The 116,427-nt window shown below is 29.8% G+C and overlaps 4 protein-coding genes and 1 long non-coding RNA gene across 5 annotated transcripts in view; 4 read left to right on the forward strand and 1 right to left on the reverse strand.

Moving 5' to 3' along the window:
* The window catches only part of LOC111029511 (tetraspanin-2A), a 203,349-nt gene extending 199,038 nt beyond the window's left edge, over positions 1–4,311 (forward strand). Inside the window, exon 5 of the mRNA XM_022308525.1 lies at positions 4,029–4,311. Coding sequence (XP_022164217.1) covers positions 4,029–4,103 — 75 coding nt within the window. The 3' untranslated portion in view covers positions 4,104–4,311. The remainder of the gene's footprint in view (positions 1–4,028) is intronic.
* Positions 4,312–28,681: 24,370 nt separating this feature from the next.
* LOC111029505 (transmembrane and TPR repeat-containing protein CG4050) lies at positions 28,682–79,987 on the forward strand. Its single transcript, XM_022308518.1, has 16 exons — positions 28,682–29,334; positions 34,323–34,529; positions 34,747–34,883; positions 40,460–40,544; positions 46,049–46,148; positions 46,264–46,379; positions 70,275–70,534; positions 75,335–75,590; positions 76,574–76,722; positions 76,782–77,000; positions 77,621–77,714; positions 77,794–78,084; positions 78,161–78,343; positions 78,409–78,693; positions 78,770–78,979; positions 79,063–79,987. The coding sequence occupies exons 2-16, from the start codon at positions 34,344–34,346 to the stop codon at positions 79,168–79,170; spliced, it is 2,679 nt and encodes an 892-aa protein (XP_022164210.1). The 5' UTR covers positions 28,682–29,334; positions 34,323–34,343; the 3' UTR covers positions 79,171–79,987.
* A 3,172-nt stretch (positions 79,988–83,159) lies between these two features.
* On the forward strand, positions 83,160–90,094 carry LOC111029510. Its single transcript, XM_022308524.1, has 8 exons — positions 83,160–83,198; positions 83,293–83,391; positions 84,005–84,058; positions 84,914–85,066; positions 86,597–86,871; positions 88,933–89,091; positions 89,627–89,706; positions 89,777–90,094. Exons 1-8 carry the CDS (start codon positions 83,160–83,162, stop codon positions 89,866–89,868), a joined length of 951 nt encoding a protein of 316 aa, XP_022164216.1. The 3' UTR covers positions 89,869–90,094.
* A 1,341-nt stretch (positions 90,095–91,435) lies between these two features.
* LOC111029514 lies at positions 91,436–93,301 on the forward strand. The gene is made up of 3 exons (XR_002604023.1): positions 91,436–91,636; positions 91,976–92,325; positions 93,011–93,301. It is a non-coding gene; the product is annotated as an uncharacterized LOC111029514 (long non-coding RNA).
* A 16,074-nt stretch (positions 93,302–109,375) lies between these two features.
* Positions 109,376–111,315, reverse strand: LOC111029512. The gene is made up of 2 exons (XM_022308526.1): positions 109,663–111,315; positions 109,376–109,581 (listed from the first exon to the last, which is right to left on the reverse strand). The coding sequence occupies exons 1-2, from the start codon at positions 110,951–110,953 to the stop codon at positions 109,427–109,429; spliced, it is 1,446 nt and encodes a 481-aa protein (XP_022164218.1). The 5' UTR covers positions 110,954–111,315; the 3' UTR covers positions 109,376–109,426.
* Positions 111,316–116,427: the final 5,112 nt, after the last annotated feature.

Genomic DNA, 116,427 nt, shown 5'->3' on the forward strand with positions numbered 1-116,427 from the left:
GGGGGGGGAAATCGACTGCACCTCGAAATGTATAGCTCTAAATAAAAAAAGTCTCACTCGCACAAGGTACATAGGTACTTAGGTGTTTCATTTTACCCGGCACTTCTACCGCGGTACTTACCACGAGACGTACCGGGTATACCACTATTGCGCCACTGTGTGTGCACTCCTGCAGCGCCTTTCGCGCCCATCAACCCGGCAAACTAAAATAATGTAATCTATAATATCCATTTTATAGAATATTATAAGAGTATCGGCAAGGGCGATGTACGTGGCTGTGGGGAGGGGGGGGGGAGTGAAGCCCGGTGGCGAAGGTACACGAAGTAGTGTACTGTAATATTTCATCACGACAACTGTAAATGTTTTTTTTTCTTCTCCCCCGCCAACCGTAGTCACTCCTTGGCGTATCGAATCCTTATGACTACGATAACCGTAGTGGGTCTCCATTTTATACGATTTATGTTTAAAAAGTCGGAAAGGAAATTAATGTTATTAAAGAAACGGCGAGGCGGCGGCAGCAGCTGGAGAATAAATTTGATACGCCGCACACGGCACACCGTCGTCCGTAATATTATTGAGATATTTTCGCATAGAAATGTTTACGTTTTTTTTTTTTTTTTTTTAATGGGAATTTTCCGAGGTAGGTACCCCATAAAATACAGCACTCTCTTCCTGTGACCACTCCGACCTTTCAACTCTTCGCCGGCAATCTAACGAGTTATCGTTTCATCGCGAACTACGTGAGACCTTTGTAAATTAGTAATCATTTTATACACAATATACATATATATATACAAACGGTATAACCTTATTATTTTTATTTTTTCTGTTTGTTACGGTTTTTTTTTCCTTAGAAAATACATTAGCAAAAGCGTTTAATTTCGTTTTGAGTTTATTCAAATTCGAAATAATCTATTTGTTTTTATCCGAGAGATAATTTTTAATTTTATTCTCTCAGTTTCGTTAATATTAATTTAAATGTCAAAGATATATTATATACAAAGTAAATATTACCTAGTTTATATTTTGTTTAATACATCACCGATCGATTATAAATGATATTCACGCATTAGTGTTGTGTATTTAGTAGTTTAAAAATATAGTAATTAATTTCATTTTATAATTAAATAAAAAGTGTATAATATAAAAAAAAAATATATGTAAAATTGTCGATCGCAGAAACTATAACCATCATTTATTATATTTTAACAGAGGTTTTTCCAGCATATTTACAAGCTCTTAAATTACTCAAATTACTTACATAGTAATATACGTTAAATAGAAAAGTAATTAAATTAATATGATGTTTAAATATAATGTAGTTTTCTTTTATATACTTAGACATTGTTTTAAACTTTTTATAAATGTTTCGACGTAAATAACTGTTTGTTATACCTGTGTAAGGTTTTTATTTTTCATTAAAACCGTATTTCGAATAAAATAATCAGTTACTTACTGTATTTTAAGCAATATAAATTTTAAAAGACATCTCCCCTTTCTAAATTATCGACTATTGAAGAAATTTACTTTTCAAATGTAAACTGAATTTAGTTCAAATTCAATTTCATTGTCATGTGTTGTATGGTGAAATATGTACATACGTACTGGATACTGATATAAGTATTGGAAAATACATAACAGAATAATACCTTACAATTTTTTATTTTTTGTTACTCTTTTACTTTGATTTCACTGATGATGCCGTTAAGTCATCATTGGGCATCTGAAATTCATGGCTTACTTTTTATTCTGCCCACTATCACCAGGGGAGGGTACTAAAGAAATCCATAAAATGGATCATGACATTTTCACATAACATTGTCGTACACGAATATTTCGTTTTTTTCTGATCATAAACTAATAATAGACCACACAAAAATAATAGAACTCTATAGTAGCTGATGATATTTTAATCTTGTTTTATTGTGAAAACATACTTGGACAATACGCAAAAACTATCCCGATGAGACGCGATGATGTTATGACATTATCAAATTATTGACGAAGGTATGATTTACCTTATTCCAAGCTATTAATCTTTATTTTAGTATTTTCAATATAATTTTTATATTTATTATGGTATTATAGGTAGGTACTGTGTTGTTTGAAAAATCTTAAATCAAAACCTGGTGATATCTGGTAAAAAATAAAACATAATTAATATTTTATTTAAACAATTTCAACATTTTAAAATTAAATTGCATTTTAAAACTACATATGTATATAGGTACCTAGCCTTACAGGTTTGCTCACGTTTTTCACATTTCAATTTTGATTACATGGTTTGAACCATATATATCACATTATAAGATATTCTTGAACTGTTTTATATAGTTTAAGAATTTATGTACCTATATAAGAATTATATATTCGTTAAAAAAAAACTGTAAAATAGTTTGTAAAATTATTTCTTCTCGTATACAACAAACAAATTCCACCATAGAAAAAAAAAATGAAAATTAATACAAAATAAATACAATAAACAGAATATAAATTAAAAATAATAAACTTATGATGATGTGGAGGGGGTGTAAAAGTTAAAAAGATTACTAAATTCATAAAATAAATATTTCGTTTCGCTTAAATTTGCATAATTTACAAAAAACTAAAGATAAAGCTATTTATAACGTTCGTTCTTTTTATATTATATTATTTCTATAAGCTCCGAAAAAAAAATACATGTATAAGAAATAAAAAGAAACAAAAAAGCAAGAGACGAGATGAAGGTAAAAAGTTAAATCTGCCATTTTTCTCTCCAATGCTAATTTAAATAATTAAAATTATTTTTCCTGTACACACCTCTGCCGCCACTACCTCGCCATTCCAATATTTCTGGCGCAAAAATATTTTTTTTTCCCCTAAATGAAAAGAAAATCTCATTATTTAGCAGGTTTGAGCTTGAGAAACTATTAGCAAAGACAATTTGGTTTATTTGATTACGAAATGCTTCTCGTCGGATAGTCTCGCCTTGTGATTTATCGTGATTACTTAACGTCCGACGGGTAATATTAAAACAACCGATCAAACACACCGAACTCAATAACTACCGAATAAAATACAAATTGAACTCATTGTTAACGTGAATTCGATTGAATACGATTTTTCAACTTTTATAATTTGGATACATCACCTGGTGTGACCTGCAAGTGATGAGATTAAAATTCGACTCTTAATGAATTCGATGAACGTTTGAAAATTGTGTATAAAACGTACATTGCTATTAAAAATCAATAATACAATTCAACGGCGAAAAACCAATCGAATTCTTCTTTTAAGCTGAAAAATAAAATCTGATATTTTAGTACCAAACTCTAAGTACCTACCTCTCTACCACCACTGCGACTGCTGCATCTGATCTATGGTTTACCATAACCATGTTTGCTGTACCATATTAAGTGACCTAGACATTTATGACAAATCGTTATTAAATATGATAAAACGAACCTTTAATCTTCCCATTTGTATTTTTCCACGAATGTATATGCGGGACGGCTAACTGTTCTACTTAACTCAGTTGTTACACGAGCGGAAATAAACAGTTTGTCGTTTATTCCAAGGATCTGTTTTTATAAAAAATATTATTAAAACATTCAATTATATTCGACGTTTAACGTCATCGCGCTGTACTCGTTCTATCATACTATATATCCAATATTTGTGTTTCTTTAGGGTTGGAAAATTTTAAGACTATACCACCCAGTCTACCACTGAGCCACGGTCATCTGAAATTAACTATCGTCATATTTATACACAATTGTATGTTATTGTAGGTAGTATTATAAGAAATCGTTTTATAATTGAAAGATTTAATTGAATTAATTTTATGATTTATTGACATTTGGCGTGCACTTGAGTGCGTACGAATGTTTTACTAAATGGGTATTACTAACTAATATTTATTTTCTACAATGTTATAATAATATGAATTACCAAAATGTAGAAAACAATTTCAAGTATTTTAAAAATTCCAAGTATTGATTATTTTTTTGTCAATTCACTAATTATTGTAAAACCCGTTTTTGTTTCAGATGCTCATATCCGTTCTTAGCGTGATTTTAGTGAGGGCTTTGCAAAAGGAAGAAAAATTCAACTACAACCGATGATGAAAAAATGTCAATTAGTTGTCTTTTTCCACATTGTAAAATAACATTTATTAGCTGTTTTTATTTTCACATACAGAAATCATGCGATTTCGATAAAAAATTATTATTATTTAAAACAACACATTTTTCTACTAATATCACTAATATTATTAATGTTTTTACTACCTATTGTGTAAAATAGTTATAATATACTACGTCTTTGCGAAAATAAATTAAATTATTTTCAATTTTGGTATCTTACATATTTCCTTTTTCCTTGTTTGATCAGCAGCGCATAGTAATTAATAAAAAACAAAAACATCGTTGATCATATTGTACACAAACATCGATCTTTACCGATGTGTTTAATCGCTTATAATTGAATTGATATGGTAGGCATTCGAAGGAGGCAAATGATGATTAGGTAAAAACCCTATAAATAATATTATGACGAAAACAGTTTTTAAAAAATCGTTCAAATAAAACTACTTACATTTTATTTTTTCAAAACACAAGCTATATAAAATTAGTAATTACACGAGACTGTACAATAAGTATCTATTGAAATACTGCAAAAAGTCCAGTATGACAATTCAACGAGAAAGTAATAGTGTCGCGCAGCGTCGCAATAGCGGAACAACCAGACCAATTTTTTTTATTATTAGATTAGATTTATTATACAAGATGCATTTGATCTGTATGCGCTATATATAATAAACATTTTCTGATTTATTGTATTATTATTAAATCAATAAGTCTTCGTGTAGCTTCTGGTTTAGCCTGTGACCGGTACCAGCTAAGTACTGAGCAGCAGCCGCGATGTTTTATAATGAAATAAAGCACTTTTGTAAGTCGCACAGAGACAGGTTTATTATTAGTCGTCAGCGCTTTGAAACCTCTTTACTGAGGGTGACCAAAGAAAATAGGGTGCACAGGATATAGATGAAGTTGTTGCGCATGCGCAAAATACAAGAGTTAAACAGTTGTAAGTCGTAAAAATGTGTGATTTCATAGTATTGTCCAGCTAACAAAATTCAAAATATGTACGAGGGGTGCCTACTGCGTATAATGTTGCGTATAAGTAACCAAGTTGGAGTGTACCATACAATTCGGTCACTCGCGTAGTGAATTTGGACGAAAGAGTTTTTAATTTAAGTCGGATCTTTCGAAATAAAGGAATTAACATGAATTGAAAATATTTTCACTAAACATTATTTGTAAGTATATGTATCTCGAACGAAAAAACAAAATTTGTCCATATTTCCTACCTCTTATATATTAATAATAATAATATATTTCATCATCTTATAACAAAGAAAACAATACATTTTCAAATTCATTTTATAAAATATGATAAAAGCCATTTCTATAAGCGAAGCTTTTGGTTTCTGTAGGTGTAAATTACGTTGATACTTTATCGAGGTCAACTTTTTATATTCAAAAATTACAAGTTAATTTAAAAAAATCTAATAAGTAGTATTGGAAGGTCTAAAAAATCAGTGTTTCGAAGTGTAACTATATTCAGACACCATTTATTCAGTGTGTAATAAAGTAAAATACAAAAATTGTATTTAGTTCTTTTGTTAGATAAATTGAATGAGTATTTCTTAATTGTTTTATTTTTTTAATTTGGATATTCTTATTTTATCTTAATATTTTGAACTTGATGATTTCTCTTATTAAAATGTGTTCTAAAAAGTGTAACAAAATATGTTAGGCATTGTTTAACATCAATTGTCACTTTTTTAAAAACGTGAAATGTAGTTTGGAGTTGTAACCGCTAAAATTATGACATAGTTTTTCTATGGATTGATATAGGTGTCCGGTGTTATCTCATTTTGAGGTTAACTCCAGTCAATCTTGAGCTTTATTTAAAAGCTCAAGTATAATGAATTTATTGATTAAAAACTTAAAACTCTATATTCTTACATGCGTTGGTATTTGGTGGATATATTGAAATGTTTTTAAAACATTTTAGATTACCGTACCTACCCTGTTTTTGTGGACACGTGGTATACCACATCGGTACATAAACAGTACCTGGAGTTGACAAATGCTCTGCTGCAGCTTGTAAGTCCATTAGATTCCTTTGACGCCACATAGACGTTTTCTCTTTTTTGCCCTATCGGATAACTGGCGCCGCTGTTGCTGGAACTCGTAATGGAATCTTGGCTATAGTACACACTTTTGTATCTCGAACATCAGCTGGGTATTTAAACATTACTCCCAAACACACACACCAACACTATATTATTGTCGCCCTCCGGATTCCGAAATATCCGCCTGGCCAGCAGGCATGGCGTCCTGCGCCGATCGAACGAGTAACGACACACGCGGAAAAGCAATCCTGCAAAAACGAGATTTCCGCATGATCACCTCTTGAAAAACCAATATCTCAGACGAAAGAACAATACTAATTTCCGGTCCAATATTGTCGCCCTTGCCACGGAGGTGCGGGTGTGTGGATGCCGGTGAGTGGTGTGTTTCTGGCAGCCGAGAATTCCTTTCGACATCCTGCTTGCTTGATAAAATATCATTATCCGTATACAATAATAATATATGCGACGACGATGGATGAGCATCGAGTAGTGTATGTTTTTCAGGTAGCGGTCGAAAATCTCTTCTTCTTTTTCTGGTATGACTAATTACTCAGAGTTTTTGCGGCCATGAATACACTTCGTCTCCTATCTCTTGGGCTCTTGAGCTGCCTCTCTCCAATCCTCAACTCCAAGAGTTCTTTTATCTTCTTTCACGACGTTAATTCATATTTTTCTAGGTCTTCCTCTGAGTCTTTTTCCTTGTGGTCTACACTCAAACTCTAACTGCTTCGTTCATTCCTCCTCTCATTATGTCGCCTACCTATTGTATACATTGCTCTTAATTGAAGCTTGTTACTGGTGCTAGTTCCAACATGTCGTTCAGCTCTTTGTTATATATCCTGCGCCAGTTTCCTGTTACGTCGATGATAGGTCCACATATTTTCCTAAATAGGTACTCTATTCTCTAAGTTCTCAGGTTTCTCTGTTCGTTTGGTCGTCGTCCAAGCTCGCAACCATACTTGAGAGTCGGTCTTATAATAGTCATATATAATTTTAATTTTGTTTTCCTAGATAGTATTTTGGATACTAAGAATTTTATAAGTAAGTAGAACGGTTTTTGGGCTTTATTGATATAAATACTTATTTATTTTGGCCAGTCATTCTTTTTGCTTAACGTCTCTCCCAAATATTTAAAATCGATAACTTTTTCATAGTTTAAATCCTCCATCTCATCTCATTTCTCTCGCGGTCGAAGATACAATTATTATTTCCACTGGGATTAGCACACCTCATTATTTTGTAATCATGTCAAATAATGTGCTAATGTGCCACAGCGAGTGTGTATGCGTTAACCGAACAAACTGTTAAACGCACCTAAACAAATATTATCACAAGAACCTAAAGCAATACCGAAATACGACGTACCGAAATCACTTGGTTAATCCTTAAAAAGGAAAACACTGGATTACTGGTCCTCGTCGATGTGCAATTCCGCATACATTTCGACCCTGATTTGCATGAAAAAACATTTCCTGACGTTTTCCGCAACTCCTCGTGCGTCACGGACTATGCGTCGTAGAAAAATAATTTCCCTTCGCGTAACGCAGGTATCTATTTAGGTATACTTATGGTATGGTACCTATACATAAATAAACTGTTTAAGCTATTTCAATATATTCGTATTGTCAATATCATAAATATGTTTGTAAATTTCGAACTGTCCATTCGATCATCAGTCATAAACATTACCTCTGATTTTATGACGATGAATCCATTGTATTGCCGTATTGATACGGTTCTAGCGTTGTAATAATATTATTATTGCAAGTACAAAATATACTTAATACAACGTCCTTGATTAAGTTGTATAAGTATATACCTAGATCATAACATAGTTACCTATTATTGAGCATAATTATTTAAGAAAATATACCTTTTGAGATGTTTGTAAAATGTTAGTAACTCACACGACTGTATCTAACATTTATTGATATTTGTAAAAAATAGAGAAGTTCATTTACAAAAACCTTATGTGTACGCAAGCACCCGAATACGACGTTAAACTTTAGTAGTTTTTAGTGATATCTAGCTTTTCTGAAAAAGAAGAATCTTACAAAAGGATTGCTTGAAAGGACTTGCATGAACTGACAGGATTTTAGGTTCCACATCATAATAAAAAAAATAAAATTATTTACTTGATTCCTTTTATTTTATTTACTCTCATTTCATTATATATAAATGTATTTCAGACATGATTATTATTTTTTTTAATTTCAAGTTAAAATCAAATTACCAGTGGAACTAATTGATGTTGCACCAGTAAATTTATTAAAAATATAATAATCTAATATTATATTATTATAATCTGCAAACGTTTCAATTTTATAATTACATGATTATTGGATAACTATTATAAATTGAATTAACTTATAGTGTATACTATGTATCAAGCTTAAAACACAGTATATTATATTGAAATGATGCCCCATCTCTCACTATTCTCCACTAATATTATTAACTATCTAAATAGATAAAAATAATAATAATAATAATCCGATTTGTATGATTTATATTATACTTATTTTTCGTTGTCATACAAATTTCGAGGCACGATCATAATTTTGTTACAAATTGTAACAAAGTTTAAAAAAATAATTTCCATAGTAAAAAAAAATTATACAGTGAATCACATAATATTAGCTTTCTGAAATCTGTCGTTCTGCAATTTAAATAATTTGTTTTGTTCATTTATTGTTGCATTCACCTTACTATTTTATGTTAAAACCAAAATCTTGTCTCCTACCTATGTTAAAGTTCTTATAAAGAATATATAATTAAGTATAATATTATAAAAGTGTAAAACAAGTTATTATAATTTCTAAAATTGAAAAACATATATTTCACAACTTATTCTCAAGCTTGAAACACACTTTTCAAAATATTACTCTTCCTTTTAAAAGTTTTTTTTAACCTTTGAAATACATCAATCTTCCTTTTCATGCAAAAAATTTTTTTTTTTCAAATTAATTATTTGCATATTATTTTTTGTCTTTGATTTTTTACATCGTCTTCATTTTGACATTTACATTAACAATTATAATAATAACTCCACCTTTCAAATTCATGATCGACTTGAAACAATAGAAGACATCGTGAATATTATTACAACGGAAACATATAAATTCTTTAAGCATTTCACCTATTTCCCTGAGGATGATGAACCAAAAAAGTGTTTTGTTGTATAGACAATATTTTCAAATTAAAACAAAATATATAATAAATTAAACAAAATACCGTGGTATACATTTACTGCTGTGCGAATAGTGAATTATAGTACATTTTCGAGTTAAGCCAGTAACGTGTATTATGAAAGTTTATAATACACATTACGCATGTTAGTTCCTATCCAATTGATAAAAATGGTATTATGGTATCGACGTGAAAACAGTTGCTAATAGGATTTCGCCAGCAAAAGAATAATTGACTATTAAGTTGATATATTTCGCTAAATTTTTAAAAATAGAAATACGAAATTTTTTCTCATGAAAATATTATTAACTCCTTGAAAATAGTTTTGTGTTACATTTCCTTTTAAAGTTTTAAACGAAACAATGTATATTTGAAGAGATTTAATAAATTCGTTAAAATGTTATGATGTCGCTATTAAATATAGTGGATACTGCTATAGAATATTATATTGATTATCCTTTTTTCTTATTTATTATAGTAGCCAGTTACTGAAATACTACTGCTGCACTAACTTTTTATTTTATTTCCAATATTTATTGATTAAAAACAAATATATAATATGTATTTTTATAAAATATACCGTATTTTTCAACTATACTACATCGCTATAATTCGTTCAGAAATTATAATGAGATTTATATTGTCCATTGTTCCATTCATTTTATTAGTTGGGAATTAGATAATATACGATTTAATCCGCAGGCAGCGAAATTATATTTTCCAGTATAACTTGAATATTAGGGTAATGGTTATAATATATTTTATCATAATTCATTTCTATAATTACTTGGCATGTTCCAGTTTGTGATAATATTATTTAGCTGTAGAAATCGGACTAACCCACAGGTAGAAATTATAATAAGTCTTTACTGTTTGAAGAAAAAAGACTTTTAAATTGATAAATATATTATTATTATATTTGTTTTCATTTGATTGAAATGCCTTAAACTTTACACTGCTACTTTATCACTACTTATTTATAAATAATTTCCCATTAATTATAATTTAAAGGTAAGTGAAAAACAAGATTTAGAAGTAATTGAGGAGAAACATAAGATCAATAAATATTATCCAAGAACAAATAACTGCAATATGCTTATAACTATTATTCGTTGCTGTAATATTAAATGTTTAATGGTAATTACACATAGCGTCAATCGTATTATTAACAAACTCTCAGAGACTGAAAATGTATTGAAAATAACATGCTCGAAAATATATATTCACTTTTCGCGTCCATAAAATAGCTAGGTTAATAGGTTAACTTAATTAGAATATTGATTTTATATTATTAATTTTAGCTATCATGACGTAATGGTCTTTGAATCTAATAATATTGTAATAGACTTAAATTGGCGACCATGACATGAAATAATTTAATGCATAATAATATGCATTTTAAGTTGAATGTAATAAATTGTTTTTAATTTATTTTACTGTAAATGTACATTGTTGAAAAAATGTATGCTCTTTGAAAAAACTTCAAGTTCAAGTTTTTTATAAGCTCTAATAATTACCAACAGCAATTCAAAACTGTACGAAATTAAAAAAAAAAACTGTACATGACTTTATCTTAACTTTGGCACCATTGTTTGTCAAAATAACGAAAATTTACAAATTATTTAGTATAGTTTAAAATGTCTCAAATTTTCAATTTATAAGATTAAGTTGTTCGAACAGTACCTAATTTATAAAGTAATATTAAAAATAATTTTGCAGAGTATTTTATTTAGACATTTGAATCACAGATGTTGATGAAATCGGGTACCCGTTTAATCAAAAAATAACGATTTTGATTATTTTAAATTAGTTAATTTAAAAAAATTAATTTACAAGGACTTGAAACTTTTCGCCAATACCGTAGGTACCTACGCTATAAATTACAATAGACCAATATTTCAAGTTTTTATAACACGATCTTTTCACACTATTTTAGATACATCTGTATGATTGACCTAGATATAACTGAATACAATAATATTTATTATCATAATAATTACTATGCAACATTACTTGTGATTTGCTTTTGGAAAAAAAAAATAGTTGACTCTATACCGTATTACTAATGGCCAACTATTTAAATAAATTATAAGACATTCTGAGGCATAGAGGCTGACTGTATCGAGTATATCGGTAATATTGTTTTTCGTTTTCAGAAATAAATTATGTTTCAAATTCAACACTCACATGAGAGTAATATTCTCAATGACGACGAGGTGAATTTGAAATACACAATACTCTAATAATACATTATATTTTTATGTAACAGTATTTTCAAATAATATGTATATGGCATATTTTAATCTAACGGAAAATGCACTTTTAAAAATGTTATATTATTTTTTTATTCCGCGGTTAATGGAACATCAATACTGCAATACTGCACGACTGCAGTATTCGATCCATTACCGAGTGATAAAAAAAACACACGTTTGTAATATCAATTCATTGAAACCTCGATAACTTTATAGTTGGTTGGGGACAAACGAAAATTCGTACTATAGAAACATTTGTATGTGCATATTAAAACTCAGAAGCAAAAATTCGGCTTATAGACGTTCGAGTTACCGAGGTTCCTTTTTATATGTAGTAAACATTGTCTACGGTTGTTTCTGCAGCAGTTGTTGCAAAGTAAAATAATATACAGAGTGATTTTTTAAGCATGTTCACTATTATACCATTATACCTTAAGAATATATTTTCGAATTCTTAATATTTTTTTTTTCTTTAGGAGTGACCTCTTATGATTCAAAATTCTATTTTTCAAATGAGAACCCCCATCCCCCATTTTTCACTGGAAAATTATTCAACAGGTATTTTTTTTAGAATTTAAATGTATCTAAATCAAAATTTGACTGTAAAGTTTTTGATTTGTATAAATTTGTATATACTAAGAACAATATGTAATTAATGTAGCGTTAACTAGATATGTTGACTTAAAATTTAAATGGTTTAAAAATGTTATAGCAATTTCTATCTATCAATATAAATAATTTTTAAAATTGATTCAATCTCAATAAATACTATTCACCTAATCTATTAGTAATATCACATGCATTTTGTATTTTTGTTAAACCATTTGTAAGAATCATTAGTATAAACATTATAATAACTGAGAATTACTCATTAGAATTTTGATTAAGGTACGCCGAAGTGTTCAAGATATCCATCCTCTAGATAATTTGCAGCAAAAAAACAGGGAAAATATTCAGAAAAATAGAAGTTTGTATCTCTACGGGATACTTCTTATGCAGCGCAGCAAAATTCAAGAATCGAAAAAATTAATAAATTTGAGTACCTATACTTCAAAATTTCAAAAATCAGGATTTTTATCAATTTCCCTATCAGAGGAAACAATTATCGTGGATGGTTGGTAAGTCTCCCTGTACATTGTATTAAAATATATATATTATATTATACTTGCGAGCGCTTATCCCCGATGAGCTGTGGTTCGGGACTCGGGAGATTTGTATCGAAATTAATCACTATGTAGGCGCTGCTGTGCGCGCATACATCTAATTGAAGTATTGTCAACCTGAGAACCGGACGTTCTATTTATTTGCCGTAAGAGTTTCGTGAGAAATCGTAGCAGCTGCGAGACCGAAAAAGATTGACGCCCGAATTCTTGTTAATCTGGCAACAGGGATGATTTACACGAGTCGCCGACTTTCCGCGGAATGAAAACCCCTCGCGCCGCCACCCCAGTCCCGCCGACGTCTCACCCTCCGGTGACTTGTCCGCCGCCGCTGCCGCTACACCGCAACCTATGCTGCGACGGCAGCGGCCATTTCTCGCTTTTCTCCACGGCCGAGGGTGAAAAATCACGTTTTGATCCCGAGCTGGGGATTTGAGACCACACGCAGACGTTTCCTCTCTCCATCTCTCCCCGGGGAGCCTCAAACTGCGAAGCTTAATGACCTCGGAATTAGTGTCGTTTCGGATAAAAACACCCGAAAGCTCGTTATTAATTACGTCATCAAAACCCACTCGAAACGCTACAAGACCTTCTGTGCCCCCCCCCCCCCACAACCACTCGCCACTCGCCCTTTTGCTGTTTACAAGGAAAAAAAAAACATTCGGCTAAGAATCGCGTAGACACGACGTATGTGTACACAACGGACGTGTGAGGGGTAAGTTTCAAGGCCAATTATTTTCGTTCACTCGGCCTACGCTATAATATTATAATATAATATTTACGCAAACAGAAAATAGTAATGATGCGCACATCGTTTATAACAACAATAACAGTAGTCACTGTAATCGAATATTGTGTAGTTATTTCAAACTCGAATTCACATTTGAAACAAAATAGAAAAAATGAATACCAAATAAGTTTTATAATAAGTAAGACAATGTTTGTTGATAAATATTAGTGTTAAAAATAATGATTGTTTTTTTTTTTTAGTTCGGTATTCGGAAAACGATTGATTTATTTTTCATAACAGCTGTAGGAGGCACGTAAATACTAAAAATATTTTTTAAAAAAAAGTGATTTTAACTCAACACTTTTTGCTTCAAAAAGTAAAAATACGTACAAATCTATGATTGCTATTGATTTAAGTCTCAGCTTTTCGTGCAGAAAATATTTACTACTCAAAGTCAAGTGGGACTTACTATTATTAGGTATATAGTTATTCAACGTCGAGGTTGTAGAGTGGAAACAGGAGTCACACCAAATACTTTTTCGCCCTGATATTATTATACGTAGTTTTACGTCCACTCCGAATGTCACTGAACTTATTGACTTATTTTGTCTAAGAACGACGACACTTGTGAAAATTTCTCAACTTTAGATATTATGTATAATAAAATGAGTGTAGGTATAATTCTGCACTTTCAGACAGTTACTATTGCTTTTGATATGGTACCATTTATTTGCAGTGCTGTAACATTTTATAGTGGAACACGCTGTAAATTTGTAGTCAAACAGTCTTTCATACAACTATTATGGGTACAGATTGAAAAAACTACATAAAATAAAACGTGTACAGAGTGTGACAGGAAGACATGACAAATAAAATAAGAAACATTTGTGCGAATATCAATATTTTTTCATACTATTTTTTACATAGCATACAATTAAGGTACAGGTGTTTATTTTACACGCGGATTATATTAACATTTTATATCTTAGTACTGAAAATAATTTTTTTTTTTTGAAAAACTCGAAATAAATGTGGTTTTTAGAACAATTTTATGGAAAAACATTTAATTTTTAAAATTTTATCAAATCTCATTATTTTTGTAAGTTATAACTATATATTAATACATATCTTTACATTATTCATAAAATTTCTGCTTTTTTTTACATATTTCATAAATTTCGACAAAAATTCAATACGCAAAATAAGATAATTTGTCAATTTATATCATAAAAATTGGTGGTTTGGTAGTATTTTACATTATACTTTGATAATACATTTTTACATTTTTTTATTACATGTAAATCCCAACCCCAGTTATAATATTTGATCTTACCATAAAAAATTATTTAAAATTCAAAAAGTATAAAATATTTTTAATACATTTTTTATGGTGATAGTTTTTAAAAAAGAAGGTACCTATCTATTTGTTAGGTTCTAAATGCGTTTTGTTGCAGACCTTAAAATACATGGATAAACTCTACTGCGGATTGCAAAAGTTCGAAGAGAGTGACGTCATGATGTTGATTGCATATATTATCATACTGCAAAAATAGAATAAAAATTGTTCTAATGAGTATTTAAGAAAAAAATTGTTCTATTTAATTTATTAAATTAAGATTCAACATTTTTTATTTTTTTATACAGAAAATCTGATAACATTTTTTTTTGAAAACTTTAAAAGAGCTTATTTGTTAATCTGTTTTTTTTTTAAACTATTGACTGTAAAAATATTTAGTCAAATGTTTTATGATTTTTGTAAATGTCAAATTTCTTTGAAGTAAAGCTCATTCATTTGAAAGCTAATAAAAACAGTAGTACTTTTATTTAAATGTTAATCAGAACAAATTGTATTTTAGTGTTGCAGTAAGTAAGTAATCGTCATCATGAAATCACTCTCTTGGCAGCTGCAGGATATTTATCCTTGCATTTTTACGGTTTTAAACAAAACACAGTTAATAGGTCTGTGAACTGTTTGGTCATGTCAACAATAATTATTATTACACGACGACGATGTGCTTTTACTTTTCGTGGCAAACCATAGCCTACAATGATGGCTGGTCGCATCTCTTCCGGAAATAACATCAGGGTTATCAAATCGGACGACGAAGACATAAAATGGCGTTTCCAATACATTTGAGATACTTACCCTCCGAAAACTGAATAAAACATTACTGACCGAGATCAAGATTTATGACCGGAAATGAACCAACCTCTGATCCGTTCAGCGATTTCCGTGCACGTGATCTACAAATCTCACGTTTCGTTTTAAAAACCACCTTTTTTCAGATTAATGATGATTTTCAAATTTATATTTCATTTATTAAATCCAAGACACGTCACACAGAATAACATAAAAAAATGAACGCCATTTTAAAGTGTACACATTGATCGTGATGATAAAAATATAAGGATTACACAAAAATAATTAGTAATGCCTACATTATACTTTTATACTACCTATAGGTACCTTATTATGTCTGTTTGGAAAGTGTAATTAAATTTATTTTTTCTAAACTTTTTATTGAAGCTTCGGTTATTTACTAATAGCTTTATAAGCCTTGTACACAATAAGTGCAATTTAAATTAAATACAAAGTTTTACAATTTATATTTCATATGTAAATACTTATCTCTGTATAGGGCGTAACAAGAAAATCTGACAAATGAGATAACTTTTGTTCTAATCAATATTATTTATTTTCAATGTTTAGTACTAAAAAAATTAAAAATATAATGTGTTTTTATTTTATTTTTAAATTTCAATAAATACAATTTGTAAGTCTGGCCATAAGAAATCTTTAAATTTTAAAAATATTCATCTAAGTCAAGTAGATTATTTTATCATAGTATTTTAAAATATAAAATGTTTTTAAGTACCTATACCAAACTCATTAATTCTAATAGTTATGTTTTTTTTTAAATTACTTGAATTTTAACAAATACCTTTTAATTAAAAATTGTCTTAAGATATTTATAATAAAGTGTATACGCTTTGAATTTAAATTGTTTTTTTATGACCGAATTAACTTTATTTTACTAAATCAATGAGATTTCAAAAATGTTCAACAAATAAGCTACGTCATGAATTAAAATACCTTTTTTGCCATTCAATTTTTTCTAAAATCTAAATCTACAAATTGGTTATTTAAAATTTTTCTTTTTCTTTAAATTTTTTTTAATTTCAGTAAAAGAATTAAAATAAAAAATGATACTCTATGTTTCTATACGGTTATCGCAAGCATTTGTAAATTATTATGTACATAAAAAAAAATAATAAAAAATACTGACGAACAAAAGTTATTTCATTTGTTAGGTGTTCCTGTTATACACCCTACATAGATACACTATGCAGATTAATATTAGTTGAATTCTTAATATTTTTAATATTAATATTAGTTAGAAATTCAAGGATTGCTGGCTGTTTTCGTCATTGAAGGTTTCTCTTATACATTTCTGCTTAGTTCGAAGTATTGAGTGATGTGAATTTTTCTATTTTTTTTTTTAATCATTTTTTAAAGAAATAAATTTGTTTTTCGATTTTTTGCTCAGTTATTTTTTAAATGCTTGCATAACGTCTTCCATTAACATATAAGTGGCCACAAATCGAAGAAACATGACGTTGCAAAAGCAAAAAGAAATTCCAGTTAAACTACGTTTATATTCAACCAAAAATTAAAACTAATAGCAATTTAACACATGCATAAAAACAGTAGTAAAACGGGTTTGTACTAATCAAGTTTGTTTATTTAATCCTGTGTATACTCTTAATATTGTTTTTAGTTAATTTATGTTGAACACAATTATTACAATGAGAACTAAGTCCTCGTGGGGGATCATGGATAATTCTTGATGGTTCTCAAAGTATTATAAATGTATTTAGGAAGAAATAGATTTGATGGAAACGAAAATCGAACCTTTTTTTTCAATCTGGCGGAAACGAATAATTAAAGCATACGAACAGATTTTCAGTGACTAAAAATTTGACTAACACATACATTTTTGTCAATGCCTCTAGAAATAATTTACTGAGAGTAGCAGTATAGAGAGCAATTGGTTCAACCCTATAATTCAAGTGCACTAGGTATAAGTTTATATTTTTTATACATTTTTTATCTAATTTTAACCACCAATCAGAACATATATTTTTATTAATATTCTGAATCATATTATTCGTCTGAAAATATTAAAAATGTAGAGAAAATTAGAGTATTATATTTTATAATCTATAAGTATTGTTAGTTAAAATAAGAATAATTAAGGAATTAAAAAACGATATTTTACCCCTCGAAATTAGGTCATGTACAGTTACTTAATAAATTATTAATGAACATGAAAAAAATAATTTATGAAATCAATACAAAATAATAGGTAGGTGGGTACTTCAAAATAATGTATCTTTGTTAATCGTCAATCGTTATAATGCGTTTTATTATAATGAAACAAATAAACGTATATTATTCTACTATGTGCCCACAAACATGATTATTATTATTTTTTTTTTTTTATAAATACATTAGTGCTTACAATAATATTTGTTCACCGAGATTCCATTACACAAAAATATGAATACCACATTACACATAGGTGCATTTAAATTAATTTTTCTTTAGTGTCTTATTATAAAGTAAGTAAACAATTGTCAGAACCATATAATATTATATTATACGAACTTGCTCGTGTTCATGTTCGTAGTTTGAAAACGAAAATGTTCAACAAGGGTTAATAATATTATGCCAAAGGTTTTTAATACTTATATATCGTTAATTTATTACCTACTCATCAAACATTCTGTTTCGACAGTAAACCCAACTGCATAAAAAAGTATAAATGTAGAATAAGTGTTTGTTTAAAACATTTGTTTTTGTCATTAATCAAGTATAAATCTATATACCTAAAGGTCAACGGGTCAAGCATACATTTCAAATTTACCTATATAATGACAGTCATTCGGTAATTTAAAATTAAAAGTTATTAGCTTCATCTCATTCAGTTCTCCGTACAGGGAAGGTTGAATTGTGTACATGAAAAAGACCTTCGGGAATACTTGGCGCTCTTCCAAATATTTATCCTTAACGTAGAACGAGATTCATCGTGCCAAAAGGGCCTTTCTTTACTATCATCAGATAAATTAAAACGTGTACATAGTTCTTTAAGAGTTAATATTTAAGTATAGCACCGCTCGGAAAAGTATGAAGTTACCTATCTAATTTCTACTCTATCATATATTATAATATTTGTTAATTTGTTTCAGCATAATGCAATAACATAGGTACCAACTTCGAGTAATTTATAGCCATAACATAACTGTCTAAGTTAAGCTCGTTTTATACAGAGTACGGTTTTATAGTTGGTTTACAACAACAATTTTATAAGAATGAAGTTATTTTGACATTATTTATAAATAAGCAATAATTATATTTTAATTATAAACAATACATTTTTTCAGACCAAATTCGATGTTATCCTTAAGTTGGAAGTATTTATATATTAACTATATCATCTATAACTTTGACCAATGCACGCTTTTTCATTAATATCATTAATTATTTTACAAATTGATTTGTCTATATGGTATTTATTTGTGTAATTTTTAATGGCCATTAGGTGAATAAACTTGGCATAAACCTTAAAGATAAAAAAAATAATTCTTTAATTTAAAGTATTAACTATAATTGGTAATTTTTGTCTTAACATATGAACTCTGATAATACTATAATATATAGGTTAACAATCGCATGTTTGCGATGTATATAAATAATAATATATAACTTTTCAAAAAGATTTAAATTCTGGAATAAATAATTATTCAATAAATCGTTGATACCTAATTGTTATTGAATAAAATTATAAATTACCAATCATCAATAAACATAGTAGGTACATACTTTGAAATAATATATTTATTTCAGTTTTCTTGTTGTATAAAATTAATTGTTTAAATTAGTTTCATTAGTTAAAACTTTTAAGCGATAAATTATTTATTCTCTTTTGTTCTATATTGTTATAGTATAACAAATAAAATTCCTTTCATTATTTCCTATCAATGATGATTGAATTAATAATAATAATATTCAATAAATTAATATTTAAAATGCAGATATCAAACAAGTTTCTTTACATTAGATCGAAAATTAATTGTATATTTGGTTTGATGTGCAAATACCTATATCGCTAAAATCAATAAACGGTCACTTTTAGTTTATTGTCATATTTTATACATTTATAAGTCATACAACTAATATTACTATTTAATTTAAGGATTTAAGCTCACAACTAAAAGCTGTATAATAAATCATTTAATGCAACATAATTTGGTATTCAATTTGTATAAAACGTACCTGCTCAGGTATTTCCATTTTACTGATACAATTTATAATTAAATTAAATTGGACACAATATAAAAGGAGAAACAATGACAATTAAAGATAATTTCAAATTTCAATTATTAGATTTTTAACTTATAGGTATATATATTAATATATTATGATTTGAGTGCTACAGCTATATAGATAGATTTATAACGAAAATGTTGGTACATAAAATAAATCGATATACAATCGTAATCACAGGACTCAACCTAGGTTTTATTGACTAGTTGTGCTTATGCAATTTTAGACCTACTTAAAGAGCGCCTTGTGTTGATACAAAATGTCTGTTTTTCAAATCAGAACCTCCCTTTTTTACTGTAAATTATTTAATGAGTATTTTTTTTTTTTTTGAGAGAGTTTGATGTGCCTATAATTACAAATTCAAATGAGTAGTTATTAAAATAATTGTACTTAGGATTATGGTCCATAAAAATAGTTATACAAAAATATAAAATTGACGTAAATACTATTGGAACCAGTATATTTTATTATACTTAGGATATTTTTGCGATTTATAAATATCTAGGATTAATATTAATGACTACAATTCTCAAATCATCATATCCCCCAATAATATGACTTATAAACCCATTATCATTGAACTTTTATCCTTGGAACGAAGTGTTAGAAACTAAAAAATTACTCGCATGAATTTTGATTCGGACACATCAAATTTTTCAAAAAGACTTATTCACTGTATAATTTACGGTTGGAAAGAGGTTCTCTCATTTGAAAAACACGGGATCCTCATTAAGTAGTTCAAACATTTCAAGGATCTTAAAATATGGTCCTTGAGTATATTTAAAATTTCCAAAAAAGCTTTTTAATTACTGCATTATTGAATTTACAAAACTGGGAGAGCATGCTTGATGAATTCACTCTGTACCTTTATTCATCTACACATGTTTATTATATTTATTGTACATTTTGTACTTCTTTCTAAACGTAGTTCGATGCTTACCGTACATATTATACAATCGGTAATATACAAACATATTGTTCTAACCCTAAAACTTAAATAAAATATTATTTTATCCACCTATGTATAAAGAATATTATTATAGACACGCGATAACCAATTGATCTATCGGAATTGTTGACAATAGTGATCGTTATTAGTGTACATGTCACATGGCTCGATCTCGTTTGTCACCTACCACCGCCCCACCGCCGCCGCCGTCGTCACAGCCCTTTGGCGCGATCACATCCCTTGTTCATTATTTTTCCCATGACAGTGCATTTAATTGAGTGCTCGCAGTTTGTTCGTTGGATGGACGCACACACAAAATCCTATGCCCGCTTGTCCTGCCATCAGTTTTTAATTGGACGGTGACTGGATTTGTCCAAGGGACGAAGACTAATGGTTCGGGGCCAGGGCAATTTCGGGACGTTGTCAGGCCGAGAAGAGTTAATCTAAAGGCGGAATCGTAAGTCGTGCGTGTATACGTGCACCACGAGTGTGTATGTGCGCGTATGTACAAGAAAGAGGAAAAGAACTAAGAGAAAAGCATCGTAGAAAGAATAATTGTCAGACATTTATTTGTATCGTTCTTTTATGAATTCGAACACGATACTATTTATCATCAGTACCCCCTACACACAGTTACTGCAAAAGGACGTCGTGGTGGCACTGCGAACACCTATGAGTATACCTATTTGACATTTGTATAAAAATAGTCATAATACGTCTCATCATTAGGGTTTAAAAATGTCATGAAATTTATTAATTTTTTCAAATATTTCATTTATTTGGGGGAAAAATAGTTTATTATCTTTAATTTTATAAGTAATTAATCTTAAACTTACAGCATGAGAACATTTTTAAAATATGGTTTATTGAATCGAATATTTCTAAAGTATAAAAATGATAAATAATAGCAAAAAGAGACCCAATTGATAAGTGTCGAGTGATAAATTAACCGATTATCTCGGCAATATGCTATAACAACTAACTATTTTTTTACATTGTTCGAAGTTTTTGACGTTTAATATGTGCATTTTTAAACGTTTTTAGAGCATTATTTTTTTTTTTTAATGCCATTTTGAACATATTATTCATAGAAATATTACGAAAAAAAAATGTGTAGGTAATAGATTTAAAAATTATAAGCATGTTTTACATAAAACACATAATATGAGGTAATATAGTCGTTAAATAAAACATTCATACGTTTATCTTGATTTCTCAAATTTTTAGGACATTTGTTTAATATTGTATAGTTGATAAATGCAATTCATAAAAGAGCCATTAAATCCGATCCCCCGTAAATAAATATATGATTAATGTGTATACATTTTATTTGTAATATTTAAACTATACACAGATGTGTATCGATTACTGATAAGAGATTATATAACTGATAAGTGATTAAAGTTAAGCTGTAGAAACAATTTATTGAACTTTTGAACTGTTAACACACACTTCACAAAAACCTTCTGCAAACGTTATATCCAGAACTGAAAAACCGCAATGTATATAAAAATTACTAGACAAAGTCATTATTTTAATTATAAGATATTGATTATGAGAAACTTTTAGAAGGTAACTATAAGGCTATACATAACAAAACCATGATAACTTTTTTCATCGTAACACATCAAAACAACGCTCTTCTTTAATTTTCGAAAAATGTTGGCTCCAATTCGTATTTTAAAAAAATATTCTAAGGAGTACACAAATATTTTAAACATATAAGGCACTGTAATAGATAACTAGGTACATTTTGAAACAAAAACAAAAACAATATCAGATTAAAGAATTAAGTTCAATAAGATATAGAAATAATCAGATTACCATACAGTTTTCAATGTTAATATATATTCTAAAAAAATATAAATTGTATACAGATGTATAATAGAGTTGTAGTATGATACTGGTATTGAAAGTTAATTTTTATGTTTAATAATGATCCTCATAAGTTTGTCGGTCAATATACAAAAAAAAAATGTCTAAAGGAAATTCAAATTCAATTTTATGAGTATTTGAATTTAACATTTTTACAACATTTGATATATTCGCTAGATTTCTCCATGAACGATTAACTTATTTTGTTGTAATTCAAAAACGAATAACTGTAGATACATTCAATATACACAGTGTGTTGTTTTATACAGTTATATATATTATAAGCTCCTGATATGTTATTACAATAGAAGTTAAAAAATATTTTAAAAACATAGGCACGATTTTGTTTTATAATCATTTAAAGTTCATATTTTGACAAAACTTATCAAACTAATAATTTACAAATTATTTTGTAGTTGAATATTTATAAGATATTGCAATTTCATAACTAAGGATCAACCATTTAAGACAAAATGATACACAACTAGTTTTTTTTGTAATCAAAAAAACTAAAAATTATATAAACACAGCTTTTTTTCTATAGCTATTTAATTTTCAAATTTTAGAATATATATATTAAATAACCAAGAATATTGATTTGAGTTGTTTTGTTATGATTTAAAAATATTATTCTTGGGTGCTTACACATTTATACTTTATTTTTATAATGTACTCACACAATGACTTTTTAAATGCAATTTTTTTTTTGCGAAAATGAGGTTAACCTACTGTCGTACTAATGCTTAATATAAATTTACTTTAATCACCATAATATCATCAAACATACTAAATAACTTTAGTTATATTGTAGGCTGACAGATCGTCTTCGACCAGAATCGCTTGCCGTATTCAATGATTTTATATCATTGAATTTAAATGTAACACCATATTCTATATTACCCACCCGTGGCCTACTGTAAAGCAGACCGAAATCTGTTTTTTTTATTAAAATGTAATAACTTAATCTATATGGTATATTTATGTAGAATAATTAATTGTATTAAGCTTATAAATAATATGTGTATACATTATAATTTCATTTATAAAGTCTAATAACCTAAAAACTGTATAGTTATCTGTTTTTTTTTTTGACAAAAAGGAGGTTATCTTATCGTTTATTTAGATACATGTTCAACCTTAACGTACTATCTGTTATTGTATCTAGATAATTTTAATGTTATCTGTGCACAGCATTGTCTAGAAGTCTTAATTTATTTAATTCAATGTTAGTTTTATTATTTTTTAAATTTAATATTCGTCTTATAAAAGAAAATTGTAATCTAATTACTTGTTCACCTAGTGATCTAATTATTGTATATTTGATAAGGTATATTTAAATATCTGAATGAAATACATCAATCTTCTTTATTAACATAAATTTCATAACGAATAATAATTGATTCTTCATCACGAAAGTAGCAAAACCCTAGATATTATATTACAAAATGTACAAATATGTCATTTTTTTTAAAGTTCTAGCTATTATACGTACTATTATATTGTAACAAATTGTTGAACAATACATTTTAAGGGCAATTTAAAAGATATTCAGTTAAGCAAACAATTATCATGGAGTATAACTTTTGGCAATATCTTTATTTACTTGCTCACCATTTCTTTAAACATAAACTCAGAAAATAAATACTTGCAATCTCAAGTTAAGCAATTATATGAAATTGAAAAATGAATCAATGTAAAAGATAAATGATAAGATCACCTATTGTCACATGACATAGTTCGTTACCAGACACGCTTGTCTTTTGATAATAGTCGTTCATAATATTATTATAAATAATTATAATAAGTCACGCAAAACATGATATTTTATTCCTAACAAATTACAATTATAACTCATAAAAAATGCATCAATTCACGGACTCCAGAATCCACTATATGTACTTAGTACTTACCACTGATAGATTTTTTTTTATTAAAGAATGAATATCAATAGAAACTAATTTTTCTCATCCATTGTAGTATTATGAATTATGATTATAATAACACTAATCGATGTAAAGTCGTCACCGGCTTATAAAACTACAAAGTGAGAACGTTATTTATTTCGATATTTAAATTATTCACATTATAAGTGCATCAGGAATTAATTTTTTTTTGACCGACGGCATTCAACTGCCGGGTACAAAATTATAAAAAGTTGATAAAGCTGATCTGGTCTGAATTTACGTTCAACAAAGGTTCTTCAAAATAAAAACCGGGCCAGATCTGACGTTTTTTATGCAATGTAACACGGCTAGAGGACAAGATATAATTCAATTTATTAATTACAGTTTAAAATGTATTATTTATACGTTATTATCAAGTAATAATTATCTTAGTATACTGTTGTGCATACAATACAATATAGGTATTAATTACCACTTTACCGGTGAGACAATCGAGAGAGTCGCCGAGCAGGAGCGACAGACCGAAAAGCTGAGAATTTCCAGTTCAGAATTTTACGTCAAAGGTTTTTATTTTAATATTTTATTCCACAGCTTTTTCCTTTATTTTCCAAATGAGTGGATAGAGAACAAAATTAAGTGGTTCCGTTTCGGAAAATAGATCCGAAGAAAAATATTAATTTTATTTTGATGGGTACAACTGCTGCAGGTACATGTAGGTAACTGCTATTATAGAAGGGCATATTCCTTAACACACTGAAATGGAACTGTATAAATGCATAAAAATTACGTCTTAATATATATATGTATTATATATGCATTGAACACGCACAAGTGAATAATTAATGGACATCAGATAAATGCAGTCTAGACGTAGGAATATAGTGTATAATATAGTAATGTGTAGCAAGTGAAAAATGCCATTAATACAAGTATTAACAATTTTACGGAACATATTTCAAAATTAAAATAGTGAAAATGTAAAATGTATACATGAAACCACAAGAAAAAAAAATAATAATTATGTTCAAAATCTGATTAAAAATCATGATGCAACGACTTTACTAAATCGATACCGGCTTCCCTGCAAAAATTCGTTAGTCTTAAAATTTATATTTTTTTCTCTGAAATGGATACACTGTATTTTTCTACATAATATCTTGATATCATGATAACCAACATTAATTTACAGTTATTTCTTATTATTATGATAAAATACAAAATATAAAACCCCGTGTCTTGGATCCTCGATCAGCAAACCTAAAACGAATGTAAAAACTCTATAGCCAACCACGGGTTTTCGCTTCTCTTGTAAAATGTTATGAAAATTACAGAAGAGGTTGTGCCCCAAAGTCGACGATATTTTGCAATCATATCATACCAAAATAATTAAATAATTATAAAATTATAATGTCTAGAAGTTACATAAGTTGAAATCAGAAAAGAAACAAATATCGATGTGTGTGTGAAATTGAAATTAAAATCAAAATTTTTTAATTGATTTCAAGAAAGAATTCACCTAATATTATGAAAAATAATTTCTACTGATAACTTTTGTAAGTATATTGGACTTGCTTATAATAATATATAGTTATACTTATAGTACAATTTAAACTTTCCAGTTTAAACGATAACGAAACGTCAGTAGGTCTGACAAGGTCAAAGATTACCGAAGAAAAATATATATTACGTTAAATATATATGTAGGTACGTAAAAAGTTCTATTGCTATTATGTTTCATATACATTTATATATAATATAGGTACATATAGTTTTACTAGAAATCTCAAAACGCCTGCAATACTATTATTATTCAAAATGTTATTAATTAAAAAGAGTTTAAATAGTTATGTCTCAAAAAATGTTTTTGAATATGTCTACGATCACTTATGATCGTTGAAAGGATTTACAATTTATATCATATGCTTATAAAATAATCCTCTAATTGGCAAATTTTGATGAAACATGAATAAATATACTAAATAATATTACAGAGTTTAGCATCAGTAAGCAGAAAATGTATTTTATCGGAGTAGCAAAATTACAAATATTGTGATATTTAATATTTACGATTGATATATTTTCTGATTTGTATAATAGTTATTGTGGTTTACTACTCATTTATTATTATTTTTTTTTTTTGTTTATCAATAAATTTATTTAGAACACGGAAATTATAAAAATTGATTGACAAGTATAGATTAGTACCTATGCAATATTATGAACTTTTAATAGTTTTTGAATTATAACACTGTTCAAAAATAATTTTGTCTCCATCATTTCGAGTTCGTATCTCGATTAATATAGCATAGACATTTTAACAGCTCGACCTACAAATATACTGAAAGCAATATTATTTTCGTTCTAAACCCAACTGCATAAAAAATTGATTTCAATATAATAATATATAGATAGGTACCTAACTTTAAATCTAATGTAATAAGTAATCAAAACTGTGAAGTCTATTGTTCTCTCTTTACCTAATATTTAATAAGAAGATTAAGGAACTATAACTTCGGTCAGTAATTATTTTACACAACTCCTAGTGGTGCCTACACATAATACACATCCTATAAATTATAATATGTAAGCACATTTTGCATTCAATTCTCGTCTTACATAAAATTTATTTTTCATATTATATTATTTTAATAGTTTATTATTGTTTTTTTCTTTCGGGAAATCGTGCATACTATACTGTTATGGGTGTATTATTATTATTATTATTATTATTATTATTTTGTTTGTATATAGATACTAAATTACTTTATTCCAAGTATTGTTTTAGATCGTCGTTGTCAACAATATACATTGCCTGCCAATAAATAAAAAAATACCGGTAACAATATTACATATATGTACTTATACGTACCTCTTATACCTAATCATTTTGATAGTTCACACTTATATATACTTAAAAAATAGAATTTGTACAAACAATTAAATAAGAATATAACTATAAACGCAACCTAAATAATATTTTAAGACATAAGGCAAGATAGAATATTATGGAGCCTTTACTATAACTCAACAGTAGCGTTTCTACACCCTCTTCTACTGCAGGTGGTTGACCCCCCACCCATGGCATGACTCGAATTATTTAAAGCAAATTAATAATTACAATTTATAAATGTTGGTCTCAATCGACCACATGAAAGTTTAAATTTGTAGACTCCTCCACCATACAATTATAGTGCGGGATAATCAACCATTCGAACTCAAAGTTTTCACAAACACGATAACAATGTAATAATTTTTAATCTTTACAGATTTGTAGTAAACATTACGTAGGTATATTATTTAAATAATTGAACATATATTTTTTAATATTTATAATTTAAAAAAATGCATTTTTATGTATTGTAAATTCCGAGGTCCCCTAATAACGGTGGCCATCTGTCTATGATCGGTTATCTCAATCGTAAATGATATTATGTCTTTCATCTGACGATTTTCGGATGAAAAACATTTTGTAGCGAATATACTCATATAATTATAGTTTATTAACATCTTAAAACGTGTACGACAATAATAATATTATTATTATTAGTAGTAGTATACCTATACTATCGTCGTTGTTTTCATCGCGGTCGTCGACGGCGGGTGAGGGCATCATACAATGAGGGGTGGATAATATTATATTAATAATAATATATTATTATTATTATTATTATTACTACGGTCGTGCTTGTGTCGGCGGGCGGGCGAGACGAGCGACGTCGAGCCGCGGGCCGCGGGGGGGACGCGAGTGAAAACTGTACACCGCGCGAAGACTAGTATGGCGACGGGGTCGCAGCGTTCGGCAACCGTCGGCACCCGTCGGCCTCGGTCGTGCGGCGGCGGCGCGGTCGATGGGTTGTAGAAAAACAACAAAAACGAAACGAGAAAAAATACACAATATATATATATATATATATATATATACCGTAATACGACCACCGCCGCCAGCGCTCACGAGGAAGGCGCCGCCGCCGCCTTGCCGAGGCAACGACCAGCAAGGCAGCAGCGCGGGCAGCGGCGGCGGCGGCGGCGGCGGCGGCGGCGGCGATAGTCCTCGCACGAACCCCACCACATTCGGGTCGGGCACAATCATGCGTCCCAAGCCGGAGCGCGTCGTTACCGCGACCGCAGTCTCGTCCCCGTGATAACGCCGACGACATCGTTTTGCCAACGTTCGGTCGCGACCACACGACGACGCCGTCGTCACTCATTGTTCCGCCGTTTCATCGTTCGGTCCGGTACGCGGTAACAACAACTGCTTCGATTCAAATATTTAATAAATCCGTGCGACATGTCGTCGTCGTCACCGTGGACGACGACAACGGACGACCGTAACGATTATTATCGTCGCCGCCGCCGCGTACGCGTAACCACAACCGCCGATGACGAAGCGACAACAATATAAATAACATTACAACACCATAGGTATTCGATAACAATAATTATTATTAACTAATTAATCGATTAACAGATCGGTGGTAGGTGTCGTCGCGACGATAATCGTTTTTTTTGTAACGCAATTTCGCTGGCCGTTGGCACGCGCGCGAGTGACGAGTGACGAGTGACGACGACGGCCGCGGACAACCGGACCCGTCGTCTCGTACGCCGCCTCGGTGGACATGGTCACGCCGAACGTTTGAACCGGTCAACGACGGACACGAAATAAATAATAATAATAATATTATTATTTACAATCACGATTTACAGTGAGTAGTACATCACTTACCCCCCGACCACCTATACATTTTTCTTCTCGGTCTGGTTCTCGAAAATATTTTTTTATTGTCCTTTAGGTCCTTTAGTACGACCTAGGTACTCGTCCCGAGTTGTAGTGGATTCGGGACAGTGTCCCGATTTATTTATTATTACATTCACGGGACGTGAAAAACACACAACGCATTATTAGCATTGCAATATTAATTTAAAAATAATAATTATATATTATAAGAATAATATTTGGGGAACAATATTAATAGTGGGACGATATTTTATATCGTGCGCTGGGCATGCTTGTTACTGGTAGGCAGGTATATAAATAATTAGTTGCTGGTACTGGAACGCGAAATTCGCGCAAATATTAGCCCTAGGAAGTCGGTAGGATCCTTAAAATTGACCTTAGCTGATAGGATATCCGGAGCATCCTTGTTTCCTGCACTAATGAGTTTAGATAGTAGTGCTGAGTTTAGTCGGAATTCTACAACAGACTGTTGTTACCTAGATTTATCCGTTCCACGAGGAATTTTAACGGATTGTTACCGTAAAACATTAAACTCTCGTTACCAGGTGGAATATCATTGTTATTTGTTATTATTATAATATTAATTGCGGTACGTGGGTAGGTACACATCTGAAGAAATCCTACGCGAAACGTTTAGGACCGATCCTAATTATACGGACCCACGTAGAATTTTTAAGACTGAAAAATGGGTTAAAACTGCCGGGTACCCACCGAAGTATAAATTGCGCCCTTGATGGGCTATAATATGCGGGTAACACTTCAATAGACGATACATCATGTCGTTTACCTGATTGAAGAGCGATTTCGCGCAATTTTATAATAATATTGTTTAAATAAAATAATACTATTTTGTATTTACCTAGAATTTCCAGCAAATTGTGTGATTTAATCAATTGTATGCGAATTTACGACGTATTTCGTCTACTTACCTAAAATTAATCATTCGACTTATTAATTAGTAGTTACGTCATGATACCGACTGCCCATTATCGCCATGGAAAATGTTGTAGTATTATGCATACCGTGAATCATGTATAATTAATTTAATAATAAACATATTTATCTAACCATTGAAAAAAATGAGAGCAGGATGTTCAGGCGATAGTTCCCGAAAATAGTCGTTTTTTTCCTCGTCTCGATGGTCATTGTTCGCTAAATGAGAGAGTTCAATGATGTATAAAACAGCTACAGCAGGAAGCGCGCAAGTCGCAATTCACTCAGTTCTTATTCTATCATAATAAACCTGAGATTGAAACCAATTAAAATATGACGTGTAGGTTTTTTATTCTCATCTCCAAATATCGAGACACAATAATTCCTGGTTAAAATTTGATAGAAATAAAATACTATTATACCTATAATAGGTACATAATTTCTAAACTACTTTAATCTCGAATTTAAATTAGTTTATAATGGACAATTAATGCATTTTTTGTATTATGTATGTCTGCGTACAAGCTTAAAAAAATAAAAAATATTGTTTGGTCTTTTTCAAATTACTAAAAAAAATTGTTTCATACCTATAGGTACATTCAGTCGCATGTAGCTCTTAGAATAAGTAATGTCAATGTGTGTAAAATTGTAACATTGTACAATTGTTTGGCTTTAAATATAGTGTTGATTGATCTATTTCTATCAAGATATTTTCTATTCAATATAATAATTAATAGCTTCAGTCGTACATCATTTGGATCACACGTGGTACCAATACATTTTATCGTCTAAACTACCCATTGTATAGTTCTGTGCTCGATTTTACTCTTTCAAAGCGTCGACTTTATTGACCTTTTTTTACTTTGCAGTATTGTTAAAATTGAAAACTCGGTTGCTCTACTGTAAAAAAATAAAACCTGTATATTCCGAAGCTGATATATTAACAAAAATTGATTTTCTAAAATTTAATTTTGTGTTAAAAATAACTTAACTTAGTAGCTATACATAATATATTCATTCTGTAATTTTATATCAAGTGATAATAATAGAATATTGTGTTAAAAAAATTTGATCTGAAAAACAAATAAAAAATTCACTAAGTATATTAATTTTTGTTTTAAATTTACAACTAAATTAAAAATTAATTTTGGTCCTTTTCACGTAATTTTTAGTCATCGTTTGTTATATTTTTATTTTAGCCTTTATTAAATTGTTATATGAAAAATAAAATACAACGGGGCCGTCTATTTTACTTGTTAACATTTAGGTACCTAATTAAAATGTAATTTTTTTTTAGTTACTTTCAATTTCACAGTAAAAATTAAAATGGTAAAAAAAAAAATACTTTATTATTTATATAGTGAAATTATAAACATAAAATATAATATTAATCTCAATCGGAATCAGAATTATCTGCCTAAGTAGGTATAGGCATTTCTCAATATTGTTTACAACTTTTTTTTTTATAGTAGGTATAGGTAGTATCAAAATCATATCCTTTCCCTTAAACTTCTACTAAAAATAATTGTACGAGAATAAAAATATAAAATATACAGGTAAGTTATGTTTCATCAGTTTTAATTATGATGTAATGTAGTATTGTTATATTGTATAGAATTATATTGATGAACTAATGCGCGTGTAGGTACCTACATTATTTAGAATGATTAGGAATCGATTATTACGCTTCAGTAGTTTGATACTTTTATGTTAACCTTGTCCATTAGGTTTTTTGTTATGTTTAATATATATCTGACTTTATACCTATACAACTATTCATGTAACTCGATTTACTTATTATTTTATGTTGTGATAGCTGTGTATACTTAAGGGGCCTGATACCGGTTTTAAAATTTTCCGCAATTCTATAAATTTTGAATATTATATTTTATATTTTAGTTTATACTTTAATTATAATACTTTTCCACACTAATCTATTGCTCGGAACTATTTGAGATTGGAGGGAGGTTGATACGGTATATTATATCGAAAAAAATTACTTCACAGGAAATGAATTCTCAAGCCTTATAGAATTGTCGGATTTTCATAATTATTTTTTTTATCTAAAAAAAGAATATTTCCTGCATTGAACTCCGATTTTTATTTTATTTCAATTAATGGTATAATATAATTTGTAAGCAAAATAGCTTAAAATTTTTATTATTTTTAAAGACATAATATTATTATGTTTGAGATTAAAATATTGAAAAACGGAGTTCAATGTGGCACTAAGAATATTACCTTCAAATTAGTAAAAAAAAAAAAATGTTTCAAATTTGGTTGATTCTACTTATAATATGATCATTATATCCGTAGAACGTATTTTTGTGGACAAAATTATATTGGAACTGGGTGCTTATTAATACATTTTTTTTTAAAAACTTTTTCATTTCGAAATTCGAAATTAAATCCTATTAAATTATAATATTTAGTTATTATTATTGACTTATTGTATAGTTCGGGGGAATCTTCTACATTTTTAGTCGACTTCTTCAAACAGTATTCTGAACAACTTTGTCTAACAAAGCTGAGTGTATATACAGTCTACTTACACGTACCTATTGATGCTGAAAGACACACTATAGTTGTATAATTAATATTCGTAACACGTCGTGTTTTACAAACGAACTGAATTGTATTTATTTATTTATTTATATTCTTCCGATGGAATGTTTATTTGATTTCATTTTAATTTTATATAATTTTCTCTGTAAAATCTTTACAGCATAAGCGCTATGCCATAATTATCACAACTTTATTTGCAATGCATAACGACATGATTAAAATTAAAATTAAAATAATAATAATAATATTCTCGACCATTACTGAAATATTTACGAAATATAGGTGTATTATACATGTTTACGTACCTTTATGTGACACTTTTCCCATTGAAAACTTGAGGTTGAATTCGGAATTATTGAATTATGTATTATATATTTGCTTAAGAACTACAAACATTTACAAACATCATAATAATTTATAATAATATGTACCTAACTCGCGTAAAATTTATCTGTTCATCATATTTGTTATGCTATTTTTGTGTAACTAGCTAGACTACTGCGTATTATAATAACACTTAAAACGAATAATTTAGTACTGAGTCACAACTACCTACTTTGAGTGAAAAAAGGGAAAAACTTAAAGTTAAAAATATGCAAACATTTACGAAAGTTTTCTTTTGTTCGGTATACTTGTAAAAAATAACTAGAAAAAAAATTACTAGCTAAACAATATTCTACGCACCAGGTTTAATACTTTAAATTGTATTTTTTTGTTACATTTCAAAAATGTAAAACGTTAACATTGACCGATATGTACAAGCAACCTTTATAAAAAAACAAATAGTCTATAGGTACGTTTTTAAAATAAACATAACCAATAACGTTTTCTTAACACCTATCTATGCATATTCACTAACGGCGGATTTACTTTGTCAACAAAGTTAAATTTATGTTAAAGAGCGTATAAAACGTTTATAAATGCCGGAATAAATATGAAAAACTGCAAATGCATTTATCTCCTTTATAAATAGGCAGTTGATATTATTAAACGACATTTTCATATAACTTTGAAATATGCAGGTAGGTGTAGGTCATACGTTTTTTTTACATACAAACTACGTGGTACAGGTGACAGCAGGGTACCCACTAAATATTGAGAAAATCGAAATCTCAAATAAAGTATAATAATTTTATTGTTGTTGTGGTTAGTAGTTTTGTTTTTTGTTGGTAAAAGTATTTTGTTAGTTAGTATCGTTATTTGCAATTTAAACACATTTTTGTTAAGTAAAACAAAACGTGCTAAATCTATACAATTAAAACAAAACAAAAAACTGAGTAAAAGGTAGGTCTACTTAGGCGAGGTACTAAGCAAACCGAAATAAAATAAAATAAACTATATTATACCTATAATTTACTTTATACCTGCGTGTTTTCCCCTGTAATTTCATGTAATAATTCATAAAAAACACAAAACATCGTAATTTTTTATTTGAATATTTATGTTAAACATTTGCAGATCACTAAGTGAAGCAGCGCCATGGCGTCATCGGTAGCCGTATCGTCAATAATATTTTTTACATGCTTGGCATGCTACTACAACAGTCTCTACTGCGACTTCGTGTTCGATGACATTAGTGCTATAAAAGACAACCGAGATCTAAAACCTCAAACTCCTGTATGGAACATATTTTACAACGATTTTTGGGGCACGCCAATGCACAAGGTAAAATATTCCTACAAATATATAAAAACAAATATCTATAAGTATTTTTTTTTGTTTTTATTTCGTTTAATTTTATCTTATTTTATATTTTAATACAAACCGTCTATATCTATGAAGTGACTTCCCGTTGTTTTCTTTTTATTTATAAGAACACTGTAGGTAGGTATAGATAATAATTGTAGTTTTGTATTTCAACGTTTTTTTCTTTTTTTTTCAGGAACAAAGTCATAAGTCATATCGACCTTTAACGGTTTTAACGTTCAGATGGAATTACATGATCCATCAGTTGGAACCTATGGGATATCATCTTGTGAACATACTACTCCACGCCATAACAAGTGTTCTCTACTATCGGTGAGTTTTAATCATGTACCTGTTATGTAAAAACACATTTGTTGTACCTAGTTAAAATTGAGATAAAATTGGATTATGGAAAAACATTTATTACAAAATCAAAGAAAAGGATTGTAATTTATCCACTTTTGTGGTGCAAATCTCATTAACTATATTACAACTTTGTATTCACACACGTGAATCTGAGAGCCATGTCTAGCTGTGTGGATTACAAAATGCGTAGAATTTGACCCCGTACAAAATACTCCTTCCATGATAAAATTATTAATCCCAGCAACAGTATTCGAAAAACAAAACTTTGTGAAAACTTTGCACCTCCTAAAACCACTATGGGCCCTAGAACTTTGAACGACTCTATACCTTAGAATTCCTTATAATTTACATTTATCCTTTTATACATTAATAATTACCCGCACATACATTTATTTTTTATCAAACCGATGTAATAGTTGGTGCCTACACTACAGGAGCTTTAAATTAAATACGCGTTAAATTTGTTTAAAAACGTATTCCGACAGATGCTCGTTTCATATTATTCAATAAATGGAATAAAATTATATTTCCAATTATGTTTTTACATTCAACTAACAATAATCTCTATATACTCCAAAATTAAATAAAAAATATTATTGTTAGGTGTGAAAGTTAATATTTTGTATTTTATTAGTATATACCTGCACGTTTATATTTAATAATATTATAATCATAATGTATTTGATATTTATGCTCTTAATATAAAAATGAATATGATATTGAAATTTTAATTTAATGTCAATTTTAATGCTCTATCAGAGCAAGAAATGTAGCCGTTTATTTTTAAATTATGTAAACTATATAGGTATAATATTATACTAATGAACTAAATTATTGTTAACTTGCTGTGGTTGAAATGTATATATTTCTATAATAGGTATATCTAATATTAATATCTTATATTTCTATATGATCTAAATAATTGCAAATCTGAATTTATGTAGAATATACAATATATTTTAAAGGAATTCCCTTATACGGCCTCATAACTATGTATATACTTATACTATATACATTTGTTACTTCTAAATGATAACGATAAATTATGTACTTCTGAAGTATTTGAATTGCTCAAATAATTTATTTTTCAAAGTATACTTGGATGCCCTCAATAATTATATTTGATTGATTTAATTATGTTACCCTCGACGTTACCTAAATGTTATCTAAACGTATTTCTTTAGTGAAAAATAACATACGAAATATTCTGATTCTATAATTCCGTCACTAGTTATTGAACAACGAAAAAAACCACTAAAAAAAATGTATCCCGTTACATATGCGGCTTGGGTTTGTGGCACATATTTCGATTAAACAGTTGGAGCTAGCTACCTTCCCGGTCCCTTGGTATTTCAAAAAAAAATGAACCTCCTAAGTAAAATAATCTTTGGTATGTATGTATCTCCTCCATTCCAGTACATTGAAATATGTACTCGTATATTTTAAAAACTAACATATCCATGCGTAAACATAAACGTTTTGTTTACATTTTAATTTTATTAAGTATGAACATGTTTATAAAATATTGCTAATAAATAATAAGTATGTTCGATTGCTGGGGGGGGGGGGGGGAGGAGGGGATTATCAAATTTGTTTTCCTTGGTGGATCAATAATATTTTCTCGACTGCAGCTCTGCAGTTATGAAATGAAAAACTTAATCTGCATATGGTCGTACTTAAAATGATTTTATTATTTATATTTATACCTATATATTGTTGTTTAATCATATATGTATGTATATATATATATATATATATATATATATATTATGTTTAAAGTCTTAAAACATTTAAATAACTTAGTCTTTCCAAAGTTTTTAAATATTTCACTGTGTCTTATTATTATTGTTATATTTTTCTTTTATTATGTATGCATAATAAGTATATCATTTTTATTTAATGTAAAATTATTTATTACTGACAACTTATATTAATATAAAATGAAATAAAGTTATTTAATTATGAAGCTTAGAGGTTTGAGTAGGGTCATATCCTATCATTATTACTTCATTCATCTTACCGCCCATACTAACGGATCTTAATATTCAATTATTTATAGGTGTAGCTACCTAACTGAAAGTTTACGGATATAAAAGAAAAATAACCAACAAATTTCTCAAATTTGAATTATAATAATATATGTATGAACAGGTATAATATTCATTTTCAAGTAAACTCAATAGTTTAAATCTAGTTTAAATATAAAAGCTCATTTCATCTCAAATTCGTACCTGCAGGTATTTAAAATAGTGCCTATGCATTTTATCTTATTACTTTGGAGTTTCCAACAGTATTATTAATCAACACGTGCAACAACGATCTTAATATTAATTGTATTTAAATATACCCCAGGAAACGTTATGAATAATTAATACGTATAAAACGCATGCTATCAACAATATGAGTTATATTATATATATATCTGATGATAAACCGTAATAACTAATTAAGTATATAGGTACCCACATTGAATCGGTAGAAACGAAAGATCCTTTTCAGTTTACTATGCGGCTTATACTGCAGTAACAAATTTCTTGGCTGGAATCCCATGTTTAATCGAGACAACACAACGACGTAATCCAGACGAATTTCCGACAGCTCCCATTTATCGTATTAATTTTAACAATTTTTCATACCTAAATTAAAGCGCTTTTTCATCGTTCACAGTGGATACGGGAAAAACAATTCTTTGTGTTCGTTCACGCAAATTATTATAAACTTTGTTCATTTTAACAATAATCCATTACTAGTAATGGAAGAAGAATGTTTATGAAGCTAACATTCAGTCTGACCATATAACAATAATATAATATATATAATTATAGTCTTTGTGCACTTTATATTTGGAACGCAAACCATTAAAGCCTATTAAGAAACTGTTTACCAAGGTTTATGGCCGTCCGTAGACTTGTTCCCTGTCATCCACACGCTTTATCGTTTTGACAAATTTCTTTACACTCGGTGGTTTTCTTAATGTTTACTTCACTTTTATTTTCTGCTTCTTATCATTCATATAAATTAAACATGTAAGCAATTTCTCAGAAATTTATTTGCTTTTATTTCTTAATATCCGTACAAGATACAAAAATAATTTATGTAAGGTGAATACTTAATAGGTACGTTTAATTTTTTAATTAAATTACTGAAGATATTATTACAATTTAACAAAATATGTTATCAACGTGTTCAAAAACAATTTGTTGGAGTTCACCTATTTGATTTATAACGAGTGATTTGGTAAAAAGAATGTTCAACTTTCAGCTCGATGGTAATAATTAGGTACACTATATACCTTATGTTTATTTAAACATGGTACTATGTCGTAGCCCATAAGTCATAACCCAACTCGAAAAGAAAAGTTTCGTAAACTTCTAATTTACTTAACTTTTATTACTCTTATTCATTGTTCATTGGTGATGATCAAATAACTTTTAATATTTTGTGATATACATTATACAATATATTATAATAAGTAAACACCATTAGGATCCCATGTATTATTAAGGGCAGGCTTAACCATTGTATTTTGGTCGCCGGAAAATTATTACCCTTTCACACCCTTCCTGCGCCCTTTCAAGGGTTATTTTCACTTTCTTTTGTCCATATAGTTCAACGGCGTTTTGCACACGTTTTAATCGATCCGCCCCCTCCGCGCATATAAGTACCACAATAAAGAATAGCTACTTTAATAATATGGAAAAACTCTTTTCAAATAATATATGAAACTACTATTAACCTCGATTCTATTTTATATCCTCCGAAGGTTGTGGTTTTTCTCGCCGATGACCCACCGGCTAGATATATTATGATACGTACATTTGTACGCACTAAACGCATGTTACATCATGTTACTGTACAGAAGATAGGTAGAAAATTACTTTCTAGGGTTCTTCTATTACACAATCGCATAAATTATAATAAATTGTATTTTAACGATATCAAAATAAGGATCCTTAAACAAAGGTAAATTACATGTGTAGGTATAGTTTGTTTATAAACCTTTACCTACTTTGTATTCAGAGAAAATAATTGTAACCGTACCAATATGTAGGTAGGTAGGAATTTAACACAAATTTGTAATAATATGATTACTTCAGACTTATTTTAAAACCTATTATTTCAACTAAACATTTTTTGTACTGAATTTTCATTTCAATTAAACTCGATTTCTGTCCAGCATAAATGTACGTGTTAATGCATACTTATCCAGAAACCATTAACGCTTTAATGTCTACTTCCCCACTACTTCCTATGATGGCTACAATCAGCCTTGTGCAAAATACTGCACCATGCTAATTTTAATAATTTAAATTTTTGAATAAGTCTTTAACTTGTCGATTATCTAAGATATTAATTTGTTATTTATATTATTTAATTTCTTATAGTTTATTATTTTAATGTTCTGCTAATATGTAACAATTGATTGTTTAGCCGCCGATGGACGAAAAAAAAAATATTATATTGAGTTTCATGCTTATTCGAGCAAGCTATTTTAAAACAGATTAGACAAAAAAAAAACAAAAAGAAAAACTATATTATTATTGTAAAACCTCTGGAAAAACCAATACACTTTTAGCATTGCCATTCACAATCCAACAGTAGGTATTATACGCATGGTTTATAATTTAATTGGTGTCTCTATATCAAATCGTTCTTTAGTTTTTAACACTGAAAACAAAAATTCATTAATGTAATTGTTTTTGCAATATATAAAAGTATATTAGTAACTGAAATATTTTTTGAAAAATCCAGCTTACACATAGTTCTGTTCGTCATATCGAACAAATTTGTTATAATTTTTAATTAATTATCAATTTCAATTGTTTATTAGTTTTTATTTAAATATCGTTCTATTTATGTATCAAATATTTTTTCGATGTCATGTTTTGTTGACTTTGATTATATTTTTTTAGAGTTTGATTTAACATTACCTACGTTCAAACTCTATCAGCCTTATAAATAAAACAACAATTCACACCTCGCCTATAAACATTGTTACAATATTATGTTTTATTTATTTTTGATTTGAAATTTTTTTTTGTCGGATAGGTATTTTTTCAAGAATGTGCTTTTGAGATATTCTTACTTATACGTACAAATAAACAAAGTTGACGAATGGTTTTAATTCTTTTAAAAACTAAACTTTGACCATATTTCTTTATTTTGTATACCTTTTAAAAAATTATAATGACTGCAACCGAGGATTTATTCTTACTTTAATACTCCTAGGGACTAAAGATCACGATATTTCCTAAAGAATATTATAGGTACGATATAAACATAATGTCCATATCCATTTATCGTATTTTCATATTTTATAATATTATTACGTCTTAAAACCTTACCTATATAAAAAACAAATTATATAATTATTTGATATTACAATATAGTCTCATTAAGTATAATGTTTTTCATTATATTATTTCACCACCGTCGTCCAACGACGTCTCATTTTTTCCCCATTAAAAAATATTTCCTGTTCAGTAAATATACTTTAACAATGTATTCATGTACGGTTTTTTTTTTTGTTATTTATTTTACAGAGTCTGTCATACTATAATGGCGTCCGAGTTCACTAGTTTTATGGCTGCTATGCTTTTTGCTATTCACCCCATACACACAGAGGCCGTAAGTATTATTCAGTTATTTATATTTATTATAAGCTATATAAAATCGCGTGTTTATTTTTGGGTATTAACACTGTAAATATTTTTATAATGAATAAAACCCAAAGGGAAATTTAATCTTTGACTACCATGACATTTTCATAAACTACGTCTTCGTGACATGTATATAAAAGCTATTCGCAATTTAAAATGTTGTCTAATTAAATTTAATGTAGAATATTTGCATACAATCTAGTCTCCACGCATTTGATTTATTTTTTTTTTTTTGATATGTGTGCAATTTATTATAATTGTTTAATACAATTAGTTTGTTGTATTTTTTCAATACATAATAATGACTTGGTGTGAATAAGAAATTAATAATTTATACTAACTACTTAAATTAGGTAGATACTAATTGCTCACATCATTCATATAAATCATTACACATTATATATCTTGGTTTATTATCCAGATGCCTTGCACGAGTAACGTTGCTTTTAAATTTACACAATGTTTAGTATAAAAATTAATGTGAATTAATTAATTATTACGGAGAGCTCGTCAGGTAAAAACAACCATAACAATCGTTAACGAATACCACGAAATGTAAGTAGGAAAAAAACCTGAATTGTATTGTAATTACATAGGTAGTTAATAAGCTTCTGTGGTTGAAGTTCAAGATCAAAAAAAAAACAACAAGAAAAGGCATAGTTATTTTTTGTTTATATATCAATATTGCACTTTTGTAATTTTAACAATATTACGGATACATTGTTTAATTTTGAACAAAGTGTTTTTGGAAACATACTTTTTAATATTCAAACAAAAGAGAAAAACCATTACACTCGATAGTTATTATCATCGCATATATAGGTATCTGCAATATCGATGATTGCAAACTTATATTTAGCGAATTCTCCGTCGTTTCAGTTTGCAATACACGGCTGTTTATAAAAAATTTCACGTAATGATACAAACATCCGTCTAGAGGGAGTTGATTTGCATACAACGTACGCCGTTGGGTGGGGACGCTGCAAGCGATTTGAGCTTATTAATAGGCTTGCGCCCTCACTAGTTGCGTGTCGAGAGCCTTGCAGGTTTAAAAAAAAAGAAAAAGAAAGTCAGGAGGGTGTAGTGTTTTAATATTATTTTTATTAGCCTTTCGCATAATAATGCCCTATATATACCTCCACATACAATCCTACGGTATGAGAGTCTAGAAACCAACAACAATATTGATCGGCCGACCTATAACCTCCCGTCTCTCATTTTGCTATATTATATTATTATTGTTTATCGTTTGTCGGGACTCGAAGATCTCGTAAGTCTGTAGATTTCGTGTGTTACCGTATAACACAACAGACCAGCGAATGTCCATCGGCTGTATCGCGTACGTGCTCGGACCGCAGATACCGATGAGCGTCAATTTAGGTACCGTTCAATATATAAAGTATTTGTCGAGGTATTTGTGATATTGCTGCAGTTATTGGTGGACTGTTCTCAGATTTCGTCAGCCATTTTATTGACATTCAGTGATGGATGAATCCAATAACGCTCGCTTACTAAACATAAACATCGACGTTTCGAAACTGATTTATTTGTGTTTGTAAAATTCCCGAACAGCGAACGTCTGGTTTTTGTTTTAAACGCACGTATCATCATTATCGACGTCGACAATTTGCTTCGTCCATGGTTCATTCGTAACACAACAGATATTTTCGAATAGATTATAAGCATTATTCGAACTCAACTTTTGTACATTTGTGTAAACGCTCGAGTTTGTATGGACTTATTTACTTAAAACGAGCTTTGTCAGAATAAAATGAGTATATTTAACTTTGTAAAATTAATTTGCATTGGCTCGCACTACCATTAACAATATCATTGACAACCCTTCCTTCATCTACTTAATATACGCAGGTCTCGTTATTTTCAGTCATGCAATTTACTCGTTAAGCAGAAAAAAAGCGAAAATCTGATAAAATATAATACTGTACAAAATTATTAATGTTTTTTAAATGCCGATTTAAATGTACGAATTATAGTATAATTTGTGATGATGTGTATAGAATTGTATTTAAATTCATGTTTAATGCAGTACGAATTTTCCTTAAGGTCCCTGCAAATCTTATCCATTTTTCATCAAAACGACCTTGCCGGTGACTGACAAAAATTAATGGTTCGATTTAAAAAATGCAAACATTTTTGATTTGATAAAGAAATTCGGTTTGCATTGGTTGGTCAGTGCATGTATTCTATATTTTTAATGGTTTTTAATATCTTTAACATACGGTTTTAGAAATGAAAGCAACTTAAAATGTTGTTCCCGTCAAGAATTTGCTTAAGTTGAAAAAGTGTTAAGTAATTGACTTGTATATGCATTCAAAGCTCTTTACATTTTTTTTTAAATCTGACTTTTGGAAGTACTTAAATTGTTGTTGTCATGCGTATTGCTATTTCACGGCCATAAATGTATTTCGAATATTTTTCTGGGGAGCTTGCACTCACTTATTATAATTTATTACACATACGCTTAGACGAACTATGGCCGCAAGGACCGATATAATTGTCTAAACACAACTCCTTAAAAACACACGTTTACAGGGTCCATTAAGCAAACGAATGTACCAAACACAATGTGATGATTTCTAAAAAATCATTGAAATGTTTAAAACATTTTGGAATTATTTTTACTTTGCGTTAGTTTGGGGTGTGTACACTGTACATATTACATTTATATATATTGAATTCATATAAAGTAAATTAAAACGAATGTTGTTGACAGTTACACATTGCTTGACATCTAAGTATGAAAGTGACATATTTTAAGACCAGTTAGTATGTAACTTTAGACGACTGTGTAGTAATTTAAAGTTTAATATCAAACCATTGATGGACAGTAATTAATTTTTTAACTTTTTTGCTGTCTTAAAGTTTTGAAGGTTACACGCTATTATTCTGCAATGTGAGAAAAAGTTTTGTACACAACTTGCAGCCCTACTCAGTTTTACTGAAAAATAGTTTCAAAACTACAGAGTTCTGTAATCGGTAACTTAACAAATCCGTATTCTTGACAAAATTAAGATGTGATGAAAACACAATATAAGTGTATTTGAGTGGGAAAAAATTAATAATTAACAACCGAGTAAAAATAAAAGATGATTTTTTTTATTCTCGATGAAGATATTAATTGGTTTGACCCTCACAGGTGTAATTGAGTTGTTAGTAGCGAAAAACGAGTGCTCTACAAACACAACCCAAGCGTCGAACGACTAATGAATAATATATAAATGCCGAGTGAAATGTCGTTTGTTCAAAAGTCCACAGGGATTCTTTTCAAGGACATACAGAAAATATCCTGCGACCCGTTTAGAGTATAATTAAACAAACACAGAAAATAGAGGTTTTTATAAGTCTTCGGCTGTGCCAAGTTCTCTGTTATTTGAATATTTAAAAGAGAAACTTCGTTGTCGCTCTACGAAAATTATTTGTTCATTTTTTTCCTACCTCCATTATACAAAGCATAGATAGATATATATAATTCACGATAAGTATCTTTAATTTAATATCTTTTTTATTCGTACATAAACAAATCAAATTTACAATTGCCTAAGTAGTTTTGGGTGTTTCACTACTGTATGTCACTTATCTGTATGCATACCCTGGGAATGAAAAATACTGACATAAATCGATAGTTTTGAACTTCTTAAGGATTTTCTAATATATATATGATTGACATAACAAAGGTAAAGTCAAAGAATCGACGCACCATTTGTAAATTCATTTGTGCCCTTTTTCGAGGACTATTGGCATGCGCATTTGATTTGGTAAAACACATATGCCATAAATCATCACGGAGATCTGACAATAGGTGTGGTTTGGTCTACCGATTTGAGTGTCTAGAGTTATCGCATATCGATATTCCTAAGCGATATCAATTTTAATTAAATGTCCCTAAAATGTACAGTCGGTGAACGGGGTGAGAGAGGGGGCAGAGAGAGATAGGAGAGAGAAAAATGTACATTTCATTCCAATGTGCATTATTATAACGCACCAACGGAGTAATCCTAAATTAATATCTGGCAGTGAAACGTCCCTAGACGAGTGGGTCCAATTAAATCTGAGTTCGTGGTATACCCATTGAAACTTCCCATTCGTAAAACGATAGTATTTTGACATTTAAACAACAATCAAATAGTGTTACTTACCATATTATTGCCGAAATGTATTTTTATTTTTTTAATGTACCTATATTTTTAATTGTTATAATTGATCTTCAAATTGATATATATATATATATATTATATATATATATCAGGTAGGTATATAATATATATACTCAAATTAGTAAATTCATTAATTCATTTGTGAATCTACTATGCAATTAAATAATTCAAATAATTTTGATAAATAAAATATTTACTATTTGAATAAGATATTCAGTAAGAAAAAATAATTATTTTAATAAATATTCATAATATATATTTGCGCGAAAATATTTATTATTTGTTTAAACCTATGTATAGCCTATAAAAAAATGTAACTCTACTTTTTAGTATAGGTGTTCAAACATTGAAACTTCTTGTTCCAAACAGTACCTAACTACTAATTTCAATTTCATATCCACTACATGCTATAGGTACCTATCACTTAATGTTTGGTTGTTTATATATACTAATAAAATTAAAAAGTCAATGTAACAATGTACCAACCTTTTTAAAGTTTGAAAATAAAAATATAATTAAGTTTAAAAACTTTGGAATATCAATGAGTTTATAAAATGGTATTAAAAATTGTGTTTTTCTAGTTTAATTTAAACATACATTATTAATTTAGAGACCGGGGAAACAAATGTCATACGCTTGTATTTATGTTCATGCCTCGTTTATAATTTAACTTAAATATTTCTGACTATTACGTCAACTTTGAATCCACATTTAATAGGTACTTAAATTATGTTAAAAAATGTTAAATTTTCAAATTAAAACCATCCTAAACAAAAATTTTGTGGACTATGCATAGTAAAATCATTATATTATTATAAAAACCATCCCTATTAAATAGGTCAGTGAGTAGTTTAGCATAACAATTACAGACATGTTATTACATTTTAGAAGATTATAATTTTGCTTTGTTCTTCTGATTATGAGATGAGAAAGGATGATTCTAACTAATTGTCATTTAACATGCACGGTTGGGTCATTAGCAAACGACCGGACGATGTAGTGAACAATATAAAGGACAGCAGAATTAGGCAGGATAAACATTGTTATAAAATAGTAGCTTTAGTAAGAAAATGTTTTATAAAATATCCAAAAATATGAATTCAACAACAAAATAATATTCAAATGGCTTATTATTATTTATTTTGGTGTAAATGCCCTAGATTTAAATACCATTTTCTGAAAATTACTTTTATTTCGCTCGCAATAATTGAATATGCGAATAATATTGTACTGAGCACCAACCTAACAAATGTTTATAAACTCACTAATTATATTTGGTTTGACCTATGTTTTTTAGGTGACTGGTGTGGTGGGACGAGCAGAGACGCTATCGTCGGTATTTTACTTATCTGCGTATCTATTGTATACAGAAGCAACCAAAAGGAAAAAATATTCCGGTAAATAAATTATGGTCTTTTGATTTTTTTTTTGAAAAGTGAATAAATTAAAAATATAATAAAATGTAATTACTTTGTGTTATTAAAACTCAATGATACAATTATTGCCTTTCAGGATGGAAGCCTTTAACACTTTCTGTGGTTTGCTTGTGCGTAGCTATGCTGTGCAAAGAACAAGGGATCACAATAGCCGGAGTTTGCGCTCTTTACGAAGTTTTCGTCGCACAAAAGGTAAAATTGGTTTATAAATATTTTAATAATGCGCTTTACTAGTCTAAGAACTCAAATTTACAATTGACAAGTTTAATCAGTGGTTATTAAATTGTATTAGCAACAAAAGATTTTAATTATGGTTTTCAAATATCAATGTAATGGTTAATAATTTCATTTTTATAAAATATGTGTTAGAGCTTAACTATACCTATTTTGTTTGAAAGCAAATGTAGTTGATAGTTTTATTTTTCAACTATTTTTTTTTAATACCATGAAACATACTAATATTTAATATTCCCTACCAAAACAATATTAGAATCTGAAATAGAAATTACTCTAACAGTCTTCAGTCGTTTCTCGGCAACTGCATTTTCTATTAGCATAGTTTTCGTGATTGTATTCTAAGGAATTCAAACAGATCTTCGCGGTCTCTACGCATTCCATAAGAGGAACAATTAAATATAATATTGTCATTTATTATAAAACTGTATAACTCGCTGACATAGGAACGACTATACCTAAATTGTAATGGGTGCTAAAACTGTGTGAATATCTCACCGACCCGCCTACAATATTCATCGCATAAGAGAAATCTTCAGGCATGCGTTTTTGTCTCTAAAAATTAAAACGTCGGTGGCGATTGTAACTTTAGTTTTTATTTTTGCTGCTGTTGTGAATGGAGCATAATAAAATATGATATTATAAATACACCTGACGTTGTTTGCTTAACCCTTTTCCGGATAGAGCATTAATTCTTCTTGGATTAATCCCTACACCCTGTATTCTTGTACTGCTCTGTCGAGGTATACCTATCTCTTGTAACCTACTATTCATGATAGAAAAGAATAATGCACCAGAACCTTTGTAAATAAAGAATTTTTTTATTATCCTTTTGCTAATATTTTTTACAATCGGCTTAGTTTTTTTTCTATTTTTACTGTGATTAACCGTTTAGGTTCTGGGCGGCGTAGCGAGAAAGTTATTGGTTTTATAAATAAGTAATTATAAAGGTTTTTTTTTTTAATTTGCATTAAATCTACTTGCGCGATGACTGGATGAGCTTAAAAATAATTTTCTATCCATTCTCAATGAGTGTTATTTTAAATTACCTGCAGTAATTATTATTTTCTCTTTTACATAGAAAGTCAAAAACCAACTCTGTTTTTATTAATTATTAACATTTTTATATGATTCCGCCTCCACTTTATACAAATTAATTATTTTTAATTATCTGATAAAAAATAAAATATTTTTTTCACGTACGTACTTCTATCTTCAAATAAATGAACTGTATCGGAATTTAATACAATATTATTTCTATAATATTATATCTACCAAATATTAAAACTTATTGTTTATTGTTGTATACTTGATTTAGTATATAGTAATGAAATATTACTGTATTACTATTTTACATATTCTGGTTACTTCGTATTGTAACGGAATAAGCGCGTTGATGGATTCCATTCGTCGTTATTGCGCAACGAAGGATGACTTGAAAATAAATCGAATTAACTCACTTCACTCGCGTTCAAGACAATGTTATTAATCCGGACATAAATCCTGCGGTATTAATGAAATTGCTTATACGCATCTCAAGCAGGCAATAAATTTGTCGTCAAACATTTAGTGTTGTTATTCGAAAATCGTTGAATAAACTAAATCAGAAATATTTGTCCAGGAAAACTGGAAGTAATGTGACTGCCAAAAAGACAATAATATTAATACACCTGCCTTTCAAAATATGACTTTCTACAGTTTCCAAAAATATATTGTGACGACAAATAAATCGAAATATTTTCGTTTTCTTTTATTCAAATGGTGACGGATCGGGAGTAATTTTGTATCAAATAGTTTTACAACTCCTTTTTTGGTAATTTGACTTTTATATACGTAGGTACTAGCATTCAATGACTCTGAATCTAAAATGTATTTGAAAAAATGAATAAATATATTATTTTGTAGTATTGATTTTTAGATTTAGTGGGAATTTATAAAGGTTTATAAATATAATTGAAAACTATTTAAAAACTTACGAATTATAGTCGTTTGATTATTTTTTATAATCAAATTAAATTTCAGTTTTACAGATTTTTATCAATTTTAATCAATTTGTATACATACATTTAAATAGTTTACACTCACTAAAAATAAATGCTTAAACGTCTAAAATCAGATTGTTAAAAGTTCGAAATTTTCCTCTAAGCCTTTAATACAATGTGTTTTCAATTGATTTTACAATTCTTAGTACAAGATCCCGTTAAGTCTTTGATCGTAAAAAACCATAGTCACAATGGTTACGATTGAAATTTATGTAGGGCCGAAAAACTTTTAACATCCCCTCCCCTAAAAAAAAAAATAAACCATTATTATATTGGACATTACGCCATTAAATCTTTTTTCCTTTTTTTACTGCTGTCCAACAATAGGAGAACACAAGGATAAACTCATGTGTGCGTATACGTACAACAACAATAAAAACCCTATGGTGACCCTCGACTCGACCGGAGGATCGATTTCACTGGCCTGCTAAGTATGTTTAAAAATAAATGAAAACCACATTTAATCATAAAGCATATTTATTATAACATTTTATATATTTTTTCTAAAATTGGAAAATACACGGTTTTTTTTGGGTTTGTTGGGAACAATTGCATTTAAATATTTCTGTGTTCCCGGGATGTCACACCGAGATAAATTATTAAGCCTGCGCTTAGTTTCTCGTCCCATATCCAGTATTTCCGTAGAATTTATAAGCTATAAACAGGAAATGATATATACCTACGTGGACTGAAATTTGTGTTAACAATGTTTTCACTTGACGTCCTTTACAAACAAATCGTCGTACAAAACGAAACGTGGATGGTATTATTGCAATTGTTGGGAAGTTTACATGAATGGCCCTGTATAAATATAATATAAATGTTCAATCATACATAACTAGGTACCAAATCAATGTTAGGCATTTAAATACATATGAATTAAAAATTTATTTTACTACTAGCAATATTTGTCTGTAGAGATTTGATACTTAGATTTATATCGAAAAAATATGTTTATTTTAATTGTAAAGTAGGTATTATTGACTTCATAACCATGATCTTACGAGGCAAACATTCCTTTATGTAATTATGTTATAGTATTTATGTATTTTGTTTCAATTCAAACAATCAGTAGGTGTAATTACTTAATAATGGTATAACAATAATGTTATTATGCTTAATTCAATAATAATAATATGCAATTCAAAATAAAATAATTATATATCATGTTCACGTGCAATTCTTTAAAGTTTAAATAATCTACATTTTAAGCACAACTTAGATTTGAAAATCAAAAACCAGGTTGATAACATTTCCATCTTAAAATAGGTACTTTAAACTTTAATATGTTACATTCAATGATGCATAAATAATATGAAAACTAACAAATATTAAAGTATTTAGTTGAGTTTATTTGAATATATTTACTGGACATTAAAATACAACGACTTAAATCAGTATTTTATTGAAATTTGAAACATTTATATATTGTATTATTTATGATACAAATAGTAAATACTCACATTAAATTGATTGTAAACCTCTTATAACACATATAATATGTAGTTTCTGTTTTGTATGATCTTTAAGTTTGGAAATCACATCGATAATAAAATAAAATGTTTTGCAGTTTTATTGTAGATTCTAAAAAGTGTGATTTTATAACTTACAATTTTTCTTAAAATCTTTTTCTTTGAATTATCATTTATCACTGTCAATAATTTTTCCTACTTTTGAGTAATATATTGTGTTGATGTAGCTACCAATTATACAATAATTATTAAGAAAGATCTTTTGTATTTGTATTTTATCTTTTTCTTTGAAAGCTCACTACAACATTTATAGTATACTTTTTATACGAACTGAGAATAGTTACCGTTTTAACAAAAAATAAAATCGGTTTGTTGGAAAACATTATAGTGTGTCCCTTGAGAATTGTATTAAGTTTAAAACTATCGAAGTTATCAATGAATATTATAAATTGACGTTCATACAATAAACAATAACAAAAATACAATGAATAAAATCAATGGATGGACTTACTATAAAATCGTTTTAAATACTGTATTCGTTATTCGTATTATTAAAGACAATTTAGTTAAAAATATTAATTTATAACTTCGTAATTATAATATTATACGAGTTCTTTTTTTTACTGAGAATTCGTTGTCAACCGATACGCCATCTCCATCTTTGCGGTCTTGATTATGTATATTATTATGTGCGACATTGAAATCCGATTCGAACGATGTGGTTCTTTACTGAGCTGCACTGCAGCGGGCATGTATTTAAATACAAACATTCTACCCTGCGACGGAACGGACGGGTAAAAACGTTTGCGTGTTTGGAACTAGTCAAGGCCACAACAAAGATGGAGAGTTGATTATAATATAAGAGCGCGTCGTTTCTGGTTAGGCATTAAGGTTAATTTTTCACTATTATGGACGACGACGACGACGTGGAAAAGTTTTCTTTTTTCCTTTTGTGCTACAGCCACGACCGCCGCCGCCGCCGCCTCCGCTGTCTATCCTTGGGTGTTTAAATTTTAAGCCTTCCATTCCACCCTCGTCGTCCACAACCCTTGCCGGTGGCGCTGCTGCCTCCGCCACCGCTGGGAAATTATATTTATTATTCACGGCGGTGATATACACGACGCGTGCAGTATATATACGTATAGTCTCACAATACCGAGTATAGTGGCGGTGAAAAGCACACGAGTTAATTACGAAAGTAAAACGACACGACTAACAACAATAAGCCTCGTCCCCCATACACACCGTGTTCCGCCCCCCGTGCGCTTAGTCGTCGGCATCGTCTTGCGGGCGGAAGACGACGATGACGACGACGCTTACAGTGTTCTCATCCATGCCATCTGGGCACACATGCCGTTCGCCCTAAAAATTGAAAAGTTTTCACAGTCAAGTGGTGGACCTCGGCTGATGCGCGTCGTCGTCGTCGTCGTCTTTCTTTTGAGACAAATAAAATTCTATTTACATTCCTCCGCGCTGCTGCAGCTCGAGAGGCCGTTAATTGGAAACAGGCGCTTTCTACTGTAAACATAACCCGTGCATTGAATAATTCACCGTCGCGGCGCGCCCTGTATACGCACTCCACACTCCGCTCTCGGACATTTCAGGGTTGGTCGAGCACACCCTTGTAATGGCCAATCTAACCCGGGGTTTATACCCTTTAGCCCGCCGCCCTCTCGCGGAGCCGATAATCTGACGGCGGAGAGAATTTCGATTTCCTCGGCGAAAAAAAGAACGGCGTGGCGGCGGTGTGCTGCTGCGGCCAACGCCCTCTTTCCTCTCCCGCCGTGCGACTCATCTTCACGTAGGTACCTGGGTATACACACCGTGTTATACGAAATATTATATTATTATAGAAGCGAGTCGTCGTCGTCGACGTGTGGTGGCGGTGGTGGTGGTGGTGGTGGTGGGTGGTAGTGGGTCGTGCAAAAACCTATTTCCCGATGAAATATTATTATGCCCATTGAAAAAACACCACGCCGTCACGTGTATTAAACACCAGGTGATACAACGCAGAGTTCAGAGAAATCCAACTTGGCGGCGGTGCTGCTGGTGCTCTGTGCGCGTGTTTAATGGTGTTTTTGTTCCCGGAACGAGGTGTTTTTTTATTTTTTTTTTTTATTATACTCACACACATATATCATTTCAGATATTTTTTTTTCGCTTTTCAAACGTTGTGGAATATTACGTATTTTTTTTTTTTATATAAATTGTTCCCTGTGAAACTCGCGCGGTGCCGAAATTTAATATTAATACGTTATTGTTATTCATGTATAATGTGCTTGACGTTAACATTATGACCATTCTACGAGTTGCAATTAACTATATTATTATCAAACGAAAGGAACGCAAGTCTCGCTCTAGTGTTAGGTATATGTAGTGTTGAAATTAAATCGTCCTGTCGTGATTGTATTCAATAATAAATAAAAAAAAAAATAGTAACATGCCGGGACTTCGACACACTCGTCACTTCTAAGCACTCCAATTTTAGAGTTTCGTTTCATTATTTTTTACTCAATGTAAATCTTTATATTTATCAGTTGATAGTTTTCCGCGGTTTACTTCAAACTGCAATCATAGCACCATCAACGTTAAGACAATACTAACACACTTATTGTTGTGTGTCATATGTGTAAAACATTTTGTTCATCATCATATCATCTTTAACATTTCGTTTGAATAATATGATAAAATATTTTATAATACAACAAACAATATTATATTATCTACTTGTGTCGAATTTGTCTCATAATTATTGTGTTTTCTGTATTTCTTTATTTAAATTTTATTTTTTTTTTCAACTTAAACTATATTTCCGCTTGGTATATTACAAATAATTATCAATATTAATATTATTGTTGACAGTATCTAACTCATTCAGTTATACTAATATAGCCTGAATAAATATAATTTATTAAATATTATAGGTAGGTATAATACCAATTTCCTACCCTTCTATTGGCTTTGGCGTAACAATAATTATTAGTTTAGCTCTACTCAATATTGAACCACAATGGTCACTGTTACTAGCACATGTTTATTTTCCCTCGTACATATTTTACAAACTATATTTATAATTCAATTTGTACACTTTTCAAATAATTATAGAATCATTTTTATATCTTAAATCCGGATTACTCCTCAATCATTAATCTATATAATGTTGTTTGGTCAAACTGCATGTTTGAAAAATAATAGTTTCATAACAACTTTAATATAAATATAAAGGTATGAAAAAAATCTGGTTACCAATAAATCAATTATTTTAAGAATTATTTCGACTTGCAAACAAATATTTGTGTGATCAAAACATTTAATTATTTTCTTTTCGTCATTTTTTGTGGGATTTTTAGGTATAAGTTTTTGAAATTTCAAAACTGAACGTATTGGCATAAGTTTTTAATACAACTTATAGTATTTATACTGTTCCAAGGTTGGTAAATTTTCGTTCTTTTCATTTGGAATTTATCTATTTATAAAATAATTATTTATAGTGTGTTGAAAAAAAAAATCAATGCATGTGGAGTAGTGTGAGTGTGTGACATTACTCTATTAGGTCTTTTAATTACAAATATTTTTAATTCGATATTAATCCATACCTACAGCGAGTATAATATATTTGCTACAAAATATTATTATCAATTTAATAACCACGGTGGTTCTGTTCGAATAATTTTGAAATACGTTTTTGTTTTCATATAAATACATTTTATGACCGTGTGAATCAATTAATGAGTAAGCATACTATATTTAGGGCATCGCGTTTACCGAGAAATGCGTGATTTATAATTTCATAATATGTGGATTAACACAGGAGTCGCTATTTGACATCGACATTAATCGTGCATATATTTATTTTGAACCGATAATAATCGTGCTGGCCGAATAACACGCTCCACGGAGGGGTGCACGTGATCAATGTACGTTCATTTTTATTCCACTTTCAAACAATAATATATATTTTAATACAGACAACACATTCTCAAAAAAAATTACACCCAAGGCGTTCTATTCAAAGAACTTTTTGGTTCTTATCGGAAATGTTTAAAATGTTTGTTTTTTACGTTAAGTTTCGATAAAAAAAAACTTATGTGAATTTTCAGATGTACCCATCATACAAAAATCAAATATTACGATAAAAGATAATATAGTTTCAAGTTGAAAATAGTTTAAAATGGCTATCATCCTGAACAATATTTAATATTTTGAGATAACACCTTTTTTGGTTATGAATCCCGAATAATAGACAAATCGTTAATATCCCGACGTGTCTTCTTGCCGGCTGTTTGAATCGCCAATAGCTCACCTTGGCGCTATAATACAGCACTCACAGCAACCCTAAGTCAGTCGTACCTCGAAACTTTGCCAAACAAAACCCACTATTCCCCGTCGTCAAAGTTTGCATATCCACCTGCTTATACTGCACGAGCACAGCCAGGTACCCATAAAAGCGTCGGACCGATGCGTATTTCATTAGCTACGGCTTCCAGGATAGGGTGTGCGTGTTGGGTTGGGAGAGGCTGCGAAGGGTGAGTTGTCGCTGTTTGGAATAATATTGCGCCCACGAGGCTGGATAGTTTCGTCAGCCATTAAGTAGAACACACATTCAGATAAGTTATCCGTCGGTAAACGCCACCGCCGCCACCACCACGTTGCGTGTTTGTAGTCAATTACTATGTTTTGTGTTTATTTATGCCGAGTACGAACAGCTGACCTTGAAATCAGCTGCACGAATGAAGCTGCGGTGCACACCTATATTGTGCGAAACAGAAAAATAATCCTACCCACTCAATGTACGTGTGGGTGCCCCTGATAATCGAATAGACTGCTGCAATTGACGTCGAAATTAAATCATCGTCATCCATGCCGGGCAGCGGCCGTGTTCGTGTCAAAACAGAATTCGAAACCGTGCCCCCCGACGACGGGTTTTATACTTACCTACGTGCAATGTGCACGCGTTATATACTGAGTTAGAGCGACTGACATACTTGCGGTAAGCACGTTCCTTCGATTGTCGTCATCATCTAATTTGCTCTCGTACACCATACCAAATAAACTTCTCCCCTGGTCCAATCGTTCTGTCGTATACTGGTTATTTTGTTTGCCAATAATATTTCGTCTGCGTACCAAAACGTCAGAAGCGCAACTTGGCATAATTGAGTACCTATTTTTATATTTTTATCTTTTTTTTAACACATTAAAATATAATTGTATTATAATCATTCTACACTATGATGGTTGGTTAAATTATTTGTTGTTTACAAATTATAATCGTAACGATTTTACGGTGTGCTTGCAGGTATAGTATATACCTATACATATTATGATGGGTTATTTGGCGTTTGTCATAATGTAGGTATTCGATTAAATAATAACATATTTTTTTACCCTGCCCTATGAATATAGAACAAATTCCTTTGGTTTACAGAAAATGTACATTCTATGTGAAGAAGTAATCATTTCACTGCCTATTTTACATAATACCTACGCTGTGCATAATGTATTTGAATTAGATGAATCTTCTAAGTTTATTGTTTGGGTTTTGTTCGTATTGTTAAGTTTTTCTAGTGTACGGTGTACTTATTATGTCTTACAGTGTGGTAGTTAACTTGTAGTTTAATCGTGAGTGGATAATATTATCTTGTAAATCATCAATATTTCTGTACGTAAAACCACAATATAACATATACGTTAACTAATTAAAATGGCTTACTTATTGATTAAAATTACACGTAGTATACATAAATCAAAGGCCGTAACATATAAATGCACTGTACAACTATAATACATAATTATAAAATATAATTAAAATACAATTATTTTAATATGATACATTCGTAAAAAACATAGGGTACTATAAACGCAATGATGTTCAGACCTTGTAGAGTACCTCAAAATTGGACTGAATGAAATCCAAGCGATCATCCGAGTGAAATAAGTCAAAATGAGAAACAATGCACTTATAAGTAGTAAAATACGAAACGGGAAGGGTCGTTCGCGGCATGAAAACGAGCAGGTATTTGATGAATTATTCGAGTAGTAGAGTTTGCCGTCGAAAAGCTAGAAATTATCTATACAACCCTCTTTGAGGTCGCTCAAATGCTACAAAAGTAACTTTCGTATACCACAGAGAGTTCATCACTAAGAAGTTTCAAGATAGGCAACAACTAGGGATATCGAAACCTAAAGTCAAGGACTGCGAAATCCAATTTGCATACAAAACATTTATGGAAAACAACAAGACACTAAACTGAACGAAAAATACATCGAACGACAAAATTAAAGAACTTTTTATGGTTATTTTAGAGAAAAAAGTAAAGTTATAACAATAGTTCCGACGCATCGTATGTATTAGTAGGTATGTTGGTACAAAACTTTTTGGTACACAAACAAAACTTACTATCCTTAATTTTCAGCTAAAAACGAGAGTCAGTTAAATATTTTGACGAGATAAAAACTATAAAGACATACATCTAATGAATGACCAATGAGTATGACAAATGGAACAAACAAATTTAATTTACTGCTGAAAAGTGTGTACTTAACGATATATTGTTTATAGAAAAATGTTTTCTGTTTGAAACATGTATTCAAATAGGTACAGTATCGTTAGAAATAAGTAATAACATGTAATAACTGGTAACGGAATCGTCCTAAACAATTAAAACAAACGATCTAGAATGAATATTCGACATTAAATACCTGTAAAATATAATAATATGGATAATATAATGAAGTAGTTTTAAAATCAATCTAAAAGCAATTTATTTTTCAGCTAGTCATTTTTCTTATAAACTGAATATATTTTATACATTTTCTCATTTTTTTTTTACCAAAAGTGTTGAAATTAAAATATAAACAATCTAGCTGAACTATTGTAAGAAAATGATCGGATGTTACAAGTAAGGATACTTGTAAAGAAAACCCTCAAAATGATTAAGACACTGCTTAAAAATCATGATAATAGTAATCAAATTGTTGATAGGAAATCAAGAAATTAAGTAAAAACAAACAGAAAAATCAAAAAAATTGAAGAAAAAATATCAGAAATTAAGTGCAATATGGTACATATATTTTAGCCAAATTACACTTAACTTCTGATAATTTTTTCTTCAATTTTGTTAGTTTCTCTGTTTGATCTTGACTTAATTTCTTTAGTTCACACTGTTCTCGATACTTTGTTTCTAATTTCCTATCGAACATTTGATTTTCGTTATCATATTTTTGGAGCTGTGTCTTTATCATTTCAGTTGTTGCCTCTGTAGTCTCTTTGATCTTTTTCATTTCCTGTTGTAGCGTTTCTTTCATTGGTTCCAATTGTTTAATTGACTCATTTTGATCTTTTATCTGGCATTTGAGTTTTGTACTCTTCATTTGTGCGTCCCAAAGTTTCGAATTAACACATTTGAGCTTTGAGGTAATCGACTTAATCTCGACTCTAAGTTCTTCAATTTCCTTTTCTATTTTACATTTTTCTTTGCAATGTTTCTCTTGAAATAAGTTACGTTCCTTCTCTAATTGTATCGTTTGATTTTTGAACTCCAATACCTCGGCTTGTTTATCTTTTAATTTCAGTTTGAGCATACATAACTCATCCGATTTTTCATTAAATTTACAACGAATTTCAGTCATCTCGGCCTGCAATGTCTTGGACATTTTTTCACCCTTCATTTTTAATTCACATATTGAAGACTGTAAACACTCGTTACGGTCTTGTTCAATATTAATATTTTTCTCAATTTCAGTGATTTGTGTTATTTGTTCGGTCAGAGACTTTTGAATGCATATAATATCTTTTTCTGTAGTTTGCACTTCTGATTGCGCCAATTGCTGTCTTTCTTTTAACTTGTTGGTGATCTCCATAGCTTCTGAAAGTTTCTTTTCTAGTATTTTCTGATTCTCCAAAAGTGTTGATTTGATATTTTTTAACTCTTGTATAGATATCTGAAAATCATCTAGTTTATTAAGAATTTTCTCGTTTTCGCACTTTAAAGAATTATTTTCTTCTTGAATATCTATCATATGTTGTTTTTGAATATTATATTTACAAGTCAGTTCTTTGGTTTCACTCATTATCTCGTTTAATATGCTTGTTTTTTCGATTTTAATAGAATTCAACTTTGCCTCACCTTTTGTGAGCTCAGTTTTAATAAAATTTCTCTGGGCCACAACATCTTCGTAGTCACATAGCTGATCCTCGAGTTTATCCATATATTTTTCTGTTTCTATTATTATATTTTCGATTTCAAGTTTGTTATCCATGATTAATTTGTAGATACCTATTTTGTAAGACAATTTAATGATAAATATTTGTATGTTGTTTTCTGTTTAGAAAACAAAATATAATTCCTAGTTACAATAATTTAAGTTTAATAAATAATAATATTAAACTACATAAGCCAAAACATTATCATTTTTTTTTCATATAGAATAAAAAGCGAAAAATATGATTTTACTGTAATTGTTTTCATGTTTATCTTTTTGATACCGTGTTCATAGTTTCATACTTCTTATCTCGTTGCAAAATAAGATTAATAAAAATCTGTGAGTGAAAAAAAGTGTTATAATTTATTATAGTTCAGACTTATTTTATCGAGATCATTCAAGACAATTTAGTTACAAATCAAAATCTTAGAAAATAATAAAAATTATACTGTACACATAATTTCCTTCACTTTAGATGGACAATTAAAATGTATTAAAATGATTAACATTGTTCATGTAAATTAGATTTTCTTGACTTTTGCAATGTATCATAAAACAAATTGTGTTCACTAATCACAAAAACTAACTGATCTTACGCTTAAATATAACGCGAGTGTCTAGTATATAAAATGATTAATAGCGTTCGTTGAGTAAACGAACATATTACAACATATGTGTCGTTTTAAGATAGAACCGTACAATATAATTTAAGAATTTGTATGGGCATACATTTTTATAGATAATTGAAATATTTACGAATTCTGCATAATAGTTATAAAAAATATTATTTAGGCATTCTATTTTATTGTATTAATACAATCGCACTTCTCAACATAATAAATTCGTCCATGTTTATTCACAATCGTTTGCAATATACGTTCTATGAATCTCTGATATTCCATTTCTCGAACAATATCCCGGGGGAAGGGTGGCTTCATATGGCACTGTAACAATTGAAAACTTCATTGAATTGTATTTTGATAGAATCAGAATGGGGTGCAATAAACAGTCGACACAATGCAAAATAGCTGTTTATTTAGCAATTTCAACCTTTGGGCTCTATTTTGGAAGAGTTACAGGGTTGAAGCGTTTTATCGTTTTGGTATGAACATAATAGGTTGGTAATTAGGCCCTTCGTAAAAAATGAAAGAGGAAATGGTTGTATGACTACCTATAGAGAAATCATGCATGTCATGTATATCGACCAAACTAATTCGGGTTCTAATAGTTTTGTTTTAGTCATTTGTAGTGTTATTAAAAATAAATTAGCATTATCATCATGGCAAATCGAAGCATTTTTAGTATTTTAGTTGAACATTTTGTATTTTTTGTTGTTGTCCAACGTTACCAAATTCAATCATTGTTAAAATTATAGGTTTTAATATTAGTGTAGAAGTACACTTTCGTGTTATCCATATTTCGTATCAACATAATAATATAATATGTCATATTATTATATTTAATAATTTTATAATATTTTATTTATGGTATAAGCTCTAACCATATTTCATATCACTATTATTTCATTTCATAATATTTATAAATCGAGCTTGTAACAATTTCAATGTTAATACTTAGTTATAACGTAGATGATATATTTTATTCATTAACCCCGCAATCAAACAATTATTTAGCAGTATCATTATATTCTTGAATGTAATATGGACAAATATAATTAAGTAACTATTGTAACTTTAAATGTATCTAAGTTACTGTAACTATGTAACTTATAACGAGTTTGCCAATTTTCAAGTTACAGTATCTTTACCTCTTAACTTCAAACTAGTTACAACTAATCTAATAACTTGTCCATCCCTGATTGCATTGTATTATATCAAAAAAAAAATAAAAATATTTTCCATAAACTAATAAAGGTTAACTCGTGACAGCGTTTAAGTCAAAAAACAATTTTTCACGAAGTTTCGAGCTTTGTGTTATGTTTTTTTTTTTGTAGCTGGGGGCAGGTTGTTACATGCAGAATCGTTCGATAGTCATATTGTTGTGTTGGTATAATATGTATAGGTATTTTATATTTTATGTATAAATTGCATAAATTAATTATTTTGGTACTCAGTTTTTAATTTGAATCAATCGATTTAATTTAATTAAAACTTGTGAAATTCGATCAATCATAACACAATTGAAATTAACAAATATCTATTTATATTTATTTTAATCACAAATTGCTTTATTTTATAATGGCGCAGTTTGAGAATTTCGACTAATTGAACTGTACTCTTATGTACACGGGTATACTATATGTGTGTGTGTATGTATGTATGCGATATATATATATATATATTTATATGTGATATAAATGTGGGAGGGATTTAATTATAATGTTATATGTACACAAAATTAACTTAAGCTTAAAGCCCAAGCCCTTTGACGGGAACGTGACTTCTGAGAAACCGTTCTGACTCGATAGATTTGCTAATCTAAACGATGCAGCTTTGACACAGAATCGGTAAACGCCGCCGCAGACCCATCCTACGATCTGCAGTTAACCTCACGACGAGCCTTTCCCTCGAAGAGTATAATACATGCGTTATCAATTATCCGAGCACCAAAAGTACTTAAAATTATCGTAAAATGGGTTAAGTACCTACATACTTTTTAAACGTTTACAACAGTGATCTGACTCGCACGCACGCTTTGCCGATCGTTCAAATGCGGCCTATACACGCCATTAAATTGTCCAGAAACGAGTCACGTTTCCACTATAATAATATTCCGATATATTTTTCTGACCTCCTCCGCCATTGCAATAACAGCTCGGCCTGGGGTCTGAGAATCGTTTTAGCAATAAATATCGCTTTACTTCGTAACAATATTTCCTTTTAATGCGTTTCACCCTAGGCTTTTATGTGATTTTTTTTTACCGCTTCATTTTTATGTATAATATTATATACACTTTCGCCTTCGAGTTTAGTTTTGTGGTTTTTGCACCCACCCGCCGGCTACCGCCCACGCCGGTTTGGACATAAATAAACACCCAGGGTGCAGCCATTATTGAAATGAAATTCACTCGATGTTTTATTTTTTTTTCATCCATGTTTTTGTGTTTTTAATCGTCAATCGTTAGGTTGCGAGGCGCGTATAAGACGGTTAAAGTCAATTTTTCGGTACACATCGGTGGTAATAGCAGTTAATAACAATAATGCACGTGTATCATACGCACCTCCATGACACGATATATTATGAGCCTATAATTATACTAAACGCCAATTTTCCAAAGACACAATACAATTATTATAGTATTGAACAAGTAAAACGTTTTCGGTTTGTCACCTCGATTTGAAGCACAAACAATAAACCCCTTGATTGTGAATGATGTGTTCTGCTCGCTTTTATGAACAAATATACCGCGATATTCTTTTACGATATTAATGGTCTAATTTTAAATTTGATTGTTTATTTTATTCGTTTTAAACTGTGTGAGATCAACAAACGAAAATATTGAAGTATGCTCTGCGGATAAATCATATTGATTTCTAATTATATATTTCTATATATTTATTAATATTTTAATGATTCAGTATTGCACAATATTATTTTTAATTGTCTGTTATATTTGAAAAACGAGTTTGGGAAATAATTTTTTTTATCACTTGTGAAAAGACTGATGTAACCCTTCATCAGAAATTATAGTTGTCTAAAGAAAATAATAAATAATAACTTCAACAAATATTGTGTTACAGAATCACTCGGTGATTTATTTTAGCGAAAAACCGATTTCACCAACTTAACCTTATCCACAGACATGTTATCGACATTGAATAAAAATGTTTAATTAGTTTGAAAATTACCTATTAGTAATACTCGTATGTATCATATACATCATCAGTCGCTTTGATCTCAGATAATATTATTTTAAGCCTGACGACTTAAAAGTATGTTGGAGAATTCTTGTGAAGTTTTACGACGGTACGTCAAACTTGAAATCAAAGAGAAATGGAAATATATACGCATCAAAAGTTCAAAAATAAAAATATTTGATTTAAGTTCGTGAAAAGTTTTGATTGGTGTTTTGGTCGTGTAAGATGAACAAACCGTATAATATTGGGTATTTTACAAGCGTGATGTAATTAAATTGTTTATTTAATTACTTAATTGTGTACAAACGAGATTATTGTATCGCTGAATTCGTTCCTAATAAGATATCGAGAACTCCCGGGGTATAGGATGCGTGGACAAAATAGTTCTGTGAATTACGATTTGTCGATCATAGTTTTATAAGTCCGTTAATGAAAAATTACGAAATGCAAAAGTAGCATGAACATCCGGAAAAACAATAAATGTACTGGCATACTTGGTTTTTCATATTATTTTAAAAACCGCGGGCAAGTGATTTATCGTATCATATAGTTCAGTATTCGGATACGTTATCTGCGTCGTAATAGTGAATCGCTTAAAGACTATATAGTATCGAATGCATACATACCGAGCAATTCAATTATGTAAGACACTCCGCACTCGTTCAAAAACATTATTTTTTATAGGTATAATATCAAATCGTTAGAAAACAATGTATTTCTAAAACAATAATAATGTTGTATTAATTTAATCTTTTTTTAAAAACGTTTTACCTTTTTCAATGACCACGTACATTTCAATTCCTCATTTCAAAGTAGAATATTTTTTACGCAGTGCTCCGATGCACGGAAGTCAACTAAAAAAACTGTACTAGTCCGAAATTTGATTTTTACAAATTGAAATACTTCGAATAATATGTTAGCTGCTTGGTGGTATGAAATTCAAAGTATAAAAATTTGTTCTCATACGCGAGAGGAAAAAATTAAAAATGATAATGATGAAGAACATAATAATAAAACATACGAATATTTTTCCAAATACGCTGTCGTCGTAGACTCGAAATCGCGCATAAGAAAATATTTTCTAAAACGTTAGTGTTTTCCGAAATAATGAATGTCTTTCGTTAAATGGATCACCCCGTGTATATATATATATATATATATATATATATATATATATATATATATATATACACATCTACACAAGACCCAATTGTCGCAGTCCGTAAACAGTTATTGTTCGAAGTAATTTACAATCGTAGGTCGGCGACGGTCGGATGCTACTTAAGATCCTGTAATGGCAATAACGGAAACGAAACAGAGCCTAAACGCTGTATATACGTCGCAATTATAAACCAGTAATTTTGCGTAATGTGCATAATATATATTACACGGTAGGGGACAAATGTATCAAGTTGTATTTTATTTTTTTTTTTGCTATCAAACCATTAAATAATTTTCTTGAAACTATAAAACATTTGTGCCAGGTGATTCATTCAGCGTTGGACTCTAGTTGTTCAAAAAAGTATCAACGTTTTTTTTATAAATACATTTTTTTCGACGTTTCGAGTTGTTAAAAAAAAAAAATTATGTTTTATCTCCTTAAAGTTTTTAATTTTCTACTTTTTGGAATTTCGTCCTACAGTTGTAATTTGATTTTCGAAAGCATAATATTTTTCCGGGTATTCCGGTACATAAAAATTGCATTTAGGATGAGTAGCTTATAACTTAAAAGTATTTAAAGTTTTAATGAGCGGAGTAGTAGATCAACATTTTGCTTCGTAACTATTCTGCTCATCTTCACTTTAATTACGCTTATCTCATCAAATACTCGTTCTTAATTATTAGATTTTTATGTATCGAACTGCTTAGAAAAATATTCCGCATTGGAATATTAAGTTAAGACTGTGTATTTGTCATTCGTGGATGTAGGTACACTATACATTCATACTCTCAAAAAGTAAAAGCATAAAATATCCCCAGAATATATATTTTTTGAAATGTTGTTTTTCGACGACCAGAAACCATGTTAACATTTTTTTTTTTAAACCATCTATACTTTTCAAAATAATGAGTGTTCAATATGATAAAAGAACCTAACCCGGTTTAATGTATTTATTAATTTTCCGGAAAACGACATAATTTAGCGCCTCGCACTTAATCACCTCCATATATTTTACCACCGCAACATATTTCACTGCGATACTGTCCTGAAAACGACCGAGGCTGCAGATACAAATTATTGACGTCGTAATAATCTGCAGAAAGCTATGCGGAACGTTCACGTGCGAAATAGTAGAGGTGGTGGTGAAGTGGTAGTGAGGCTGTTCTTCCGAAAAATAATGTAATATTGTCACGAGAACGATAAAATAAATTGTTAAGACAAGAAGCCAAGTATTATCTCAAATTTAACCACGTAGTACGTGTTATATTATTATTATTATATGATGTATGTCATACCATTATTTTCGTGTGCCGATATACATCAAACAAACACAACAACAACAACAACGGACAAATCTGTTCTCGTAGTCTAGTTTTTTTTTTTTTATCGCAAGGGATAGTTTTTATTTTGTTTTTGTGTTCTGTAAACGGTTAAACTGATTTTCTAGTGCGTGCATAATGTGATTAATTACAAGACTTCGCCTCGTACAGAAATTGAGGTCGACAGCGATTCGCCGGACGATCATTAATATTCCAGTGCTTACCGGATAAGGCAGTATAATGATATGTATATGATTATTATTTATATTTCACTAACTCCTTAACGAGAATTATCGTTTATGAGAGAAAATAATTTAAAATCGAATCAATCGCTCCGACGGCAGCAGCGTAGTCGTCGTCTCAAGTACGGCACGGTGGTGAAACACTTTTGTCTTAAATACAATGCTTCCCGTAACTTATTTTCTATAATTGTTTTTGTTACTTTTTTTTTACCGACGAAATAAAATTGTTTGTCCTTCTGAATTCAATTATAATTTATTAAAAAAAAAAATACGTTTCGTATAATGCCATTTAAAAATACATTCCAAACGAGCAAAAAAAAAAAAAGAGTGGAAAAATGCGCATATAGAGTAATTTGTTATTATAATATTTTATACGATAATTGGGATCATGTATTTTCCTGGTTGAAGATTTCATAAAAATCGTTAATTTGAACGATTTATATATTGTTTTGATATTGTATTACTATTTATTGTATATTTGATATTTTCAATCAATTTAAGTGTCTCAACTCATTATTTCGAAAAAGTCTTAACTTTTTTGATAACTCCTATTTTTATATCATTTGATATCATATCAAAACAACATTTCTGAAGAAAAAAAATATTAATAATTTTTTATCGTTATCGTTTTTAAGTTTTTAATTAATTAACTCATTGAATCAGCGTACATTTATTAAAAAATTATATTTTTTAAATCATTAATGTAGTCATTTAAGTCTATCGCCCATCGCCCTGTATAATATGTTGCATCATAATAATATCGTCATGTAAACTGTTTAATTACCACAATACTGTTCGCAAAAACATTGACTAACACGGCACTCGAGATAGGCAAATGTGTTGCACCCGTGTGTAGAAACTATATTCGACGTAACACGAATAATAATGTAAAGAACAAAATAAAACGCGCATTCCGTTTGACAAATATCCCGCGATACAGATAATCATTAAAATGACAAAAAGGCCTTTGCCGCTTTAAAACGGCTCTTTGCCAAATGTCAAGTTTGTGTGTCATGTGCGTTGGCATCTATCCCATCGCAGACTTACTAGTCGCACTTAAATTCACTCGAATAATAAACCAATCGCGCTCTTACGCAAATCTGACTTTTACATATGTAGGTCAAAACATTTATGCATATTGTGTAAACCGAGTGAAAATTCGTCGTTTACTCGGTAGGTAAAACTGCAACGCGGTAAGATTTATAGGGTTTACGAGAAGATGGGAAATACATTTCTGAACAGATTTCCTTGGGGTTTAGTGTAAAGATAGCAACATTTATTCTACTGAATTCGTTACAATGCGGGAAATATATTATATACTCGTATTTTCGATTGGCTAAAACGCATGGCAGAAGAGAAAAAATGAATAATAATAAATTTTAAAAAAAAAAACGTCGTGGTCTAAGGGGCTCGTGAGAAGTCTAATAGAATTCGTTCGAAATATGTACATCTTTTGCAGTTCAGTAACGTACTTATACATATTTCTTGGCGTAAAATGTGAAAAATATAAGAGATTTTCTCTTTACATAATACTTTCGTGCCGATAAGATTTTTTTTTTTCGTCCATTTTAGACGTTAAACCCTTTAACGCTTTTAAAAATCTACATCCGCTGTTTTAATTTTTAATCACGGTGTGTGAACCATTAAAATTTTGTTAAATTATTATTATTCAATCACCGATAAAATCGGGATGAATATTATAAAGATATCAATAAATAATACGGAACAAAAAAGGCTTCCCGCGGAATAGTATTTCGGTGGCCAAAATATATATTTGAATGCTTTACTACCGACGCCCGTGGTACAAGTTTATGCCAAAAACAATAAATCACTCGTATATACAATAAAACAAATATATATATCATATCATAAATGTGCGTGGGTAAAAAATAAATAAAAGGGTATAGTAAAACTGAATTGGAAAAAGCGTTAATGCTATGCTCTGGTTTTTGCCGTCAATTTTTTTTTTTTGTTTAATTTCGTTTGCCGATAAAATCGTTTGGACGTGTTTTCGCACCCAACTCGCCCGACAGCCCCTTGGATGACGATTTGTCACGCGCGTTGATAATAATATAATCGATTTCGAAAATCCCTTAAACTAGACACACAAGTCATGTGTGTATCGCATAATTCAGGCTGGTTTTTACCACTGTTTCTGCGTGCAAACACACACACACACACACCACTTATCGGGACTAGAATTAATTAATGGCACCCACGACCGACGTGCACTCGCACCACCCCTTGCGAATCATCTTTACCGTGGGTGAGTTGCCGCCCGACGAATTGTTTACGGCGTCGGAGACCGGTGAATTCCGGCCCGATAACTAACCTTTTGTCTGTTGGTGAGTTTTGGCCCGAGGAATAATTCAGTGGACAAGTTCCTCTAGTATTTGGGCACAGTTTACTGCAACCGTACCACGAACGGTTGTTAAAGTTTTCACTCAAAACAAAATACATAATCCCAACATCTATAACTTGGTTGATGTGTTACTTTGAGTTCAATCAGCCGAGACTCACGTAAAATGCAGAAGCTAAGGATTTAAATCAAAGAAAACACGAGAAAATCAATTTTTATTAGACAACAAATGACAATACTCAAAGAAAAAGGAATATAGCAGTTTAATTTCGTTAAACCATTAATTTTTTTTCCGAACCAATAATCTACACTTCAAAAAAAATTTTAATTACGACGTCAAGAAAAGATTAATAATAAGAACAGTAAAAAAGACACATTTTTGGGGAAAAGCTCAGTCAGTCCGATATGATGTGGTAATTAATATGTGACCGCAATTCTTACTTCACTTAGGGATTGGGCCACAAATCACCACCTCCGATCATCTGTCAAGTGTCGTGGTTACCGAACGCACTGTTCGTTCCGACATCTTGTCGTTAGTACTCACAGGTTGGGTTAGGTAAAAAAATGTCGAAAACGTCTTGTTACTATAGGTAGGTACAGCTGTGTAATAATTTTACCGCGGTATACTTACCCACGGAAGAAACTTTCGATTCGCGTGCGCCTAAAGTTTGCGAAATATTAAATTGTGCGCCGAACAGGAGCGGATACGAGAAAGTGGAACATGGTAGGTCGGGGGGTAAGTGGATAGGGATAAAGGAACACGCGTAGAGGGGTGAGGGTTAAAAAAAAATAAAGTAATAACAATAAGAAAGATATCGTCTGCGTATAAAAATTTATTTAATCTTCTTTTCTTTGCGTCGCTCCCCTTGCAAATCTCGTCTCGCCCGCGGATTGTTTCTCACCGTCGGATCGTAATAATTTATATAGAGGGTCCCCTTACACGCACACCCGTGCACTGCACCGTCGAAGGAAACACGGTGAATGCCGTGGTGTGTGCGCGCGTGCGTGTGTGGGCTTAATGTAGCGAGTGGGAATAATAGACGCGCGTTTTCGGTGATAAGTCCACGACGACGGACGTGCGTGTGCCGTGCACGACCGGCCGATTTAGTTGACCGCCCTCGGCAAGGACTTGTATAGGATATGTCTAACCGAACATGTTCAAGGCCTTTTTTTCTTTTTCAACAAAATCTGATTTTCTTTTTTAATTTTTAAGTATATAGGTCCTCAAAGATGGCGATGTTTTCATTTTTTCGACATTCTTGTGTATCAATTAAGGAGCAGTGACTAACTGTGGGATACTGACTTCTGATTTTCGAACAAAAACTCCACCCTCCTCCTCCCCTAAAAAAAAAACCATTTTTCTACTGCAGTTAATTATTTAGCCAAGCATGATAAATGCTTGATCCATTAACAAATCTATTTGGTATTTTTGTGAAACCATTTTTTCAGGACTATGTTATCCTTAGTATTATTTTGGTATTTTTATAACTGAAATCTGAAACTGCTGGAATTTTCAATTAGGTAATAATGTGCGCATCAACGTTTTCACAAAAAATATCGAATAAATAGTTTACATTTAAACTTGGGGGCGGGGGAGGTTTCTTATTTGAAAACCACTACTTATGCAGTACGATAAATTAATTTTAAAATAATTTAGTCTTCAAGTACTTGCCTATATTTATAAATAACTAAAAAATCTGAATTTGAATGTGGAAAAAATGGGGTAAATCATGCTTGGTGAACCACCCTGTACACGAGCGGTATACTCGTGTACAGTAAACGTGTAATAGGTACAATAAACTTATACACGTATACCAGGTCGCACGTATTTAAAGGATTACCGTGGTGGGAAATCGCCCCGAGCAGCGAATTTCAACAGCCCAACAACAAATTGTACGTCATTGTTCTTTAGTTAACGGTAATCCGTCTTCAAACCGTATTCATATTACGTATAATAACTACCTATTTTAGTGAATGATTTTTATTTTAGTATAAAATTGAATTAATTAAGATACGTATTTATTCCTTTAACTGATAACTTTAAATTGTTACCTTAAAAATGTATTAGAAAAAAAAATGTTTCCAGTTTAATTAATTAATGGGAACATCATACTAATATTGTTAGCTTAAATACTTAATTTTTCGTTATTTAAGTTTTTTATTGGTACCGTTTTTACTAAAAAAATGTTTTACCCGATAAATAAACCAATACCTTTTTTTTTCAAAAACTCCATCATTTAATAATCATATTGATTTTAGAAGGTTTCCTGAAGTGTTTGAATTACCCACTGTTGTGGTAAAAAAACATAAAATAGTTCTTTGTGTAGGAAATTTTGCAATCGCGAAAATATTTAAAACAAATTTAATGTCGATTTATAGTACTAGTCACGATTTGTCTCAATTGTAGTCATATTTTCGATACTCAAACTAGGTACATACAAATATGTATTCATTTCAATATATTGATTTCAATTATAACCCGTTCCGGAATAATAATTATTAAAATATGCGGTTATGAAAATTGTATTAAGTTTCCAATGGAATTAATTCATAAATAGAAGTAACGAATGACCAATCGTAAAATGGTGTTCAAGGGTAGGTACAAACGAATGCTTACGCAATACAAAATGTTACACGAATAGATTTAAATGCTAATCCACAGGTGAATTGTGTTATTCTGGGTATCATAATATAAAAGCTAGGTTTTCACGTCAAAATAAGTACCTAGGTAAAGCTTATTCATCTATTTTTTCATTTATTTTAGTGAATAGTACCTAACAATTTCTTTTTAACATTTTAAAAATATTAAATTTTTTTTTTAATTTAGTTTTTAATGGTTTTTGTGTACTTAATAATTAAATGTTTTATTTTGCATTATGCATTTATTAGAGAAAATAACCATAATTTTTTCTTATTAGAATATCACAGTCATTATTTTTTTTACTTTTTTAATAATTATAGTAACATTTATTATAGCACTAGGATTATGAAAAATATGTAGATAACTAATAATAAGGGCAATAATTAAATCTTCGATTATTTTATATCTATATAATTGATAATACTACCTGAGTTTCCTTGTCTAAAACAACTAAAATGTACCCGAATAATGTTTGTGTTGCTCGAAATTAAACTAATTTATCAACTCTTAATAACGGTCTCTAGAGAATAGTGTAGCGTTTCAGAACTCAGTACTTATGAAATATTATACTAAGGTTGAATTTTAATTTTTTTCAGATCAGACCGAAGGACTTGATGAACTCATTAAGACTGTCCGTGGCCGTGAACAGTCAGTCGGCTACCAACGGCGGGAGTTCCGGTGGAGGAGGTGGTTCGCCAAAAACCGGCACCGGAAACGCGACTTCCGCCTCGTCGGGCGTGCTGCAGACCATCCCGTCGGACGCGGTCAAGCGGCTGGCGTTCCTGTTCCTGTCCACGTGTGCGCTACTGGCGTTCCGTCTGAAAATCATGGGATCCAAGCTGCCCGTCTTTACCAGGTACATATTATATACCACTGTATACCAGCGGATCGCCAACATAATTTTTAACACTTAAAAAAGTTTTTTTTCAAATTGTTGTTAAACGTTAAACTATATTGTAATCAGAACAAATAAGAACTGATCAAAATGATAAAACCTAATGAAAACGAAAAAACAATTTAAATAGATCTTAGGATATAATTCAGAATAGCCGCTGTGTATAAAGGTGTCATTTAAGACCGTTTTACCTTTTAAAAAGTTAAAAAGTGAGCAATAATTTGAGGTCCTTTTAAGTCAGTTCGATTTTCCGGTTATACATCAACCGTTTAAAAAAGTGCTAAATCATTTGCGCATCAATATTATTTAAAAATAAAACAGAAAAAAGGTGTTTACCCAAAAGCTTAAGTTGTTTTCTAACTCTAAGCTTGAAATATACACATTTCTGAATTAAAATGTTCAAATATTGTGTAGATATTTATGTTTTAAAATATATTTATACTGAAGTAATATTGAGTACTTCAAAAACTTGACTACTCTCAAAAACGTTGGTTTAGGTTTACTATCGGTGAAATAAACATATTTCATTTTGTAACAATAACGGAGCGTTACAATATACCATGTATTGATTTAGAATAATATTATGTTTAGTGCTTAATTAATTGATTTTCTATTCATTTTTACTCAACTATAAGTTTATTTGTATTTTTTTTCGTGGGGGGTAAAAATAGAAATTAACCACCTATGTATACCTTTATCATTTTTAAACTTAAAAATCGTATTATTCATTATCCATAAACATCATATGTAGGTATATTATATAATATTTTATTTTCATACCCTTCAATTGTTCAGAATATTGAGGCGCATTTGATGTACAAATTATATAAAGCCCTTTTTAGCACGTAAAAAGGTAACACGTTTAACTTCATTCAAGTTAACCAAGTCCGACTGTATACGGAATCACAATTTATTTTTGTTTTCAGTCCTAAGCCTATAAAATTGGAAAGGAAAATTATTGTTAAAATAAAAAAAATAGATATGACAAATGTTTATAATGCCATGTGTTAGTACAGCCAAACTTTTATAACTTAAATAAGCCACTCTAATAGTGTGTTGCAAAATGGTTGGATGGATAAAGACCTATATTTTATGGAGCGTAATAGTGTTGCGTTTCTTGTATGTTAAAAAAATACTGGCACATTGGTGTTTCGCCGGAAAAAAAGGCACCCCAAAATTGCGCACACTTTGCGCAGTGATTTACTATCCTAAAAATTGTAATTTTGGGTGTTTGATTTCGGTAAAAAGTGGTAATTTTTTATGGAAAAGCCGAAGATATAACATCATTAGACTTTCAGTAAATTTTTTAGTCTTTTTTTTTTTTTAATAAAAATCACTTTTATAAAATTTTAAATATTTCAAAAAAAAAAACACTTTTCTGTACTACGGACAACGAAAATTCAAAAATAAACTTAAAAAGTACCTGGTAACCTGGTGAATTATTGAATGAAGCAAGCAATTTTTACACGGATAAGATAAGTAAGCATTTACAATGAGCCTGGTTCATGGACGTCACGGGTTTTTTTCAATTCCTTGTGACTTTCGTTGAATTATGTTGATAAAAAAGCTAAGCCTATACCGCTTTTCTTAGAATTGAATATTCTCTCAAATTAAAATTAAAAAAAAAACTTATTTCTTTGTTCTATAATCCTTTATAATTGCGTGTTTGACTAATTATTTCAATACGAGAATGCTTGTTTGCTATATATATGTTGTAAAATATAACTGGACTTAGAGACTTGGTAATACCTACAAGCGTAATAAAATATGAAACTAGCCCTTGGGACAATTTCTACCTCTAACCAGTAGTGTGCAATGATATTTGAAGCTTACAAAGTGCTAACAAAAAAGCTGTTACAATGTAAATTATAATTTAAAAATAAAACTTAAAATGATGGTATGATATACATGTACCTATAAATAACGAACTCGTAATTATGGGAGTGCAATCTTTTCACCAAACTACAGAACTTACATTATTGAATTTCGTATTTTTCATAATAAACAAATATGATCGGCATCAAACAATCTCTTTCCAAAAGTATTTGTATCGCTCGATGCAGTGCTTCCAAGTTCCTATAGTAAAGTTGCGAAAACCATGCAACCCCGCCTTACCGAGCCAGGTAATCAAAATCCTTAGTGCTTACCTAACCTAACAACATTTCATAATTTTTTAAAATTTTTTAAAGCATGTCAGTGCAATATTTGTATTATAACTCGAGTCTCACGATCAATATAGCTAAAACGATTTCGCGTAAAATCGTTTTTTTTATGATTTTTGTTAATCTTAATGTAAAGTTAACTATTACAAAAATTATAAAGGATAATATTTTTGGCCCTTTTGGGGGTGTGACGTATGAACTTAATATTTTGTTATTATTTGACTTTGAATTGTTCACTAAAATTACTCAAAGACAAAATGATTCTGAGTAACTTTATTTTGTCTATGTCGAGCGCGAGCCAGAATGAAAAAACAAACAGTGCGCTGATATCCTCTTAACATAATATAAAACAAAATGATGGAGTTTTATTAACATAACCTAGCCTTGCATCATGAAATGTTGTCAATTTACTTAAATTCAAATTTTTTTTGGTCTTCCTTTTCCATTATTACCTCGCTTGCCCTGACCGCTCGCCACTGCCTCCAAATTCGCCATTACTTTTTTTAACAGTCTAATTTTTATGTATTATCATCATTGATGGAGCGCGAGCGAAAAAAAAACAATATCTTTAGAGCTCGGCTACATTATACACTACACGAGTTACAAAACAATATTTGATGCACCTAACAGGGTGATTCATTTAATGCAGTACACTATTTTCCGAAAAGTAAAAATGTTTTTGAAAATACATTTCGTGCTTAAATGGTTTCTGGTCAACGTTTTTACTAACAAAATTTGTTAGATATTTCGAAAACGTGGGTTTTTAACGACTAGAAACTTTTGTTTTTCAATATTATTTATACTTTTTGATATACTGAGCACTCCATGTTAATAAAGAATCATCCGGTATATACCATTATATCTCACCTACGGTATATATGTTATGATATATTATATCTAGAATATTATGTAATGACACGTGCGCACACATATATTTCATGGTTGTATAACATTATTAAACTGTTGTCGTGTGCAGTGCCGTTATCATCAGACATCCCTCAAAATAATAGATAATATTATATGATCGCAAATCCGTAGACGCAATTTATAATATTATTATCGTTTTATTTGCAATATATGCAGGCCTCATACGTGGTAATTTTGTTTTACCCATGTCACTTTACTTATAATAAAATGACATACATATATATACAAGCATAATTGTCTGAAGTTATGATACAATATTATACACATGGTAAATTTGGCAATGCTGAAAAATATCTGTTGTATTGGCAGCTTTAAAAAATAAAACATTAATAAAATGCCTCCAACAGAAGTGGCTTCACTGAATAACTACGCGTAGGTATAGAAATAGAAGGGTTGCCTATCGATATCCAATCGAATTACTGCCGACAATTGTCCACCCCTGTGATGTCGTTTAAATTCGGCCATGCCTGTAATTGCATCTGTAATACATCTATAATCATTAATAAAATAATACTTATCGATGGAGATCCACGGCGGGCAGTCGCTCTCGATTTTAGTTTTTGAACTGCGAGGAGACGACTGATTTCCAGTATTCGGCACCTGTTACGAGCAAAATATATCGTGTTCCCGGAGTCGTTTATGTATAACCAACTGCCTACGACGAGAATTTATGCGACATAAATCGATTTTCGAATTGATGTATATATAATATTAAAAAAATACCTATATAATGTATTATAATATATATAGTATATGCGTGAGTCATAATGAAAATCGAAATAAAACCGACAGGATATAGGCGTGTGCGTTTTATTGGCATTGACGTACTACTTCCGTACATAGAAAAATGTACAAAAAAACATTTCGAAATTCGGCTAGTATCTCCAAAAAATGAGAGCGCCAAATGTATTGACATGGTATATTTATTTATATTTATTTTTTTATAGTTTTTTATTGAATCGAAATAATGCATCCCATAATATTTTATCGACATCTGAAACGAAATTTAAGTTAAACATTTAATATCTCAAATATTTGTCATTCCTTCCTGATGAGAGAGACATTAATATTGACTCATTATAATCTCAACAAAACGTTTGTTCGATGAACAACCTTACCGGTTATACTTGAAATACTGATCGTTTAGACAGTGATAACATCACAGTTGTATACTAATCGCGGTTTTCAATCAAGAGACCTGAATTTAAAAAAATATATATTCATATTTTTGTCAATAATATTTTAGTATCATAAATTAATAATAATATGTTTAAACACTTTGTATCTTTATACATTTTTAAGTTTTAATTTTTTGAATGTCAACGTACAGATTTAAACTACCAATTAGAAACAATGCAAAACTTTTCTTTTCAAAATCAATAATACTTAATCAAATAATAAGTGGTTCATGATAAAAAAAAAATAGCGTAGTTTACACTGTTTACAGTAAAACCTCCTTACAACGGAAAATGACGACAGTCCATATACCATCTATATTCTATAAATTTTAGTATCTCTACAACGGAAAACTCAGTTAGTACCGAGTGATAAGGAGGTCTTACTGTTCCTATACATGACTGGCCATCAATAATCACTGTGCGACATTATGGCTTTACGATTGGCAAATCTGCATAACCGTGTGTTTACAAAGCGAAATTGTTGTGTTTTAAAGGTTTGACAATCCAGCCAGCGTGTCGGATTGGCCAGCAAGACAACTCACCTATAACTATCTGGTGAGCGTAAACGCCTGGTTACTGATATTCCCGTGCGACCTGTGCTGCGACTGGACCATGGGTACCATACCGCTGGTCGAATCCACCTCGGATCCCAGAAACCTGGCGACTTTGGCCACATACACCGTGATCATCGCGCTCGTGTACACGGCGTTCACCACTTCAAATCGAACCAAACGCATCGTTGTTATCATGGTAAATAAAAAAAAACAAATTAATGAAATGCCGTTGAGTAATTATTGATAAGTGTATCTATTGTAGACATCTTTTCCACGACTTTCCACTGAGGACATGGTCAATAATCAATAATCCCCGGCAAAATAACATTTAGTTTTTTTTTGAATATGTAAATTCAGTTTGTCTGGACGGTTAAACTTGTGATCAAAGTAACCAATAACTACCGGATGGGTGACCACGAATTCTCGCTCCACATATTCACGCGTGTTTCTGCGTACACCAACCGTAACTCTCTAAAACATGCTAATGTTTCTCAAAGATTAAATTGTTCAATAAAAAAAAATGGATATACAATATATCTTATAACCATACGGTATTGTGATGTGGTGTAATGCGTATAATTATAATAGTATTTATTTTTATCATCGTGTTCCCGTTTCATATCAACTTCTTTAAAGTCATAATTGTAGTAAAAATTACACAACCGTTTCAATCTTTTCACTTCATTCAAATACTCCCTTCGATACAATAATGCATAGTGAAAACTCTCAGAATAAATATGCATCATAATGTATTTATAACTTATTTGTATTGACACATGTTCAAACACATGTTCAAATTACAACTATACACTTTTCATTATTATCATCAAATATGCGTTAAATAGTGAACAATTTAAAATGATCCCCTCAAACCACAAAATAGGTATGCTATACACTTTAAAATTGTAATATTTTGTTGGAAGTGTCATAAAAAAAATTTCAAGATTAGATACATAATAATTTATCTAATAGCCCCAAAAAAAAAAAACAAACAAATGCTATGACCTTCTATGTCCTACGGCAATTTATTTGCATTGTGCGTTTCCATATATTATTATGTTAATGCATCATGTGGTGTAAACATTTAAAAAAAAAACGTCAAAACTAATCAAATTGACGGTTAAAAAAACCCATACAGCTACACACAAGTATCTACTATAATAACCTTGAATATTTCAGAGTTTGGGATTGACTGTTCTGCCGTTTCTCCCCGCGTCGAACATGTTCTTTCCTGTAGGATTCGTCGTAGCGGAACGCGTCTTGTACATGCCTTCAATGGGATTCTGTATGCTCGTTGCCTACGGTTTGGGGCTCGTAATCGATAAGTGGTAAGAGACCTTGATAGGTTCGTTACGACTGATCGGATCACTAACGTTTTGTTCCGCAGCAAGTCCCGGTTGGTGCTGACAGCCGTCGCCGTCATTATGGTCACCCACGTGGTGAAAACCTACACGAGAAATTCGGACTGGTCATCCGAGTACGCGATATTCACTTCCGGGTTGAAAGTGAATAAGCTAAATGCCAAACTGTACAACAACGTCGGACACGCCTTGGAAGCTGAGAATCGATTCCAAGAAGCTCTTGCGTACTTTCACAAGGCTGTCAGGTGAGTTTCAAATGTCCATAGAGTAAATCAACTTAACCTCGGCGTGCTACAATATTGTTTTAAAAATATATAAACCGTTTAGTTTGTTTTTATTAATTAAAAAATTAATAAAAAAAATTCAAATTACCGACATTTGTCACGGCATATAGTGTTATAAATAAATCATGTGTGAACCGTATGTTGCAATGTTTATCTTTAAACTATTTTTTTTTTTTATATCTCTACTATTTTTCTATTGCAGTATTTCATTTTCTTATAAATTAATTTTGAATTCGTGTTGATAAAATGTATGTAAATATTGCTGGAAAGCTCTGGATTATAATTACAATTCTCAACATCGTGTATTTAATATTATGTGATCAATATTTATGTAATATCGTTATTTAATGACATAATATATTCTACACCTGTAAATATGTTATGATTATGTCAATTATGAAAATATTACATTTTGTCACATTATTATTTTTTTATTTTTTCACAATTATTTTATGGGTTATTCGTGATTTTTAAAAAATACCTAAGGGTGTCGAAGGTTCAAATAAAAGATGAGAATCACGAACAAGTTGTTTTTTATCGTTAAAACGTGGTTTATAATTTTTTTTTCTTCTTTCTTTCAGCGTACAACACGATGATATCGGGGCTCACATAAATGTCGGCCGTACGTATAACCATTTAAAAATGTACAAGGAAGCCGAAGACGCTTATTTAGAGGTAAGTAACGTAACTGCAGCAGAGAGTTCAATATTTAAAATGACTTTCATGACTAATATTTGCGATTGCGCATTCACAGGCCAAATCATTGCTTCCTAAAGCCAAACCGGGCGAGTCGTACCAAGCCCGAATAGCTCCCAATCATCTAAACGTCTTACTGAACTTGGCCAATCTGATTGCTAAAAACCAGACGCGTCTGGAAGAGGCGGATATGCTGTACCGGCAGGCCATCAGCATGCGATCTGATTACACGCAAGCGTACATAAATCGTGGAGACGTTTTGCTCAAGCTCAACCGAACAAAAGAGGCGCAAGAAGTGTACGAACGAGCTTTATTCTACGACACCGACAACCCAGACATTTATTACAATGTGAGTATCATAGACTAGTGTAAACAAAACTTTTTACAAAACGTAGTTTCTAACCTTATTCTTTTTCACTTTTCAGCTGGGTGTTGTGCTTTTGGAACAGGGTAAACATTCACAGGCATTGGCTTACTTAGACAAAGCTCTAGAATTTGATCCAGACCACGAACAGGCGTTACTCAACTCAGCCATACTGCTCCAAGAATTGGGGCAGGCAAACCTGAGAAAACTTGCTGAGAAGAGACTTCTCCGGCTCCTGTCGAACGTACGCGTTGTAGAAATCAACAAGTGGTGGTGCATTTGTAATATTTTTATTTTTTGTTATTTTAGGGTCAAAAGAACGAACGGGTGTTTTTCAACCTAGGCATGCTGGCTATGGACGAAGGAGACGTACCGGCGGCGGAACATTGGTTCCGTCAGGCGATCCTCATTAAAGAGGATTTCAGGGCCGCTCTGTTCAACCTGGCCTTACTGCTGGCTGACGACCACAGACCGTTGCAGGCAGCCCCGTTCCTCAATCAGCTGGTCCGGTTCCATCCAGACCATGTCAAGGCCCTGATATTATTGGGCGACATCTATATCAACAACATCAAAGATCTTGATGCAGCTGAAAACGTGAGTTTTTTCACTGCTGAACCCCTCCAACCTCAAAAAACTGACTTTTTTAAACCTCGTTTTTCCACCTTTCCAGTGTTACCAAAGGATACTGCAACTGGATCCAGACAATACGCAAGGGATGCACAATCTATGCGTGGTGTACGTAGAACGTGGCTTATTGAAAGAGGCAGAAATTTGCTTACAAAAGGCCCATCTGATGGCACCGCATGAAGACTACATTGTCAAGCATTTGAAAATTGTGCAAAACCGCTTGCAGGCAAAACAGACTCCCGATCAGCTCAATGTAAGTCGTATAGTGTACAGTATTATAATATAACACATATGCTAATACGTTTAAATCAATTTTCATTACATTGTTATTAATAGGAGAGTCGCCCGGATTCTAAGGAAATCCGAAAAACAGAAAAAGACACAACTCGTCCAGACACGAATTTGAAGTCGGATACCAAGCCGTCTACGCTATCGCTGTCATGAATGATAAAATATTAATTGTTTAAAAAAGTATATATATTTTTTTTAAGTTACATACCTAGTCATAACTCACCGTTTTCATGTTAGTACTTAACTGGATTTTTTATTACGACCTAATAATGTCTCTAAGACACCATTTCAAATAAGACAACAATGTGACATAACTGCACATTTTTAAAGTCACAGATTTGACGCTCGTATAGACAGTTGTCCCATACTTAAACTAGTAATCTCATTTGGTGCTACTACTCAATGACAGTACTTCATCTATAAAATATGCTTCTATACATTTAAACTGAGAGCAAAAGTTACTTAGTAAATCGTAAGATATATTTTTCTCTTAAATTTTTATTTTGAATCGTTTCTAACGAAAACAATTTGTAAAAAAAATCGTGCTGTGATGTATTTAGTAGGTCATAGTATGATTATAATTTATAATATTATTATAAAATTAAGTGATCGTGTAAAATTAAGACCATATTAATTATTAAACTTCTATGACGTTATTTTAATTACAATAATGATCAAATATTGATATTCACATTTTGTTATCATTATGATTATGACTAATTGTCTTGGTTTTTGGTTGAAAAATGATTTTTTTAGATGTAATTTCTAATCGATTTATGTGTTAACATAGTTTAAGTACCTACCTACTTAAAAAACAACATCTGTTCGTTTGAAATAACAATAACTACTAAAATATCACATTAACAATTCAATAGATCATTAAAATAAGTCTTGTTATACATTAATTAATTTCAGTCTGAAAAGCAGTTGTTTGTTTAAAATGTATCTATGTATTTGTGTATTTGTTTATTTTTATACTTATTGTTTTGTTTTTCTTTACCGCATGAGTGTATGAAAATAAAATTATGTTAATCATTGGAAAAGAAATTTAAATAATAGTTATTTGATAAATTTAATTTAAAAAATTTAATCTCAAAGAATCAGTATTATATTTTCATGTAATAATAAGTTATTAACAAGTATTTGATAAAATTGTCATAATTTTTTCATATGTTTTTTTTGTATTTGCGGACAATCATTGTGATTTTTTTTTTATTATTATGATTTTTGACAATTTAAAGCACTCTTACTTTGTACCTGGACCCACAAGTTCTTTTTAAACAAATTTAATGAAAACATGTTCCTCTAACCATGGAAAATTCCAACTTCTGAAAGTAATATTTTGTACGAAACAAATTTTGTTCTTTTTTTTCAAATACCTATATGTAAAAACAACTGTATGGTCTAAAAAAAACGCTAGCTGTTAATGTATTTGATAATATTATATGTGTAAAATAATTATAGATGTTTACCAGAGGTAATATTGAAGATAAATATTGCTTTTTAATGTGATTTTTTATTTTATGTTTTATAAGAAAAATAAAAATTTTTGAATGTTTTAAACAATATAGACATTGTGTTACATTTTTTTGTTGTGTCTATCTTTGAAACTTAATTTGAGTAGAAACTGCTGTGTACTGACGCCCCGCCAATATACGTATAATTCTTGAGATAGCCATAGAAACGCCACATACGAATTATCAAATCATTGAATTATGCCTTACAAGAATGCCAAATGTTATTAAACTCTGGAAAGGCTAGGCCAACAACAAAATAGATGACATTGTTCTGAGAATAGGACAAGGGAAATTTCGTTGCAAAATACATACGAATAGAAAATGCTAAATCATAATCGATAATAGAAACGCTCGTATAAGACAACTGCTGTATGACAATTAATCAAATATTGATCAAGTTAAAAAGGCAGTGTTATAATAGTTAAGGTTATTCAAATATTATAACAGTAGAAACTACGCACTTAAATGTCGATAACAAAGCGACACGAGATGTCGCAATTCGACCATACGATCCGTGGGTCGATATCATTTCCTGGATCTTGAACACATGCGATAGTAAAGGCTCAACTCTATTTTGTCAGTAGGGAAGGAGTACCCTTCATCGTACTTCATCAATACCCTGGCATCGGATATTCAGGCGTGAACTGTTAGAGTGAGTACAAGCACATTTACGCCAGCTGACTCTCTGAAAATATTCAACTGCATCAGAAAATATTTAAACAGTTTTACGTTCGCTATAAAATCCATGTTTACATTATTAACACATTGATTTGAATTATTTACACCTTGTTTTCCATCATCTTATAAGTCATATAAAATCTGTAAGCGGGATCGCTAAAAAACACATATAAAAAAAAACATGTCTACTACAGTTGATCATATATTATTATATTGATATTGGGAACTTTGCTTGTATCGAGACATGAAATTGCCATGTATGTTAAGTTGTTATAAGACGATGTTCAAAAGAACAGTGCGTTTCATAAAATGTAACTGAAGATAGACATTTTTATTTTTCGAATGAAACCCCCCCCCCCCCCACTCCCATTTTACTGCAAATTATTTAGCTGGTGATTTTCTTGGTAAATTATATGTATCTAAATCAAAATTCAAACGACTAATTTCTGAGTTGTTAAAATATTTAAAGGTAATAATCCTTAAAAATGGTTTTATAAAAATATAAACCACACGTTGCATAAAATATTTATTATACTTGTATCGTTTTTAGAAACTATTTTTATTGGTAGATCCACACTAATTTCTAACTTTTTTAAATTATACACACGCATGTGTTTCCAGTCTCAGAAAGTTCATAAATTAGTTTTAAAAAAATAATACCAATAAAAACTTACCTGGGGCGATAGATATTACTTTTACCTTTAAATTGTATTGTAACGTGGTCGGGGAAGACCAGTTAAATATAAGATATTCAGGGAGGAGTTGTGTATCCTTTGAATATATTTATCCGTAGCTTGGGGGCAGGAATGTTGGGATCTTATAGTTACAAATGAATACAGATTGATTTAAACTGTTATTAAAATATAATTTAATTACATTTAATTTACTTACAACTAATTTATTGGCAGCCCGGAGTTCCTATTCACATGACGGTGTCTCGCAGAACGGAGAACTGCCGTACCCTTACATAATATTCGCATTTGGCCGTAGCCTTACAATGGTATCATAACAGGAGGGGCTCAATATATATAGTCAGCATATTCTATATATTATGTTTATAAGGTATATAATAATATATATGTACATGTATATATGTAGGCTATACATATATAGGTGACAAAGTATAAGTGACGATGTAACCATCGTTACAGTATATTAGGTCAATTCACTCCAATACCAAAACTAACAGCACACTATTGAAACTGGTGAACGAAAATGTCGTATGTGGTATGTGTGTGAGGCGGAGACAAAACATGCGAGTGCAACGTCCTCTTGACACCATAATATTTAGAACGCAAAGTTATGTAACTCAAAAACTTTCAATTTGTAATAACAATTTTAATTTGGATGTATAGAAATTCCTATAAAAAATATCTGCTGAATAAGTAATAATGAAGAAGTAGAGTTCCTATTTTAAAAACAGAAGTTTGAATTGTCACAGATTCAAGGTACAAAAAATCTCAAAGACTCGAAAAAATCGGGTTTCAAGTGTATTTAAAAATTCCAAAATTTTAATATTTGCATAAATTAATCGTAAAAATAGGGTGAGCATGCTTAAAAAATCACTCTGTATATGCCACTGCCTACATAGATACGTATATGTTTGGGGCAACATTTTGACAGTTAGTTTAAGGGTGAAACATACTTAATTTTTTATAATTGGTAAAAAAATGTCAATTTCTTCACACATTCAACCAAAATATATCTGCCATTAAATATATTATCTGAAATTCAAATTATCAACATTTAGTTTACAGTTAGTAGTTGGCTAATAATAAATGCAAAATATTTACAGTTCCAAAATGAGTATAGCTTATACTAAGCAACCATACAAAAAACCATAAAATATTAAATTTAATTAATTTTTCTATAAAATTAATGTTTTTAACAATCTTTAAATTTAAGTAGCACTTTTTTAAGTGTCCAAATCATACATCAAACACTGCAATGTCTCAAGTAAAAGAATGTCTACAAAGATCTTATGATGTATGAAAATACATTAATATTTCAATATAATACAGATCCACATTATACATTTGTTTGATTGTTTATAGATTAATATAACTACCCTTCTTTTTAGTGTTCGAAAGTGCCAAACACCATTCCTAAAGCCTGTTTACAGAAAGTTGAAAAAAAAAATTGTGAATTTCAAAGGGTTAAGACTTGTCAAACTTTAAAGGTAACAAAAACATTCAAAAGACCACCCAAATTAATTCATTTATAAGTACAGTTCATCTTTGGATGATTTATAATAAAAGTACATACATTCTTAGTTAATTTTCAAAATCATATTGTGATCTTAGCAACATTAGGTAAAGTACAAAAAAAAAATTGAATAAAAATGTTAAAATTGTGGAAAAAACAATTTAAAAAAAAAATGTTAATAATTACTGTAGCGTATTATTTTTCACAAATACACTTTGATGATGAATGATAATGTTTTTATTCAAATTTGATTTTTAAGTTAAAGATACACGAACATATTTTGTACCTATATGATAAGTTTTGGGTCAATCTGAAATTATTTTTAGATTTATAGAAAAAAAATATTATTGAAAATGAGTTGCAATTGCTTACTTTTAGGAGAGTAGAAATGTTTGTAAGACCCCCCCCTCCCCCTATAAAATTGCCTGCCTGAGTAGGTATAATATAAGTATAAGTATTATAGATACTGATCTTAAAAATAAAATTTGGTTGAGTATGTAAAATTATACTACTGTTGTACAATAAAAAATGTTCAACTTGGATTGATCATTTAATTATATTGTATTATATATTTTTATTGATTTCAGAATCGATTCAAGTACGTGCAGCCATGTCGGCGGCCGTTGTGCAAACCGACCTCGGTAAGTACACCGGCTATTATTATTACTCATAATTATTATCATGTTAAAATACTCAACAATTTATATTACTAATTATCCATAGATGTAGATAGCCTATTTAGGCTTAGGAATGTCTTTTAATAATAATAAAAAAAAAAAAGACGTTTAAAATTACTTTCAAAACAGGTACTATAAATTGGAAACGTCGCAAATTTATTTTGTTTTCAATTATATAATATTACGTTAATTGGACAAGGCACGTCATACAAATGTGTTATATTATATTATATATTGCATAAATAAGTATATAGGAAGGATGGTTGTAAGTTCTCGAGTCTTGTCTTTTAAATTTTTTCTCACCTTGGCACCTTCAGCGTTTTGAACAATATGAACTTCAACTTTAAATGTATCGTATACTATTTACGTCTCAGTGTCGTTTATGGCGTTTGTGCATTGAAGTGCAACAATCTACCATGAATAGGATTTAATATTGTTTGATAAATTATGTCTTAAAAAGTAGGCACCTACCATAGTATATTAATGTGTGTTATTTATAATCCATTCATGTTAGGATAATTTATTATTTTAATTTTACCTGTAATCAATTAATTTTAAATACACATGTTTTTTGGTAGTTTTATATTTTTATACTCTCTGGTCTCAGGTAAGTAACGTAACCTTGAGAATTATATTTTAAATATTTAACTTTATTGCATTATCAATCATAACCTAACGCATATCCAAATGGTTTCTGGTTCAAATAGGTAGGTACCAAAACCACCCTCAGTTTTGTCGTTAATTTATTATAAGTTTATACTCAACTAATTGGTAATTAAATACCAAACAATAATAACCTAACCTACCTATGTATTATAGCAATCGACTGTGTCTAAAACGCCGTTCGCTGACGACACCGTATACACTCATTCGTACTACGAACACGACGTATGTGAAAATCGTCAAAAACCCATCATGCAGAAGGACCACTTGGTCATGGCTGGAAAATTCCAAGACAAAACGTCTCAAAGAGTAAGTGAAGTGTGGTTATTTTTAAGTCAAATGATTTTATTTTATTTCATATCTATGACTAAAACCCTGTTGAATTATCGTGCTATCCACTTTTATTATTTGAGACTTATGTATTATAACTATTTACGAGATAAGTTTCAAATTTAATTCATGAAAAATAATATAAAAAACATGACAAATGAGATACTATCAAGTGTTTAGTTTATATTTTTGCATGTTTAGAGAAGGTATTAAATTTAAAAGACATATTTCTTGGTTTTTATAATATTGCATAGTTTTATTCCATATTTGATGATTCATATACAATAATAATTGCATTGATTTGAGATTTTAATTTTGTAATGAATTCATAAAAAACGATATTTATACTTCAAGCAGTTTTAAATTTTACTCAAAGTTTGATGTACACGCCGATTTCCGACATTCCTGACAAGTATATTTCGACCGAATAAATCAAAATATTTTAAGTTGTCGGACACGTTTAACTCAAATGATGCAAAGTCTATTCAAAATGCACAACAATTATTTAATGATAACTCGATAAAAAATGAACTTTCGATAATTCTATCAAATTTTCAAAGCATAAGTACGTCATAATAAACTCCATCACGTGTCTAGAAAAATCAGGTGTTAATCTTGGAAAAAGTATAAAATTGTTTAGTCACCAGAAAATATTTCTTGTTTTAAATAAGCACCCATTGTTCAGCAGACGCGGAAAGACGTTTTTCGAAATTTACGGTGGTGCTATGTGAAAATCGTAGAAGTTTTCTATTTGGTAATTTAAAATAATATTTTGTTACATCATGTTGGTACTCATTCAATAATTAATTCACATTTTTATGCTATATAAACATTTTAAATGGTGATATTTGAATTATATTTTTTTTCAATTAATACTATACTTTTAATTTTTTTATAAATGTTTGGTTTTTCTGGACACACAGTACATTTTTTTTGCATATTTTTTAATTTTCGACTGCATAAATACGTGTTTATTTAACAATAATTTTTGCAAAAAATCCGGGCCCAAGTCATAGTATTATCCTGATTCTGTTCCAACACTTACAAATTCATCGTATTTTATGAGGGGAGACCGGAGCTAAATGTTCAAAGAGAGAACTAGAATCTAAAAGACCTCAAACTGTGCAAGGAAACATTTTTAATTTTAGTTGTCTGAATTGTGAAACAAATTTTAAAACATACATATTATATTATTTTATAAAAATTCTATAAAAACCCCAACCCTGCAAGAAGTAATGCATTTAAATGAATTGCTGTGCCAAAGTCACAAAAAGAGGATTTACGGGACGTAAACCCTAACCTCTCCCCCCCCTCCCGTGCACTCAACCGATCTGCAGCAGATCATCGAGTCAAACAACTATTATTTGAATTGCGACACTCTCCCCCCTCCCTATACTGACAATAACATACAATAAACAAATATAAGATATAATACATTATTGTGACGTGTAATAATATAATATGCTCGGCTCTCAAAAATCTTCAATAATATAATACACTGTGTCGCAGATGAGTTATCCGGTACAATGCATATCAACAGTACAGAAAATCGTGCCCAAAGACAGTTGTCTGGGGTTGGAGGGACCGATGCGGTTGACGACCACCCAGCAACACGACTATTACGTGCCGTGCGCCGACAACGGCTTTGGACGTGCCAAGAAATTCGTGCATCCCGACAGCCTGGTGGTCGATTCTGACTGTCCGATGGCGAAGCTCACCACCAGCTATTGTTCGTATCAGCCTGTGTGTGTGAAGCGGGAGAACGATTTCAAACCCCACAAATGGTGAGCTCCTCCGCAGTGTATAGAGTGCCTTCATTTCGGTTTTGGGGCAAAAGTTTTGACCAGCCCGTAAGACCGGACAAAAAAAAAGCAGATCGCTTCGCTCATAAGCTCATTTCCATTTCCATTTTTATCTCGATACGATTATAGTAATCTTACATGACGTGTGAGATAGGGTTACCAGATTATATTTTTTCAAACCCGGGACATTTTGATATTTATAATAAAATAATATTCACTTTTATATATATACATATATAATATATATATATATAGGTATATAAATTGTTTTGAATGAATTATGTATACAAGCAATATAATAATGATATTAATAATAATTAATATTCTTAGTCTTCGGAACTTTCCAAGTCCCGGTTTTTTTCTGTTGATTTTACTACATATTTGGCTGATCCATGAACTTGTTTTAATAAAGACTTGTTTCCCAAAATTTGGTCATAGAATTCTTCACAAGATGAATAAAATACTTACAATTATCGCGAGTATATCCTTGCATTTTGTAATGTGTAGGAAGACAATGATTTCTCATAATTTAAAATCGGTATTTTATCTAGTAAAATCTTGAAACCTTGATAAATCGCTGTCCCGAAACACTTTCTCGGGACACCGGTACACTTGGTTAAAAACCGGTAGTGTCCTGGCAAAACAGGGACGTATGGCAACTCCAGTGTGAGACGCATAAATAGCCTTATTTCAGAGAAAAAAAATACAAGGACGAGCTAAATAATACTATGGTAGATACCTACCTCAGCGGAGTCATAATACTTTTTCTAGAGAGGACGAACAAGCGAAATTACAACAGGACTGCTAAAACATAATTAAAAAAGCCAACCGGGAGTTTGCCAATTGGGCTTAAAACGATCTTTTCACATACGAATTGCGCTCGGTATTTTCCGGGTCAATAGACTAATTGAGCTCATTATTTTCAGGGTAAAATTAATTTTATTCAATAGCACATGTAATAATGTTTTTATCTTAACACAATGAACATAAACATCAATCATGCATATATAGTCTAATATATTATACACAACTATTATATAATTACAATTAAATAAATCCTATTCATAATAATATATATATAAATAGATTTTTTTCAGATTTAACAAAATTGAATTATTCTTCAATATTTTTATCATCACCCAATAACACCAATAACATTTATTAAATGTATAGTATAAAAAATATAAATTTACTTACCTTAAGTATATACAGTGCAATATTGGTATACTGACCCTTTTACCAATACCAATTTTGTGATAGGCGCAACTGGTCCATGCCATTGGCGCCATTTACTATAAGGGTTTTTTTTTCAAAACCATGGATAAATTGAGGGATTGTACTCATTTTAGAATTTCTATAGGATCAGCAACTATATTTTATTTTAACTGAAAACTATGAGTACCTATATTCATTATTATCGTGACAATAGATTTCTAGTGTATATAAAAATTAGTGTTGTTTCACCAACAACTGACGCAATAGTTGGACAACTTTTGAAACCAAAGAGGGGATACTTAACCCCCTCCCCTCCCCAAATTACACCATTGAGTGTTTATCATGGTGAGATGGGAAGTAGAATTCAGGCGAGTAATGCAGTGTCGCACGAAGATTCGCACATTAGTGAAAATCAGGGGGGGAGGACTTTTTAAAACTTCCCACCTCTTGTAACGTTCATTCCTTTCTAGGAAACATCAGCTGATATTATGGTACCGTCAATGACAACCACTGGCATTTTTGTAGTGTAATCACCAATATTCAAAGATTTGCTATATTATTATACACAATATTTTTTTCTGCTTCTACAGTTCGTAAATTTTAAATCAATACGAGTAGTAAAATTAGTAATTATTTTAAAGACACTTGAAGTTGGTATTTGGGAAATTGTGTACGGGTTATTTTCAATTAATTTCACACCTGACATCAGAATTATTACTTTTGTCCTGGCCGTTGCAAATCCTAAGGACCTAACTGCAGGGTGTAAACGAAAACTTATGTTGTGTAAATATTCTTATTCATATAAATTAACAATTATAAATTGTATAGTTATAGACCTCCCGTGGAAAAAATGGACCTAAACACAACCCACAGGTCGAGCTACAAGTTAATAGGACAACAGAAAAAAATACGAACTCCGTGGGCTGAAAAATTAGACTACTGCAAACCAAAAGACGCTATGGAATACTGTACGGTCTATAAATACAGGTACTTACAGTTTTTTAATAATTTATTAACTCATTAGTACCTATGCATAAAAATTACTGCAATGCAATAAAACATCATAATGTGAGAAAAATAATCAGTTTCATAACATTAAAAATGTAATGCTTTTTGGATACTCCGTTGTGTATAAGTATCTTAAGTTCAAATTAGCTCTATAGTAGACGAACATCGGTAAAGTACTCATCACTCGTGTGCCTCGTAAATCTACTTATCTAAACCTTAAAGTATTTATGTGAGTCATCTGTCATTATATACCTAAGTTAGTAATTATGTAGGAACTCGTTCAAAATTCAAAATGTTTATGCATCAAAATTCTTATAAAACCATTAATTGAAGATACAAAATTTTCAAAATTAGATCTTACAAAGTGTATAGGTACTTTTCGTGTTACCTAATGAATACTTAATATTAAAATAATCACTGGGTACGAAAATTATCTTTGGCGGAGAATACCTATAATCTATAATGATATTTATAAAATATTATTATATTATTATTTACATCAATCTTTACGCAGTTTCAAGGAACCTGGTGAGTACAAGTACACGGATAATTGTGGTGACACAGTTGGCCATCTCATGGCGGACAGTAATTTAGGTAAGATAATATTATTGAAATAGTAATTATACTAACAAAATATCGTGAATAATACCACACTTTATTCTAGCCGAAAACTGTTGTCCGTTCACATGTCTGGCTGACAATATAGATAGTGAACTTAAATCAACATATACGAAAGCACATCAGTTCGATGATTAGACTTTGAAACCACTACAGTCTACAGCCATAGTTTACTAATACTAGTAATATTAGAGTATATTTATACAGAAATAAACACAAGATTTTAAATTATTCAAAATCGCATCACATTTGGTTTTCCTGTGTAGTAGACAGTAGCGGAGATCTGTAGTTGAATTCAATAACACTTGTTCACGGAAAACATTAAAAAAAAAATACAGATTCCAAATATTACTAACCGCCATTAATTGTGATCTTTAAAATATATACAAAATGACATATTATTTTTTTACAAATAACATTAGCCATTGGGTATAACTAAAATTACTAATTTGGTATGTTTAATTATTTTTAAGATGAGTGATGACACTAAACGAGCATATGTTTTGTTGTCTTCATCTTAAACATGCATAAAACATCAAATTTACGCTCAGCATATTATGACGTTTAGATTCACTAGTTTAAAAATTGAAATTAATCAAGGAATATTATGAGACTTAATGGTCACAATTATTGGTGTTTGTATTTAAGTGGTTTTTTACGATGATTCAATTTGCTAGTGAGTTATGAGCATTTTAAATTTGCTCTACATTCTGTATTCTGCTAAAAATGGAATTCGGCCAAATGGGAACAAACATTATTATAATGCGACCTGACCACAAGGTAGCGCCATGTAATTCACCGTTAGCCTTTCTCATTATAGGTACTTGGTGATATCACAGCTCGCCGACGCTCAGTATTCGCCAAATTGTATTCAAATTATATTAATTATAAATCAAATTAAATGTTTATGTTAGTATAAGATAAGGTACCAAGATAACACAGTGAAAAACTTTAATAATGAAAGATAGATAAGTATGTAACATTGTAACCTCTCTACAGTACAGTTTGCGTCGACTGCAAAATGAATCTAGTCAATTGGATATTATACTTCTCTGTAATGGATGGGTTTAATTTGAATCCAATAATAAACTATTTCGTTCGAAAAACTATTCTATTCGAAAATTGTCTATTGATTTTGTGGCCTGAGAATCGGTTTGGCAAATATTTACATAATTTTAGTATGAGGGGTTCTGTAGTTGTACGTGTGGGTTTGACACAATATCAGTATTATAATCAACATTTTTTAATTTCGTTCATGTTTTATTTATTGAAAGGTAGTTATTGTTTTTAGAGTTGCTGCAGATTTTTAAAAACTTGATGTACACAATACAGCTGGTGAGGTGATTACCATCACGATTATTTTGAATTTTACTATTTTCGAAAATATCAAAAGGGTAAAACAAACATTAATTGTTTGTAATTTATTATAAGACTAACTTAGCGGCTGACTTAAGAAACAACAATTGATTATTTTTTGTTGAATATTATTATTTATTTAATTTGTGTAACTATGATTTGTATTGGTTGTTAAACACTACATATTATATTATATCATTGGATTCTGAGCAGAGCAATAAATCAAAAAAGTCTTCAAAATTAAACATTTTAAAAACTTGAATATTAGCTTTTTTATTATAAAATAAAATTATACAAATATTTTAGATCTTTTGAGAAACTTATAAATATTTTGAAATTCTGACTTATTTTTAATTGCATATTATGTATAGGTGTTATAAAATGTTATTTGTTTATCTTTACCACGTATTTTACAGTTGTACTAGGTACTCACATCGTCCAGACCTTCAGTGATCAGAGCATCCAAAACATCTGTTAACTCCATTGCGAGTCATTTGACAAGGGTTAATCTATTTAAAAATATCCGTGGAAACAATGTCAACAGTCACTGGTACATTCGATTTTTTATAAAAAGATAATTCATCCTGATGTTTTGTTTCGTAATCTTCTTTATCCGAAGGAATCTGAAAATTCAGATTTCAAAAGCCTCAAACTTTGAGACAAAATATTTATTTGACTTCTATATAAAGCTACCTAATAACTAATAAGAATTCAATATAAATTTCATTGTTTTATTTATTCCTAAATGAATTGTATAATGATCAGTAGAAATGTAAATTCATACCTATTATAATAACAAACAATCGATAAGTAATTGGCGACGGCAAAACAGAAATACTAAAATAATAATAGTACCTTCAATATTTAATATTTTTATGCGTTATTTCAGAACCCAAGCTTACGAATCTTTTTGGATAAAACAATAAGCATTATTCATCTCAACAATAATTCATCTCATAACCTTCAGAGATATGAGCCATGTGATGTAACATTGTATCTGCAACGTTACACATGAGGTAACTACTGAATGTATCTTGTAAGATTCTACATTATATACGAGAGGCGACAGAGCATCGTATAATATTGGATAGGTACATCAGACATCAGACATTAAAAAAAACAATATTTGAACGTTGTTTCATAACGTTTTATTGAATTCAATTTATAATGAAAGATGATGAAATAAATGGCACTACAAATTTCAGCTGGTTTTCGCGTACACTCAATAGCTTATAACTTGTAAGTCACAGACTCGCAGTGTATCCAAACAGTTGATGACACTAATCCACGTTTGCATAGATAATAATATAAGAATTTATAGACTAGCCACGGATTCTCAAACTCTTATAAACACTGTACCCCTTTTTTTTTTCGATGGATTTCTTTTCTAGCACCCCCTTCTTAGTTACTAGACTAAAATATATATAAAAACAATTAAAGGCTTTTAAAGAATTTTCTCCTTGTTGGTTTTTCGGCCAGACCCGTACTACCCCTTAAAACATTTCGAGTACCCTTCATATAGGTACGCGTACCACAGTTTGAGAATCCCTGGACTATGCAACCTTATCGCACAGACATTAATCGGACAACTATTTGAGATTACAATACACATATTATTATACATGTACGACATAGCATGACAAACGACCCCTCACAGAAATGATATGATTTTTTTCTATCTTACACGTAAAACACCGCTACCCTCTGCGTTGCATGCATTTACAGATTTTATTATTCTTATATTATATCCGTGCACGTTTGAGATAAATGATAACAGCTTAATCAATTATTGCTATATTTAAACGAAATAACACATTTAAACTCTTTAAAATATTCAGTAAATGTACAATAGTTTCATGAGAAAAATATATATTATTTTTGAAAATACAAATTAACTGAATTACATTTTTTTTTTTTTGTACAGCGTCAAATTGTGGGGCTTTTTTTTCGTTAAGGCAATCAACTCAAAATCACCGCAGAAATGGCTGACCATATCTCCAGTATATTCATCTGCAAAATAAATTGGTATTCGATTTGATTTTTGCATTAGATTACTTTCCCACTAACTCGTAGAACACGATTTTATACGTATATAATGAAAAGCAATTTTTTTCAAGGCAAAACGATTTAATTGTAATTATTTTAAGTGTAGAAATTTTGGATTTTAGTATTCCTTTTCATTAAATTACATATATTAAAACATGGTTACTTTATATTATTAATTTATACACACAAATTATAAATATATATATGTACTTCGTTCGCAAAATTGTTTGTACAAATTTATCAATTCTGTAAAAATAAAATAAATTTTGACAGTTTTCTACTTTTATTGGTATAACTATATCTTATGACAATTAAGGAACACTAAAGGTTAAAATGTTAAGTATTCAATGAATTAAAAAAAATGTTCTTCTGCAAATGAACAATTCCCTATATCACTATACGACATATTGCGTATACTTTTGTAGCAGTCAGATATCAATAGCATTTTAATTTTAAAAAATGGGTGTTTCTATACTTCAACAACAAACTAAAAATTTTTTTTTAAACGTTGACAGTTAACTCTTCATAACTCTTTAATGAAATGGAGTAAAGCTAAAATATCATTAGATTGAATTTAAAGGACATTGTTTGATGCACCAAATCAAATTTTGCATTTTAACAGTAAGTTGTACTATCATAGATCAAATAGAAATTAGAAAATAGAAAACCATAAAATAATTGAAATCATAGTTTAAGAAATGACATCGTGGAAAATAAAACTCAATGGTTATAAATACATTTCACACAAAATTAAATCAAATTAAATATATACGTACTGATCAGCAGTTGTACTAAAATAATAATAATATTAATTAGTAACTATTGTGATAAGATACAGTGGCGTAATTTGGTCATGTTTGGGGAGGGGGGGGGATGAAATGTTTTAACATTTTACCCCCCAACCTAAAAAATAAAATAAAAAGTATTTATTATAAGCACCTTTCAGTGCAATATATTATAATAGTTATGATGATATCAAAAAAAAAAAAAAAGAAGTACATAGGAAAATGTAACCAGTCTTAAAAAAAAGGTCGTCATGGGGGAGGGGGGGGGATACGACACCCAAAACCCCCCCCCCCCTCCGTAATTACGCCACTGATAAGATATTAAATGGATATATCCTAAAAATTAGCTACATAATAATAAAAATAAAATAAATATATAAATTAATTTAAAATGTTTGGTTAAATTGACTTGTTAGAAATCAGTCGAAACATAGAATGGTTGAAATATTAATAAAGCATTTTAAAATGTTTTCTGGTTTTATAGTTTTAGAACTCAAGTCGTAATTTTATAGAAAGTGAATTAGTATATCTGGACAATGATAGTAGTTGTCATACTCAATAATGACTAATGAGTGACACTATCTAACTGAACGGATTCATATCAACTATGGTACTCAGTGGGCGAGTAAAAAATTTTGAGTATGGTGAGATTAGTTTAGTATACAATGAATTAATAGAAAAATATTGTTAGAATATCCATACGTTCTTTAATGGAAAACTTTTTAAGAAAAAAGATAAAAAGACAATCATCTCTTTCGAAATAAAATGTATAGGTAACGTACTTGGTCGACCTGCAATAAAATGAAAATTGTAGTTATTAATTATTAAATATTGGTAATACTGTTTTGCAGTAACATCGTAGATTACACAAGAAATATTACAGGCACGAGATTTGTTGAAATGTAATAGGTAATTAGAGGCTAACAGTTTTTAAGAACACTGAGAATTGAATATAGGTACTCCAAAAAAAAATGCATATTAGTACTTAAATTAAATGTATTATAATAAAGACATTGGAGTCATGCACATTTAAAATTAATCTTATAAATAATATAAAATAAAACAATCACTTAAATGCAAAAAAATTATACCTTCATATTTTTTAAGATCTAGAAAGAAAATACCCAGTAGTTAGGTTATGTATATAGATTATAGTTAAATGTAACGATTAAATGAGTGAATATCGTGGTTTATTTGAAAAGTTCTCAAAAAACTTGAAACAATTTCAAAAAGAGATGAACTTAGAAATTTTACAGGACGCTAGTTTATTAGTAGGTATACTCTACAAGGACATATTTTCTTATCTTCGTCTTACAAGTTCTCTACATACCACATTCTAAGTTTAAAAGTTCACGTTTAGCTCTGTAAGTTTAAAAAATAGAGTAAATTGAGCTCTTATACAATTTAAAGATAAGATTATTGTGTAAGACATCTCATTTGCTTTTTATTATATTTTAAATTTAAAGCGAGTTATGAGTACTTTAAGATTGTAAATTGTTTGTAGTTTTGTACTTTTTAAACTATTCATAACTTACGGAGCTAAACGTGATCTGCTGATCGTACAATTTAGTGTGTTACGCACATGTAAGACGGAGACAACAAGTGTCCGTGTAGCAAGTTATTTACTGATTAAACACTACGTTGTAATCAACAACTTTTACAATTGCTCTACAAATAAATAAAATAATAAGTTATAATATCCTTACCTCCCCCCTCTACTGTGCTTAAATGTAGAAAAAATATTACGGAGACTCAAAACGTTTTTTAAGTCTGGTAAGATTAGGAAAATGTTTGTATTTATCAAAACAAACTGAAAACGTTATAGAAATCAAAGAGAAAAATGTACTAAGGAAATTAGGAAGATATAATTATTATAGCTAATGCACACATTGTATTTGACCTCCTACCTATATATCAGGGAAAGATCACACTCACCTATACACACTAGCTTTTATACCAAACTAACGTGTGTCCAAGATAAAAAATGTTTTTCATAACATTTTCTATAATTTCCAATTCATTAGAAAACAATTCTAAGAAAGGAAATATTGCTCTTTCAAATTATTACTAAGAACTTCTCAAACAAAAATAAATTATAAAGATCAATAAAATAAAAAAATAAAAATTTAATTCATACCTTCACCTGGAAAATAAATTATAAAATATTAATTAATAGCCATATAATTTGCTTAAAAGTGTGAAATTCAAGGCCCAAAAATAAAGAGTACTAAGCCTAAAGTACTAAGAAGTAGGTACTGTTTAGTATTAATACAATAAAATTATCGTTATTCACTTATTTTAAATTAATTTGATGCTATTTAAAATATATAATTTCAGGAGGTCAATTCATAACACCAAACTGTATTATTCCCTTTCGTAAACTTTTATGATTGTCAAATCATTTATTTATTTCATCACTTAGACAAAACCTTTGGGTTGAAATACTATATTGTTGATAACCAAAAATGTTCTATTGAGAAACCTATATAAGTATCACTTTTAAATGACAAACTTGAAAATTGTTTTCATAATGAATAATTAACTAATTAAGGAATTATTAATAAAGTAAGGTATTTAAATAATGGGCCTTCATAAATCGTAGAAGCCTGTGAGAGAATTTTCTGAACTCATCTGAAAAAGAAACCTAATATTGCTTTTAAATTATATTTTACCAATAACTCTGTATACTAATTACCAAGGCTGGGCATTAACACGTTAATAAGTTAAAATTAAGTTAAAAAGTTAAGTTAATTTAACTTTTTAACTTAATAAGTTATTTTTTTTTATGTGTATTAACTTAATTAATAACTTTAGGATCATTTAAATTAACTTTTAATTAACTTAATTTTACATTTAAACAAGTTAAGTTAATTTGAATTATTATGTAATGTGTTTTGAATTTTTTTAATTCATGTAAAATTGAAATACCTATATTATGAAATTATGAATATTATCAATGCCTGTTATTTTGCCATCGTCGCCAGTTGGTGGTTATAACTTATAGCTACAGATATTCCTATGAATTATTATAAACTATTTTGGTAATATTATATTTGTTTTATACATTATTATTATTATATTATACGTATTAATAAGAATTAATATCTATATAGAAGATAACGCTAGACGGACTAGACTGTTATGTGGTAGTAGTGTAATACCTGTTTATTTTTGTATAATTTATTATTAGTTCGACGTTTTCGTCGATTTCACCGAAATCTAGAATTCCCGCAAGGACGCCTAGTGACTAGTGGTGGTAAAACCATGTTTCCATATTCGATATCGATACATATTATTACATATCTGTTACAACTACTAATACTGTCATTTCCAGGTTTTATTATAATATTAAAATTAGTCCGTGTCACGACTCACGATGAAAAAATGAAAAATATCTTTAATCGCGGTTCGTGTTCTTGTCTTATTGATAATCTAACAACCCATACAGGCCTACCGCTAATTATCGTGTATTAGTAATAACTACTAATAAGTATTCAGTATTCAGTAATCACTGTATGAGTATAAAAATAAATACGCTACTCAGTATTGTACTCGCCTATACTTCGACTTCGACTAAAATATAAAGACGCGGTTAGGTTAAACTAACGCGACCACTTTCGAGTTTGTACAATCTGGTATTAGTCTACATTTTCCGTATAGTACTGTTAGCTTTTTGGACACATAAAATAATAATAGTTCTTTGGTGTAATAACATGAACAATTTTGGGTACGAAAATTTTAATTTTTCCTATATGAAAACAAAAAAACTTTTTTTAACTTAACTTGAGTTAAAAAGTTAATATTACATTTTGGTTAACTCTTAACTTAGTTTAATTGATAGAACATTTTGAATTAACTTTTAACTATTAACTTGATTTAGATTTTAATTTAACTTAACTTAACTGAGTTAAGAAATATCATTAACTTGCCCAGCCTTGCTAATTACAGTAAACTAAATTTACCAACAAAATTGGATTTAGCACCGTTTGGTTAAAGTTTATGCCCTTTTATTGATACAAACTTAAAATTCCACACAAATAAAACTACGAACCTATTAACTCAGTCAATTATCACCATATTTACGTACAATGTGTCTCTAAAAAACAAAAATTATTAGAATGTCATTGTTACTAATATACGGTATAACATGTGCTAACTATTAGGGATCATTTTTAATTATCATAATTTAAAATTATTCAGTAGGAGATTATTTTTATGGGCGACTTATTACATGTTTTTGATTACAATGTAAAAGATTATTTCCAAATTATGGATACGATAAAATTACTGTTACTTGAATCAAACAGAAAAATGTACGAATAATATGTCGTCGCACATCATATTTTAGATTCTGAACGGAACAATGATTACCTATATTGGTTTAACAATGATGTGTGTTTTTTTTTTGTTGTGTGGCTATCAACACCTTTTGGGTCAGTAAAATTGCTTCAATTTTCTTCAACAGCATCTTTTATGGTAACAAAGTGAATCTAGTTGGCTCTACAAGGCTCCTGATACATTGTTTCAACATCAGTTGAAAAATATTAAAAACACATAGGCACGATTTTGTTTTATTATCATTCAAAGTTCAAATTTTAACAAAAGTTATTAAATTGAAAATATACAAATTATTTTGTAGTTAAAAAGTTATAAAATATTCAATTTTTATAACTAAGGACTAAAAATTTAAAACATAGTTGCACACAAGTAGTTGATTCTATTACTAAAACGTATGGAAAATATATATAAACATTTTTTTTAAATATTATTTAAAATATTATTCGTGGGTACCTACTTGAAACGTTTAGAGTATATTATTATATTTTAAACACACAATGATTTTTCAAATGTAATTTTTTTGGCAGAAATAAATTTAATATACTGTATTACTAAATCATAATACTTAATAGTAAAATAAATTTTTTTTATCACTGTTACATCATCAAATATAGTAAATTAATAAGTAATCTTATAAGTTGACAGATCTTCTCCGCTCAGAATCATTTTCCGTATACAATGATTTCATATTTTAAAATTCAAATATAACGCCATCCATAGCAGTAACCCACTTGTAACCTACTGTACAGCAGAGTGACATCTACTTTCTCGCTTTTCATAGCTACATTATTTGGGAGTTTTCCGGGTTCATCCCAAAATGAACATTATATTTGAATGAGCCCAGTGCGTCCTAAGTTTTGCCATATGTAAAAATCATATTTATGACGTAGTCCGAATTCATAGGAGCCCATTTAAGTTAGTTAATAATATGAAACATGGTGTACAATGAATCAAATCGAATAAATAAAAATTACTCTCCCGAACAAGTATAAACGACATGACGTGGATACGCACATCGGCTAATTGACCGGGACATTTGGCACCCGATTGGTAACGGACTTTCTGCATCCGATATTTTTAGAACACAGACAATAATATTGACGCCATAGAACAATATAGAAGCGACACTCGATCAGCTGGTTGGGGTCTTGTTTACCTATGATCTGAAGTCTAAACCTCCGAAAAACACGGAAACTTTTACCAATATGATGTTAGACCCAAAGTGGTATTATGTAAACGTTTACTTCTGCGTAGGCTGGGTACGCTGGCGCGGGGTCGGCTTGTTTACCATTCAGTATTCATTATTCAGATTTCGTTTACTTTACCTCTAGATACCATTTTCAAGGCTACAATCGCCCGTTCCGACCAATTCACGGAGTGTCGTACCCCTGATTGACACCGAGCTATTAATTAAGCTATTATTATTAACGATTACGATAACCGAGGGTAATAATAATAATAATAATAACCTATTGGCTATTATAGTTAGTGTCTGCATATTCTGTTGGTTGTCCATATACGTACCGCCGTCCGTTCGAAATTAAAATTTACAGTTTCATTTAAAGGTAACAGATTCATTAAATATTAAATCAGATTATTCCTGTACAATTATTGAAATCATTACAAAAAGTTAATAGTTGATGGTTACATTTATGTATTTCAAAAGAGAGTGGGCGATATCCTTAGATACACTGTTTTCAACAAAAGGAACATTGTAAAGGTACTGTAACGACAATTTCATCCAAAACAAAAATTTTGAAATATCAACAATATTCTCATAATCATGATTCTGACCAAGCTAAAATAATACTATTCCTTAAATGCGACAAAAGAAAATATTTAAAACAATTTCGATATTCTTTCTAATGTGTACGCAAAAGAAGTTACCAAACTGACAGACGAAACTTCTACTGATTGATGCCAAATGAAAAAATGTAAACATAAATGTATGGAGAATACTTAACAATTCACATTATACAATTTCTTCCAAAGAATTTGTGTTAGAGGGTAAGTGAACAATAGGACCATTCATTAGGACTTAGGACTTTTTTATTATTTATATATTTATTCATATTATGTATATATGTATTGAAGCTTTTCAGATGATAAGCTCCATAACCTCAATGAATATTTTAAAATTAAACACAGCTGTGAATTATTATATTACAAGCTTATACTCTGACTATTCAATATTTAATACTGTATTGCACATACATTTATGTCCGGTGTTAACATTGTCCTATCAGTGGGTGTTAATTCTACTATTATTGGGTGTCAAATGTCCCAGATTCGCACACCAGTACCTACTTTGGATAAGAACACGAAGTAACGAATTAGGTATTAAGAAGAGATGAAATCGTAATATTGTTCTAAAGTTCTAACTAAAACATTAATTAGTTAAGCGGAATGATGAAAATGTATTTTCTTCAGAAAGACGTTCACATAAAATAAAAAGTTATGACATAGCATGAATGCGAAGCTGTAAGCATCACAGCCAATTCAAAGATCACCTACCAGCTATAAATTTAAAACCAATGTAGAGTGGTCAACAGATTTGTTAGGTACTTTTATAGAACACCTGTAATAAATACTATATGTATTTTAAATGGCAACTACAATGTTAATTGAGTTTATATCCATATTTTAACTTTCAATTGTATAACATTTGGTGTTTTAATGATCTAAAGGGTGTTTGAAATAAATAAAAACCTGAACTAGTGACAAACACCGTGTGTTCTAACTAATCACCTATCGAGTTTTCATATGGTCATTCAAGACGAGGGCAAACTGGTTAAGTAAAAATATATGTACATACCAAGCCGTTCTGAAAAAAAAAAATGTAGTATATATGCCCAAGTTATCAATAGTGCAATAACATATGCCTACACTAGCTGAATTAATCGGCTTCACCCGAGTGTATTTTTGTTTTTTTCATATTTACAATAAATCCCTATAACTTCTCAGAACAATTCTCTTATCTACACGACGGACAAAAAGGATAAGTTGAAGATGGCTAGAAAACCGCGAACCACCGTGCCGCACAATAGTATTGGCGGTGAATAATCATATAATTGTTAATTACTCCACTAATACGCAAACATTGTTGAAAATCCTTTCTCGGAGCGGTGAAAATATGAGAATAACCTCTATTCCAAATTTCAAGTTCGTACGTTCCGTAGTTGTTGAGATACAGCGATCAGTGACTAAGTGGTAATTGTATTTTGCATACATATATAGATTATGACATTATAGTGGTGTGTAATGTGATGGATATCTTTGTTTTTCTTCAACTACCGTTCATGGAATTCAAATCAAATATATAAATATTAAAAAAAAGACAATTTTATTTTCATTTTATACGTAAAGCTATTAGAAAACAACAACATAATTTACTTAGAAAATGACGTGTTTACTTTAACGTTTCTATTTTACACTATATATTTATCAACAAATGAATATTGAAGGTAGTGGAATTGAAAGTATCATAACAAGTTATACCGTACCTGTTGAACGAGCTATAAAAATAACAAGTAGGTAAGTATGCACATGCATGATTAGTTTTCATATTAATTGAAATAAAACGCATTAAAGATATTTAGATATGAATAATATTATGGTCATAAAACTTACCAATACTGTCTATAAAAAGTTAGAAATAATAAGTATTTAGTTAATAAAAATACTTAGTTAAAATTCTATTGTGGTTGAGATATAACAGCAAACTATCATAATTTTATGATAAATGTACAAACTAAATACATTTACTTACTTATTGTATATATAAAAAATTTAAAGTATAATTTATATTTAGTTAATGGACGTATTTTATAATGATTTTACTGAAGTTAAGATCGATAAACTATCATATTATGATCAATGTATAAATGTATAAAATAATAATTTACCTATACTAAACATTTAATAGATATTAATATTGTTATCCTCAAAGTTCTCACACTGTGTAGTCCTTTCTCGTATTGAAAACATCGTGAAATTTAATAACACTATTGTTTTACTAGTGTCGTACCTACTAGTAGCTATTCCAATATATTTTGATAACCTTTAAAACAACATTGTTTTCCCTACCTCCTTATTATAGACAATTATTGAAATTAGTAGAATTATAAAACTCATAAATACTTACTCTCATCGTCTATAAAAACAAATATAAGCTTTACAATTAATGAGATGGTCTCTAGTATAGGTACACGATGTACACATATTATTCTTCATAAGCTAGAGATATTTTTTTGTTCATGTTATATTTTAAATTCCTAGTAAATCGATTAATTTATTGATTTTTCAATGATCCGTTTTTTTATTTTCTCAATTATTGATCAATCAACAAATTCATAAATTAATAATTTACCAATAATGAATATCCTGTGGTTAATAATTCTAATCCCGAATCTTATCGCTTGGAATAAAAGTTCCAGTATCGTGTACATAAACATAGATCACTTTAATAGGTTCTACTTGAGAGAGAATATAAAACTATGTATTAGCTATGCCTCACCTATACACTTAGTTCGGATTTTTTGTCCTCAAATTTTACAATATTTTGTAACGAAATGTAAAAGCGATTGTCGAGTTCTGAATGTATAAGGATCTTTAATATTTTAAGTTATAAATCTCATAAATACTTACGCTGATGTTCTATACAAACAAATATAAACATTACAATAAATGGGATCGTCTCTTGTGAACATCATTAATTTTTTTTTTGTACCATTAATGTTTTAGATTGTAAGTGGAGTGATAAATATTGTATTGATTTTACAAAAATGTGTTTTTTAATAATTTGTTGGTCCGTCGTCACCCTTTAGGGTAGAAAAAATACTTAAACTTTCCACTCTGTGAGAAGTTTCTGGTTTGAAATTGGATCTTGTTGGTACTTTTGGGGACCAATTATAAAAATTGCACCAGCACTTTTCTAAACCGCCGGAGAAAAAACCAAATAAGGAATAACTCAGTACACTCTACATAAAAAGTTAGAAATAATATTTTATTGACAACAAAATAAGCATTTACTACATAATACTAGAAATATATTTTATTGTGATGAGGTTGATATCGATAAACTTTACTATCATTATATGATAAATTTACAAATGAATGTATTTATAATTTACCTATAATAGTTAATGATTGTTGTCATAAATCTAAGCCCTCGGTTTCGAAAATTCTAGTATTTCGAATATCAACATAAATTATTTTTACAGAATAGAGCTCTATTTGAGACAAAACTATGCCATAGGTACCAAAATACTAAGATCAGAATTTTCGTACAAAACATTTCCTATATTTTGTAACTGTTTTGTAATTAAATGTGAAAACAATTTGCGTGTTTTCAACTTATAAGGGTCTTTATTATTGGGTGTTATCCATTCGCGCCAAAAAAAAAAAATGAATTCGTTTTGGGTAAGCTCATTTGCTCCAAAATAGAAGAGGTAAGTTTTTTCCTACAGATCACTTGCACCAAATTTACCTGGTATAATTATAATTGAGTAATATATTTGTATTATATACAATTTTATTTAAATCATTATTAATTGTAAGAATGTTTTTAAAATAAAAATCAATAATAGAACATATTATTATCATGTAAAAAATAAGCAAATGGTCACGCTATAGAAGCTTTTTCTTTAATAAAAAAAATTAATAATAATAATAATGATAATCAATAATATAACTGTATAGTACACATTTTTTGAAATAATAATCACAGTTAATAGAAATTGTTTTTAAAAACTATAGGTAATAAATTATTACTAACTATTATAGTTACAGACATGACTACGTCTTTAAAATATAAAAATTAACCAAGTCTTTATTTTAAAATGCACACGCAGGTAAATTTGGCGCAAAAGGGCTGTCTGGAAAAACATACCTTTTCTATTTTGGTGCAAATGGGCTGTACCCAAAACGAATAAATTTTTTTGGCGCAAACGGAGCCTTCATGGGTTAGGTGAGGTTTGATTTCTTTGTCTATCTACATATAGGTTTCATTTCAATTATTGAAATTATAAAACTAATGGATACTTACGATTCGCCCCTATAAAAACAAATATTAACTTTACTTTATTCTCAATTTTTTTTTTATGTATATTTAGTCCGAGTGGAGCGATGATGATGTAATGATTTTACAATGATATGTTTTTTAATTTTTTTAGTTCATCATCTATTGGGGGTAGATAAATTCTTCAATTTTCAACTTTGGTCATGGTTTCTTGTGGAAAATTAAATCTATTTGGTACTTGCTGAGGTCAAATACAAAAATTCTCTAGCAATTTTCAAATCCGTTGAGAAAAAGAAATTTAAAAAAATAAGGGAATATTAGCTGAAATCAGAATCATGGAGTATTGACTAACATCAGTAAAATCTACATTTTTTAACATTTTAGAATTCCATAATTTGTGTGATAACCGGTTTTATATAGTATATACAATTCAGATACGTATCTAAACATATTAAAGTTGAGTAATTTGTAAATTGTTACAGAACTGTAGAAAATTGTATTCAATAAATTAATTAATAAAACTTCTTTAGCAAAAAAAAAAAAACAATGAAAACTACTTACTTAGGTATGCTAAAAAAAATAAAGAGAATCAATTAATTACTGTATAATGATTAATGACTGTACAAACTGTTATCAATTACGGGTATTACTTTTGTTGAGTATGAAATATTACAACTAAATTTTAAAAAATATATTTTTTTAATTTTAATTTTAATTTTGTGTTTTTTGATATGTTTCATAAAAATCATCGCTAGATGGTCGGACTGGTTTCAAACCTGATTAATGATTAATAATATTCAATTCCCCGTCTCTTTGTAGAGAAGATAATATTATATACAATAGATCATTATTATATAATTTATAAAATGTATGTAGGCAGTAATATTTCTATAATATTTTCCACTTAATATTTAACTAAGTAGAGGCATTTACTGTGCTTACTACTATAGTTTTAAATTAAAATTGTATTTTTCATCGAAATTAAACATTAAAAAAAAAATCAATTTCATGAAATTGTAGTAAGTACCCTAATTGTCGCACATATTCTATTTCCTTTGGAATGTACAAACATATATCAGTTAGTATGTGCGTGTAATACCTATTATATTAGATAAAGATATTATGAGTTATTGTTAGTGTCTTCTCATAAATAGAAACAATGCAAAACAAATAAAACATGGCGCAATCGTAAATGGACAATACGTGTTACAATTAACAATTCACAACAATAAAATCAGTTCTTAACAATTTTGATATAAATAAGCGTAGTGCAGTACAATGTGATAGCTAATATAAAATAAAAAAATCGGCTGAGAAGGTTAAAAATGAAAACATAGGGTGCCATACACGTTGCCTTTGAAACACGCCATTGTAGGTCCAAAGTCATATATTGCTGATCTCTTGTAAAGTTCATAGCCACGTCCAAACATTTATTTTTAATATTTTTATCTTAGAAACAAATGACATGCGAGTGTGTAATACATATAAGGCATGCGGTAGATTGGCGGGGGTATATACCATTTACTAATTACTACACTCACAAAGTCGAGCAGTGACAGCGAGGGGCGAGAGAATTGCCTACAAACAACTAATTAAAAATGACTAGGTAACTAGAGGAATGTATACAGCAACGATAAGTGAAAATTAAAAATGTATTGATTATGTATTATGTATTACAAACCTTCAGCTTGTTGCTCGTTTCCACTAAAATGACCTGAAATTTAAAAACACTAGTATTAGTGTTAATGTTGGCCTGTCAACATTTTACAGATGAATCTGTATTAAAAATATTACGAGTACTAATAGTTAATAAGTTCACATTTTGGTTATGCTCTCCTAATCTGGCTTCCGCGTTAAATAACACAAGTCCAAAATTTAAACAAAACTCAAAATAATTTCACCAGCTTTTATGTTATCAACGTTTTGTTTCCCATTCTGATTATAATGTTACAATTCATTATTATGCATATTTTTCATTACACAGTCACTAAAACATAGTTTTATGCAAATAAAATTGAAACGTTTACATAAATAATTACTAAACAATTATTCAATTCCGATTGCTCGGAACGACTGCACGATATAAAATATTATAAATTGTAAGATAAATAAAATAAACTAGGTATCGATATTTTAATGTATTCTACGCAAGACGTTCAAGTACAAATTATGAGAGAAATTCTCCGTGAAATATTTTAATGTCCGCTTAGCTTCAATAATATACCTTTAAGGGGACGCCACACTTGCATATCGTGTTGTATCCGTCTCACAAAATATGTACAATTTTATTTGTTGTAATCCAAATAATAAAATCGCTATAACACTAAGTCCGTCCCCATGCGTTGTGCAAATTTTGGTAATTCTACTATATAATGTTGAGAGGGAGCGTAGTCGTCCCGAGCAAAACAGTTGTTGAGTGTTGTGCATTTGTACAATGGAGACAAAACATGCGGATGTAGCGTCCTCTTGAGGATATATGTACAAATCCACTAGTACAGTTATTGTGTCCAATAAATTAAAAAAATAAAATTTAATTAAAATAAAATAACTTATCTGTTAATTTTAATTAACTTACCTAGCAAATGAGTATGGTTGTTCAAAAGAGCTATTCAATATGGAAATAAATTATATAAGTTAATGGAAAAGTAAAAATAATTGATCAATTTATAAATTCACTTATATCTAATGAACCAATATTATGGGCAGATAAATTATGTTCTAAGAGGTCTTTACACGGACATTTGTTGTCTCCGTCTTATTAGTGTGTAACATAGCAAATTTGACGCTCAGAATAACAGTTAGTAATTACTAATTAGAGTGTACCGAATACCGATCTCTTATAAAGTTTAAATTTATGATTATTATCGAGAGCATCTTATAGGTTTTTATAATATTTTAGTTTTAAAGCGAGTTATGAGTATTTAGAAATTGTGAATTGTTTTTACATCTTAAAATGCTCACAACTCATTTTATTTAGAAAATAATAATCCTATCTTTAAATTTTACGACAGTTCAATAATTTCTAATTTTTACACTAATGGAACTAAAAGTGATCTGCTGAGCGTCAAATTAGCTATGTTACGCAATTGTTAGACGAAGACAATAATTGCCCGTGTAACGTCTTCGAAAGGATCAATAATTGACCTATTGATTAATTAAATATTCAATGATGGTCAATTATGATGGTCTTTATAAGACCCGATGTTGGTCTAACAAACTGGTACTGACACGTGAGGTTTCTTAAGTATAAAATAAATGCATATATTTATTAGTTAACTATATTTAAATGATTATTATTTATTTTAAATACTTTTTATCATACCAACAATAATTTGTTACATGTTAGATAAATATTAACTAACGAATCTTAGAGAAATTTTTATGAGACATCTCAATAATTTTTCAGTTTTCTGAATTTTTCCCTCGATCAAGACCCAAACTTATTCTCAAAAAACCGTTTCCTGATAAACAAAAAACACCGAATACATTTTCCCTGTGGACTATTAATTCCTGAAAAGTTTTTTAATGTACGCATGGCGTATAAAAATAGTGTTTTTTATATTTTAATATTTTATGCTTTTATACTACTTAAAGCTCATTTCATCTAAAATATATTTATCATCCTTTTAATTTTTTAACAATAAGTTAAATCATAAAAATTCTTAGTTACTAGATAAATACTAATAAATTAACTAAAAATATTACTAGTGCAATCAACTGAAAAAAAGTACATTTTTATTAGTCCGCCTCTTCTATTAACTACACATAACCATATTATAATATTTTTCATAATATAATAACACACTCTAAACAAAATTATCCAATTATTTAGTAATCATAATTCAGATCTGAAACAACTACATTAAATATAAACTAAACCAATGACAAAAATAAAATATTTAAGTTATTGTTGAAAATAAAAATGTATTGTTGCTTGACTAAAGCAAAATAAAAATTGTTGCAAAGTGTCAAGCAATTTGAAAGAGTTATAACATTTCTAAAAACTAATTAGCTTATTTCAGCTGGAAGTACAGAATTTATTTGTACAAACTTAATGTATAAATGAATTAATTATTTCTTTAAAATCAAAAAAATATACATTATATAAAAATATATATCATAATATTAGATAAGTACCTACTCATATACAATTAAAATGTGATAAATGGTATTTTATTTTTATCCATGCTTATAAAAACCAAACGATAATTGTTCACAATATTTTGCAAATACAAAACAAAAATACAATAATTTAATTTCAAAAAAAAATATACATATGTTCTAAGTCGTCTTCATTAACTTGACTCGCAGAAGTACTTGAATCGTCATTATTATTCATCGGTCCTCCATTAACTTGTGTAACCCAAATTAAAATAACTACATTTGTAATCATTATTAAGTTATGTTTAAATGAAGACATGTTAATTGAATATAAGAAAAATATTAAACTTATGTGAAAATTGAAAAATATAATAAAATCATTTACTTCCCCTGCTTTTAGGAACCAGCTCCAAAACCATACTCCTTAAGTACCTAACTTTTTACAGCAAGTTGTTTATTTAGTAAAACCAATATTATATAGGTACCTAAAAATATAATTATATTTTTTTCCATTTTTAGGTCACGCCATTTATTGTTTAATTTAACGCTTGTTTAAACAATTTGTATTTAACATTTAATATAAACCATATTTTCACAATAGCTTGAGGCCTAAGGTGTTCCAATAAAAGCATATCCGTTTAAATAATTTTTTTTTAAGTTTTACTCAGAATTGAATCCTCTAAAACGGGTGTGGTACAATCGGCCGACAGACATTTGGCCGACAGACATTTGGCTGACACGCAATAGGCCGACATACTAAATGGCCGACAAATTTATAGGCCGACACGCATTAGGCCGACATATTAAATGGCCGATTAAGCAATTTTATGTTGTGATAGGTAAATTATGCACACACATATATATATATATAGGTGATACTTATTCTTAAAAATAAAATATAGTGTATTATTAATAATTATAAGTACATTTTATATTCCTAATATATTTTAAAAATTAAAAAATTTGATATTTATACATACATAAAAATAAAAAATACTAATAAATTATTATTGATAATTATGTTATATAGTTAAATGTTAATAAATAAAAATTAATAGTGCAAATTGTATGCAATACCTCGTATTGTCTCGAGGGTTGTCATGTTTTCTTTATCATTAAGAATAGTTTGAATTTGGTTTTGACGTTTTATGTACTTTGAATTTTGTTTTGGCCTTGCTTGTCCGGATAAAATAATTTGAATTTGCCCTGGATTCAAAATTTATGTATAAATAAATTATATTTTATTGTAATATTAGTAGAAAATTTTTATTCGTGAATTTATCTTACCCACAACGTGTTGTTGCTCTTTTCTCATTTCCTCAATTATACGATATACCCCAACGTGATCAGCTCCTACTAATACTTTCCATCTTTTGTGCCATGCTTCGACTTTGTTTTGTGTCCTTGGAATATTGTTTTCATGATTGAAATGTATTGACCAAAATGATGGTGGAAACAATGGCTCATATCGAGATACTATTCCATTTCTAAATTTCCTTCGTACTTTTCCATGCACGTAATTTTCTTCAAAGTAATTTTGAATTTCACAGGGTAAAGAATCTTTCAATTGATCAAAAGCGTTAGGTATATCTGATGGGTGTAAAAATGCAAGTGACCACATACATCGAAGTTGTAAACTAAATTCTTCATTTTCTCCATATTTAGTAGCCAATCCACTAGACTGGATTTTTCGCCAAATATTTTGGCCTAAATGAAAAAAACACCCTTTTTGTTGGCATTCTGGAAATACTTTAAATGCAGCATTAATTGCAGCTTTTTCGAAATCTGTTATAATACATCTTGGTGAAACATCGAAACCGAAATCATCACAAATTGATATTAGGTCTTCGAATAAACGTTCGTAACAACATTGTTGTTTACTGGTCATTAAAACATATACTAATGGCAAAATTCTAGAATTATTTCCACCAACAGGTGCATGTATAGTGTACATTTGTAAAAATATACTTGGCACAGTTTTAAATGTACCATCCATAACCCAGTAATTGGCATTGACAAGTTTTGATATTTCATCTTTAGTAGAAAAAATATATATTTTGTGACCCTCAATAGTACTTTCTTTTAGTAAAAATGTTTGACCATTAAAAGACTTACGTAAGTTAAGAGGAATATCTATTTGTGAAAGACTTGTTGGTTCTGGTGGTTTCTGATGTCTTCTACACCGTGAAATAATTTTTCGCGTTGCTTCAACTGATGGCATGTATGGCTGAGAATTGACGGGGATGCGACTCGTTGCTTCCTGTATTATTTGCGAAGGTTTATCTCTCGAAGACAAAGCTTTTGAAACAATATATTTTATGTTTTTCTTTACCAACAATCGGCATGGGTCAGGCCCATGGTTGTGATTTAAAAAAGAATTATCTTTAACAATATGATTACCATCAACAAGAATTGTTACTGCTCTTGCATTACAATATTCGTTATTACTATTATGCCGTTTACTATGTTTCCTCTTTTCACATTCCCAATAATATTTATTGTTACGGTTTTTGTTTTTAATCATGATAAAATTGTCAATTAATAATTTTGTTCCAAAAATTTCAATTTTATATTCCATAATTATTTAATGCAAATACATAAATTAAATTAAACAACGACACAAAAATTAATGAAAAGACGTGACGTGGTTAACGAATCAACTGAAACAGTATTTGTGAACTTGCAATACCCACTGTAGATTATAGTTATATTTACAGGCTATAGGTATTAGGTATCGTTAAATTTCGATAAGTTATCGATAACAGTATGACAACAAAAGACAACACTACGTTATCGAATAATAATAGTTTATACTTAATTTATTTTAGTGTCGGCTTTTCGTAGTGTCGGCCTTTTGACCTTGTCGGCTAAAATACTTTCGGCTATCCGACTGTCGGCCTATATAGTCGTCGGCCGTTTGGATTCGGCCGGATGACCGTATCCCCTCTAAAACCGACGGACTTTGTAATACCACCAATAGTTATTGAAAATGAAGTAAATATAATGGCAGATTGATATTGAATGATTATTTTTTGTATTTTTAAATTTATTTAAATGTTTTGAGGTTATTTTCCCGTTAACTTTAAAAAATCAATAAATATGCTATTATTGGTAGTCATGTAGTATTACTAATATTAGATAGTTGGAGTAGGTATCTACTAAAAACTACCTAGTCTGAAACATGTTGAAATACATTTTTTTTGTTCGTTTTGTTTCTAAATATTTACAACAAATGTTTCCGATGAATATCCAGCGTGGACTGCTGTAGTCTTTATACGTTCTAATAAATCCTATACAAACTATATTATCTAACACTTAGCTATTAATTGTGATTAGTAGTGACCGGATTCTCGTGCAATTGCAACTTTTTTTCCTTTGCTTTAAAACATATAAAAATAAATTTTGAATCCGAATCATGAGAAGTAGATTAATTTAAACGTAGTTTTATTTTACACGATATTGCACGTTTTACTCTTTTTATTCTAAATTACACGATTTTGATTTTCGTTTCATGAAATTGCATGTTCTGCATTTTTAAAATTAAACTAGATAATATTTCGGTTTTCAACTATAGGTACACAAGGAAAAAGTTTACACAGGCTGATAATATTGCTGGAATAACATCAATTTATTAGTGTTAAAAATAAATGACAGCAACTACTAGTTAGATAATAATTTGGAATCCCCAGCCATTAGCACTTTAGTTCTGTATGACTTTGTGTTTGATTGAGTGTTTCTTGAATCGGTTAGTACAAATAAAGTATAATTTAAGGGTTTAAATCAATGAACTTTGAATGTTTACAAATTGCTGGTGAGTATTAAGCGATTTTAGGCAAAAAAATACATTTTTGCATGATTTAGGCACTTAACTGCATGTTTTCGCAATTTTTAAGTAATTAACTGCACATTTTTTTGATTTTTACTGCATGAAAATCCGGTCTCTAGTGATTAGTGTCCATATAAAATAAATGTAGTACACATTTTAAACAATCTATTTCTCTTTATTATGGTTATTTATTTGTAACACTCGTAAGAATTCAGTGCTGTTCAAAAGATATTTAATATTAATTCGATAAATGTTATCAAAATGTGTGCATTAAATTCTTATAAAAAATAATCGTCCCTATGTATTTTTTATATTTTTCAACTGCTATTGTGAAAATACATCAAGAGCCTGGTATCAAACTTTCAAATATTTTGACCACAAAAATACAATAGTATTGACATTTCTAAAAAAAATCTAAAAAAAATGAAACTTAAAAATGTCCGTCAACAGCTTTAAACGATTCAAAGTATTTTAAAAATTTTATTACGTATATGAATCGATGAAATAAACACATGGTGTAAATTTCAAGTGCTTACTGATAAGAAGCCGAGTGAATGTCCAATTTTGTAAAAATTTCAACTTCAAACACACATAAAAATTTAATTCGAGTTTCCGGTAGTAATTTTTTTTTTTGATATAGTTAGACAAGCTTATAAGCAATCTTATATTAAATCTTAGATATAAAAAGAAAAATTGTATGTATTTCCAACTCAAAATAATTTACTAATTTTCGTGATTTTTACGAATTTTGTCAAAATTCAAAATTCAAAATCTCATAAAAAATTACTATGGATTTAAGCTCAACTTTATTTTAATAGCCACTAACAACAACTTACGAGGAACCTTGTTTTACATTTACAAGTTTGTTGACTGAATGAAGGATTTTTTATCAACATTAGTTTAAAAAATACAAATGACAATCGAAAATTTCATATGCCTATAAATAGTTCAAAATGAGTCAAAATATTTTGAAATTGTTGTGTTGTATAGAAAATGGTGACACAAACGTGTATTCAAGAATTCGATCAAATACACAGTACAATGTTAGAGTATGTGGTAAGTGCATAAAATGTAATATATTGCAGCCAATAATAATATATTTTATATTAATTGTCTCACCTGACACGCGACTGTCTCTGGGTTATGCTGTAGAAGTTTTAGGTGACACAAATTAATTACTCAAGATAATCGAATCAAAATAATAAAACAACTTCACCTCGACCTAATGACTAACTGGTACGAATAATGGAGTATCAAAATAAACCAAAAACAAATCAAGTCACACTACATATTTTACTCTCAAGAAGGGTGTATGTCCAACTGTTACATTAAACAACATCACAATTCCCACATCGGACATAATAAAATACCTGGTACTCAATCTTGACAAACGACTAACATGGAAAAATCATATTCGAGCCAAAAGACTGACTCTCAACGCCCGTATGGGCATCCTTTGTCCACTAATATCGAGAAATAATAATACCAATCTAAAAGTAAAACTTCTAATCCACAAAACCCTTCTGAAACCTATTTCGACTTATGGCATACGGCTCTTTGGCTCAGCAAAAAAAAATCTAATACCAGTGATATCAAAGTATTCCAAAATCCAGCTCTTCGTCGACTCGGCAATGCACCACCGTAGGTCTCAAACCTGACATTACATAATGATTTTCACATGAAAACCATAAACGAAGAAGCTCAATCCTTTTACTCACGCTTCCGCATTCGAATACTTTCCCACCAAAACCCTCTTATTAAAAATCTCTCCTCTCTGACACTTCCCGGGAAATCCAAGGCTCAGGTTAAAAAGGAAATGGTGTCGTGACCTAATACAATTACCAATTTTAAATATATGTTTACATATTGCATGAATAATATATACAATTTCAACCACCAGAAATTTAAAAAAATATATATATGTAAAAATAACTCATGCTAATTGTTGCCAGTGGGCGGCTTCTTATTCAATTTCTTATTCAATCTTAACACATAAGCTTATTGTACATTATTTGTATAGATTGTTTATTTCTAAAAAAAAAAAAATTAATAATAATAATAATAATAATGATAAAATACATTAATCATTCCTCGTCATAAGAAGTCCAGTTGTCGCTCGTAGGATTCACTAGAGAGGTTGTTACTCTGTTTGGTGGTGCACATGCATTGGAGAAGGGACGACCTGGTTGTGCCGACCAGAGATTGATAGGCGGCTTCATCAAAAGGTGGTTTTATGCATGAATTTAGAATCAATAAAACAATATTTTGTATAGGTCTAACTTAAAATGTTACAGTATACTTATTATACTTGTGCTATGTATACCTAGTACCTTAATATATTAAGTACTATATTAAAATAGTCAATATTTTAATTACATTAGGTACCTATTTTTATACATAAAAAGTCTGTTATTTATCTCTGAGCTCGGCAAACAAAATTTTTAAATACTGCGTGTTAAGCTGTGACAGTATGTAATGAAGTTTATGAACCTTAATATAACAAATTAAAATCAGTATTAACTTGCTTGAAAATAAAATTAATTGCTACCAATGATAAATTTATACAAACATAATGATTTTCTAATAGGGAATAATTAGTGGTAAGATTAATAATATTTAACAACTAGCTTTTGATAGAAAAGTTTGGATTATTTCATATTTTCTAAGACCCTGGAATAAATGGTTCAAAAAAGTTATGTTTGGTATAACATTTTATTTAATAAATTACCCTTTTCTGGATGATCCGACTAGAAGTTGGAAATTTTGCATTGCTTTCCATGACGTATTAATGCTGCAGTGGTGCCAAGAAGATAAGATCTTGAACCCCAGAATCGTAGGCTAGTTTTATCACTACATAATGTTGAATAGCTAATAGTTGAGAAATGAGAATATTATTTAATGTTCGGATAGAGCAACTTATTAGTGCATGTAAATGTTGAAACTTAACTAACTAACATAATGTCTGTAGATACACTTTCTAAAACTATCTAACGGCCTTTGACATGTACCGAATGAAGGAGCTTGTGCTGGTTTTAGGTGGAAAGGCAATTTCTGGTTGCAGTCAGGATGAATTGCCTTATTTTCAGAATTGGAATTACCTATTTATATTTTTAATATAAAGTTTAAAAAAAGTAAGAACTTGGTATTTTGTTATGAAATTCACTAAAATTGAATTGAAACCTTACCTTTTAAAAATAACATAATATAATCCCGCAGAACAAGTCATAGTAAGTATTTATGTATTACTTAAGGTTAAGACATTCTCTAAGACTTTAGGGATAGCCACTATCGCACCAAATATCCCTAAATTCTTAATAGATACTTGGAAGTAAATGGAAATGCTTGATGCTTGACTCCAGGACTTGAATTTGAATATGGAATCACTAGGCATATATGTTTTTATAATTGTTTGATATTCAATAATATAATCTAAATAAACTACTTACTAGGAAGCAATTATTTAAAGTATTCATCAGTGTTTATTAATAGACATAAGTACAGACATACTGAATAAAGTTATGATTACCTATTTAATTCAAAGAGATAACATATTGAATAAAAAAAAATACAGCAGTGGTCGTCAGGATTGACATAACCTATTTTTAAGCATAACTCTTTGAGAAGATTTTTTGAAATGTATTATTGATATTAGTTTAATTATTTACAACAAAAATATTGATAATATTTTGAATCATCAATGTAATTGAAAATATTTATAAATGTTTATAATTAATGCAGTACTAATATTTAATTACCTGTTAATAACATTAAACTATGTTTATTGCATTAGAATATAACATGTTCGAAGTAGTAAAATATTGTTTTATTTGATTAAGGTTGAATGATTCACATATTTAAAATCCTGCAATAAACAATTCAAATAAGTAATAATTTGTTCATCTAAATTAAACCATGTTTATAAATATTACCTTTGTTCTATAATTTATAAATCTGCATAAAATACTTGTAAAATACTTGCAACATAATTTTACTTTTCCGGTATTGTAGTCAATGACGTAACTTATACAGGTATAATTACGTACATGTCCCCAGCCCCACCCAATAAAAAATTTTACATTTTTTTCAACTCAACATTTAGCAGTCAATTAGCAACAATTTGCAAACCTGTTTTTTTTTAATTTTTCTTGAACCATCATTTAGCAGCCAATTAGCAACGATTTGCAAGGTAGTTGTCGAAATTTGCAAGCCAATATTTCGTCTGTTAT

The sequence above is a fragment of the Myzus persicae genome, unplaced genomic scaffold (assembly GCF_001856785.1).
Source record: "Myzus persicae strain clone G006 unplaced genomic scaffold, MPER_G0061.0, whole genome shotgun sequence".
Taxonomy (NCBI): domain Eukaryota; kingdom Metazoa; phylum Arthropoda; class Insecta; order Hemiptera; family Aphididae; genus Myzus; species Myzus persicae.

Bases quoted from the DNA above. Each gene is read 5' to 3' on its own strand.
- LOC111029505 (XM_022308518.1), top strand. From the start codon at position 34,344: ATGGCGTCATCGGTAGCCGTATCGTCAATAATATTTTTTACATGCTTG. The intron at 34,884-40,459 runs GTGAGTTTTAAT...TTTATTTTACAG, and splicing joins ACAAGTGTTCTCTACTATCG to AGTCTGTCATACTATAATGG. The intron at 46,149-46,263 runs GTAAATAAATTA...ATTGCCTTTCAG, and splicing joins CAAAAGGAAAAAATATTCCG to GATGGAAGCCTTTAACACTT.
- LOC111029510 (XM_022308524.1), top strand. From the start codon at position 83,160: ATGTCTCAAGTAAAAGAATGTCTACAAAGATCTTATGAT. The intron at 83,199-83,292 runs GTATGAAAATAC...CCTTCTTTTTAG, and splicing joins GTCTACAAAGATCTTATGAT to TGTTCGAAAGTGCCAAACAC. The intron at 85,067-86,596 runs GTAAGTGAAGTG...ACTGTGTCGCAG, and splicing joins AAGACAAAACGTCTCAAAGA to ATGAGTTATCCGGTACAATG.
- LOC111029512 (XM_022308526.1), bottom strand. From the start codon at position 110,953: ATGGAATATAAAATTGAAATTTTTGGAACAAAATTATTAATTGACAAT. The intron at 109,582-109,662 runs GTAAGATAAATT...TTTTGAATCCAG, and splicing joins AGAGCAACAACACGTTGTGG to GGCAAATTCAAATTATTTTA.